The sequence below is a fragment of the Hibiscus syriacus genome, unplaced genomic scaffold (assembly GCF_006381635.1).
Source record: "Hibiscus syriacus cultivar Baekdansim isolate YM2019G1 unplaced genomic scaffold, ASM638163v2 tig00111402_pilon, whole genome shotgun sequence".
NCBI lineage: Eukaryota > Viridiplantae > Streptophyta > Magnoliopsida > Malvales > Malvaceae > Hibiscus > Hibiscus syriacus.
In genome coordinates, this window is record NW_024063082.1 from 5435411 (window position 1) to 5576084 (window position 140674).

The 140674-nt window shown below is 35.6% G+C and overlaps 13 protein-coding genes, 2 long non-coding RNA genes and 6 pseudogenes across 21 annotated transcripts; 15 read left to right on the plus strand and 6 right to left on the minus strand.

Moving 5' to 3' along the window:
* Positions 1-10756: 10756 nt before the first annotated feature.
* LOC120162363 lies at positions 10757-11145 on the plus strand. Its single transcript, XR_005519546.1, has 3 exons — positions 10757-10799; positions 10904-10992; positions 11092-11145. It is a non-coding gene; the product is annotated as an uncharacterized LOC120162363 (long non-coding RNA).
* A 436-nt stretch (positions 11146-11581) lies between these two features.
* Positions 11582-12393, plus strand: LOC120162362. Its single transcript, XR_005519545.1, has 3 exons — positions 11582-11696; positions 11974-12045; positions 12131-12393. It is a non-coding gene; the product is annotated as an uncharacterized LOC120162362 (long non-coding RNA).
* A 2627-nt stretch (positions 12394-15020) lies between these two features.
* Positions 15021-16969, plus strand: LOC120162361 (calcineurin B-like protein 3). Its single transcript, XM_039172521.1, has 8 exons — positions 15021-15246; positions 15421-15503; positions 15611-15670; positions 15822-15930; positions 16094-16146; positions 16221-16301; positions 16401-16496; positions 16614-16969. The coding sequence occupies exons 1-7, from the start codon at positions 15123-15125 to the stop codon at positions 16455-16457; spliced, it is 567 nt and encodes a 188-aa protein (XP_039028452.1). The 5' UTR covers positions 15021-15122; the 3' UTR covers positions 16458-16496; positions 16614-16969.
* Positions 16970-27383: 10414 nt separating this feature from the next.
* LOC120161803 (uncharacterized protein At4g26485-like) lies at positions 27384-29218 on the plus strand. Of its 2 annotated transcripts, XM_039172014.1 has the most exons (4): positions 27384-27674; positions 28074-28581; positions 28655-28853; positions 28932-29218. In XM_039172014.1, the coding sequence occupies exons 2-4, from the start codon at positions 28134-28136 to the stop codon at positions 29212-29214; spliced, it is 930 nt and encodes a 309-aa protein (XP_039027945.1). In that variant the 5' UTR covers positions 27384-27674; positions 28074-28133; the 3' UTR covers positions 29215-29218. The 2 variants fall into 2 exon arrangements, with proteins under 2 accessions (XP_039027945.1, XP_039027944.1); XM_039172013.1 differs by lacking the exon at positions 27384-27674 and having other exon boundaries at positions 28056-28581.
* Positions 29219-29293: 75 nt separating this feature from the next.
* LOC120161801 lies at positions 29294-50102 on the minus strand (annotated as a pseudogene).
* A 253-nt stretch (positions 50103-50355) lies between these two features.
* On the plus strand, positions 50356-51603 carry LOC120161805 (annotated as a pseudogene).
* A 210-nt stretch (positions 51604-51813) lies between these two features.
* Positions 51814-55568, minus strand: LOC120161802 (protein DNA-DAMAGE INDUCIBLE 1-like). Of its 3 annotated transcripts, XR_005519504.1 has the most exons (16): positions 55408-55568; positions 55189-55221; positions 54836-54963; positions 54479-54704; positions 54221-54286; positions 53982-54044; positions 53843-53887; positions 53500-53561; positions 53285-53378; positions 53009-53101; positions 52857-52926; positions 52697-52767; positions 52541-52598; positions 52182-52213; positions 51891-52088; positions 51821-51850 (listed from the first exon to the last, which is right to left on the minus strand). XR_005519504.1 is itself a non-coding variant. In XM_039172012.1 (15 exons), the coding sequence occupies exons 1-15, from the start codon at positions 55471-55473 to the stop codon at positions 51960-51962; spliced, it is 1230 nt and encodes a 409-aa protein (XP_039027943.1). In that variant the 5' UTR covers positions 55474-55568; the 3' UTR covers positions 51814-51959. The 3 variants fall into 3 exon arrangements, 2 of the variants coding, with proteins under 2 accessions (XP_039027943.1, XP_039027942.1); XM_039172012.1 differs by having other exon boundaries at positions 51814-52088; positions 52182-52207; XM_039172011.1 differs by having other exon boundaries at positions 51814-52088.
* A 1994-nt stretch (positions 55569-57562) lies between these two features.
* On the minus strand, positions 57563-57874 carry LOC120161449. Its single transcript, XM_039171695.1, has one exon. It carries the CDS (start codon positions 57872-57874, stop codon positions 57563-57565), a length of 312 nt encoding a protein of 103 aa, XP_039027626.1.
* A 3144-nt stretch (positions 57875-61018) lies between these two features.
* LOC120161824 (1-aminocyclopropane-1-carboxylate oxidase homolog 5-like) lies at positions 61019-69019 on the plus strand. Its single transcript, XM_039172032.1, has 4 exons — positions 61019-61470; positions 68221-68317; positions 68404-68725; positions 68819-69019. Exons 1-3 carry the CDS (start codon positions 61209-61211, stop codon positions 68468-68470), a joined length of 426 nt encoding a protein of 141 aa, XP_039027963.1. The 5' UTR covers positions 61019-61208; the 3' UTR covers positions 68471-68725; positions 68819-69019.
* A 2253-nt stretch (positions 69020-71272) lies between these two features.
* On the plus strand, positions 71273-73873 carry LOC120161827 (annotated as a pseudogene).
* A 224-nt stretch (positions 73874-74097) lies between these two features.
* Positions 74098-74604, plus strand: LOC120161825 (oleosin S1-2-like). Its single transcript, XM_039172033.1, has one exon. It carries the CDS (start codon positions 74113-74115, stop codon positions 74467-74469), a length of 357 nt encoding a protein of 118 aa, XP_039027964.1. The 5' UTR covers positions 74098-74112; the 3' UTR covers positions 74470-74604.
* A 1899-nt stretch (positions 74605-76503) lies between these two features.
* LOC120161826 (vacuolar cation/proton exchanger 5-like) lies at positions 76504-77780 on the plus strand. Its single transcript, XM_039172035.1, has 5 exons — positions 76504-76667; positions 76737-76790; positions 77189-77305; positions 77532-77628; positions 77726-77780. Exons 1-5 carry the CDS (start codon positions 76644-76646, stop codon positions 77749-77751), a joined length of 318 nt encoding a protein of 105 aa, XP_039027966.1. The 5' UTR covers positions 76504-76643; the 3' UTR covers positions 77752-77780.
* Positions 77781-80187: 2407 nt separating this feature from the next.
* Positions 80188-83703, plus strand: LOC120161828 (annotated as a pseudogene).
* A 1854-nt stretch (positions 83704-85557) lies between these two features.
* LOC120161819 (cell division control protein 48 homolog C-like) lies at positions 85558-89734 on the plus strand. The gene is made up of 10 exons (XM_039172027.1): positions 85558-86618; positions 86784-87400; positions 87771-87923; positions 88218-88334; positions 88464-88568; positions 88666-88731; positions 88846-88910; positions 88997-89198; positions 89356-89487; positions 89585-89734. The coding sequence occupies exons 1-10, from the start codon at positions 85640-85642 to the stop codon at positions 89630-89632; spliced, it is 2484 nt and encodes an 827-aa protein (XP_039027958.1). The 5' UTR covers positions 85558-85639; the 3' UTR covers positions 89633-89734.
* A 6479-nt stretch (positions 89735-96213) lies between these two features.
* Positions 96214-114370, plus strand: LOC120161821 (uncharacterized WD repeat-containing protein C2A9.03-like). Of its 2 annotated transcripts, none has more exons than XM_039172030.1 (10): positions 96214-96226; positions 111480-111625; positions 111777-111944; positions 112033-112119; positions 112334-112468; positions 112581-112691; positions 113035-113126; positions 113208-113313; positions 113449-113535; positions 113643-114370. In XM_039172030.1, the coding sequence occupies exons 2-10, from the start codon at positions 111488-111490 to the stop codon at positions 114057-114059; spliced, it is 1341 nt and encodes a 446-aa protein (XP_039027961.1). In that variant the 5' UTR covers positions 96214-96226; positions 111480-111487; the 3' UTR covers positions 114060-114370. The 2 variants fall into 2 exon arrangements, with proteins under 2 accessions (XP_039027961.1, XP_039027960.1); XM_039172029.1 differs by lacking the exon at positions 96214-96226 and adding an exon at positions 110372-110422 and having other exon boundaries at positions 111472-111625.
* Positions 99379-103476, plus strand: LOC120161820 (phosphatidylinositol/phosphatidylcholine transfer protein SFH13-like). Its single transcript, XM_039172028.1, has 14 exons — positions 99379-99467; positions 99560-99854; positions 99938-100037; positions 100250-100516; positions 101012-101089; positions 101168-101272; positions 101358-101407; positions 101498-101597; positions 101697-101795; positions 101887-102000; positions 102088-102253; positions 102417-102808; positions 102910-102984; positions 103374-103476. Exons 1-14 carry the CDS (start codon positions 99461-99463, stop codon positions 103401-103403), a joined length of 1878 nt encoding a protein of 625 aa, XP_039027959.1. The 5' UTR covers positions 99379-99460; the 3' UTR covers positions 103404-103476.
* Positions 107804-109714, plus strand: LOC120161823 (GPI-anchored protein LLG1-like). The gene is made up of 3 exons (XM_039172031.1): positions 107804-108012; positions 108104-108160; positions 109294-109714. Exons 1-3 carry the CDS (start codon positions 107934-107936, stop codon positions 109647-109649), a joined length of 492 nt encoding a protein of 163 aa, XP_039027962.1. The 5' UTR covers positions 107804-107933; the 3' UTR covers positions 109650-109714.
* A 185-nt stretch (positions 114371-114555) lies between the features above and the next one.
* LOC120162377 lies at positions 114556-115167 on the plus strand (annotated as a pseudogene).
* A 2654-nt stretch (positions 115168-117821) lies between these two features.
* Positions 117822-121013, minus strand: LOC120162376 (WPP domain-interacting protein 2-like). The gene is made up of 3 exons (XM_039172534.1): positions 120941-121013; positions 119420-120562; positions 117822-118634 (listed from the first exon to the last, which is right to left on the minus strand). The coding sequence occupies exons 2-3, from the start codon at positions 120558-120560 to the stop codon at positions 117919-117921; spliced, it is 1857 nt and encodes a 618-aa protein (XP_039028465.1). The 5' UTR covers positions 120561-120562; positions 120941-121013; the 3' UTR covers positions 117822-117918.
* A 2575-nt stretch (positions 121014-123588) lies between these two features.
* LOC120162373 lies at positions 123589-130519 on the minus strand. 3 transcript variants are annotated; one of them, XM_039172531.1, is made up of 5 exons: positions 130374-130519; positions 129219-129618; positions 127323-128484; positions 126331-126863; positions 123589-126282 (listed from the first exon to the last, which is right to left on the minus strand). In XM_039172531.1, the coding sequence occupies exons 2-5, from the start codon at positions 129410-129412 to the stop codon at positions 123954-123956; spliced, it is 4218 nt and encodes a 1405-aa protein (XP_039028462.1). In that variant the 5' UTR covers positions 129413-129618; positions 130374-130519; the 3' UTR covers positions 123589-123953. The 3 variants fall into 3 exon arrangements, with proteins under 3 accessions (XP_039028462.1, XP_039028463.1, XP_039028461.1); XM_039172532.1 differs by lacking the exon at positions 130374-130519 and having other exon boundaries at positions 123589-126287; positions 126336-126413; positions 126444-126863; positions 129219-129876; XM_039172530.1 differs by lacking the exon at positions 130374-130519 and having other exon boundaries at positions 123589-126287; positions 126336-126863; positions 129219-129876.
* Positions 130520-132930: 2411 nt separating this feature from the next.
* On the minus strand, positions 132931-137269 carry LOC120162375 (annotated as a pseudogene).
* Between the last annotated feature and the right edge of the window lie 3405 nt (positions 137270-140674).

A 140674-nucleotide genomic window follows, 5' to 3' on the forward strand; every position in this document is an offset into this window, starting at 1 on the left:
CGAATTCCCAAGACACAGGCTTCATATTCTGCCATGTTATTGGTACAATCAAAGTTCAGTCTGCTGGTAAATGGGTAGTGACTCCCTTCTGGGGAGACTAGAATTGCCCCGATGCCATGTCCTAGTGCATTTGATGCCCCATCGAAGTGCATTCTCCAGGAACTGTCCGCCGAAATGCTTGCTTCCTCTAAAGATATGGCCATTAAGTCCTCGTCTGGGAAATCAAAATCCAGCGGCTCATAGCTCTCATCAGTTCTGCTTGCCAAAAAATCGGATATGGCGCTGCCTTTTACCGCTTTTTGGCTCACGTATTCGATGTCAAATTCAGACAAAAGCATCTGCCATCGGGCTAACCTTCCGGATAGAGCAGGTACTCCCATCATGTATTTTAGTGGGTCTAACTTGGAAATCAGCCAAGTGGTGTGATACAACATGTATTGTCGAAGTCTTTTTGTAGCCCAGACCAGGGCACAACAAACCTTCTCAATAGGAGGATATCGGACCTCGCAATCGGTGAACTTCTTGCTTAAGTAGTAGATGGCTCTTTCCTTCTTCCCAGACTCATCGTGTTGACCCAGAACACACCCCATGGAGTTCTCGAATATGGAGAGATACAAAAACAGAGGTTTTCCTGGGATAGGGGACATCAGGACAGGAGTGTGAGACAAGTACTCTTTTACCTTCTCAAATGCAATCTGACAATTTTTATCCCATGCTCCAGGGCTATTTTTCCGGAGGAGACGAAAGATGGGGTCACATTTGTCGGTTAACTGAGAGATGAACCGAGCTATGTAGTTTAGTCTGCCCAGAAAACCTCGGACTTCTTTTTGAGTTCGTGGTGGAGGTAGATTCTGGATAGCCTTAACCTTATCTGGATCGACCTGTATGCCTCTCCTGCTGACTATAAAGCCTAGTAGTTTTCCAGATGTTACCCCGAAGGTACACTTGCTAGGGTTTAGTCTCAGTTGGAACTTTCTCAATCTCTGGAAGAGCTTCCTCAGATTCTTGACATGTTCACTCTCGGTCTGTGCCTTGACAATCATGTCGTCGACATAAACCTCGATTTCTTTGTGCATCATATCGTGGAACAGGGTCACCATAGCTCTCTGATATGTTGCCCCAGCATTCTTTAATCCGAAAGGCATCACTTTGTAACAGAAAGTTCCCCACATTGTGACGAAAGTGGTCTTTTCCATGTCTTCGGGATGCATCTTGATCTGATTGTACCCCGAAAATCCATCCATGAATGAAAAGTAGGCGTTCCCGGCCGTATTGTCCACCAGAGTGTCTATATGTGGCAGAGGAAAGTTGTCATTGGGACTGGCCTTATTAAGGTCCTGGTAATCGACACACATGCGTACTTTCCCGTCCTTCTTCGGCACAGGCACTATGTTGGCCACCCATTCAGGGTATTTGGCTACTTGGAGAAAACCGGCATCAAATTGCTTCTTGACTTCCTCCTTGATCTTAAGGAGCATTTCTGGTCGCATTCTTCTCAGTTTTTGCTGCACTGGTTTGAATTCTGGTTTGATTGGCAGTTTGTGAACTACCATATCTGTGTTTAGTCCCGGCATGTCTTGATACGACCAAGCAAACACATCTTCGTACTCCTGAAGTAAGGCTATCAGGTTTTTTCTTGCTTCAGTCGAAAGAGTTGTGCCGATTTTAACCTCTCTTCGATCTTCCTCAGTGCCCAAATTTAAGATTTCGATCGCCTCCTCATGTGGCAATATTTGCTTTTCTTCTTTTTCTATCATTCTCAACAATTCGGTAGGCAAGTTGTACTCTTCTTCATTATCGCATTCTTCAAATTCCCCAAGACAAATGGTTGATTCAAAATCCACCTCCGGATCAGGGTCATTAGTGCCCACATTATCGTTATCTGGGAACCTGAAAGGAGGAAGATGTGTATGTGTGAGAGGATAATATCCCACACGGAATGGTCAAGAACTAACTTTGAGAGTAACTGGAAATGAAGTACTGGAATGAGGGAGATAGATAATAAATAAAAGAAAAATTTGTTTGCCATGGAAAAGAAAAATGCATCCTTTATTAAACTTAAACAAAACATTTATTCACCCTTACAAAAGATCACCTATTGCCCCGGGTATAGGCAAATAGGGATAGTTCGAATATTACTCTGAAAGATTCTTGTAAACCACAGGTAATTCTTCTACCGACCAACTGCTAGGCACGAACCCATGTGGCAGAAGGCATATCCCGGATCTATCTCCGCTGTCGACCTCTTCTGTGGTCACGGCATTAACGTTCAGATCTTCCAGAGCCGTTTCTAACTCGGATGTGGTGGTCTCAAACACATAACCACCTGACTTGAATGTTCTGAAAAGCGGCGGGAATGTCATGGGCTTCCTTTGAAATTCGTTCCCAGTCAATCTGGCCAATCTTCTCTCCCGGTTCTTTTGGATCTCCTTTCTCTTTTCATGATAACTGGGCTGAAAACCGAGCCCAAATTGGTCTAATTTTGAGATAGGAATGACAGGATTGATCATCCCTTGCAAATATTTCCCAAAACCTCTCCCGGTTCTGGCGCCTCGGCCTAGGGTTTGCTTGATCTCCATCCTTGTGCATTTGGAGAGTCGAGGTCTTGGGATTCTCTTTCCTTCTGCCACAAATGTGGCATTCACAAACTCTAAGGAGCGGAACGAACATTCTACCGCTTCCTCATCTACTTCGATGTATGGAGCCTCCGTGGTCACGCTTGCCACGATATCTTCCTCAGCGTTGACAGTTACTAAGGCTCCGTCGATAACAAATTTAACTTTCTGGTGCAACGTGGAGGGTACTGCACCTGCTTGATGAATCCACGGCCTTCCCAAAAGACAGCTATAGGACGGCATGATATCCATCACAAGGAACTCAACATCATAGGTGGCTGGTCCGATGGTCAATGGTACCTCAATCTTTCCGATTACCTCTCTTTTGGTCCCATCAAATGCTCGGACCACATTCTGACAAGCTCTCATATGAGAGGTATCTATTGGTAGCCTCTTCAATGTAATCAAAGGCATCACGTTCAAGGCTGAACCATTATCGATTAAGACACTTGGTAAAGCGTGCCCCTTACAGTAGGTAGTAATGTGTAACGCCTTCGTTCGGCCTCTTCCTCCTGATGGAATCTCATCATCTGAAAACGAGATGAGATTATCAGCTTGAATATTGTTCACCAGTCGATCCATCTTGCTGACTGGTATGTCTTGTGGTACGAACGTTTGATTAAGGACATTCAACAACGCTTCTCGGTGTGCTTCCGAGTTTAAAAATAGTGCTAGCATTGAAGTACGTGTAGGTAAGTTATGGAGCTATTCTACAATGTTGTACTCGCTGTGCTTCAAGATCTTGAGAAACTCTTTAGCTTCTTCCTCCTTTATAGGTTCATTGACGACTAGCACATCTTCTTTGAATGGCTCCAGTGGTCTTTGCCCCACTTTACTATTACCTCCTCTGGAAGTACTCACCTGACATTCGTACTTCCATGGCACTTGCCGATTGTCCTTATATTGAAAAGGCTGCGGTGCGGTGATTACCACCTTGGCTGGTGTTGTCACTGTCATACTTGCCTTAGGGGTAATTATCAAAGGACTACCCCTACCAAATTTTCTATCTGGTGATTCTCCGGTGGCACAAACATCTGCTTCCCAAGAATCTTGAATTTCTTCGTAAAATTCCAACTCCTTTCGATCCATCATGAGCTGGACTAACAATCTGAACTCTGGGCAATCTTGCACTTTATGCCCTTCTTTGTTGTGGTAACAACAATGGTTACCATCTTCATTTTCTGTCGTATCTGGATATGGTGCAGGAAATCCTGCCTTTACTATTTGGCTCCATACCCAAGCCAAAGGAGATTTAATTTCCGAAACACTTAATTTAATTCTCCTTCCCCCTTCAGTAGTAATGGCATTGATTCCTGTCTCCTGATGATTGGGCAAGGGATTCTGGGCGACGTTTGGTGCTCCGGAGTTGAAAGTGATCCAATTCTTGTTTCTCATTCGTTGCACAAGTCTCTTGAATGCGAGACAACTTTCAATCGAATGCCCCTGCACACCACCATGGTACTCGCAGTGAGCGCTCTCGTCATACCATTTCGGGTAGGGGGGATTTATTGGATTCATAGGATAAGGCGACACTACATGAGTGTCGAAGAGCTGTTGGTATAATTCTTTGTATGTCATGGGAATGGGGTCAAACTGTTCCCTTTCCCTTTCTCTTCTTGGTTCTCTCTGGTTCTGTCTAGAAGTACCGGATGGTACAGATGCTGTGGAATTTGAGCTTGAGATCGTAACCCCTTTGCTGACATTGTAGGTATTCACATTGTTGATCTCTCGCTCCTTGTTTTTCGTGGGAGGCTTTTTACTGGAGTCTCCTCCCTCAATCTTTCCTTGTTTAATGGCCAACTCGATCATTTCGCCGGCCATGACTAAATCTGAAAAACTCCCCGACGTGATTGCCACCAAATGCCCGAAGTAAGGTGCCCTCAGGGTCTGTACAAACAGCTTTCTAGTTTCCTTTTCATCCAAAGGTGGATGAACTTGCACAGATAAATCCCTCTATCTTTGTGCGTACTGTCGGAAACTCTCATTGTGTTTCTTCTCCAGGCTTTGTAACATGACCCGGTCTGGTCTCATATCGTTGATATGCTTATACTGCTCCAAGAAAGACTTGGCTAGGTCTTTCCACGTCCTGATATGAGTTCAGCTAAGCTGGTTGTACCACCGAATAGCTGAACCGGATAGGCTCTCCTGAAAACAATGGATTAGGAGTTGATCATTCCCTCCATATCCTGTCATCTTTCGACAGAACATAGTGATATGGGCTGAAGGGCAACTGCTCCCGTCGAACTTCTCAAACTCAGGAATTTTAAACTTTGGTGGAAGCACCAAGTCTGGAACTAAGCTTAGCTCCATTGCGTCCACTCCATAATAATCATGGTCTCCCTGGACCATTTTTATTTGATCTTCTAATATTTTTATCTTTTCTTCCATCTTTTTGGCTTTATCTTCCTCGTCAAAGTCTGGGACATTATAATCATCCGGATGATCATCAGGGATGATTGTAGAAGTTTGTATCTTCACAGCAGGTGCAACTTTCGCTTTGGTAGCGAATGAGTCCCCAGGTAGCGCTACTTTCCCTTTAGTAGCAGATGCGTCCCCAAGTAATATTCCGGGTGAGAGAACCACTTGCGGGGTTGGTGGTATGGCTACCCCCTCGGAAGAGATGCCCCCTGATGCACTAGCTTGCTGTAGACCTGACAACTTGGCTACGATTTGGTCGACCAAGGACTCCTGATTTTTCTTGATGGACTCAAGAGTACTTTCACTGTTCTGAGCCATCTTATCTTCTAGCTCCTTTTGAAGTCTTGCCATGTGTTCTTCGATCTTCTCCATTCTGGCTTCCATTTGTCTCTTTTTTGCTCGAGTATTGTGCGGGTGATGTGTATCTGATGCTTGCGGTGGTAAGCTCGGTGTCTGAGACATGTTCTGTTAGTTAATATGAATGTAAAAACATGGAAAATATAAAATAAACAAACATGAAATATAAAATGCAAGAAATGCACTGTATGATGTATGCAATTGGAGGCATTGATCCAGAAAAGTGTTCATTATTATAAATAATCCTTATTCAGACAAAAATGTTTTATCTTTTTAGAGACATAAAAATAGATTAAAGGTACATTCGGACTAAATCCTCTAGACCCCGAACAGCTTCCAATAGGTTGACAAGTCTTCTGCCTTCATCTGTCACTGGTTGAATGCCTTGTCGAACCACACCAGCTTCCCTTGCTAGGCCGTGAAGATGACGGGCCGCTTTTTGCACTTGATCCAGGAAATCTCGGATGGTTGCGTCTCGGGCCCTCACCCTTCGTTGTGCTTGTTCCCAACGGAAACGCCATTGTAATCCTCCGTCGAAGGGCACCATCTGAAGCTCGTTTGCTTGCCTCTTGTACCCATCTACAATAGCTTCTAACTCAGCTATTGTCTTGCCATCTTTCTCGTGTTGTTTTTCTAAGTCAGTTACCCGAACTCTCAAGCGCTGGTTCTGATATTGACTATCTGCCAAGCGCCTTTGGGCAGTCTTTGTTTGTTCTTTCCAAGCTCTCTCATCAGGCCCCTCGAACTTCCTTTTCAGGCTATGAGCTTCGTCTTTCCAGTATTCAGAGGTTACCTTCAACTTGGAGTTATCCTTGACCTTATCTTGATACCCCTTTCTCAGGTCTTCGAGCTCAAAACGGACTCTTTTTTGTTCTTTTTCCAGTTTTTCTGCCCGATCTTTCTGAGAGTCAGCATCAAGCTTCCACTGATAACGTTCAGCTTCAAGTTCCTTTATCCTTTGCTTCAGCTCATTATTCACGGCTTCAAACTCGGTCTTGGCTATCTCGAGTTCAGAAGGGACATGCCTGAGATGTTCCTCCATGGTCCGGGTGTCATCACAGTCTGGCACAGGGATATTGTCATTCTTTCTCAATCTTCGCCACTCCACATAATCCGGAGTGAGCATACTTCTGGCAGCTATAACATCCATCCGGAATACTTTCCTCCATGAATCGGCCACTTCTTTGATCATCTTCTTATAGCTGTCGCCGTGATACTCAAACTCTGACCTAGCTAACCCGCATGTTGCTGGGACAAACTGACGTGCTCCATACTGTCTAAGTGCTAATAGCGGAGCATACCCGACTGCTCCCCAAAGTCCAAGTAAGGTCACAGTGTCGGAGTCACCACATCGAAAAAGAACATCACTGAGGAATAACCAAGGGGCTCTCCAAACAATATCTCGGTCTTGAAGATGCGTAAAGACCTTCATCCATTTTTCTTTCGAGGCGCCTTCATGCCATTTTAAGGTAATAAATTCACCTAGAGGTGAATAGGTGGTGCTGAAACGGCGGTAGGCAACCCCGTCAGTCTTCCAGAAGTGGCTGTGAATCCAGACTTGAAGGAGCTGAATGCACCCGGTGAATCTTCCTCCGCCAATTCTTCGGCAATGATTGAGAGATCGAAAGGTCTCAGCCAAGATGGCTGGTGCTGGATTGACTCTTCTCGAGAGTTGTTCGAATAGCTCCACTACGGTGGCATCGATGTATCCCAAGGTCTTTGGGAATAAAATTAGACCATACAGACCTAATGCAAACAGGTCTATTGTCTTCCACTCATCAGGATGGTGCTTCATTAGTTGTTTGATATGAAGCCAAGCGATTCCTTCTCCACTACCCTTACATCGAGCTCGGTCAGTTACCCATTTTTCATCAACTCCGGCAACCTTAGCTAGTGTATTTTTGAAAGGTTGACTTTTAATGTGCTTAAGGTAGGCCCGCTCGAGTTTGATGTTTTCACAATGCAGCAGTGTAGTGTACTCTTCTATGGTGGGCACCATGTCTTCCCGGTTAAAGGTGAAGCAACTGTATCCCGGGTTCCAGAATTGAACCAAGGCTCTAATTAGGGGCTCATCAATCTTAACATGAAGCAAAAGTGAAACATCACCGTACCGTTGGCTGAACTTCTGTTTCACCTCATTCTTCCAACTGTCCCAGATGTCCCGGAGCTCTTGTACGTCATTCTGTTTTAGGCTGATCGAGGCGTAGTTAACCAGCTCTGACACATAGCTGTCTTGAAGACTGTCTCCCTTTTCCTTCTGAGTCTTCTCGGACCATAGTCGTACCTCAGGGTTTTTAATCTCTTGTATTACAACACCTTTATCCATTAATTCAGATTATTTTGTACGTAATGAACGTCTTTTTAGGGATCAATGGCCTCTTGTTATGATGCAAATGCTAAAACAAACACAAAGGTAAAAAGTTAGTAAAAGTAGAAATAAATAAATAAATGAAAAAAAAGAAAAAAGTGGCAAGGGAAAAAACATAGGGACAAAAACATGGTTAGGTAAACAGTATCCTAGGTTTTGGAATGTGGTTTTGGGGTAGGCTCTATTTCTTCGAAGTCTCCTGGTTTAGGTTCTAAAAAACGGTACCCGGGTTCTCCTTGTTGGTGTCCCCTTGGGCTTACCAGACCCTTAGTCCTAAACCCATCACAGGCTTGTGTGGACTAAGTTAAACTCGAGGGGACACATTCCCTTATGTCTATGCGGAGAATAAATTCACACGAAGACATAAGGTATATGAATCCCGAAGGCTACTTGCTAGGCATATGCGGTGAATAAATTCACACGAATGCGTCGCTTTCACCCCCACTTAAAGGGTTCGGAGCTCGGGTATAGAGCCTTTGGATGAAAAAGTTTGGAAGGCTGAAATCATTAGAAAACGGTCAGTCCAACTATTTACTCGAAAAAAATATAACCAAAAGTAAGTAATAAGGATCGAAATGTTACCTTAAAGTTCAAACTTACCCTTTTCATTAAAAAGACAACTGGAAATTACCTTAGCCTGACTCACTTACCTGTAGTCCCCAGCGGAGTCGCCAAGCTGTCGGAACCGTCTTTCGGTTGGGCCCCGGAATTGGGCTTCGACTTAGGAAAATGGGGATTGGAGTCGCCACCGATCATTTATTTAAAAATAAATGGGTTGATCGGATACCCTATTTCTTACCTGATCTGCGTCTTACCAGAGATGTGTCGGATTCGGGAGTCGGTTACAGTCAAGGAAGGGCTAGCACCCTTGAACTGCCCTTTCGGTACTGTGTAATTTCCAGTTGTCTTTAATTAAGAAAATTGAAAGTTAAATTAAAAGGTAAAATATTGATCCAAATTGCTTACCACTGATTGTTTGAAGTTCTCTCAAAAAGCCAAGGAAAAGGTTAGGTAATGGAAGTAATAAAATAGAAAAATAGGGCGAACAAACGAAACAATAAAAAAAAACAATGTATAAAAAAAGAATGAAATATGACTAAATATAAAATAAAATATGCAAAGGAAAAAAACGAAAATACAAATAAAGAAAAAGAAGAAAATATAATAAAATATAAATGGATAAAAAAATACACATAATAAAATAAAATATAAAGCAATGAAAATGAAAAAAAAGAAAGAGGAAAAAAAAAATATGCGTAATATACATATAATAAAAATAACAATTATAATAGTAAAAATAGTAATGAAATAATAATGATGAAAATAATAAATAAAATATATATATATGTAGAATATAAAAAAATACATAAAAGATATATAGAAATAAAGAGTAAAAAATGAGTAATACATATACATATATAATAATAAAAAATATAATATGATAGCATAAATAAATAAATAATAATAATAGTAAAAAGTAAAAGGGGAAATAAATAAAATAAAAATGGAATAAATAATTAATGAATGAAACAAGAAATATATATATATTAAAGTATTAAAAAGGAAAAATATCAATAATAGGTAAAATGAATATATATATATATATGTATATACATATGTAAATGCAAAAAATATATATATATATATATTAATAGAAATATAATTATAAGATAAAATGAGTAAGATTGGTAAATAATAAAAAATACATAAATAACGTATAAAATTATAAGATGTAGTAGCTAGATAAAAAAAAAAGTTAATTAAAATAATATATATGTATTAACACTAAGTATATAGATGAAATATATAGAAAATACGTATATAGATATATATAATTACATGATATGGAATAAATAAAAAAAGGTTAGTATAAGTATTAAATTGAATCAAAAAACAAGTTAGGTGGCTAAAGTGAAAGAAAATCAGAATTAGAGACCAATTCAAAAGCAAATTCGGGGTCAAAATAACTCTTTAAAAGCTGCGAGGGACCAAAAGGGTAGTTTACCCTAATTTATTACAAAACGCGGATCTGATATAAACGGATCAAATGCTTTTTTATTTCATTTTCTCTTCTTCTTTCGCCCGAATACTCGTCCCTCTCTCATTTCCTCTCCACATTCAACCGTGTTCTTCAACTGAAGAACACGGCCACCATGAAATCCAGAAAACGGCCGATGGCCACCTTGCGCCGCCTCGCCGCCGCCGCTGAACGGGACGGCCGCCGTTCATCGGCGGCAAAACCCTTTTTTTTTTGTTTTACGAAGCTCTTTTCCTCTGGTTTTCCAAAAATCCGAATAGTTTTTTTTTGATCGGGCCTCGGGATTGCTAGATCTACAAAGATAGATCTCAGAAACTTTTCCCGTTCATCGGCCAAAATTTTTTATTTGGTATTTTCGAGCTAAATCGCGAGGAGGAATCAACATGCAAGAGTGAAATACAAATGAACAAGGTAAAAACGATACCTTCTCTTATTTATTTCCGAGGAATCTTACAAAAAAAAAATGCTTGCTTTTGCCTTTCGTATCTCTGCTAACGTTCTTGGGTAATTTTCGTGTAATCTTTTTGTAAAATCGTATCCACCCCCTGATATTGTTGATTACATGGGTATTTATACACATAATAATGCTATCTCTAGTTCCGAATTTTAAGAGGTTTGTTTGGACTAAAACACTTGTTATTTGCTATTTTGGTGTCCTAAACATCCACGATGTTGATCTGTTGCCGAGAAGCATGGGATAGAGGCGTGTATGGCGAAGACTCGTGGGGGCTGTGGATCAAGGAATTTGGTCATGGTATCCTTGAGCAGAACGGCGCTGGATGAGATCGAGGGAGGGCATGCGGCGCTTAGGGTTTCTGGAAACCCTAAGTCTACACGGGTTTGACGTGGGTTTGGGCCTGGTGCTGTTGGGCCCTGAAAAGAAAAGAAAAAATGTAATAAATATATAATATAATTTATAATATAAATATATATATAAGGACGAAATTTAGTGTATTCAACAGGAAAGCCTTATTACACCGATTTGCTAGATTTATTCAATGAGGTCAGTTTTTTTTTTTTTTTTTTTTGCATTGGCTGCATACCATAATGATCTCTTGCTTTCGACATAAACAAATCACGCTGGTGTTTGTGACCTAATCATTTTAGGTGGAATTTCAAACCGTCTCGGGTGAAATGATAGACTTAATAACCACACTTGAAGGGGAGAAAGATTTATCGATGTACTCATTGTCAACGTAAGTGACTGTTTGAAATTGTTGCAGTTAATGCAACTTGAGTGCAAAATGATATTCTGTGTTGCATACAACACATGAAATGATTTGTTCCTGATTCAGTTACCGCAGGATTGTTGAGTACAAGTCGGCTTATTACTCATTTTACCTTCCCGTGAGTAACATTCTATTTTACAGCTTATATTTTCCAAGATTTGTGATCCATTATCGGTCGGATCAAGCAGTTTGTATCGTTAGTGACAGTGTACATCGCGGTCATTCGTTTTATAGGGTTTGCTTCTTATTTTCTCAAGATGAACCACGTTGCATGTGCATTGCTTATGGCAGGAGAGAATCTGGTCAATCATACTGATCTGAGGAATGTTCTTGTTGAAATGACAATCTATCATCAAGTGCAGGTGATCTTTAATTGCAAGACAACATTTCTCAGCTAATATTAAACATCTATGTTTTCTTCTGTTCACCTAGCAATTTTCTTTTTAAATTGCAGGATGATTTTCTAGATTGTTTTGGTGATCCTGAGGTAACTGGCAAGGTGAGTTTTGGAAAATAGCTGTTCTGATAACGATGGTGATTAGTTGAAGGCCTTACTAGCTAATTGCTTTCTTCTCTATTAGATATGAACCAATATCAAAGACTCCAAGTGCTCTTGGCTGGTTGTAAAAGCTCTGGAACGTGCAAACGACGACCAAAAGAAACTGTTATATGTAAGTCTCAAATCACACGTCGCGAATGTCGTTTTAGATACCATTTCTGGCTTTGCCCCGGCTGGACATAGTATACATGTGCATTCTATGCCGATTTCGTTATTATACTAATGTAATTTCTTGGTCTTTAGCTTCCTTACTTCCCAAGTCACCTTCAGTTTCTTGTGCCATGGTTCATCCCAGACATAAGCAGCCTTATAGTCTGGGCGAGACAATGTCGCAACCAAATTAGATCCCTGTTGCTGCAACATAAATATTTACTTTATTTCATTTCCAGGGGAACTACGGAAAAGCCTATCCAGCATGTGTTGCCAAAGTGAAAGAGCTGTATAAAACTCCGGACATTCAGGTTCGTCGTGGTTGCCCATCTGCTTCTGCTTTGCATACATGAGCTGCAAACATTTATTTGACAGATTTCTGGTGCCTACTTGCAGGGTGCATTTGCGGAGTTCGAGAGCAAGAATTACGAGAAGATAACAAAGCAAGTCGAGGCTCATCGATGCAAAGCCGTGCAAGCTATTAAGCGAAGATATACATACAAGAGGCAGAAGTGGAGATTTGAGCTGAACAAAGATAAACAAACATCGGATTATATCCATAGGGGAATAAATGTTGGCAAAATCTAGACAATTTGGACAGTATTTTTATTAGGAAATGCAAATTAAATATAGAAATAAGTTGTTAAAACAATAAATAGATTAACTATTGGTAATTAAGCACATCTTGTCCCGAAATGGAAAACCAAACCGAACTTTCAGCTAAATTTATAACCACTTTATCCTTTATGCTTTGTCGGATTTCTCCGACGGGAAATCAGTACATTTAGTCCTCGTCCTCAAAGATTCTAATTCATTTCCAGGGGTTCTTGATTTCCTTTCACAAATCCTTCATCTTCACGGGATCAAGAATACTTGGCGCATCTTACTTCGCCGATTTCCAGGTTTTTTCAACCTGACATTCATCTGTTATCAATTTCCAGGGTTTATTAACATTCAACCAATCTATTTAAAAAAATAATTTTTGGTTATTTGTTGACAAGTTGCCATGGAAAAAGTTGAGGAAGTAACTAAAACTCCGAAGACTAGCCAGCTTTGTAAGGGTAAGCTTTCTCATAACTTGTCGTTTGGAGAAGTGAACTCGGAGGAATCGAGAGACACCCAACATTGTATGCAACACCGCGAGCATCGACGGGCAAGCCATTGGGGTCGAAGTCGAGCTGCCTTTGCTCACCTACGACTCATGCGGGATCCTTCCGGTGTCGTTACCATAGAGCTGGCATGCCGAGGGCGGGTTCCATCGGATCAAAGTTTTCGATGCTTGGTAACTCCAAATCCGGGCAAATCAGTGATTCTCTTCAAGCTCAGTAGGAGTTTCAACGATTTCGGATTTCGATTTTTACATACGTGCATGCATTCGTATTTTTAATCTCTCATAAATTTATGGAAAGTTTAGATATGGATGCAACTAATTGAAAATCTATCTGAAAATCTATCTTTCAAATGATCTCAGTGCTAAAAGTTAATATTATATGTGTGGTATGTAGATTATAATTTTTTTTTAATATATATTACTTTATAATCACCCTAAAATATTCAAAAATATATATATATACACACACATACAAAACTACTAATTTTTGTAAAGAAAGAAAATACATCTTATTATTTCTGATAATAGTAATTTGACAGTATATTTATGTTTTGTTAAAATAATGTTGTATCATATTATAAATTAAAATATTTACAAAATAATATATTTCAAAATAATTTTAATTTTTATAAATTTTACATTTCACTTTAAAGTGCATTAAATAAATTTTAAATATATTTATATTATCAGTCATGCCTAAGCAGATTTGATTACAGAAAGTTATAATTTTCAAATATCAACCAAATTTGAGTTGAATGAGTCCAAAGTTGATATTATCATTCATGCATTAAATATCAATGAAAAGTTGATTTAAGAAAAATAAATAAATAAATAAATAAAAGTATGAAGAATTCACTAAGATATATGTACCTAAGTTTAATAAAGTCCGTAATGTTATTATTATGAATTCAATTATATAGTTTTTTTTTGGTCAATAAACAGGCTAATGGGGATTTCCCAAGCTTGAACTTCAATACTAATAAATAACTTAATAATGTACGACATTACAAACAAGTCGAAAATGACTAGTTAACAAAGTAGTGTAATGAAAAAAAATAATGTACGCCATTATCTTAAACTTTTAAAAACATTTTTACTGACATATGATATTAATAAAAAAATATGCGATATTATTATTTTTAATAATTTAAGATAATTATAAAATAATATATTTTAATTATTAATAATATATAAATTTTCTATCTATATAACGGTTTTAATCTAGATCTTCTTGAAAACAACACAACCGAACTATCTTATAAGTTTTAATGAAGTGCTGTTCGTTGCTTGATAAAAACAGATACTGTGCTACCAAGATCGATTAATCAAAAAAGAAATACGGCGCCGTATTAAATTTCCTCGTCCTGGTGAAGCTCTTCTTGTCAAACGAAAAGCAACCTCCCTATCAAAGTATCAGCATCAGATGCCACGTACTGCCAAATTTTGGTAATTGTCATCTAATTCAATTTATAAACAATTAATTAATTAAAAATATTATATAATTTTTTAAAGCCTGCATATATAAATATAAAAATCATTGTAATCTCCAGCTCTATCTATCACCAGCTTTTTTCTTTTAACTCACTGCTGGTTTCACAGATTTTCCATACTACACCCATTCACTCTGCCCAACAAAAGATAAGGTAATAATTAACATCTTTTTGGTTACATAAATTCGGTTTTTTCTCGAGAAATTTGAGAAGGAACGTTTTTTTAAATCTTTGTTAGCTTAAAGTAAATAGTTTCATTTAAAAATTTATATGCTTGTGATAGATCTTGATCAGGTTTGATTAGATTGGATCCTGGTCAGGTTCAATTTGTTATGAAGGTGTGGTTTTTTATGTTTGAATTGGGCTTCTTGATATTTTTCTTTTCCTTATTGGATTTTTCTGTTCGATATATATATATATATATATGCATACCATTCCAACTTCTAACTGCTGCAATTTCTTCAGAAAAATTAAAGCTTAGTGATTTGTGATCAACCTGGATGTAATGGGAAATTATTTAATATTTATGATTACTCTCCTTTTTTTCTCTGGTCTCTTTGTATTTCTTGATTCATGAATTTGCTGTATGCATTGCCTGATTGTATTGAGTATATCTAATGCATGAAAAGCGAACGTTAATTAGTTTTCCTCAGATATTTCTTGGTTTCATTTGTGCAACAGCTATTATTGTTTTGAGTTTGAGGACGCCGAACATACTGTTTTTTCACAAATCAGACTCGGACATTTGGGTTTGAAGCATACAAATATTGGTTGAAATCTTGGTTTCATGTTGCAGTGCTTAGACGGATTGAAGCATTTATTTGCTTCTGTATTGCACTGTTGTGATATTGATTTGTACAAGCAGCCCAGAGGTCTTGAGGATCCTGAACTTCTCGCAAGGGAGACAGTTTGTATGTTATCAACTTCCTTTTTCTTTTCTTTTTTTCCTGTTAAGCTTTTACTCTATTGCTAGAACGATAATGTCAAATGCTTTTGCAAAATTTTAACATCTTCTTTGGACTTTGCCTGTGTTATTTTTGTAATTCATTTTACTGGAATTTGTTGTTTTGCTCATCTTGATGCAGTTATTCTAAGTGAAATAGAAGCACCTTATGAACTCTTCAAGAAGATAAGTAGTGCAGTGATAGATGACGGGCTGATTAACAAGGTTTTCTTAATTACCTTTTTCCCCCCCTACATTTGGTTACGTTTGTCTAGTTTTTGAACTTGATGATCCTTTTAGTATTTGTTTTTTGTTTATATTATATTTGCCAGGAGGAGTTTCAATTGGCCTTATTCAAAACAAGCAAAAAGGAGAGCTTGTTTGCAGATCGGGTAATATTTTATATAATGTTAATATTTTATTTCCATTCTTGATAAAAGAATTCTTGTCAATCTCATCATGCCAGTTATTTGTAGTATTTTAGCTCAAATTATTAGCTTCTTTCCATGAACTGCGTTCGAAGAATGTCTGATTTCACTGCAGGTGTTTGACTTGTTTGATACAAAGCATAATGGAATTCTAGGCTTTGAAGAGTTTGCTCGTGCTCTTTCTGTCTTCCATCCAAACGCCCCTATTGACGATAAGATTGAGTGTATGTGCCCAATATTTTAAGCTGTCTGCATCAAGTCCTCTATTTGCCTATTTGCATGTTAGACATAATCACGTTAACTTGGTGGTTGTATTAAGCATGTCAGCTTCCAGTAGCTAAGTACTTTGTCTTCTCTCAATTCTTTTATTTTATTTTTCATTTGCAGTCTCTTTTCAACTATACGATCTCAAGCAGCAAGGTTACATTGAGAGACAGGAGGTATGTGCTGCGGTTTTGATTCGATCATATTTTTCTTTCTATTTTTTCTCTTTATTCATATTTTTCATTTATAGGTTAAGCAAATGGTAGTGGCTACACTTGCTGAGTCTGGTATGAACCTTTCAGATGATGTTATAGAAAGTATAATTGACAAGGTAATAACTCAATCTGATTTAATTGAAGCTGTATTTCTTCTAATTTTAGTTTTCTTGGGTCTAGTTTCTACATGTTAAGTTTTGGATCTTTTTTGACAGACTTTTGAGGAAGCTGATACAAAACATGATGGGAGGATTGACAAGGAAGAGTGGTGAAGTCTTGTTTTGCGACAATATGACCCTGCAATACCTCAAGTAAGTTTCAAATATGCCTCTGTAGTAAGCAACGTTATCAGTTGTGTTATCGTATAAGACTTACTGTTAGTGATGTGTGCTCAACTTCAATTGTTCTTTGCTTGTTTCCTTGAGCAGAGACATCACGACAACATTCCCGAGCTTTGTTTTCCACTCACAAGCCGATGATACCTGAAATCAGCATCGAATTAAAGCATTCATGTGACCTTATTTCATTCTAGGCAATGGTGGCAGATTCAGATATAAATAGGAAAAGAGTGAGTATCTGTGATGATTTGGTTCATTGGTTAAATATTTTTCTTGTGTGCGTCGTCCATATTCAACCATTGAATATTGTTTCTTCTTCTTTTTTAGTGTTTTTGGTTAATTGGTTAATTTCAGATGGTCTTAATGTAAAAAAGGAATTCTAGGTCCATTTGAAAACAAATTGCAATTTCTATTCTGGAATGTGGAAAATTTTCTTTGAGAATGTAGAAGTTGAATGAAGTAAATAAGCAAAATCAGTAGCAGTTTTCAAATATTGGGACATGGAAGGCTTCCTCGCATTTTCAGTTTGCAAACACCATGCACCAACCTCGGGCTTTGTTCGACTGCACATTGTCGACTAAATCCACGAGTCATCCTTCTTGCTTTCTCCTAAAATCTCCCAGTCAATGCCCATCTTCTTCCTGTTGATCCATTAACATTTTCTCCCGCACAGAATTTCTAGGACCACAATACCAAACCTATAGACATGTCTACTCATATAACCAGAGGTTTGTTAGGAAAATAAATCGAGTACAAGTAATTTCCCTATAACCAGATTAGTGAGAATGCAAAATAAAAGCGGAAAAATAATACCCGAAAATTGATAACGGAGTTCAGTCAATTATGCTTACGTCTCCGGGCTGCTGCAGATCTTTTACTAAGAGAGAAAATTTACAGGTGTTTACAAAACACTCACTACTCACAAGAAAGCTCTCTAGTATAGGAAGAAAGAAATGTTTTGGGATGATTTTGAAGCTAAATGGGTAAGGGTATTTATAGTAGAAACTTAGGGACTAATCTTTGAAAATACCCTAAAGTGCAATAACTAAAGTGAATTTACCCATTCCTATTTTCAACAAACATCTACCAAAATTTTACCAAACTTTGAAAACATTTTTCAAAGAAATATTTACCAAACTTTGAAAAAAACATTTTCCAAAGTTGGTTGCCAAACTTTGAAACTTTTAACAATCTCCCACTTGAAGACTGATTTTAATATGTCTTCACACCTCGATCAATGCAGCAGCATGTCTGGTCTTGTTATTCTAGCATGCCAACTGAAGTTGAACACAACTTCAGTTTGTCCGTAGTCACCATCTTTGTCAACATGTCTGCCGGATTTTGAGCTCCACTAATCTTTTCAAGTTTCAAAATCCCATCTTCCAGAAGAGACCGGATAAAATGATATCTCAATTGTATGTGTTTTGTCCTGGAATGAAAAGACGGATTCTTTGCTAGATGGATAGCACTTTGACTGTCGCAATACAAGATATTGTTTTCTTGTTTCTTGCCTAACTCTTCCAAGAAACTTTGGAGCCAAATCATCTCCTTGCTGGCTTCCGTAACAGCGACATATTCTGCTTCAGTTGTGGAGAGAGCAACTATCTTCTGTAGTTGAGAAACCCAACTCACTGTAGTTCATCCTAGAGTATAGACATACACTGTAGTGCTCCTTCTGATGTCGACATTTCCGGCTAAGTCAGCATCTACATAGCCTGTCAGTATCATATCTCCACCTTTGAAACAAAGTGCTTTGTTTGTGGTACCCCGAAGATATCTGAGGATCCATTTGACTGCTTCCCAGTGTACCTTGCCCGGATTATTCATGTACCTGCTAACAGCTCCCACTGCATGAGCAATATCTGGTCTGGTACAAACCATGGCATACATCAGACTTCCAATTGCTGAGGCATACGGCACCTTCACCATGTGTGCACGTTCTTCCTCCGTCTTTGGTGATTGGTCTTTGAAGAGTCTGAAATGAACACCTAAAGGTGTACTTACTGGTTTAGCATCTTGCATGTTGAACCTGGAGAGTACTTTGTTGATGTACTCAGCCTGTGATAACATCAAAGTCCCCGACTTTGTGTCTCTCTTGATCCTCATCCCAAGAATCTGCTTTGCAGCGCCCAGATCCTTCATAGCAAACTGCTTCGACAATTTTTGCTTCAAGTGTATAATCTCTTGCATGTCTGAGCCTGCAACGAGCATGTCATCAACGTACAATAATAAAATAATGAAGCTGTTGTCGAACCTCTTGATGTAGCAACAATGATTTGCTTGGCATCTGATAAAACCACTGCTACTCATGAAGCTATCGAACTTCTTGTACCACTGTCTAGGAGCTTGTTTTAAACCATACAAGCTCTTCTTCAACCTGCATACCAGGTTTTTCTTGTCTGCCTCTATGAAGCCTTCTGGCTGCCTCATATAGATTTCTTCCTCCAAATCACCATGAAGGAAAGCTGTCTTTACATCTAACTGCTCAAGATGTAAATTCTCTGCAGCTACAATTTTCAACACCAGTCTGATTGTAGACAATTTTACGACTGGAGAGAAAATTTCATTGTTGTCAATACCTTCTTTTTGCTGAAAGCCTTTGACAACCAATCTTGCTTTGTAGCGTTTGCTCCCATCGTGCTCTTCTTTGATCCTGTAAATCCACTTGTTATGGAGCGCTTTCTTGCCTGGTGGTAATTCAGCTAATTCCCAAGTCTGATTTGACATAAGCGAGTCCATATCATCTTTCATGGAAGACTCCCACTTGACTGAATCCTCCACCTGCATTGCTTCATCATAGCACTCTGGTTCACCATTGTCAGTCAGCAACAAATAGTGCAAAGAAGGCGAATACCGTTGGGTTGGTTTAGGAATTCTGGAGGAGCGTCTCAGTTCTGGTGTGTGTGGTTCTTCTTGAACTGCTTCAGGATTGATCTGAACATCATTTCCAGAAATATCCTCGAACTCAGCAAATTCCTTTGTTTCAACTTCGGTATTACTTGATTCTGCGGTTGACCTATCTTTGTACATCACATTTTCATTGAAAATGACGTCTCTGCTTCTGATGATCTTTCGATTTTCGTAGTCCCAAAACCGGTAACCGAACTCATCACCACCGTAACCAACAAAGACGCATTTATTGGACTTGGCATCAAGTTTACTTCTTTCAGCAGAGTTTATGTGTACATAAGAAATACAACCAAACACTCTTAAGTGTGAAAGGTTTATTTCTTTCTTGCTCCAAGCTTCCTCTGGTATTCCGCCATCCAAAGGAACTGAGGGCCCACGGTTGATCAGGTAAGCTGCAGTATTGATAGCTTCAGCCCATAGAAATTTGGGCAATCCGGCATGTATCCTCATGCTTCTGGCACGTTCATTCAGAGTTCTGTTCATGCGCTCTGCTACGCCATTCTGCTGTGGTGTTATGGGAACTGTTGTCTCTATCTTGATCCCATTGTTTGCGCAGAAATCTCTGAATCTACTGTCTATGTACTCTCCTCCATTGTCAGACCTCAACCGCTTGACTTTCAAACCAGTCTCATTTTCCACCATGGCCTTCCATTTTCTGAAGATATCGAAGACTTCTGATTTCTTCTTCAGAAAATAAACCCACACCTTCCTTGTTGAATCATCGATGAAGGTGACATAATATAGTGAGCCTGCAAGAGATGGAACTGGGGATGGTCCCCATACATCAGTATGAACCAATTCTAACCTTTCTGCCTTGGGTGTCTTGCCAATCTTTGCAAAACTGACTTTCTTTTGTTTGCCAAAGATGCAATCCTCGCATAGTCCGACATCTACATTTTTTAGATCCGGCAGCTTCCCTTTTGACAAAAGTGTCTTCATCCCTTTCTCGCTCATATGGCCAAGCCTTTGGTGCCATAGGTTTGATTTTCCATCAGCATCTGCTACTGCAATGATATTCTCTAAATTTGAGGTTACATAGAGAGTACCAGTCTTCTTACCACGAGCAATGACGAGTGCTCCTTTGGTAATCTTCCATTCACAGCCTGAAAAGGTTGTGCTATATCCTTCTCCATCAAGCTGTCCAACAGAAATCAGATTTCTTTTGAGGCCAGGAATATGTCTCACTCCTGTCAGCTTCCAGGTGGTCTAGTTTGGCAACTTTAGTCGGATGTCTCCTTTTCCGACGATCTTTAAGGTTTCATCATCAGCAAGATGAACCTTCCCAAAATCACCACTGACATAGTTCTCCATGATTTCTTGGCATGGGGTGGAGTGGAAAGATGCCCCTGAATCCAAGATCCATGATTCAATCGGACTGTTGACGCTTAGAATCATGGCATCACCTGTCTCCTCTGTCACGTTGGCAGATTCCTGTGCGCCGGTATTTTTCTTCGGTGCTCGGCAATCTCTTTTAAAGTGACCCTTTTTGCCGCAATTATAACAGGTAAAATCTTTATTTCCTGTTCTTGATATTCCCCTTCTAGATTTTGATCTGCCACGATTTGAATTTCTTTCTGAAGTTCTCCCTCTAGACTCCGTGTGTAAGGCTGAGGAGGTTGATGCTTCACCCGATTCTCTTCGTCGAATTTCTTCACTCAATACCAGATCCCGAACATCGTCGAATTTTAATTTGTTGTTTCCCGACGAACTGCTGACTGCTGTAACAGTAGCATTCCAACTGTCTGGTAGAGATGATAAGAGAATTAAAGCTCGAACTTCATCATCGAACTCAATTTCCACTGAACTCAACTGGGTTGTGATTGTGTTGAGTTCATTTAGGTGTTGTGCCACCGATGCCCCTTCCGTCATCCGCAAATTGAATAATCGCCTCATCAAATGAACTTTGTTTGAGGCCGATGGCTTCTCATACATACTGGAGAGAGCCGCCATAAGACCCGCCGTGGTCTTTTCCTTTGCTATGTTGAAAGCAACATTTCGGGACAACTTCAGTCGGATGACTCCGAGGGCTTGTCGGTCGAGAAGAGCCCAGTCTTCATTCTTCATGCCCTCTGGTTGCTTTCCTGAGAGAGGTTGATAAAGATTTTTCTGGTACAGAAAATCTTCAATCTGCATCTTCCAAAAGCCAAAGTCCGCACCATCGAACTTTTCAATTTTCACCTTCCCTTCGTCTGCAGCCATCGCTTCCACTCGAATCTGGCTTCTTTTGGATCGTTTCTGACAATTCTTGCGAACCACCGTGTATTAGAACACCACCGTCGACAAACTCGTATCGCCGACCGGAATTTCACTATTCACGAAATTCACTATTCACGTGAATAGTAATGAATAGTAACCTCACAGAAAAATTGACAAAATTCACAACCAAAAGCTCTGATACCAGTTGTTAGGAAAATAAACCGAGTACAAGTAATTTCCCTATAACCAGATTAGTGAGAATGCAAAATAAAAGCGGAAAAATAATACCCGAAAATTGATAACGGAGTTCAGCCAATTATGCTTACGTCTCCGGGCTGCTGCAGATCTTTTACTAAGAGAGAAAATTTACAGGTGTTTACAAAACACTCACTACTCACAAGAAAGCTCTCTAGTATAGGAAGAAAGAAATGTTTTGGGATGATTTTGAAGCTAAATGGGTAAGGGTATTTATAGTAGAAACTTAGGGACTAATCTTTGAAAATACCCTAAAGTGCAATGACTAAAGTGAATTTACCCATTCATATTTTCAACAAACATCTACTAAAATTTTACCAAACTTTGAAAACATTTTTCAAAGAAACATTTACCAAACTTTGAAAAAAACATTTTCCAAAGTTGGTTGCCAAACTTTGAAACTTTTAACAAGGTTCCCCTAATAGTTGTTGTGGCTCGACTTTGGTCTTTTCGAATTAGTTTCGGTAACCCGAAGTCCAAAACATTAGCATTCAAGTTCTAGTCTATAAAGATACTCCGAGATGACATCTAAGTGAATTATCTTTCGGTTGCAATCTTGATGAAGGTAGGTAGGCTAGTCACTTGGCTATATCTAGAATGATCCCTTTTCAAATTTGCCAACCGAGACTGGTTTCTTGGTTTTTGTTAAAGATCTAGCGATCCATTAGTAATGTATTCGTAAACTAAAAGCCTGTTGAATTTTTTAGCACGGAATCCAAATAAACTGTTTTTAGGTCTAAAAAGTATTTTATTTTAAAAATGTATAAATTTTAAAAATTGGATACGTCACTTGTCGTTTTAATAGTTAGGTATGATCAAACAAGATTATTTTTTTTTATTTTTTTTAAATTCTTTAAAAATAATAATTTTGGATTATTACATTTAAATTGAATAAAAATATGGTTTGAAAGTCAGTTATACGTGAGAAAAGTTAAAGTATCTCGACGCCATCTAAAATTGGTATTTTAAAAAAAATATGTTATCTCGTTTTGAGAGGTTATGAATATGAATATAATCTTAACCTATGTCTCTCGAATCAAATCATGAATGCAAATTTAATCGAAGAGTTAAATAGATAAATAAATAGCATGCTGGATTAAATTGAAAATGACATAAATTAAATAGGTGGAAGTGTGATAAATTCAAGCGAAAGGGGTTTCATTGAATTAACTAACAAAGTGGGAGGGATAGACATGCAATTTAACCATGACAAAAAAAAATAAATCAAATGAAATAAAAAGAAAAAAAATAAACAAAGCAGAATGGGTCGGGTAGCTCAACGGGTCAGGGTGCAAATTCCTCATGGTCAGGCCCGACCTGACCAGCTACTATAATTAGGGGTGTGCAAATCCGGATACCTGAAGTGTCAGGTACCCATAATTCGGATATCCGGATACCCTTTTTTTTCTTCAAATTATTAATTAAAAAACACACACACAAATTTAAATGTTCGAAATTTCGAATTACATAGTCCAACATCCAAACATAATTAAAAAAAGAGAAAATAACCTCAGTGACCAAAAATCTCAGATAATATACGATTTTGACCAACTTTTTTTGGATTTGCGAAAATGACCAACAAAATCGCAATGCGATCTCTAATTCGCATTGCGATCTCCACTATCGCAAATTCGCGTTGCGATTTTCCACTATCGCAATGCGAAATGCAACGTGAATTTGCGATAGTGGAGATCGCAATGCGAATTAGAGATCGCATTGCGATTTTGTTGGTCATTTTCGCAAATTCAAAAAAAGTTGGTCAAAATCGTATATTATCTAAGATTTTTGGTCACTGAGGTTATTTTCTCTTAAAAAAATGTCATGTTAGCATCATTGTTCATTTTTAAATATGGGTGACCAAAACAGAATCAAAACGTATCATTAGCTATAATTTTGAAAAAAATAAGAATTGAGTGACCAAAACATAAATTAAATAATATATAAATGACCAAATAGGTAGTTAATAATAAAGTGACCAAAACATAAATTAGATAATATATAAGTGACCAAATAGGTAGTTTACCCATAAAAATCCTTAACTCGGGTACCCGAAAAAATTCAATTTTGTGAATCAGACCCGACCCGGGTGGATAATTTTTTTTATAGAAAATTACCTTTTTTTAGGTTCAGGTCGACGAGTCGATGAGTCGGGTTAATTAGATCAGGTATTTTTACACACCCTAAAATAAACATATATAAAAATATCACATCAACAATATTAATTAGGTGACTAATGGTTTCATCTAATAATGAAAATTGATCAAAGTTTGCAAATGATTACAGGAATCAAAACCATTTCCTCCACACACACAAAAATAAAAGTAAAATATTAATATTGAAGGTGTATTTCCTGAAAAATCATCGGTGATCGGTATATTTATCGATCTAACACCAGTCAGATTATATTTTTCAATCTAACACCCGTAGCAGTAAAGCGCGCCCCTATATGCTGATTTGGCATCACTTGGGGTATAGCGCGCCCCCTGTACCGCGCTGTACGCTGACATGGGTTACACGTGTGTATAGCGCGCCTCCTGATCCGCGCTATACGCCACGTAGGGGTATAGCGCGGATCAGGGGTCGCGCTATACGCCACGTAGAGGTAAATTATATTCAACGCGGTCCCTGATCCGTGCTATATCTTTTATCTGAATAATTACATATAGCGCGGTGCAGGTACCGCGCCTTATATGGTTAAAAATACACTTCTCCGTCGGTTAAATTTCTCACATCTCCTTGCATCTCTCCTCTCAACTTATAAATTAATAAAACAATTCCGTCAACGAGTAATAATTCTGGCAATCTTCTCATATTTGATTTAGAAGTTCGTGCGATTTTTTGTTATAAGATTTTTTGTTATAATTTTTTAATTATACTTATTGTTTATTATCATTATTTGAAAAAAAATATTATACTAATTATTTTCAATTAATTTTTATGTTTGTAAAATTGAAAAGCGGGAGCATACGTCGAAATAGTTTTGCAGTGCAGGTAATAATATAAAATTATATTATTTAAATTATTTACGTTGATGTGTAAAAAATTTATTGTGTTATATTTTCGTTCATATATAATTTATTTAATCAGGTTTGTTTCAGTTTTTTTTGCAGATATAATATTGCCGCACTTTTAAACTCAAAGAATGGCGCAACTTTCAGCTATTGTTTATTATGATGGTGAAATTCGAGAAGATGAAATCGGCGTTGTTTTCGTATCAAATGAGCGTGTTAAAATATCATTCAAGAGAAACATAACTCTTAAGGAGCTGATAACGAAGATTTCGAGGAAGATTCATGTTGGAAGTAGTAGAAGAATGTCGCCATTGCAGTACATATTTCCAACATCATTGTTGCCATTAACTTATACAGCGTTCGAACTTTCGAACAATGATGATGTTCAAATGATGGTTGAAGCTCAAAGTAATTATTCAGACGCCGCTATTGAGATGTATGCACATTTTGTTCAAGTACGTACTGTTCGGGGTCAATCATTAAGCTCCCACTATGGGCTGGCTGAACAAATTGATCAAGTTGACAGCCCGACTACAGTAATGTGTAATGATTTTAATACCATAATGGGGAGACATTCATCCGCAACTCCTTACAATATGTATCGAGGTGGGTCCACGAACAATCCGTATGGCAACACAGCGTCCATGTCAAGGGGAAGACATTCATCTGCAAATTTCTTTGACCTTAATATGGAGATGTCATCGACGCAACAATCTGTGCAGTTTCCATTTGACACGATGACTTCAAGCTCCAGGGGGAGGCAATCGATTGTGAGCTTTTTCGATCTTAATGTCGATATGCCTTATAGTTCAAGGGGAAGACATGCAAGTAGTAGGTTCTTCGACCTAAATGTGGAGCGCATGGAGGAACCGTCATCTTCACCAAAAGAACCGCTTCGTGAGCCTGGTGCGAATGGTGCTGAGACCAGACTATTCATTCACCCAGAATCACCGCAATTACGCCTGTAGCAGTAGGAGACATCCGTCGATAGCATTACGCCTGTAGTCAGTGGCTCCACACATCTCTCTGTACAACAAAGCCAAAACTGTCGAGCCTCAACTGAATGATCCGGCGAGACAAAAGTCGCTAAGATGTCGCAACCACATGCAGTGAACTAGGTTGTGCGATTTGTCCGGCATCAGCAACCCTCCCATCAATTGCAATATGCATGCCCGTGCATACATCTTAACCTCATCCTCAGAGGCGTCTGCGCTCAACTCCCGAAAAATGGCATCTAACCAATTTAATAGTATCCTACCTCCGATAAAATTTTCCGGGACACGTCTTAGATTATCCCGACACAAAGTAGTTCATGAACCAGAAGTTATCCCTGATATCACATCTCCATCCACCGGAACCCCAGGTGCATAGTAACATCCTCAAGCGTGATCGTGCACTCTCCGCACGGAAGATGGAATGTGTGGGTCTCCAGCCTCCACCGCTCTACTAAGGCAGAAAAAAAGTACGGTTCTATCTTACAGTGACCTTGATATCTACATATGTAACCAAATCCAACCTCTACTAAATACGGCAAGACACAGCTAGGTATCACTAACTTAAGATTCCTAATAAAAGGATCTAATACACGGTTCTTCTCCTAAAAATAAATAATTATAAAAATTAATTCTTAATCTAATAATCATGCATTAAATAAATCAATTAATTATTACTAATAATTTAAATTAAATTAAAACGTTAAAATGTTACCGTATCAACAAAGTGTCGAGATATATGATTTCCATCCAAGCGAAGTATATTGCCTTCCATTATATATCTGCAAAAGAATTATATTTGTAAAATATTAAATAAAGTAAAATACTTAAATAAATTAAATATATAATATTAAAAATATTATAAAATATACCTTAAACATAGAGAGTATTTGAGAGAAATTGAGAGAAATTGAGAGAATTTGGTGTGATGTAAGTGATTGAGGATGAGAGTATTTATAGGGAGGATTGGAGTGTGAACGGGTGGGTAATTAAAGGTATAGCGCGCCCCCTGTACCGCGCTATACCCCACGTGTCAGATAACCAGGTATAGCGCGGCCCCTGATCCGCGTTATACCCTTACGTGGCGTATAGCGCGAATCAGGGGCCGCGCTATATTCTCGTATAACCTATATCAGCGTATAACGCGGGGCAGGGGGCGTGTTATACCCCACGTGACGCCAAATCAGCATATAACGCGGGGCATGGGGCGCGTTTTACTGCTACAGGTGTTAGATCAAAAAATATAATCTGATCGGTATTATATCGATAAATATATCGATCACCAATGATTTTTCAAGAAAAACGCCAATATTAAATTAATAAAAAAGAAATGAAAGATAAAAGTCTGATTCTATGAAGAATCTCCAAATCTAAATGAAAAAAACTTAGAAAGCCGACTGTAAAAATGAGGAAATGGGAGAGGCAGAGCTTTGGGTCAAAATCATTGAAACATAGAGGAAGTACCAACACTTGTATGAATCACACTGCTTCTGCAAGAGCTTTGGGTCAAAATCATTGAAACATAGAGGAGGTACGATACTTGAACAAAAAAGAAAGAAATTTGGATACTTTAATAAAAAAATACCCCTAATTGGAATAGCTTGGCTTTAGGTGAAAAATACAGAAATTCTTTCCTCTCTGCTTTAGTTTGTTGACCATAATGACTTAATACTCCCAGTTTCTATGTTTTCCCTCTCGCCATTGGCCATTTTGCTCTGCAGATCTTTACTTTTCTTTCTTAGCATCTAAGCTGCATCTCGATGCCAAAACCAAGATCAACGTCAAAGGTACTCACTTGCTTGATTTGTTAAGTTTTTTGTTTTTTTGTTCTGAATTTCTTTACTTCTTATGAAGTTTCATTCAAGGATTTAGAACGTAAACATTTGAATTTATCTGTTGTGCTAGAACGTAAACATTCTAAGGTACCAAATAGGTAATTTATCAGTGAAAATATCTGTCCACAGCAAAGGTTTAATGCATTGAATCAAGTATTTTAGTTTCACATCGTACAAGTGATGATGATATAGCTATACAAGTTTCCCGATCGAGGGAAAATCAGCTTTTTTGGCTCGAGAAATGGCAGTAAAATCACACACCAGTTTTCAATAAAAGAAAAAACATCCAAACATCGCATCAAACGTCATAAACTCACAGTAAAGATACCCACACAATCTTGCTCTTCTCAGGCAGGGTTCCCTTGGCTCTCTGTGTGCTGGAACTCCATCTAAAGAAGAGAAAGAGATTCAATGGGTCAAATAATATCTTTCATTCGAAAATGTTTGTTGGGTCTATTTTTCAAATCCATTGGAAGATGTTGGAGTCGTCAAAGCGAGGAGATATCAGATGATTTAGAGGACCCAAACGAAGAGTATTCTTTGTATACTTCCAGTGACAGTGACAGTGACAGTGACAGTGACAAAGGTTCTAGCTTTAGATTCCATCAAAACGTGGGCAGTATTTGCATTGATCTTGTGGAAGAGAACAAGCATGATTCTATTCCTGCAGCATGTGTTTTGAACGTGGAGAATTTGGAAGAAAGACAATTAGTTCGAGCCCCCGAAAGATGGATACGCCATTATTGCAGTTCTCAAAGGATGTTGCTGGTGGGCGAAGGCGATTTTTCTTTCTCTGCTTGTTTGGCTCGTTGTTTTGGTTCTGCAACAAACGTGGTAGCCACTTCTCTCGACTCTAGAGGTAACAACTGGGATTTTTTTAATATGAAGTAATAAGACTCATGTTTGAAGCTGGAGATGTATGGATTTTGCAGAATTCTTGTTCAGAAATTATAAGAAGGCAAAGGCAAATATCCATGAACTAAGGACCAGAGGGTGCATGGTTTTGCACGGTGTAGACGCAACCGAAATGGCGAACCATTGCTACCTTGGAGCCATTAAATTCGATCGAATCATTTACAACTTCCCTCACGCTGGTTTTTGTTCAGACGAACCAGTCGAATCCCAGAAACGGTAAGGCAAAAAAAAACTTCACTTTTGCACAAACTTCTATATAAAAATCTCAACTTTTTTTTTATTTTCCTTTTTCAGTCGGCATCAGTTGCTGATGAACTGTTTTTTCAAGAACGCCAAGGAGATGATTAACGAGAGTGGCGAAATCCATGTGACCCACAAATCAAATGGGTTCTTTCTGGACTGGAATTTGCGAGGGCTGGCGGCCGCCGTGGGGCTGAGGCTTATACAAGAGGTGCCATTCAATTTGACCGATTTCCCAGGGTACCGCACCAAGTATGGATTCGGTGGTGACAAAAATTTCTACTGTCATCCTAGCAAAACTTATATATTTGGTTTATTTCCATCTATATCGCCATGAAAGTCTTCTGTACTGTAATGAATGATAGTAACTTGTATTTGCTTTGTTCATCGCAAGTAGTCTTCAGTTTCATGTTCTCAAGTAATATTTACCATGAAAACATTCCGTTCAAGCTAAATATCATGAAATGAAGTTGCTTATTGTAACGCTCAACGGCGTCCAAACAATATCAGTTTAAAGATTTAACCAGTAGCCTTCAAACCCAAAATCTTTCAAGTACAACACTCATCAATATTGGGATCCAAATGAGCAAATGTTTCATTCGCAAGCAGATGAGGAAAAATGTACTTTTCATTCACCAAAACTATCATAAGGGATTTTGGAAGACGTCGGTTTTATATTTACTTGTTAGATGTTTGATTCTCATCTCCTACGACCTTCTTTTCATCTCCTTCAACTGCATCTCCATTTGAGCAATGATTCTTCAAAAGTGTAGATATGTTGGCTTCGGAAGCACTGGCAAGCTTGAAGTTTTCGATGGCGGTATCGAGATTCTTTTTCCAACCATCCATTCCTAATTTGCATTCAACTTTAAATCGCTCAAAGAGCATGTTGCCCCAGAAAAGATGTATTTGTGATCTCATCACCGCTGCTTGTTCAGCTACTTCCTCAGCCAAAAGTTCACCCTGATTTCCGGTTCCCGGGATCTCATTTTCAGCAGCGCTCCCGGGTTTCTTCCTTCTCTTTGACAACTCTTCCTTCTTACTTGAATTTGGATCTGTCAACTCATCAAATCTCTGCTGCTCCAACTTCTCCCACATTTCTGTTGCGTGTTTCATCTTCTCCTCCGCAGTGTCAAAAAGTTGAAATGTTTCTGCAGGATCCCAGGTCGAGAGGTCTATTTTTTTTCGTAAGTGCGAAAGACCAAATAAATTTGGCCATTTCGAATTGCTGCTGTCCCAATGCCAGCATCCCTTCGTAAAAGTCAGGTTTAATTAAGATTGCTTCAGCATACTTCTCTTTGGCCAAAGAATACTTTTCCCGAACCCAATCGTAAGCCATTTGAAGTTTTTCCAACACTAACTCCTTCCCTGCAGACTCATCTAACAGAATTCGTTTCCTTGCGGCACACATGAACATTTCCCCAGTTAAAGAAATCCAATGCAGCCACCTCTTGGAACTTCGCAGCAGCTTTATCAAAGAGGATTTGAGCTTCCTGCTCGTAACTTTCTCCTCGAGAGCCTCTGAGCAGTGCTCCATTCTAAGCTCATGAAAATCAATATGAGCATCAGGATCGTTACCAACATGGTTGCGGAAAAGCTGAGCAAACTCAAACAGCCAATCATCCATCTCCACTTCCTTGCACTCTGGATCTTCGGAAGCCACCGTTGTTTTTCCCTTTGAAGCTTCTTTCTCTGTCTTCTCAATATCCGTATCAACACCTTCCAAAACAGATTCACCAAGGGATGAGTGCGCCAAACTTTCATCCGACTTAGCTACCTGGCTCTCCAAAGGCTTCTCATCCTCTTCTTCTGGTAACGGTGGCTCCTGCTCCGGACTCACGTCAACGACGTGCAATCTCAACATCCCAAATCCACCGGCTTTATCTGCTTCAGACTCTATTGGAACAAGATAATCTACGGAAGACTCGGCCAATCTGAGTTCTGTCGTGCATGTAATAGTCACCAAATCTCCATCATTATCCTTATATTTGATCAAAACTGACTTGGATGAAGGAAAATGTTTGCTCACAATCTCTCTCAACACTTTGAAGCCGCAATTAACTGGCATTTGGGAAAGCCTTGTGTCATGATCATAAACAAGTTTCAATGGCCTCCATTGAATTGCCACCTCTGGTACCTGCCCACACACAGAAGTATCAAAAGACTGTTCTCTATGGCCATTGTTATTCAGATTATCAGTTGCTTTCGAAGAACCACTAGAAGGCTTCAGAACAAGTTTTGGAAACTCAGTCTTGTTCCTAGAACCAGTTTGAGCTTCTGCTACGCTATTTTGGTGCTTATCTGGCTTATTGCTTGGTGATACCGATGTCTTCTTAGGCACTGGCCAAGCTGGTAAGCTAGGGCCAAGGCCAGCAACAGGGACACCACGAACAGCAGAAGCCCCAAGCGCAGCCGGGGAGGGTCGACTCTGGAGGTCCTGCTTAGCCTCCAGGCAAGGACCCAATGCAGTCCTTAATCTGCTAGCAATCTCCAAAGCATCCTTGTTGTCATAACCATTTTTTTCGTAAAACAATTAAATATTATTTTAAAAACGATTACGACTTTATTTTGGAAAAATTGGTGATTTGTAATTAATTTGAATTAAATTGAATAGAGTCGCCATCGACCTTTGGGTTAGGTAGGCCGAATACCTAAAAACGTCTTTTAAAACAATTTTAAGAAAGATCATTTTTAAGACAAAAATAGTCTGCGTTTACCAAAGATTCAATTAAAATGGATTCGGGAGTCGGTTACGTGTGGGGAAGGATAAACACCCCCACAACGCCCAAAATTGGTACTGTGTCGCTTACACATCGTCGTAAATGGTGGAAATTACAATTTGAATATGAATTAAAAAAAATGATCCATTTATTGAATATTAGTTAAAATAATAGAAATACTTCACTTGGTAAGAAATCTCGAGATTTGCAATCCTCCAACGGGAAAGCTATCTCATCTATTTCTCATCTATAAAGTATATCCTATCTTTGAATTACCACTAAATAATATCATCATGAGTAAAAAATAAAATATGCTTAATTTATGTATCGTTAATATCAACATAACAACCATTAATACAATAAAAATTATGAAAATAGAATAATAAATAAATTATGATCTATTTATTGAATATTAGTTATAAATAAATAAAAAAAATCCTTTTCTCGATAAGAAATCCCGAGATTTGCAATCCTCCGCCGGGAAAGCTACCTCGTCTATTTCTTACTTGTAAAGAATATTTTCTCTTTAAAAAAAAAATGACGAAAATTGACATAATGCATCACACTATACTTTTCCAAAGCATACATCACTCATATTAAGATTCAATGAAGAAATAATAATAAAGATTAAAATTTAAATATTAAACAATATGAACATCAAATAAATTAACAAAAAATAAAATAACAATAAAAATAATTTCTATAAGCTTGTAAAAGGAAGAATTTGCATTTTTTATTCTGTTCGAACGTCGTATCGGATTGTACCACTTCGATCAAGTGATACTTTCCACGCCCGTTCTATAAATATGTGTTCTTGAAATTATTCGAATAATATACAATAGAGAAATACAATGGGAATAAATATAAATAAAATATGCGACATAGAATCTTTACATTAAATGAAACAAACAACATTATTTACATAATACAAATAACCAAATAACAAAATCATATAAAACTGACTACAATAAAAATAAGTAAATATTACAAATTAAGATAAAATGATCAAAAGCAAGTAAAAAGGACTAGAATAACAAACACATAAACTCAAAGAGCCAAAATGGTAAAATCAGGAACTTAAAGGACTACAATGAAAGAAACAGAAAATAAAAATTAAAATAGCAATTTCAGATAAATCAGAGTCCATACTAAAAAATACTAAATAGCATATGTACTAAGCTAAAAATAAACCATAAATCATGTACAGGACTAAAATGAAAAAAAAACAGGAACATAAGGATTCAACAGCAGTTAAACCAATTTCCACATGATGATTAAATTACAACACTTATAAATGCCGTGACCAAAATCAAATGTTAATAGAAATGTCATAACAAACAATAACAGTACTAAGTTATAAGTTCTGAAAACTTATTGCTCGAAATCAAAGAAATTATCATTTCATTTAATGGTCTAACAATATGATTACAAGACCCTAGGGACTAAAAGTGTAGTTAACCCACACGAGGAAAATGCAGAACCCTTCTTTCTAAAACACGGCCGTTTCACAGGGGGCATTAAAGCCCTAAAACGAGATTGGCCCTCATTCCCTCATCTCTACTTCTTCCCTTCTTAAAACAGAGAGCCAAAGAATGCTCTCAAAGTTCTCCCTCTCCGCCTCTGTCTCCGCCGTGGAGAGAAAAAAAAGGGCCACGGCCGCCGCAGCCAGCGGCGATGGCTTGAGAGATCAAACCACGACCAACCCTCCTCTCTTCCTTTGAACAAATAACCTTTCTCCTACCCCAAGCAAAAAAACCGAAAACCCCTATCCGAAAACCCTAGATCCAAAATAAGGGACAGTTTACCTTCAATACGGCCTTCTCTGTTCTGGCTAGGCTACAACGACGAGGTTTTCTACAAGGGTAAGATCTCCTTCACTTTGTTTTTTTTTTTTAGCCCTCCCTCTCTTTTTCTGGTTATCACCGCCCTCTTTTCTCTTCTTTTTGTCTTTTATCTTTTCTTGCATGTGGATTTCCCTTGAGATCATGATGATATCTAGGTAGATAGCCTTTGATTTCTCTGATTTAGGTGAATAAAATCCCGATTTTTCGGGATTTTCGGGTGTTATTTTAATGGGTTTTTAGATTTGGTAAGTTTAGGCCACTATTCTTTGATTTGGTTACTGTTTTTACAGGGACCGGTCACTGTTTGATGGATGGATTCTTCACAGCTCCGATGACAGCGGCGGTGAGGGAAGCAGCCAGCTTGACCGGCTGGGCAAATGAAGGTCCAACGGCTGTGGCGGCTGAGGCAGAGAAGGGTCACACGGCGGCTGGAAGGGGATTAGGGTTGAAACCCTAAATTGATTTAGGGTTTGAAACCCTAAATTGATTTAGGGTTTGAAACCCTAAACTGATTTAGGGTTTGAAACCCTAAACTGATTTAGGGTTTGAAACCCTAAACTGATTTAGGGTTTGAAACCCTAATCTGATGGGTTATTGGGGACCGGGATTGGGCCAATGTAATCTGAATTGGGCTTAGGGTCTCTGGGCCAAATGGGCTTCGGGTTGTTGGGCCTCTGTAATCTGAATTGGGCTTAGGGATTAGGCCTGCAAAAATTGTAATAATAAATAATAATAAAATAATAATATAATGATAATAATAATAATAATAATAATAAAATAACGGAAAAAAAAACCGGACAAAAACGGGTGTTTACAGCTGCCCCTCTTTGCACATTCTTGTGTTAACAAGAATAGGGCAAAGACGACAAGAAAACACGTTTTTTTGTCTGGTTCTCCTCTTTTTGGGTTTGAAAAGATGGATAATTTTGTTGGTGGGGACGACACTGCTCGTACGCAATGAAGAGGTCTGGTCGTCTAAGGGTGACATGGCTCCTACGTGATGAGGAAATCTGGTCATTTTTAGGGATGATAACTCGGTTCCTACGTAATGAGGACGACTGGTTATCAGGTTGACACGGCTCTTACGTGATGAAGAGATCTGGCCATCTAAAGGTGATAACACGGTTCCTACGTGATGAGGACGGCTGGTTATCAGGTTGACACGGCTCTTACGTGATGAAGAGATCTGGCCATCTAAAGGTGAGGTGATAACTCGGTTCCTACGTGATAAGGACGGCTGGTTATCCTAATGTTGACACGGCTCCTACGTGATGAGGAAGTCTGGTCAGTTGATGTTGACTGATTCATTGCTTCAGTAAGTCTTGAAGATCCTGTAAAATGGTCATATGCCATGATTTCATGTTATCAATATGCTCTAAGAATGATCTAAATGCATGTTTAAAGGGTTATGCTCAGCTCGTTCCTGGCATTAAGAATCTCTCATACTCTTTGATCGGAACATGCGATATTTATGCATTTATCCATGCCTGGTTATTTCCTTGACCTCTCATTAGATATTCTTTGACTTGGTCCTTCTGATCTACCCCAAGAGAGTTTATCTTGCCTCTTTGATTCTTTGGTCATTGATTGATTTTTCAGAGAAAATTCATTCAGAATGACCTTTCCTTGGTGCATGCCTTTAAATTGGGACTTCTTTGCTTTGGGAAAAGTATGATTATGTTGAAACTGATTTCTTTAATCTGAACCCTTTTTCAATGGTTTGCTCAATGATTTATGGGAGCGTGTCTTTGTATGTGTTCTCTGGCGAACACCTGTTTCAAAATCCCCATACTCTTACACTTTTCCGAGTAAGGCATAATAACCGATGTTATTGATTAGTAATTTGGTGAATATATGCGAGGATATTGAATCAAATTCAAAAAATTCACTGAAGATAGGTAATGAGAAAGTACAATCTTTTGGGACAAGAAAACAAGTATATACAAAGGAAAAATAATGGACAAATATAGTGAATATCAAATGCTGAGTCCTTCTATTTCTTCACCCCAAATCTTTCTCGAAAGTTGACATGTGTTTCGAAGATTCAGATCGTACAAAAGATGTGTGAGCATGGGAGTCTTTCCCTAAACTGTTAGGCTTCCGAGGGAATCCACCATTTTAATTTCTGATTATTCGAGCCGTCCATTACGGATTTTCAACTCGAATCCTCCTTTGGTTTCAAGATGCCCATTTTGGGTTTTCATCTTGAACCCTCCTTTGTTTATTTTTCCTTCTTTTTCATTTTTTCATTTTTTCATTTCCTTTTTTTTTTTTTTTTTTTTTTTTTTAGGTGTAATATCGTTTGACCGAATCTGAATTCACGGGATTAGGCAAATCTTCCCCATCCATTTCTGTTAACACCAAAGCTCCTCCTGAGAATGCCTTTTTTACAATATAGGGACCTTCCCAGTTCGGCATCCACTTCCCTCGAAAGTCTTTTTGCATAGGTAAGATCTTTTTTAGTACCAAATCGCCTTCACGAAATTCTCGAGGTCTGACTTTCTTGTCATATGCTCGTATCATCCTTCTCTGGTACATTTGGCCATGGCAGATAGCTCTCAGCCTTTTCTCCTCAATCAAATTTAATTGATCAAACCTACTTTGTACCCAATCAGCCTCGTCTAGTTTCAACTCCATCAATACTCTCAAAGAAGGTATTTCCACCTCAATAGGTAAAACTGCTTCCATCCCATATACCAAAGAGAATGGTGTTGCCCCAGTAGATGTACGAACGGACGTGCGATAAGCAAGCAATGCAAAAGGTAATTTCTCATGCCAGTCTCTATACGTTTCAGTTGCTTTTGTGATGATCTTCTTGATGTTTTTATTCGCTGCCTCTACTGCCCCATTCATTTTTGGGCGATAAGGAGCCGAATTGTGATGTTTGATCTTTAACTTTGTGCAAACTTCCTTCATTAAATCGTTGTTCAAATTCAATGCATTATCTGTGATGATCCTTTCAGGTGTTCCATATCTACAAATGATTTCTCTTTTTAGAAATCTGCACACTGCTCCTTTTGTGACATTAGCATAAGAGGCAGCTTCAACCCATTTGGTGAAATAATCTATAGCCACTAAGATAAAACGATGTCCATTTGAGGCCTTCGGTGAAATTGCCCCAATGACATCGATGCCCCACATTGAAAATGGCCAAGGTGCGTTCATTACATGGAGTGGTGAAGGAGGAACATGTATTTGGTTATCATGAATCTGGCATTTATGACATCTTCGAGCAAATCTGATACAATCTCCTTCCATAGTGGACCAATAGTACCCAAACCTCATGATTTTTCTAACCATTGTGAATCCATTAGCATGTGTTCCACAAACTCCTTCATGGACTTCCTCAAGTATTTTCTTGGCCTCAATTCTATCCACACATCTCAAAAGCACCTGATCTTTGCCCTTTTTATACAATATATCTCCATCAAGGACATACCCCATTGCTAATCTTCTTAAGGTTCGTTTATCATTCTCAGCTGCCTCCGCCGGGTAAGCCCGATACTTCACATATTGGAGAATATCATAATACCATGGGAGATTATCATCCTCTTCTTCCTCTATGTTGCAACAATGAGCTGGCATTTCTCTTATACTCATCCGAATAGGCATCATTCGAGATTGATCATCGGCCTTGAACATAGCTGCCAACGTAGCCAAGGCATCTGCCATTTGATTTTCTTCACGAGGAAGATAAGCAAAAGAAATTTCTTCAAACTCTTTGATCAACTCCATCACTAAGTTCTTGTATTCTATCAACTTGGAGTCTCGAGTCATCCATTCCCCGCGAAGCTGATAAATAACCAGAGCAGAATCGCCGAATACTTCTAGGCTTTTAACTTTGCGCTCAATTGCAGCTTGAATACCCAAGATACATGCTTCATACTCTGCCATATTGTTAGTGCATTCAAAGGCGAGCCTACTAGTACAAGGATAATGATCTCCCTCAGGTGAAACTAGTATTGCCCCAATTCCATGTCCCACAGCATTAGAAGCGCCATCGAAGTTCATTTTCCATGTTTCATTTTTCGGAGTATCCTCTTCAGTAACAAATATACTCATCAAGTCCTCGTTCGGAAAATCAAATTTTACTGGCTCATAGTCTTCTAATGCTCTGCTTGCCAGGAAATCTGCAATAGCACTTCCTTTAACTGATTTCTGGTTCATGTAGACTATATCAAATTCGGACAACAACATTTGCCATCTCGCCATCCTTCCAGTTAGAGCCGTTGATTCCATCAGGTACTTTAACGGATCCAGTCTTGATATCAACCAGGTAGTATGATACAACAAATATTGTCTCAGCCTCTTAGTAGTCCATACTAAAGCACAACACAACTTTTCAATAGAGGAATATCGAGTCTCACAGTCAGTAAATTTCTTACTGAGATAGTAAATAGCTCGTTCTCTTCTTCCAGTTTCGTCATGTTGGGCCAACACACATCCCATTGACTTCTCAAAGACAGTCAAATATAAAATCAATGGTTTGTTTGGGATTGGTGGCATCAAGACAGGAGCAGTAATTAAGTAACTCTTAATTCTATCGAAGCATTCTTGGCAACTATCATCCCATTCTCCTGGGTTTTGCTTTCTCAGTAATCGGAATATTGGATCACATTTCTCGGTCAACTGAGAGATGAATCTGGCAATATAATTTAACCTTCCCAGAAAACCTCGTACTTCCTTTTGCGTTCTAGGGGGAGGTAAGTCCAAAATTGCTTTGACTTTATCAGGATCTATTTCTATCCCATTCTCACTGACTACAAATCCCAATAACTTCCCTGAAGTAGCTCCAAATGTGCACTTGGCCGGGTTAAGCTTGAGCTGGTATTTCTTTAATCTTAGAAATAGTTTCTTTAAGACTTTTACATGTTCTTCTCCAGTTTGTGATTTGGCAATCATATCATCCACGTACACTTCTATATCCCTGTGCATCATATCGTGGAACAACGTAACCATGGCTCTTTGATATGTTGCCCCAGCGTTCTTAAGTCCAAAGGGCATCACCTTGTAGCAAAACGTACCCCACATTGTCACAAAAGTTGTCTTTTCCATGTCTCCTGGGTCCATCTTAATTTGATTGTAACCTGAGAAACCATCCATGAAAGAGAAAAGAGCATGACCAGCCGTATTGTCAACCAAAGTATCGATATGTGGGAGTGGAAAATTATCTTTGGGGCTCGCTCGATTGAGATCCCGGTAGTCAACACACATCCGAACTTTGCCATCTTTCTTTGGAACTGGCACTATGTTTGCTACCCATTCAGGGTACTTGGCCACTTGTAAAAATCCAGCATCGAATTGTTTCTTCACTTCTTCCTTAATTTTTAATAGCATATCTGGTCTCATTCTTCGAAGTTTTTGCTGAACAGGCTTGCATTCCGGTTTTATTGGTAGCTTGTGCATTACAATGTCAGTTTCCAACCCCGGCATATCTTGATAAGACCAAGCAAACACATCCCTATATTCCCGAAGAAGGCTTATAAGACCAACTCTTACTTTTGGTGAGAGTGAAGTGCCAATTTTAACTTCCTTTATATCCTCTTCCGTTCCCAAATTTATTGTTTCAGTTGTCTCTTTGTGGGGCAATATTTGTCTATCTTCTTGCTCCATCATTCTAACAAGCTCAGAGTTTAACTCACATTCCTCTTCATCTTTATAACCCTCAGATTCTTCGAGACACATGTCATTTTCAAAATCAATTTGTGGTTCAAAAATATCATTACTCGAACAGTTGATATCTGAAGACCTGCGAATCAAAAGGAGTATATTTGGCTGTGGACAAAAATTTTATCTAATATTTATCAAGAGAATAATTATCAATAAAGAATAAAGAATACTCAAGAGATGAATAAAATACTTGCTAAGATTAGAAATGAAAAGAGAACACTGTTTCATTAAAGCAATGACAAATAACAATTTGTCCTTTTACAAAAGCCCTATTATATTTGGGTCAAAAGGAGACAGATTTGTTATTATGCATTACTTTGAAAAGTGCTTATAGAACACAGGGAGTTCTTCAACAGTGTAATTGCTCAAAACATAGCCAGGAGGACACGGACGAATTGATGCCAATGAACACTCTCCAGTAGAATCTTCTGTGATAACGTTGATGCTCAGGCTTCCCAATAAATTTTCAACAAATTCTGTATCTTCAATATCTCCTGACTGTTTCAGCGTGCCAATCACAAATCCTCCAGACACAAAAGATTTGGAGAGTGGTGGAATGACCATGGGTCCCCAAACAATATCTTCTCCCTTTACTCTTGCCTTCCTTCTTTCTTTAAACTTTTGTGCATCCTTGACTTTATCATGGTACGTTGGTTTGTATCCGAGACCAAAATAATTTCTTTTAGGAACTGGAGCCGATCCTTCAGTGATTCCTTGCAATTTCTTTCCCAAGCCTTTCCCTACCTTTGCTCCTCTAGCTAAGGTCTCCTTTAATTGCATCTTTGTATTTTTTGAAAGATGAGGAATGGGAATTCTTTTGCCTTCAGAAATAAAAGTAGCATTAACAAATTCCAAGGACTGGAATGAGGACTCTAGTGCATTTTCATCTACCCCTACATATGGTGCATCTGTAGTGATAGAGGCAATGATATCTTCTTCCGCTTTGATGGTCACCAGAGTCCCATCAACAATGAATCGGAGCTTTTGGTGAAGGGAGGAAGGAACTGCCCCAGCCATGTGAATCCAGGGTCTCCCTAGCAAGCAACTATAACTCGGATGAATATCCATGACAACAAAATCTACTTCAAATGTTGTAGGGCCAATTCTGAGAGGGATAATCATCTTCCCCATTATCTTGCGTTCCGTCCCATCAAATGCCCTTACAGCATTGCTACAAACCCTCATTTGTGATACATCCACAGGAAGTCTATTTAGAGTGGCGAATGGCATAACATTCAAGGCCGATCCGTTGTCAATTAACACCCCAGAGACGATGACTCCTTTGCAATGAGCAGTAATGTGTAGAGCCTTGCCCCTGCCTTTTCCTTCTTCAGGTATTTCGTCATCATAAAAATAAATAAAATTATCTGCATTAATATGATTTACCATCCTGTCCACACGTTCCACTGGTATATCCTTCCCTACAAAAGTTTCATTCAGCACTTTGATCAGAGTATTTCGATGTACTTCCGAATGCAATAGTAGAGATAACATTGAAATCCGTGCTGGGGTCTTATGAAGCTGTTCCACAATATTATACTCGCTGTGTTTCAGAAACTTTAAAAATTCCTGAGCCTCCTCAATCTTAACAGGCTCATTCAATTTATCCTCAGGATCTTTAATAACCACATCTCTTGCTTTATCAGCCTTTCCAGGAGCATAGCATCTTCCACTCCTGGTGAAAAATCCAACTTCAGCAACCTCTTCCTCCTTACTCTCAGGAGTATTAATTTGGCATGTATAGTCCCAGGGAACACTCTTGTTACTCTTGTAGGCAAAAGGCGCAGGGGTTTTGATCACCACCCTAGATGTTATACTTCCACTGCTGGCCTCGTAATTTGGCTTCGATATGACCAGGACAGGCTTTTTTAAATTCTTTTCAGCTTCCCTTGAATTTTCTTCAGAAGCGCAGATATATCTTTCATTTTCACTCATTCTTTCTTCATAGAACTGCAACTCCTGCTTGTTCATTAATTCTTGGACTATCTGCCTGAATTCTTGACAATCCTGAATCTGATGACCATTTTCACCATGGTATTCACAAAAGTTCTCTGTCTTTCCCGTTGAGCATTCATTTCTAGGGCTTAACAACCCTCTCTCCTTTATTTGAGCATATACCCATTTCAGTGGTGTTCTTATTTCTTCAATTCTCCTCTTAATTTTTTGATTTTTCTCAATAGCGTTCACTCCCTGATTCTGATGATTTGGAAGCGGGTTTGCAGCAACACAGGGTGCTTCAGAATCATTAAAGGACACCACCTTTCTCTTGATCAGATCTTCAACCACTCTTTTAAAAGCGAGACACTTTTCAATGTTATGTCCTCTGAGATTTGCATGATATTCGCATGTCTCATTTTCGTTGAACCATTTTGGATAAGGTGGTTTAATTGGATCAATGAATTTTGGTGACACTACGTGAGCTTGGACTAATCCATGGAAGAGCTCACTGTAAGTCATTGGTATGGGAGTGAACGTCATCCTTTCATTGTTATGCTCGCGCTTAGTCTCCCCTTGGGATGAAGAAGAATTTCCCATCTTCGGCTTACTCACAGAGAAATTTACATTATTCACCTCTCCTTCCTTCCTTTTCACATAGGGTTTCTTTGCAGGAGTTTGGCTACCGACAATCTGCCCCTTCTTTAATGCTCTCTCGATCATCTCTCCACACATCACGATATCAGAGAAGCTCTTAGTTGCCACTCCTAACATATGATCAATATAAGGAGATTTTAACGTATCTATAAACATGGTTATAAACTCCCTCTCAATAAGTGGTGGGTGCACTTGAGCAGCAATATCCCTCCAGCGCTGAGCGTACTGTCGGAAGGTCTCATTATGCTTCATCTCCATATTTTGGAGAGTAACACGATCAGGCATCATATCGGTAACGTGTTGGTATTGTTCTTTAAACGCATTGGCCAAATCCTTCCAAGACCCTATTTTAGCTCGGGTTAATTGGTTATACCATCTGACAGCTGACCCCGTCAAGCTGGCCTGGAAACAGTGAATTAATAGCCCATCATCCTTCACGAATCCTGTCATTCTTCGACAAAACATGGTCAAGTGAGCAACAGGACAAGTTTTTCCATCATACTTTTCAAATTCCGGCATTTTGAACTTAGGTGGTAATACTAGGTCTGGCACAAGACTCAATTCCTCTGCATTCATTCCGTCTTGAGAACCCTGCTTTCCCATTTCTTTAAAAAACCCTTTGCACCAGTCCTTTAAATGCTCCGGTACTTCCGTTTTAGGTTTCTCCATTTCCTCAGGATCTACATCAATATACTCATAAGGACTGTTTTGAGGGTTAGTCGTGGCCATTTGAACCTTTACAGCTGAAGACCCTGCAGGATGTTCCACTAGCTTTTCAGGTGAGATAACTAGTCTCGGAGTAGACTCCTGCCTAGAAACTTCAACAGGGGCAGCGCTTGGTTCTTTAACTGTTTCAGTACGTAACCCAGACATCTTGGTCATCATCTCATTCATCATATTAGCCTGGCTTTGCAGTATTTGATCTATAATTGACTTTTGTGACTGATCCATCTTTGCCTGCCATTCTTGTTGTATTCTTAGTAAATCTTCTTGCATTTCTTTCTTTAATTGATCAAGCTTGGCCTCCATGGCTCTACTTCGCGTGTGATAAGGATTGGAGTTCTTACTTGCCAGAATCGTCTGTCACATAACCCTTCGGAAATTAATTTTATTGTTCTTTTAAATTCGAATGCATATTATTGGTAATGTGCTATAAATGATACATTTTATTGGTGATGCATTATAAATGATGAATTTACTTATGCATAATGAATGATGCAAGTATGAAATGCAAATAAAAGGCGTTGACCCAAGCAGTAACCATTCGGAAATACTTTCATTGGATAAAAAGTTTCAATCATTACAAAGGAGTTCTATTACATATAAGGCCTAGCCCTCAGACTCAGCTCTACAATTTCGTTCATAATGGCGATGATCTCCCTTGTATATTCAGAAACCGGATTTGTGCGCAGTTGGATGATCTCCGCTCTATTGGCTAATTCATTCATGTACCGAGCCACTTCACCCATTTGAGCAATAGCTTCCCCCATCATGCGCTCGCGTTCTTCTACTAAGGATCGATAATGCTCGTATGTATTTTCCCATCCCTTATTGATGCGTTTGATCTCTTTCTCTAGATTGGTAATATGAATTCGACATTTCTGGAGTTCACCCTTTAATTCTCTGATTTCCTTCTGGAAGGATTTGTTTTCTTCGAGAGCAACTCTTAGGTCCACTGAAGCGGGAGGAACTTGCACTTGCAGAAGGGATTGCTCAAGGCTCGATACATGACTTTTGAGCTCATCATTCATAGCTCGAGATTGGTTCATCTCATGTTCGAATCTCATCTGTAATTCTCCCATTTCTCCTGTGAGCTCATCTACTTGCTGACTTTTTGTCGAGAATCTCTGCATCCACGATCCAATCTCTGCCTGCTTTCTATCGAGGAATCGATTCCATCCCTGTCTCTCAGACCACATCTCTTCTTTCTTTTGCTTTCTTTCTTCTTCGAGCTCTAAAATTCTTCGATCTTTGTCCTCAAAGTCCTCAATTATACTGTTCATCTCAATTTTTAACCCCTGGACTTGATTCTTTTCTTCTTCTAATTCTTTCAGGCTGACTTCTTTTTCTTCATGGAGTTTTTGAGCTCTACGAGCCTCAGCTTTATACTGCTTGATCAATTCCTTTTTATCGGCCTCTAGCTCGCATACTTTTGCTTTTCCAGCTTCTATCTTCTTAATCTGACACTTGTTCTCAATTTCCAGACTTTTGATTCGCCGTCTTGCAGCCGCTAATTCTCTGGATCCAAGTTTCTTTCTCATTTGCTGCACCCTTTGATAATCTTTTTTTAAGTCTTCTAAATCAGCTTCCACCTCCTCTTTCCGTTCTCTCATCATTATAAACTGTCTGGCATGAAATTCAGCCTCGATAGTCGACATGAAGTTTTCTCTCTCCATCTCTTCTATTTTCTTGGAATCTTTAGCCTTTTCCATTTCAAACTCAATTCTTTGGATTTCCAAATTCGAAGGGATATTTCTGATTTGTTCTTCTATCGACCTTGATCCCTCTCCAGATGTTAAAGGTATCTTATCATTTACCCTCCTGATTCTCCAGGCTTCATAATCAGGCGTCAAGATCACATCCGCTCCAACCACTTTAGTCCTAAAAGTCATCCTCCAAGAATCAGCCACATCTTTGATTTTCTTTCTATAATTGCCTTCTTTATAATCAAATTCAGCACCAGTCAAACCATGAGTCACGGGAACAAACTGTCGGGCACCGTACTGTCTCAATATCAACAAAGGAGCGTATCCCACTCCTCCCCACAATCCCAGTAATATAATCCAATCCAAATCTCCACATTTGAACAAGATTTGTGTATGCATCAACCACGGTGTTCGCCATGCTATGTTTTGACTTTGTAGATTCCGGAAGAAATCAATCCATTGATCTTTCTGAGATACTTCAGGCCACTCCTTCGTAAGGTACTCAGCAACAGGAGAATAATCTTTCAAAAAACGGTTATAGTTGACCTTTTCTTCCTTCCAGAAATGGCTTCTGATCCACACAGTAAGCAATTGAGCACAACCCATAAAACGACCTCCCCCCAACCTTCTACATATATTCAAAGATCGGAAAGTTTCAGCAAGAATTGCATGGACTGGATTCACCTCTCTTCCTAACTTCTCAACCAAATCGACTACTGCCAGCTCGATCAATCCCAAACATTTTGGAAAGATTACCAAACCATATATACCCAAAGCAAATACATCTCTACGCACGTTTTCATCTACATGTGCTTCAGCTATCTTTTGTAAGTGAGACCACGGCACTCCCTCACTTTCTCCCTTGCATTGCAAACGATCATTCACCCATTTGTCGCTTGTGCCGGAGATCTTTGCAAGCTTTGACTTAAAGGAAGGCCCTTTTATCGACCGGGAGTAAACTTTGTCCACTTTAACGCTTGTCAAATTCAACAGAAATTGGTATTCCTCGAGGGTTGGAGTCATGTCCTCTCGGTTGAATGTGAAACAACTATAGGCCGGATTCCAAAACTGTATTATGCTTCGTATGAGAACCGGGTCTACCTTCACGTATATCAGATGAAATATATCCCCATAAGTCTGCTGAAAAGCTTGCCTCTCAATAAGATTCCAACTTTCCCAAATTGTTTTCAATCCCTGAAGCTCATTCTGTTTTAAAGAAGCTGGTGTATAATCAGACAGATCTGACACGTAATCCCCTGATAGACTATCTCCCTGCTCTTTCTGCTTGGCTTCGGACCAGTTCCTTACATCTGCTGGACTCACTTCTTTGTTTAGAAAACTTCTTTCCATCGTGAAAGTCTTTCCACTTTATCGATACTCACAGATCAATCGCCTTTTCTAATGATATGTCTATGCAGTATGAAACAAATAAACAAAACAAACAAAACAGTTAGTCAAAACAATTGTATAAATTTAACATAAAAAGATAAGTAAAACGAGAAATAAATCTATTCTATTTATGTATTATCTACCCGAATAATATTCCTCACAAAAAGGGTCCTACCCAAACATGCTCTCTACCCTCCTAAATTAATTAAATTCTAACTGCACCTAAATTCTTCACATGCTTTAACAGAATAAATCTATTCTACACACTCAAAAATAAAATAAAATAAAGAGGTTAGAGAGTTTCTCCATTGTGTACGCCTATTTTGGGTACCTATTGACGGACAGAGGTTCAGTATGACTCTACCTAGTATGACCGTGCTATGGTTCACTATATGCATGGTTTCAGCTCTAACAGGAAAAAAAAGAACTCGAATTGTCCTTGATGTCGGTGCCCCCTTGGGCTACCAAACCCTCAATCCTCACCCATTACAGGTTTCAAACGGACCGAGTTCAATTCGAGGGGATTCACTACCTTATACCCATACGAGGAATAAATTCCTACGAAGGTATAAGGTATGTATCCCATGGGTTGTTTGCTAAAACTCATACGAAGAATAAATTCTTACGAGAGTAAAGCAAACACCCTAACTAATTTGGATCGAAGCTCATGTCTAGAGCTCGTGTTATGCTAATGAAAGTGATGTGTGTGAGGAGAAACAAACAAACCTTTGACTCAAAAAAAAAAACAGGGAAAATAAAAAAATAACACCCAACGAGAACTAAGAAATATCTGAAAAAAACAATTAAAATGTTAGTATATAAAAATAAAGAGATAAAATAATAAATAAAAATTCAATACATAGATCATAGTTTTACTAAAGATTCGAACTTATAATTTCCACCATAACGACCATATATAAGCGACCGACAGCCTGACTCTCTAGTTTTGTCCCCAGCAGAGTCGCCAAGCTGTCATAACCATTTTTTTCGTAAAACAATTAAATATTATTTTAAAAACGATTACGACTTTATTTTGGAAAAATTGGTGATTTGTAATTAATTTGAATTAAATTGAATAGAGTCGCCATCGACCTTTGGGTTAGGTAGGCCGAATACCTAAAAACGTCTTTTAAAACAATTTTAAGAAAGATCATTTTTAAGACAAAAATAGTCTGCGTTTACCAAAGATTCAATTAAAATGGATTCGGGAGTCGGTTACGTGTGGGGAAGGATAAACACCCCCACAACGCCCAAAATTGGTACTGTGTCGCTTACACATCGTCGTAAATGGTGGAAATTACAATTTGAATATGAATTAAAAAAAATGATCCATTTATTGAATATTAGTTAAAATAATAGAAATACTTCACTTGGTAAGAAATCTCGAGATTTGCAATCCTCCAACGGGAAAGCTATCTCATCTATTTCTCATCTATAAAGTATATCCTATCTTTGAATTACCACTAAATAATATCATCATGAGTAAAAAATAAAATATGCTTAATTTATGTATCGTTAATATCAACATAACAACCATTAATACAATAAAAATTATGAAAATAGAATAATAAATAAATTATGATCTATTTATTGAATATTAGTTATAAATAAATAAAAAAAATCCTTTTCTCGATAAGAAATCCCGAGATTTGCAATCCTCCGCCGGGAAAGCTACCTCGTCTATTTCTTACTTGTAAAGAATATTTTCTCTTTAAAAAAAAATGACGAAAATTGACATAATGCATCACACTATACTTTTCCAAAGCATACATCACTCATATTAAGATTCAATGAAGAAATAATAATAAAGATTAAAATTTAAATATTAAACAATATGAACATCAAATAAATTAACAAAAAATAAAATAACAATAAAAATAATTTCTATAAGCTTGTAAAAGGAAGAATTTGCATTTTTTATTCTGTTCGAACGTCGTATCGGATTGTACCACTTCGATCAAGTGATACTTTCCACGCCCGTTCTATAAATATGTGTTCTTGAAATTATTCGAATAATATACAATAGAGAAATACAATGGGAATAAATATAAATAAAATATGCGACATAGAATCTTTACATTAAATGAAACAAACAACATTATTTACATAATACAAATAACCAAATAACAAAATCATATAAAACTGACTACAATAAAAATAAGTAAATATTACAAATTAAGATAAAATGATCAAAAAGCAAGTAAAAAGGACTAGAATAACAAACACATAAACTCAAAGAGCCAAAATGGTAAAATCAGGAACTTAAAGGACTACAATGAAAGAAACAGAAAATAAAAATTAAAATAGCAATTTCAGATAAATCAGAGTCCATACTAAAAAATACTAAATAGCATATGTACTAAGCTAAAAATAAACCATAAATCATGTACAGGACTAAAATGAAAAAAAAACAGGAACATAAGGATTCAACAGCAGTTAAACCAATTTCCACATGATGATTAAATTACAACACTTATAAATGCCGTGACCAAAATCAAATGTTAATAGAAATGTCATAACAAACAATAACAGTACTAAGTTATAAGTTCTGAAAACTTATTGCTCGAAATCAAAGAAATTATCATTTCATTTAATGGTCTAACAATATGATTACAAGACCCTAGGGACTAAAAGTGTAGTTAACCCACACGAGGAAAATGCAGAACCCTTCTTTCTAAAACACGGCCGTTTCACAGGGGGCATTAAAGCCCTAAAACGAGATTGGCCCTCATTCCCTCATCTCTACTTCTTCCCTTCTTAAAACAGAGAGCCAAAGAATGCTCTCAAAGTTCTCCCTCTCCGCCTCTGTCTCCGCCGTGGAGAGAAAAAAAAGGGCCACGGCCGCCGCAGCCAGCGGCGATGGCTTGAGAGATCAAACCACGACCAACCCTCCTCTCTTCCTTTGAACAAATAACCTTTCTCCTACCCCAAGCAAAAAAACCGAAAACCCCTATCCGAAAACCCTAGATCCAAAATAAGGGACAGTTTACCTTCAATACGGCCTTCTCTGTTCTGGCTAGGCTACAACGACGAGGTTTTCTACAAGGGTAAGATCTCCTTCACTTTGTTTTTTTTTTTTTTAGCCCTCCCTCTCTTTTTCTGGTTATCACCGCCCTCTTTTCTCTTCTTTTTGTCTTTTATCTTTTCTTGCATGTGGATTTCCCTTGAGATCATGATGATATCTAGGTAGATAGCCTTTGATTTCTCTGATTTAGGTGAATAAAATCCCGATTTTTCGGGATTTTCGGGTGTTATTTTAATGGGTTTTTAGATTTGGTAAGTTTAGGCCACTATTCTTTGATTTGGTTACTGTTTTTACAGGGACCGGTCACTGTTTGATGGATGGATTCTTCACAGCTCCGATGACAGCGGCGGTGAGGGAAGCAGCCAGCTTGACCGGCTGGGCAAATGAAGGTCCAACGGCTGTGGCGGCTGAGGCAGAGAAGGGTCACACGGCGGCTGGAAGGGGATTAGGGTTGAAACCCTAAATTGATTTAGGGTTTGAAACCCTAAATTGATTTAGGGTTTGAAACCCTAAACTGATTTAGGGTTTGAAACCCTAAACTGATTTAGGGTTTGAAACCCTAAACTGATTTAGGGTTTGAAACCCTAATCTGATGGGTTATTGGGGACCGGGATTGGGCCAATGTAATCTGAATTGGGCTTAGGGTCTCTGGGCCAAATGGGCTTCGGGTTGTTGGGCCTCTGTAATCTGAATTGGGCTTAGGGATTAGGCCTGCAAAAATTGTAATAATAAATAATAATAAAATAATAATATAATGATAATAATAATAATAATAATAATAAAATAACGGAAAAAAAAACCGGACAAAAACGGGTGTTTACACTTGTTATTTGGTTCAGCCCCCAAAAGACTTTGAGCATCCTCCATTGCCATTTCATACTTTCCGACGACGGCCTCGAAAGCTCGAGCCCTTCGAAGAATTGGCTGAACGAAGTGAGGCTGAACCTGAATTGCCATATTACACTCAGCAATAACAGCATCATAATCAACGGGTTTCATTTGCATCAAACAAGCAGCTCTATTGCTGTGAAAGACAGCCCGGTCAGGGTGGGTTTTAGGGATAAGCTTAAGAGCATTATCATAGAGTTGAAGAGCAGCAACATAGTCCTTATTTTGATACTTAAGATCGCCTTCTTCTCTGAGCTCATTGGCTCTTTTCAAAAACACGGAAGAGTCCAAATCAACAATACCATTAACATTATTACTGGAATTGTTTTGAACTGAAACCTGGTTTGACTGAACCACACTTCTTTTTCCTACCCCCTGATTTTCCCATAAAATGACAAAAAAAAAATCTAACTTTTTTATTCCCTCTGTCGCTCAAGACAAATAGGCTGAAGAACTCTATTCTTATCCAGTTATTCTGATACAAAAAGTATAAAACCTTTGCAAACGATACTCGGAGTCTATTAGAAACTTGGGTTCAGTGATAGAAACAGAAGCAGAGTGAGAGAAATAATACTTACAGAAAACACATAATAAAGTTGAAAGCTTGCTAGTTTTCTTGCATTGATAATTGAATCTGAGAAGTGGGATTCGAGTGAGATATAAAAGAGACAGGAAAGAGATGGCAAATGGGGTTTTGGATGTTGAAACCCTAGTGCTATAAGATAGCCGTAGCTGAGTGAGAGATCCACGGTTTGGACAAATTAAGCACAAGTTGGCCTGCAACCTTCCAATGCATGAGACGAAAATTGGCCATCCAATTTGCTTACAAGCCCAAACTTCAAAGGACAATTTTGTAAACAAGGTCAAAAGGGTTTTAGGTTTAAAGGTTCTTCTTCCTCCTTTCTGATTGCCACTAGTCGGTATCTCTGCTACAGTGCTACGAGCCAGGCTCGGTTGAGGCATACCTCGTTCTAAAAAGAAACTTCTTCAAAGCTCAAATTGTGCACAACTGCCGTTGTTCTCTCTTTTGAGTCTTTGAATATCCAGTTCAGCCGCCACCCATCTGTTCTACCTTCTCCTGGTCAGTTCAATCTTTTACTTCTGTTTTTCCAAGTATTATGGCTCTGAATTCATATATATAACATCATTTTCCAAAAGTTCTGTTCTTTTTTCCCTCTTCCTTTTTTTGCTGGGTTCTATGCAAAATTTGCTCTTTGTGTACTGAAATATGTGTTTTGATTTATTCATCTTTAAGAAAATTTGATCCCATTGAACATAATTCGTACTGTTTTATTTCTAGTATAATCTCGTCATGCTGGTATTCTGTCAATTTTTAACTTAAATCATTACTGAACTTGTTGTAATTTTCTTTGATTCAGACTTCAAACAGGTTGTATAGAAATATCAGAAAGATGTCTACCGAAGCACCCATCACAAATGGAGACTGAAACAGCGGCATCCGAGCCTAAACTCGAATCCAAATCACTGCCCCCAAAACCGAATTTGAGCCTCTGAAGGCTCATGAGATGTCCGACGGCCGAGTCCAGTTTCGGAAGGTATCGGTTCCACCTCACAGGTATTCACCTCTGAAGAAATATTGGATGGATATCTATACACCAATTTATGAACATATGATGATCGACATCCGAATGAACCTAAGGCTCGGAAGGTTGAACTGAAAACTATATTAGATACACCTGATATTAGTAACCTACAGAAGTGCGCAGCCTTCGTCCAAGCTTTCATGTTGGGTTTTGATGTTGCCGATGCCGTTGTGCTTTTGAGGTTGGACGAGCTCTATGTTAACCTTTGAAACCAAGGATGTTAAGACACTTAGAGGAGAGCACTTGTCTCGTGCCATCGGAAGACTGTCCGGGAAAGGAAGTAAAACAAAGTTTGCTATTGAAAATGCTACAAAGACTCAAATTGTCATTGCCGACATCAAGATTCATATACTAGGATCTTTTGCAAACATCAAGATTGTTAGGGATTCTCTTTGCAGCCTCGTTTTAGGTTCCCCTGCTGGGAAAGTTTACTCAAAACTTGGACAAGTTACTGCCAGATTGGCAGAAAGGTTTTGATTGCTTTCGTTTATAATTTGTTAAACTTTGCTGTTAAAATTTTGGATATTGTTAACTGTTATCCACACTGAATTCTTGGGGGAATTTTTCAATGAAATTTACTGTAATGGTGGTGGCATTTGAATTCTAGGCGTTAGTACATTTGCATTTTAGAAATAAAAATCATTGAACATGTCAGATTGATATTGATATTGCAATGTGAATCAAATCCAATTTTACTGCTGCAGCAGTAAAATTTCTGGTACATAAATCTGCAGTTAAAACGAAAATAAGGATGGAATTTCAATTGATGAAGCCTGAATACTTCAAGTTTTCTTTTGAGTTGCAACAAATTGCCAATTGTGTATAAACAGTTCAAATCAAACGGATAATCAAGCAGACAAATTTCAATGAGTTAAAGTTTGTCATTGAGTAACTAAAATGAATAATGAAAATGGAAGGTGTTTGTCAGCCTCCAAAGAGAATCCCGGCAGCCTGTTCTTCGTTGCCATTGCATAATTTAAGAGCTTGTATCACCATTTCTCTTGGAAACCCCAACTCAACAAGCTTTGCAACTTTGGCTTCAAAATCAGGTTTCTGCAGAAAAACAAAGGAAGATTCTCATATTAGTGATCAAACTCGAAGATTATATTAGAAACCGAACCGACTTCATTTGGTTCTTGAATTTACCTGTGTAGCATTGCCTCCTGCACCTCCTGAAGCAAAAATTGAAAAAACATAGAGGAATTCAGAATCATAATATGAATCACTTATATTGTTCTCGACTGTTTTTGTTATGGTAACCATGTAAAGGACCCTCCCAACTCCAAGGGCCCTCTAAATACATGTAAAAACTTGGAATGAAATGAATTTATGTGTACGGAGTACAAACCCGTACTCAACACTTGCATCCGAATATAATATAGCTTAAAACTATGGTGGAATATGTCCTTACTAGCCAAATAATAAGCTTGTATTTAGATGAATTTCTGCAGTGAAAGCAAAATGAAGCATGCATGATAACATGAGTGAGATTCCAATGTACTAACCAGAAGACTGTCCTCCAGATTGCACATTAGCATTCTTCTCTGTTGTTCCAGCCGTCACCTGAAGAATCAGACAATAGATCAGTACCGACGATACATATTTATTAATATGTCCTTGTGTGTTTATATTGGTTGTAGCAGTTATTAGAAAAGACTTACAGCAGCTCCTGAGCTCAATGCTTGCTTTGCATGCCTTTCTTCATCAAGGAAGCGAGAAGGGATGTCCTTTTCTGAGATGAGAAAATAAATTCAGTGACAGGAAGTTCATTAATCGGAAAGTCAGAGACAATTGCACAATATACTGATTAAAGTCACCAACCTTGCAAAAACGGTACGGAAACTTCTCCTCCTCCGACTCTAAGAACATTATCCTTCAAGTCAATGATACACTGTGCAAATGTATGCAAAGTTATGAATGTAAAGTACAAAAATGGAGGTATATGTCACAATATTAAATAGATATGAGGCTACCTGGTGCTTACGGAGCATATCCAATCCAAAGAGGAACTCCATATTGGGAGAGTCCAAAACCAAGAAGGAGCAAGGATAAAATATCTCTCCGATCTACAATAACACGAGAGAAACCAAGAAGTTAAATGGAACATTAAGCATGACAAGTGTACGGTTTATATCATCTATAATTAGCATGCCAGTAAGAGAATTGTACAAGAATAAACAAAACGAGAGATACAATTTGGATTACGAATCAGAGACATTACTAATAGAAGCAACCAATAGACATACTACCTTGATCGGAGCAACATGTATCCGCCCTAGTATCTCGGATTGGCCAACTCCATGAGCGATACCTCTATATCTTTGATCTAAAAGCCTCAGCAATCTGAAGGAGACAACAACAAAGCAAAACACATGCCATCTCCATGTAAGAGAGGAATATTTCTGACTGTGTAGCAAAAGGAACTTTCTACATTAAAAAGAGGAAAATCGTTTGTAGGACATACCCGCACCGCTCAGCACAGCTTTTGGAAATGATTGTTGACTGCGCACCACTATCAACAAATGCCTAAAAGCAAATTATAAAGCAACAGACGTAATAAATTTATCAGAGTCCGATAGTCAAACGGTATAATAAACTTCCGGGGTACTATTAAAATAATGCAGAATATCAGCTAAAACATTATCATAAACAACTGCAAAAGAGTTTTTTGAACATGTGCAGGAGAAACCAAAAGTAAGAGAAAGTAAAAGCAAAGGGTATAATAGAAACTATAAGCTACAATCACAAAACAGTGACCCTTGTGAAATCTGTATGTAGTTATATACAGAACCTGCCATCATATTTACCTTCAATGGGACACCATTAACCTCCATGTCCACGTACAGCATAACCTGATTAGAACGACAAAAAAACATTACATTCTTACGTGGATGAAAGCTATAAATTTTAATAGGTATAATAAACAGGGGAAGCAAGCCTACATACCACCCTTGCAAAGCCTTCGGGGTTATATTCTAAGGCTGCAGCCCAGTTCTCATCAATCCCTTTCTGCATAACGATATTTTAAGATGTCAGCCAAAAGATCATATCATCCAGAAAGAAAATGAGTGATGAGTATGGAAATACTACACCCCTTTGTCAAACCATAAACTACCATGCTACCTATTTCAAGTTGAAATAGGTTCCAATTAAGTTGGATCGATAGAATGTTGCAGAAAACTAACCTGCCGAATGGCAGCTTCAATTTTCTTTTGCGCTTCGACATCAAATGGATCAGCCTGAAGAAGAGCCTATGGAGCAAGATTAAACAAATGTGTATCAATCAAAGACATAATTGGGAATATATAATTTATCATAAGTTTGATCATGCTTTAGTATTTTGAAAGTTCTGTCAATAATTTTATATTTTTATTAGTTTATAATATATTCGCCACTGGTTCACAACTAGCTATTGTCATAAACAACTAGGATAGGCTACTCACAAGCTCCTCCTCCTCTTGTTGTCGCAATTCAGATCTTCGTTGATGACGAGCTCGTAGAATCTCCTGCAGTTTGTTGAGGTCATTTCCGACAACAGCTTGAGCAAGTTCAGGATCAGTCTGAAATAGTTGTCCAATTAGATTAGAATCACCTCGAATCTGTTGTTGAAAAGCTGCAGGGTTCACAGCAGAACCGTCGGGATTGAAGCTCAAGTCATTGCCAGAAGCTCTGCAATGAATCATACAATACACGTCCATGTTAAAATCTCGTAACAAGCATCCAAGTCAGGTCAGTAATATTGCTACATATATCAGAGTAAAAGCAAGCAATCTCGAACCAGATAAGTAAACGATTTCTACCTCGAAGCAGCACCAGAAACCATCATAACTAGATCATCCTCCTTAACACCCAATGCACTCAATTTCTCGGTGTTGTTCATTTCCATCCCATTAAACAACAGTTGCTGCTGCTGTAATGACACCTTAGTCTGCCAATAAACCCAAGCAAGCTTTAACCAATCAACATAAACATAACTCCACGGTCAACTCTCAAAACTCAAAGAAAACTTCTTCGAATCGAAAACCATAAAAAAAATTGAATCTTCTATCAACTAATATATGCTAATGAACCTCAATAATCAACTTTCAAAAACCCCATAAATTAAATAATTTAAAAACGAGGCATAAAGATAAAAGGGCACTAAATCTCTAACCTCAACTTCAAGCAAAGCTTTCAAATTTTCAACCTATTAGAAACAATTAAAACATAAAATCAGCAAACAATAAATAAATAAAGATTTAGAATAATCATAAAGATGGGATAAAAGGTTAGCCTTCAAATTTTCAACTTATTAGAAACAAAGGAAACATAAAATCAGAAAAAGAGTAGAGATTAAGAATGAGGATAAAGATTTGATAAAAGGGTACTTAACAGTTTCATGAGGATCAACATCTAAGCTCAGGATCTGTTCATCCGCCGTCATTACCGTAATTCTCATCCTGGCGTTGGCGTTAGATCTTCTCTGTGTCTTGTTGGCTTATGGGTTAGATTTAATGAAAGTTTTGAGGAAAATAATAAAAATTATTTAGTACTAGTATATAAAAGGAACAGAAAGGAGATGACTTTAACCTTGTTTCACTTTGAGTCTTTGACTTAAGCTTATGTTGCTTCTTACTACAGAATTTCGGTAACTTCATCTCGAAGTAGATAAAATATGTGCAAATATTTCTAGCAGTGCGAAATGGAGTTAAGCGCTTACATGGCATATTATTATAGGTAGTCTTTGTTAAGACGGTAAGTGAGATGGCGGCTATTTGAGATTGACTTCAGTTAATTTTTAAATTGAGTGAACTTCAGTCGAGTTCAAACCCAACTCATATTCTTAACGGCTTCAAATAAATTATTTGATACTTAATATAAAAAGTTTGCGAGGAATTTGAAATAATAATATATTAAATTTTTAAATAAAATTATTAATAATATTAACATTCATTTGTTATTTTTTTTATAAAATATAATATAAGACTTTCATATACTTAATATTTATGTTTAAGCTTGAGTTTGAGTTATAATCGAGTTAAGTCTCATAACATTTTGAGCTTAATTTTTTTAAGTTTAAGTTGAACTTCAATATTTTGTTTCGAGTTAAATTTAAAAACTTTGACCTCGAAAGCTTTTGAATTAAATTTATCTTTAATTTTTTATTTTAAATTTAAAGTTAACTTGATAATTTTAAGCTCGTAAATTTTTAAATCAAATTGAACTCAATTTTATAATTTTTCAAATTAAGTCAAATTCTATAATATTTGAACTAAACTAGGCAAGTTTACTATCATAGTTTTTGTTATGTACGTAATACTAAGGGGTTGTTTGTTTACTTCAGAATGGTTAAACGCTGAATGATTTAAATGCTGAATGATTCAGATGCTCCGTATGAATTAGCTCTGAATGTTGAATATTGTTTGATAATGGCTCTGAATCGTTCATAGCGTACTTTGATGTTGAATCATTCAACACTGTTTTGCTGAATCAGTCAACACTGAATCATTCAGATGTGAGAAACAAATACGCTAAATGTTGAATGGTTCAGCATTCAACGCTGAATGGTTCAACATTCAACGCTAAATGATTCCATTCAGAACCAAACAAATAACCCCTAAGGTGTACTTTTACTCGTTATGTAATTCTAATGAAGCTTAACCGTGCATTTTAGCTTTTCAATTTTGACTATAAAAAAAAACAAATTTGAGGTTAAATTTAATTAATTTTAACTTATATATATATATATATTTATATATATATTAAAGTTTTAGTCTTATCCAAATAATACAAAGATTATATAAATTAAAATCATTAAATTAGAGAACATAAACTAAAATTATAACTTATATATATTGCTTGGACTATTACCATAATTTAATTGAACAAATTCTACAATCTTTGTTTGAATCATAATCAGATTTTTAAAATTAAAGAATAAAAATATCAAAACATACTATAAAATTAAATTCAAAATTTATGTAAAATATAAAGATTAATAAAACAATTGAATCTAAATTTAGAGTTGAACTCTTCAATAATTATCACAAAAGTGATACAATGGTTCAAATTATTTTCTTTTATTTTTTTTAAAATTATTAAACCTTTAAATTTTTTAATTAAATCCCTAAATTATACCGTTAAAATTCACCATCCAGTCCACCGTGCCTTACTCTTGAGCTTTCATGGCTTAGATTTTCTTTTGATTTGAATTTTCAGGTTGCTAATAGAGTTCAGGCTCAGTGGGTTTGTGGGTTGCTGAGTTAGCTCAGCTGAATTTGAATAAATTGCTCGTTATTTGCAGCAACTTCTAAAAACTTTGACAATATATGCGATGCCATGTGTAGAAAATTTTCTACATCTCGAGCTTTCCTAGAAGAAGAAAAAAAAAATGTGTAACAGAAACAGATTCTTCTGTCAATGTTCTTCCAGCACTGATCGGTTTCCCATCTTCGAGTCGGGTAAACCCAAGTATTGACCCGCCTCGAAAGTGTACCCACGAACGTCATATCATACGTGGCCCTCGCCGTCTGATTCGACAACGTCGCCTACGCTTCGCGTGTCTCTATGAAATCACGGCCGTCCGATGGCGATCCCATCGCCTCTGGATGGAAAACCTTGGCCAAGCTCCGGTAAGCTGTCTTGATTTCTTTGAACGACGCCGTTCTCTCCACTCTAAGTATCTCGTACAAACTTCCCGCCATCTTGTTATCCGCGGCGGAAGCACACTTAACAGACGCAGCCACCTTACGCACTGAATTCCTCAGGGTCACCGTCGTCTTCTTGAGTCGTGGAACCGGAGAGCTGTTGTTAGCGGTTCTAACTGCAGAGGGAGAAGAGAAGATTGCAATTGAATACATCGGGAAAGTATCAAGGGAAGAGTAAGATAGTAACAGGAACGATGAAAAGAAGTGGGATTCTTTTGGTTTCTGCTTGTGCGAGGGGAGAGACTAACCAAAGTGATTGAATTTATAGAGGTCAAATGTAGAAGAAATCATAGAAAATTAAGGAATCTGCTTTAAACTATAGAAAATTAATTAAAATTTGATATGATTAAAAAAATAATATATTAATTTACTGGGAATATGATATAATATTTATTTAAATACTTTTAATCTTTTGATAATAAATATCTATACTCTTAACATACACAATATTTAATCTATAATTTTAAATGACAACAACAAACCTCTTAACTATTGAAATCTATTAATTCGTGTTACCGGCATAAAATTTTAAGTTCCCATGTAATTTTAGTAGCCAACTAATATCATATTATGGTCATGGGTTAAATTTAATTTAACTATAACATTTTATTTATTTGTAATTTAATTTGAATTTTAAAAAATCATCTAATTTAAAATATAGTCTGATTTTTAATGTAAAAACGTACCCTTGACAAATATATATGTGTGTATATATATATATATATTATTTTTATTAAATAAAATAAAAAATTAATTTTAAAAAATAGAGATATTATAATTATTTTTGAATATATATAAAAGTCAATTATATTATTATTTTTGAGCCTTATTGATTATTTTTATACTAAATTCAATTAGATTCAATCGAATCCAAATCAAAATTAAAAAGTAATTCAATTGAATTGAGACTAGTAAAATTCGCTAGAGTTAAATCAAATATTTGTCCCTAATCATCACTTAACAATTTATTCAAATATTGTTCTTGTTTAATGGAAGTCATACTTGAAAGTTGAAACACAACGAAATGGTAGCCAAAATTGAATCTAATTTTAATTTATTAACATTTAAGTGATTTTTCATTACCACTTAACCACTCTTTAATTCAATATAAACGTTGAATTGATTTCTGCAACCAAGAGTCAGGCGGCTAAATCAAAATTGCTTTATTATTTGAACCCGATGAGAGGGACAGCTCACTAGTCACTATGCCATTATCCCCTTAAAAACCACATCACTATTTAATATATATTTTTAAAATATACTAATAATATTATCTTTTAAAGTTTTTATATATTTTTATTGAGTCTATGTCATTTGACTTTTTTTATAACTATTTATATTCAAATTTATTAATCGATTAACTTAATTTAAAAAAAATAATGGTGATTCTTCCAACTCATTTTATTTCATTCGCAAAAATTTGGATTTGAACTTCTAACATTATTTAAGGGATCTAGTGCCTCATATTTAAATTTATCTTATATTTGTATAAAAAAATTAAAGTACTTGTATATATTTAAACAATGTTTATATTATCTTTTATATAATATATAATATTTAAATTATTTTTTATATTTAATGATGTCTTTAATTGAAAAAAAAATCTAAAATACAATTGGTTAATATATAATTAAAATATGATTTTTATTGTAGTTGAAAAATTTATTGAGGGTGTAACTTTTTTGTTAGAGAGTCACTTTTTAAGTTAGACCGACTGCAATTGAAAATATTATATTTTTCATAATATTTTTATTTGTAAGTCGTAAATTTTGTAATATAACTTTTTTATTACCATAAAAATATTAAAAATTTCTATAATTTTTTAAATTAGATATAATAATATTTTATATTTAAATTACAATAAATACGGGACGTGTGCAAATATTTTTTTCACGAAAGAAAACATAATTTTTATATTGCTTTCTAACTTTAAACCCTATAATTATACTATTTTAGAAAAATATTATTATGTATTTTTAGAAAGGGTAAACAAAATATTTAGTCACTCAACTATCAATTTGGTTCGTTTTGATCATTAAACTATTATTTTTTAAAATTATATTTAAAGTTACGTTTTGGTTTTCTTTCGGTCACCCATTGTTAAAAAAACTAATGTGTTGATGTGTCAAGATAATTTCATGTTATCACTGAAAAAATAAAAAATACTATGCCAATAGTTCTATTAATTTTTTTTAATAACGAGTGACTAAAACGAAATCAAAATATAATGTAATGTATGAAATGTCATGTCAGCATCATGTACTATCACATTGGTATCACAACAGTCAACACTAAAAACAGTTGATCAAAATACTACATTGAATATTTTTTTCTAAGCCAAGTGTCCTATTAAATGTAAAAATAGTTTGAAATCCGCCTTATTTTTTTTTAGAAAAGTTGAGGGCATTACATATCATTAAGGGTGTGTTTGGTTGGGGGAATGTGAGATTCCCATGAGAATAGAATCTACATTCCTTAGTTTGGTTGGCCGGGAATGTTATTCCCGGTAATCTTACATTACCAATAGTGGATTTTTTGGGTATATTACCGGGAATCTCAATACCTACATTTCCTTAGGTATTGTTGGATTACCGGCGTTTTGGATTAAAATGCCCTTAAAAAAATTTCTTTCAAAAATATCTTTATTCTGTCATTGAATAATAAAAATTCTACGAATATTAAATTACAAATTTATCCTTAAACTATTTTAGATTTACAAAAAAAATCTATAATTAAAATTTTATATGAAGTTCAGGGGTTAAAATAAAATTTTACTATTTCATTAAACTTTTTTATATTTTTAATTTTGTAAAAAAATTATATAAATTTTATGAATTTAATTTTTTTAAAGAAAATATATAAATATTTTCCAACTTGTTAAAAAAACAAATATATAAAGAGGACAATTTGGTCAAATATACATTCTAATAATCTTTTATTCTTTTAACCAAACACGGTAATCTTACATTCCTGCTAAACCAACCGAACACAAAATACAACATTCTCAGTAATCCTATTCCCTGATAATCTTTTATTCCCTCTGATAATCTTACATTCTGTGAACCAAACACCTATCCCATTAGTGTGATCCAGGAAGCCAGTGAAATTTCCCGCTCAATTATTTGAACAGTTAGCCGACAATTGCTAGCGTAACAGTGGAAAGCTGATCTGCATTCCATTTGGATTAAAAATCTTTCTTCTCCATTGATTTGAAGACTTGCCATAAAAAAGCAGCTTCCCCTGACCATATTACACTGCAATGTCTCCCTTAACATATACATATAGATATACTAGTAATCAACCCTTTGCACCTTTGAGTTTAACCAAATGGAAGCCAAGCCTAGATCTGAAAACAATAGCCTTACCGAGAAATGAAGGATTTCTTGGAAAGCAAGGAATGAGTTAAAAGGCTAGTGGATTCCGGAATTACCAAGATTCCCAGTTTCTTCATCCGTCCTGCAGAGACATTTCACCAGATGATGCTTCCATGGATGCCACCTTAGCCGCGGCGCACCTTCAGATTCCGGAAATAGACCTCAAAGGCTTCGAGAGCGAGCGCATAAGGGAAATCGTGCATGCCATACGTGATGCAGCTCAAACTTGGGGCTTCTTCCGAATTGTTAATCACGGCGTTCCGGTTCCCACAATGGAAAATATGATAGACACCACTCGTCAGTTCCATGAACAACCTCAAGACGTGAAGAAAGCTAGGTATTCACGTAACGAAAGCGGACAAAGGCTCATCGACTGTTATACTGTTAAACAATGATAAAATGCTGAAATTCTTCACTATATTTCATGATAGATTTGACTACATATATATAGCTCATGGCTTGTTGTTCTAGAATAATATTCGACTACTGTTCAGCAGCTCATGTAATTCATGGTTCAACATTCTCCCTGCTTCTTCTCGTCTTGACTTCTTCAGCATCTGCAACTTGAATTTTCTGACGAAACGGAATATGAGCACACTTGGTCAGTGGTTTAGTAAAACCATCAGCAACTTGGTGTGCAACAGGGACATATTTCACTTGAACCGTTTTGCTTGTCACATTTTTCCGGAAAAAAATGAACGTCAAACTCGATGTGTTTGGAGCGAGTATGGTGCACAAGGTTGGCAATCAAGGCGATAGCACTGGTATTGTCATTCCAAATGATGGGAATATTATCGAGTGATTCTTCTATGTCTTGAAGAAGGGATCGAATCCAAACAGCTTCAGAGATTGCATCAGCAACAGCAATACTTCGATATTCTGCTTCCGTCGTTGACCTGGCCACAGACCTTTGACGCTTAGCAGTCCATGAAACCAAATTGCATCCTAAAAAAACGCAACAGTCGGACACAGAGCATCGGTTGTCAACGTTGCTGGCCCAGTCAGCATCTGCAAATGTTGTAATATTCGGAGACTCTGTGGGAATTGGTGACCGAAAAACCAAGCCATAATCAATGGTTCCTTTAAGATACATCAAAATTCTTTTGACCGTCATCCAATGTCCCAAGCATGAGCGATGCATATACTATGCGACTCTATCGACACTGAACGTGATATCCGGTCTAGTATGGCAGAGATATAACAACGCCTCAACTGTGCTTCTATAAAAGAAAACATTGTCAAAAGGTTGGACTGCATCACGTCTGAGCTTGGGAGAAATCACCTTTGGAGTAAACACAGACTTAACACTGATCATATGTCGTAGCACCAACTGATCGGAAGTCCTATGGACTTCAATACCCAGAAAATAACTCAGCTCACCTAAATCTTTGAGCGAGAATTGTTGTCCTATTTGTCGAACAACTTCTTCAATTTCAGGGTTTGAGTCACCGGTTATAACTATATCATCTACATAGACGAGAGCAAAGGTGCGAGAATTATCGCTTCGCCGAACGAACAGAGAGGCATCGGCTCAAGTTCCTTGAAACCCAAGGCCAAGTAAATACTGCTTCAACTTGGAATACCACATTCTAGGGGCCTGACGAAGACCATATAATGCCTTACGTACAGCCGACATACAAGGGGTGTGCCATCACGAGATGACTGTTCAAACCCTGGGGGTTGAGTCATAAAGACTTCTTCGCCAAGGTCGCAATTGAGAAAGGCGTTATTAACGTCAAGTTGTCTTAAAGACCAATAGTTGGAGACAGCCAGGGATAAGATAACATTTACGGTAGTTGTTTTAACTACCAGACTGAACGTATCAGTGAAGTCTTGCCCAGGTATTTGCGAGAACCCTTTGGCGACGAGGCGGGCTTTATAACGTGCAACGGAACCATCTGCTTGGCGTTTGACCTTGAACAACCATTTGCAGCCAACTGCAGTTCGACCAAGAGAAAGGGGCTCAAGTGTCCATGTGCCGTTTTTCATGAGAGTATCATATTCAGCAAGGACCGCCTTCTTCCAGTGTGGTCGAGCAAACGCATGAGTTACGGAGTCAGGTTCAGCATCATTATCAGAACTAACAAGATGAGCAGCGAACACTTTTGGCTTGAATATCCCTCTTTTGCTGCGAGTAATCGTGTGGTGGACAACATGAGGAATAGACTCAGTAGTAGCAGCGGGAGGATCGTCGACTAGAGGAGAGACAACGGGTGGTGCAGAGGGTTGACCAGCTTCAACTTGAACCCCAGCGTTGTCCGAATGTGGAGGAACTGGTGCATTGTTACCCACTGGTGGAAAAGAGGTAGTTCCAGGAGTGGGCTGCAAGAAATTCGTCGTTTGACAAGCAGGAGTTGAATCCCTACACACATTGCTAGCACCGGGTTCCACAAATAAAGAGGCTCCCGGGTTCACAGGAGAAGAGTTAAACCAGAGGTCGGAGCACAATCTGCGTAGGGAAAAACACGTTCATTGAACACCACGTGTCGTGAAATATACACACGTCCATTTGGAACTAAGCATCAATATCCCCAATGCTGCATGCTGTAACCCAGGGAAACACACGGTTGTGAGCGAAATGATAGCTTATGTGACTGAAACCGCCTCAAGTGAGGGAAACAACGGTATCCAAACACGCGAAGATGATCATACTCCGGACTACGACCAAACAATTTCTCAAACGGTGTGACACCGCGAAGAACTCTGGTAGGCAATCGATTGATCAGGTGAACTGCTGTCGCAACAGCATAGGACCAGAACTTGAACTGGTAGGCAATCGATTGATCAGGGAAGCACGAGCAAGCATAGTCAAAGCCATTTCTACAATCGGTTCTTGCGTTCCACCACCCCATTTTGTTGTGAGGTGTGGGGACAAGTAAGGCGGTGATGAATGCCATCTTTAAGGAGAACAGCGGATAAGGAGCGATACTCATTGCCCCAATCACTCTGAGCCGCTTTGATTTCCAAACCAAACTATGTTCGAACAAGCTGTTGAAATAATCGAAACGCACCCACAGCTTGTCCTTTCTCCTTAAGTAAATAGAGCCAGGAGTGTCTAGAACGGGCATCCACAAAGGACACATAGTATCCAAACCCGTTCGATACAATTGGAGCAGGTCCCCACAAGTCGGTGAAGACAAGTTGAAATGGATCTATGTATTGAGATTGCGAAGCAGCAAAAGGGAGGTTGTGACTTTTCCCATTTGGAATGAAATACAAACTGATAAAAAAGCTTTATTGAAACGAAACAAGGAGGCAACATTACTATTACGAGAAATTTGTAACAAAACATCATGCGATGGATGACCCAAACGGTCCTGCCACAGTACATAGTCACTATTAGAGCTTGAAACTAATTGGCTTCAACAGCCACTTCTAGAAAAAAAAAACCTTTAATGACGCTCATTGTGCGTCATCTTTAGGTGCAAATGACATAATATAAAATAATAATAAAATATACATAGATACTGTTATAATCGGTTTTCGCCCGGACACGAAATTTTTACTTGGCGGGAAAAGTGATGTGTGAATAAATGGTTTTTTTAAATGTTTTGGGAGTCGTCATCGGCCTTTTGGATCAAGTAGGTCGAATACCTAAAAATTATCTTTTAAAAGAGTTTTTAAGAAAACATCAGTTAAAAGATAAACTGGTCTACGTTTTAACCAAAAATTTGTTCTTTTTAATAATAAAAAGAGATTCGTGGTCGATTACGTTTGGGGAAGGATTAACACCCCCACAACGCCCAAAATTGGTACTTATTAATTATAAATTGTCTCTATTATTAGAAATTTAAATATTCAAAGATGTATTTAATTTATAATCCTGTTATTTCAAAATAATTTATTTTTATAAATAAGATATTTATTTATTTAGAAATACCAGAAAAAGACTTCTAGGTGCTTTAAGACAACTCTTTTCTTAGTATTAAAAAAATTAATAAAACATTTATCTAAAAATAAAAAATAGATTAATATATATAATTTATAAAAGTAAAATATTTATTTATTTAAAAATATCAGAAAATAACATCCAGTTGCTTTAAGATTGTCATTTCTTAATATTGAAAAATAAATATATATTAAAATATTATTTTTTAAAAGTAATTTATAAAATTAAATTTACAAATAGGATTTTAATAAAATAAATAAATGAATATGACTAAATAATAATAATAACAATAATGATTAAAGTAATAATTTAAACATATTGAAATTGAAATGATAATAATATAAATTAAATTGCAATTAAACATATAAATAAATAAAACAATGACAAAAAAAAGAAAACTAAAATTATAGGATTAAAATATAAGATATATAAATTAATAGACAAAATGAAAATTATATAAAAAAACAGTGACAAATATATAAAATATAAAACCTAAATATCTTAATTTGAATTATTAAAAACTATAAGTACTAACAGTGTAATTTAGCCTCAATATTAATTATTCGGGTTAAAATAAATTTTATTAAAATTACCAGGGACTAAATAAAGTATTTACCATAAATATGTAAGTATAATAATAGTGACTAAATTATAAATTAAATAAAACTATAAAGTCGAATTGAAATAATTAGAAGTTGATTTTAGTGACTGAAATAGAAAGTTACAAAACTAGGATGGCTACACGCGTGATTCTTCCCAAATGGAAATTACATAGAAGTCCCTCCCAAAACGACATAGTTTTGAGGAGGGTATAAATAGACCTTAAATAGCCTAAAATTCCCAAAATTCCTCATTTCTTCATTTTGCTTGCCACCGCCGGCTACTATTCCGACCACCGCCATTCATTATTTCGGTCGTCGGTTACTATTTACGGTGATCGAAAAATATAAAAGTACCCCCAAATAGTAGATCGAAACACCCTAAAGTCGAATCCGACCTCCGTTTTTCCTAAAAACTCCTAGAATTTTCTAGATCTAAATTTATACCTTCGATATTTTGGTTTTCCGATGACCGTGGTAAGCTCTCTCCTTCTTTTTCCTTTCAGTTTTTTATTGTCGGTGGTAGATTGGTTCTCTTCATTCCGTCCTCTTTTTTTCTTTTATTTGCAGGTTAAATGGCCTTTTTATAGGCCTTCAAAACGTTGTTCGTTCGGTGAGTCATTGGATCTAGGATGGTGACTCACTTTAGCTTCAATGAAGTGTTCGGCCGTCTTCATCTCTTCTGGAATCTTCATTGTGGCTGTGGTGACGTGGCAACAGCTAATTGGGGAACATATCGACAGAGCAGTTGGAGGGCTGCTGAAACATGGAGGATCATCTGTCATTGCTGGAAGCTACTGGAATTTTACTATAGTAGAGGAATAACTGGACGGTTGTTGTTGTTGGAGCTGTTGGTAACTGGTGAATGGGAAGGTAAAAATGGTGATTACAGATACAAGGACCTAATTGCATGAATATCAAATTACAAAGCTCAAACAAATAAATTAGGCATACAATAGGGTGTAAATTAAAACAAATTAAAAGCCTTCTTGGTAACTTCCAGCGGAGCATCAAATTTGTACAAGCGGCCAACTTCCCTGCCTTGAAGAAGAACAGTACCCGTATCCTCATCGCGAACCATACAGTGTCGAGCATGAAACTCCAAGAAAACCTGATTATCCCTAGCAAGCTTGGAGACAGAAATTAACTTTTTAGTAACACAGGGAACATGCAGTAAATGGCTTAACTTCAATGGCGGAGAATTGGTAAACAACGATGACTGACCTACACGACTTATGTTTAATCCATTACCATTGGCAACAAGAAGCTTACCATTGCCAATGTAATCGGAGCCATCCACTACTTCAGCTGTCTCGGATGTGATGTGATGAGTGGCACCCGAGTCAAAATACCAAGGAGCAGGAGTGGAACTAGCAACATGGGCCTGAGGTTTGATCTGACCACAATCAGAACTTACAGGCGATCGAGTGCAACAGTGGCCAGCACAGGCGCATGCATGACTAGCAGGAGTAGAGTGGTGGCAGACATTAATGAGCTATGAGTGCCGGACTCAGAGACGCCAACAAACGTTTTATCGAAACGGTACCAACAGCTGTTGACAAGGTGACCATTTTTTCCACAATGTTGGCATTGGAGCTTACCTCGGCCACGGCCATGACCTCCTTGAGAAGACGAAGAGCGACCAACTTTGGAATCGTCAGGTTTGGACATCTGACCAGACCCAGTACCCTTCACCTGGGCAGTATTAGCACTAATCGATAAGTTGTCAAAGCGCCCAAAGTTGCTTTGCTGAGTTTCAGCATCCACCAGTACGGAAATAATTCCTTCAAGAGTCAACGGTTCACGACTAATAGACAAAACAGTGACGACTGGGCGGTATTCAGCAGGTAAACCATTTAAAATGGTTGCAATATGCTCAAGAACTGGAACCAGGCTTCCACAAGAAGCCAGGGCGTCACACAGTTCTTTGACTTGAGCTATGTAGAGTCGCATATTTAGATCTCCTTTTTGAACCGCCTTAAGCTGGTAGGGGAGATTCATGATGGCTGTCGTCGATTTACTAGCAAAAATCTTGGTAACGGAGGACCATACCTGAGCAGCAGTGTCAGCTCCCACCAGATGCGGCAGCAAAGGCGGGCTGATTGTGGAAAGCAGCCAAGAGGCGAGAGCACTGTCTTGTGTAACAAACAGTTCATAAGCATCGTTGTCAACAGTCGTACCATCTTCAGCAGTGACCATCGCCTGAGGAGAAGCAAGAGAACCAGAGAGGAGTTTCTCAAGACGGTGGCTTCGGACGGCCAACAAAACTTGCTGCTTCAAAAGAAAAAAATTACGGTCATCCAAGACGATACTGATACGTTTGTTGGTGAACGCCTTTTGAGACAGAATGGAAGAAGAGTCTAAGTCGGACGCCATAGCAGAACCAGACGAGAAGCTTGAGGGCATTACATGGAAAAGAAGAACGGCAGGACAGGATCGTAGACATCTGATACCATGTTAAACAATGATAAAATGCTGAAATTCTTCACTATATCTCATGATAGATTTGGTTACATATATATAGCTCGTGGCTTGTTGTTCTAGAATAATATTCGATTAAAGCTGTTATAACAAACCCTAATAGACTCTGGACAAGTCACTATAACAGCTCAGCAGCTCATGTAATTCATGCTTCAGCATATACCAACATAAAGGCGGCAGCTTGGAGAGATACTCTGGCACTTGAATTCCCAGATGGAGATATAAACGAACAAGCTATATCTCAAGTTTGCAGGTTGAACAATGATTACCCATTTCTTTAAATTTTCTTTGTATATAATTATAAGTGAAGAAAATTTACTTTTGAAGGCTTTTTTGCAGGAAGGCAACGAGTGAGTACATGAAACATTTATTGCAACTGAAGGAGACATTATCTGAACTGATATAGGAGGCTTTAGGGCTAAGGAGACAGTACTTGGCAAGCATTGAATGCATGAAACGTGCTCTTATTCAATGCCATTATCATCCGCCTTGTCCTTAGCCCGAGCTGACCTTAGGCACATCCAGCCATACAGATCCATCGTTTTTAACTATACTTTTGGAAAATAATATCGATAGACTTCAAGTTCTTCATCAGGATCAGTGGGTTGATGTGCCTCATCGCCATGGATATCTAATTGCCAATATTGGTGACTTTTTGCAGGTATATGAACATAAGTTTAATAGTATAGTACAGTATATTATTAGTTTAGATAACTCGTACGTGAATTCACTCTTAAATATATATGTTTTGTAGATTGTTTCAAATGACAAGTTCAGAAGTGTAACACAGAGAGTATCAGCTGGAAGAGCGGGTCCAAGAATCTCTGCTGCATGCTTGTTTTCTCCGACAACTGCTCTTAAAGATAAACCATATGGAGCGGCCGAGGAGCTTGTGACGGCGGATAATCCACCCATTTACAAAGGAACAAGCTTTCACCAATCTCTCTCTTGTTACATGTTAGTCCTCCCTCATTTTAAGAATTCATGTCATGTGGAGTAATCTTAAATCCCTAAAAGGATCCCGACGCTACTAGTTACGTGTGCAGCAATAAATGACAATTAAACATAGGGGGTAATCATTCAGTTAAATAGTTCGCGAACAATTTGAGTTCGACCCGGTTATAAATCGATTAACGCTTGACTTGAACTAATTTGAATCAAACTTGAACTCGTGTCTAGATCTTAGCAAGTCAAGCAAGCAAGGTCCGACTCAACTCCATAAGATCACAAACAGCTCGTTAATTTTCTTAGGATTGATTAAATATTGTTATTTTTTTTCAAGAATGATTGTAACATGTTAATTTGACGTATTTGTTGATTGATACTTTGATTATAATACATTAATTTGATGTATTTGTGGGTTGTTACTTAGTAGTTTAGAATTTGGAATTGCTTTACTCACTATTTTGATCATTTGATGTTAAACTTGTTTATTCATGTTTATATTAAGCTTCGAATAGTATTTCCATATTTTATATATATATATATATATATATATATATATATATTGAAATAAGGTAACAATTCTGATGAGATTAACCATTAGCTAGTCGAGTTGAGTAACGAATATTTTTAACAAACACAAATCAAATAAAATTCTATTAGATTTATCGAATATCGAGACAAATCAAGCATGAATTAAGCAATTTTTTAGTCAAATTGAGCATTGTTTAACTCATGATCAACGCGCTCAATAAACACCCTTAATAAAACATGTGAAATTGTGATAAACTAAATTGGATCCGAATTAATGGAAAATAATCATGCAGGCAAAGATTTACTTCAGGATAAATTGTTTAACGCTTTCCCTGTTCTGGAAATTAGGAAATATACTAATCAGCACAAAAGCAGCATGTGATGACATTGCTCAATAAGTAAAATTAATATATATATATATATGTGTATGTATGTATATGGAAAAGCTAAAAGCCCATCAATGTGGAATGTGGATACTGTCTATTTGCATTACTAGTACCTTCACTGATGTAAATGAAACAAAGTTTTTCATTAATAGTAAGCTCATTTTCTTAAAAGTAATTTGGTGAATTCATCAAGTCTCTTATATAACCATCTAAACTCGAACTATGAGTTCATAAGGATATATTGGACCGTACATAATGAATATTTTTATAATTTAGTTTGATCATATTAAACTTAAAAAGTTAGATCAATTATCCCCATAAATTTACCAACCAAAAAGCTTAAGGTTCATCCTACCAATGAATCAAGAATTATCTTTCTGTGTAACCATTTGATTAAGAGATTAACAAGGTTTCTACTAGACCTTGCACATTCTATGGTGAATACATGATCCTTTATTAATTGTTTCGCAAATTCTGTGTCTTCTTACCATTACATGCCTGATTTTTAACAACACACTACAACCTACGAGTCATACATTAAAGACATAAGTGAAGTAAAATTTTGCCTTGCACTGCCCTTTTCATGTGTGAAATTCAAATTGTTAAGAACAGTCTTCAACACCTTCTAAAATTTCAAAGTAAAGGTTTGAAAATTATCTAAAAAAAATGTTCTAAAATTCAAAAGTAAGCTCAATCATTTTTTTCAACAATCTTCATAAATAAAAAAAAGCATATGAATTTTCAATAAAACAAATTCCGAATGAGATTTTCTTATTCAACTTTTCTTTAAAGAATTTAAGTGTTTTGGAAAGCAACTTTTTAATTATTAATATTGAAAATTGTAAACTTAATATCTTGATGTTAAACATATAATTATTTTTGACATATCATATATCTTATTAGGTATAACTATTTTGATTTTATCAAATACATTAGAAATGAGTTAAATTTAGTAATTCTAATTAAATTTTAAAAAGGCATGTTATCAGAAATAATCAATCAACGTCCATTTGACATAACAACTAATAGTAACAGATGATGTGATGGTTATATGTGTAGATATTAGCGTTCTCGTTAGCTATTAATGTTGAAAAATGAAATTAATAAATTGGATGATGTTGAGAATATGATTAAAAAATAAAAAAATAATTTTTGATTTTATATTTATTTAAGAACATGATGAAACGTTAAGCTAAAGAAAATAGCATAGAAATATATGGTTGGGATACAGCCAAGTCAAACGCTTTGAAACCAACAAAGCAAGTAGTGGAATGGATCCTCCAAAACCCCTTTTACGGTTTAACACAGTTTGTCCAAAAACCTCCATAAACCCACAGAGTTTTTACTTTTTAGAATTGAAGAGAAGACGCAAAAAAGAAAGAAAAGAAAATGTTTCAAAGCAGAGTGGCTGCTTCAATTCTAAAGAGAAACAAATCTATAATCAACAGCTTAACATCCAATCTCAAGGGAACGTCTTCCTCTCGTTGTTTTACATCTTCTTCTGCTTCTGTTCCTGCTGCTAATACACTTGCAAGGACCTCCTTCTGTGGCTTTGGATCTCTGCCTAAGGTTTTTTTTTCTTCTCAATTTCGATTTTTGATTCACTTTATTGAAATGGGTATATTTTCTTGTTTCCTTTTGTCTTTTATTTCTAATGAATCAATTGGAGTTAGCCTTTTTATTATTTGAGAAGGGGTTTTTTCAGGTTGATTACAGTTTTGTACTTTTTATCTTAAAGTTCATTGTTGAAAAAAATGAGAATTTTGCCCATTTCTCTACTCTGATACTGACATATTGTGGTCTTGATGGAAAACCAAGTGACCTTCGATCATCCCATTGTTGCTTTTGTTTGATTAAAGCTTTCGGGATGAATGATGGGAATTCATTTGTTTCATCTTAAAATCATAATATGAGTTTGATGGCGGCAATTGGGATTAGTCTTGGTTCTATCATAAACAATGCATTCCTCGGTTCCAATTTAAAGAAATATTAGGGATTTTAGGCAATCTTACCTTTCTTTAGCTATCGAGGGGCTACATTTATCTTGTAATGATCCGGTCCGGCATAAGCACTCGAAGATGAAAATGATGTTGCGAGTCCTGTTTTTTCACTCAATGAAAGAAAGTTGTTTCCTCTGTATATTCTCTCTTAAAATTATGTAAAAGAACAATATCGATTTGCTCTCCTAGCATTATGTGAATGTCACTAAAAGGAAGTTCTTTTATTTGTTTTAGGGTCATCATGTGTCGTCTTTTAGGAATATGTCCATCGTAGCCTCTGTTGGCGCCGAGAAGGAGGGATCGAACTGCTAGTAACTGCAGGTCCCCATGCTCAGAAAATGGTGGGAATATGGCTTTTTGGTTCTGCTGCATGGGTCTTTAGTATGGTGGTACTAGGTGGTGTCACACGACTAACTCGATTTGGTCTTTCGATGACTGATTGGAAATTCACTGGGAACCTTCCTCCTCTATCCGATGAGGAGTGGCAGCAAGAGTTTGTGAAATACAAGCAATCACCAGAATACAACCGGTATGAGCAAAAATGTGGCATAATGTTGTATTAGCTGCAATAATTGTTGTTTCACTTGCTAGTATTTGTACTTTGAAGCCCTAGGTAAACTTGTCCTCTATTGTGCAGAGTAAACAAAGGGATGAGCATTGAAGATTTCAAGTTTATATACTGGATGGAATATGCATATCGAATGCGGGGGAGAGCCCTATGTGTCATGTTTGCATTGCCATTCTCATATTTTCTTCGTAAGGGATATATTACTGTTCGCCTCGGACTAAGAGTCTCTGCTCTTTTTGCTCTTGGTGCTGGTCAGGGTTTAATTGGTTGGTGGATGGTTAAAAGTGGCTTAGAGGTGAGAAGTAATTCGCTTTCTCCTTTCTTAGTAAATTTGAGTCCAAATTACTAGAATATTGTTCACTGCACAGATGATTTCTTCATACAGGAACCAGCTTCGGAGTATGTCGAGCCTTGAGTGAGCCCTTATCGACTTGCTGCTCATCTTACTTCAGCATTTGTTATTTACAGTGGCTTGTTCTGGACCGCTCTTTCTGTTGTAATGCCCGAACCTCTTGCCGAATCATTGGCTTTGGTTCAAGGGGCTGCCAAAGTCAAGAGACTTGCAATTCCAGTGAGCCTCATTGTAGGCATTACTGCTGTTTCTGGAGCATTTGTTGCTGGAAACGATGCTGTATGCAACTTTTTTTTTCTTCTTCATTTCTTGCATCTCTTCCTTCACAATAACTTTCTTAAATCTTTTTCTAGGGCCGGGCATACAATACTTTTCCAAAGATGGGAGATGTGTGGATTCCCGATAATATATTCGAGTTGAAACCAATAATCCGAAACTTCTTTGAGAATACATCCACAGTGCAGGTAATTTGTCTTCTGTATTTCCTGATGACATGTTCAAAAACTATTTCATTAACAAATTGTGTATGTATTTCTTCTTGCAGTTTGACCATCGTTTCCTTGCAACTACCACTTTGATCTCCATTTGTGGTTTATGGTGGTGGACAAAAAAGCTGGATGTCCATACGGCTATTCGATCGTTGGTTGGAGCCACTTTCGGCATGGCTGCTCTTCAGGTGACTCTCCATTTAGACTCTGTTCTTCATTTTAATAGTTTATATATCATATATAATTAATTCCTATGGCATTATTGTAGGTAACATTAGGTGTCTCAACACTTCTATCGTATGCCCGTTTCACTAGGCATTGCACATCAGGCAGGGGCCTTGACCCTTTTAACACTGATGCTACTGCTCAATCACACCGTGAGGAGGCCATCAATGCCGCTTCTGAAAACACTGCCGCAGGTTGCGAAGATAGCTTGATAACCATTGTTGTTTTGTACTGGTCTTCCATTTTCAGACCCAGTGTCCATTTTGATCGTCAATGGAGAAGCAAAATTTTGTAAAGACTTCAACAAGGCAAAAGCAGCCGATCTGTAATAAATAAAGTCAATTGAAAATCGTGTGAATTGTTCTCGTGTATCATGAGTCATGCCACGTGTCGTTTGAATGAGCCTATAGCTGCCACATGGTAGAGCCAAAGCCCCACTCATAGATTCCAAGAAACACCTAAACAGCACGTCTTTTTAACCTCTTCGGTTATAAAATCAAAAGAATCGGGCGGTTTCCCGAGGTGAAAAAACACACACAAAAGTGTAGATTAAATGGGAAAAAGGGTTCAACAACAGCAAACTGGCAGATCAATGATCTTGGCAGCAGTGGCTGGCGTGGTACTGGCTGCACCGCTGCTGGGAATGATGGGGCTCAGCTTCTTGGCAGCATCTACACTGCTATTTATAAGCTTACCTCTGCTGATACTTTTCAGCCCTCTGCTACTCTTTGTTGGGTTGGTTTTCATGGTTGCCTTGGTCGGTTTTGCCATCGCCGCTACCGCAGCTTTGGCCGGTGTCTCGACTCTAGCCTGGATGTATAGAGAAATCAGAGGTAATTTAGGATTTGATTCCAGGGGGAGTGAATTGGTTCCTGTGAAGTATTTGCAGCAAAACTGGCAAGAGATATGAACCATCTGAAACACTGTTCAATTAATGAAAACAAAGATCATGGTCTGATGTGTTTGTTTTGAGGTTCTTTGTCTGTTTGAAAATGGAAAAAAGTCGGTATTATGTTGTAACGTAAACAAACCTTGTAATTTCCTTTTACATATACTACGAGCACTGAATGGCTTTCTATATTTATTGTCTGGCACAAGACCTGTCCCAAGAAGACAAGACATTGAACATGGATAATTTTTTTCTCCCTTCAATACTTTTTTAAAAGTTCAATTATAATTTTTTTTAATATTTTTGTGATAAATGAAAAAAACAATTTTAAGACTTCAATCTTAAAATTTGAGAAATTAAGATTTTAAATCTTGAGATTTAAGATTAAAATATATAAAATAAAATTTATATAATATATTTGTATCAGATAATAATCATTATAATTCATACGTCTGAAAATTATAATAATCAATAAAATATAATATAATTAAATCAGCTGAAAATAAAATCTAATAAAGACTTCAAATTTATATAAAATGATGAGATAAAACTGACACATATTAATTAAACAAATGAAAACAACATAGTACCTGTTTTTAAAAATTAAAAAAAGGGTTCGGATCTGGCAGAGCACATGGATTCACATATTTTATTGTCTCAAGTTAGGGTAACATTAGTTCAGTTTATTTAGTTAAAAAAAAGCTTACATTATTGAACTTCCAAAGTTTATTTCTTTGGGCTTTTCAATCTTCCGTTTAAGGGAGGAAAACATTAAAAAGAAACAAACAAAGGCGGGCACTTCAAATTACTAGGGAAAATTGCACGAAGAAAACGGAGAATCAGAATTTAGCTAGACTACATATAACCCCGTAAATACCTAATTAGAATCCAGTCGCATTCGTACGCTCTCGTCATTGAGGGTTCTCTCTCTACCAAAAGGGAAAAAAAAGTATTTTTTCTTTTCTTTTCGGGTAGGGAATAGTGTTTTTGTTTCTTTTATTATCATAAATATATTTTTGGGGTTTCCCGATGCATACTCATCTGGAGATTTCTGAAGATTTGCAACTAAGGTTAGTTCTTTCTCAGATCCGTTGACGTTTTGGCAAGTTTAGTTCGTTTCCCTATTGTTTTTTGAGATTGTTTATTAAGCATCCGCTGATGTTAATATTTGAATCTGTTGTGTGCTATTGATTGTTTGAAATTTGAATCTGTTAGTGTTTTTCATGGATTTAATGTTGTTTGTTTCTATTTGATAAAAAGAAGTCTTGGAAATCAAAATCTTAAGTTATTATATTATGAATTGATGAACAATAGGAGAATCAATATGAGATCTTAATTAGGGACTGTATTACTTTATTACAATTCCAGAGAATGGTAAGCTTAACTGCTAATATTATGCTTTCTTTTTTTGTAACAAAGTTTAATTGTGCTGTTGTTATTTATACATTGAGGAATTAAAAACCAAGCACATGATACTGTAATGCTTTTTTATGTTAACGGCTATGGATAACTTATTGCTCTTTTGATACGTGAAGATGGATTACAAGCAACAAGTTGGAGTTCAATCCCATGTTGAAGTATGCTATTCTTCATTTTAATGTTTTGCCGTCCTATTTTTTTTACCTTTCTTTGTGGTTGGTGAATATACATTTTGAGTTGCTACTTCTTATTTTGACTATTTCTACCCTGCATTTTGTTTTAATGATTATTGTAGCAGATGGGATCAGTAGAAGATAGGTCAATGGATGATCTCGATGATGAGTGCCTCCACTCCCCTGGAACGGATGCTTGAAAAACACAAACTTCTGATTCTAATCGACAAATACCATTTTCAGATCAACAATCAACACTTTCTTATTGTTTCCCTATTGTTGGTAATAAAATGATAAGAAACAGAATCTGTTGGAGCATAAAGACCGTAGTTTTCTCTAATAAACTCAACTTGCTCATGCCTTTATTTTGAAAGAAAGCATTAAAGAGGAAACAAAATGCAGGGTAGAAATACCATAAGAAAGGAGAAACAATCCCATGCTTCAGTTTGCTATGGGGCTACAGGCTGATTACTTTCACTTTATGTTTCTCCTTTCTGATTTTTGGTTGCCAGGGCATCTGAAGCATGGGATTTATCGATTGCATTTATCAGTGTTATCTTGCTCCCCATTATTGGGAATGAGGCAGAGCACGCAAGTGCTATTATGTTTTCCATGAAAGACAAGATTGTAAGCAATTCTCTTAACGTTCATTTCATAGAATTTGTAAGTGTCGCTAATTCATAAACTTCTTTTCAGGACATATCGTTGGGAGTGGCAATAGGGTCGTCGACTCAAATTTCTATGTTTGGGGTAGGTCCCATGAATTGGATGTCCTCATTATATATTAATATTACATTTTGGTTTATAAATGCCATCTAATGTTGGGAGCTTTTTGGGTTTACTTTTTGGTTTTGTTCTTGTTTCCATGGCAGCAAATACTGAAGCACATATATTTCGTCTTTATATCTGTTCTCTTAGTTATGGGTTACTCATTTTCGTCAATTATTTAGCAACCTCCACTCTTTATACGTGACAACTGACGTGCATAAACGGTGTGCATAAGTCCCCAAATTATGATCAACTTTAGATCCTGAAGTTGAGCTGAACCATGTCATGTGTGTGTTGTAGATACATACATATTTATTTATGGATAGTATGTTGTTTGTTTTGCCTTAGTGAACTAATCCATATTCTTGTTGCATATGCAGATTCCTTTTTGTGTGGTTATTGGGTGGATGATGGGACGGGAAATGGATTTAAACTTCCAGCTTTTCGAGACAGTAACTCTGTTCATAACTGTAATCGTTGTAGCCTTCTTTCTGCAGGTTGGTGTATATGAATAACTTTGGCAAGTAATAATGGCCAACGGTTATCTTTATCATTAGGAATGGAAGCAATTTTCAAACACATGTCCCTGTTGGACCATACGTATACTTGATATTTACACCCGCGTTCGAGTCCAATAGTTCAAAGATACTTGGAAGACTAATGTAGGCCAGAAGGCAGTGGAAAGCAAATTAATTTACTTTTCTGCTTCTTTTTTCTTTGTAGGAGGGAACGTCAAACTACTTCAAAGGGCTAATGCTCATTCTTTGCTATCTGATGGTAGCTGCTAGTTTCTTCGCACACGAAGATCCTACTTCGACTGGTAAGGTTTTTCCATTTCTATTTCCGTGCTCCATCTCTCTTTTTTGGTTTCTCTTTCATGGTTGTCATTGTTTTAGTAGTGGTTGTGAATTCTACAGATCAAAAAAAGCAACCGCAAACGTGAACGATGCGGTCGAATTAAGGGATGGTTTCTGAAAGAAGTCGAGTCCCACGTCATTGCTGTAAATATTTTCAATCGCAGAGACTCCATTTCCCCAGCTGCTTATGGTTTTGTAGTTAATATTATTGAAAAACACGAGAGGTGTTTGCTCATTAAATTGTTCTACCAGTGATGCCAAAACATTTGTCAAGATGACGAATCGGAAGAGACGTGTATAATGCAGAAAACAAATGTTTTCTCTAAATTAGTAAATTTTGATAGTCATATAACACTGATTCTTTTTAGCATCTTACTGGGGGATTGTTTGCAATGAAAATAGTGGTTGGTGTTCAATTTCTATCACTTGTTTCTATGGCTACTAATATATTTTTATTAAATTAAAATATGTTTTAAGGTCATGTATTTCCAGAATATTCCCACTCAGGAAAAAGCATTTCTTTTCTGCCTCTCACCAAGCATTAGGACCCTATACCCTCAGACCTCAGTCACCTTCAATGACCTAGGCTCAACCGTTTATCTCTATCTTTCTCCTTTCCGCCATTCCTCTTCTTTTTATAGTGTTTTACTCTCTCTCTTGTTTCCTTCCAGCATATGAAGCCTTTTTGGAATAATAAGTTCTGTCTCGTGTCATTGAGTACTTGATGTTTCATGCAAATCTAGCTGGTGGCTTCAAGGGCGAGTAACTTTTTCTGGCAGACTCAGTCGATCTGTGTTCAACCCTCTGGACTCAACGCTCACACTTCACCTCCTTTCGCAGGATGGAGTCGCCTTCACGCTGCAATGGGGTTTAGATGAAGAGTTGGACGGGTAAATTTATTGGGTTGTAAAGCTACTTTCAACGCTTTTATATTCATGAATAAAGAGGTATAGATACACTAACACCACTTAGGTATTACTCTTCTAATTAAATAATTTAACCTTCCAAACATTATTTGGAAGAATAATATGAATCACCTAATGTAAACACTAAAATACACAAGAAAAATAAAAAGAATATTTATTTAAAATATTTGTGGTCGTTATCAAGAGACATAATAGTTAGAATTAAAAAATAAAACAAAATTTCTTTTATTCTTCTTCCATTGTTTTTAATATTATAGATTATGTTGTGTTCTGTTTTAAGTTTTTTTGGTTATTTGCTTTTCACTTTTTGTAATAACTTTCTCTTAATAAATTCAAACGGCTTTCTAATAAAAAATTTATAGATTATTCTATAAAAAATATATATCCATAACAATAATTATTTTGTCGATTGTAAAAAATCTTTAAACTTAGGATAAATTCAAGATTCTATCACTCAATTTTCTTCATATTTCTATTTTAACCATTAAAGTTTAGTTTTTTTTTAATTTACTCATTAAACATTCGATTTGTTCTTATTTTGATTACTATGTCGTTAAATACTTAACGACGTTGTGACTGAATATTTTCCTTTTAAAAAATATATAATTTCGAATTCACTTTGGTTTCTCGATGATGAAATATATTCTTTCAAATCTCAATCGTGGAAAGATGGGGAAGGAGGAAGCGAGTTGCGTATCTTGATTTCACGTTGATTGGATGGTGAATATTATAGATAAAAGTGATTTGAGATTTTACGAGTTTTAGGTTTAAGGTTGAGTTTTATGTGTTTTAAAGTGATTTGGATAAAATATAAATTAATAGAGTGATAGGAGACAATGAGGCGAGTTCATTGATATCTTGATTGATTGGAGAAAACGTAGGAGAATGATAATTGCAATATTGACATGACACAAGAATGAAATTGTAAAAATTTTATCTTAGGAGGAATAAAATAAAATAAAAAAGAAAGAAAAAGAAGGAAATGTAATGGATTACACATAAATTCCATATCAATAAAAAAAAAACAGTCTATATCAGTACATGTGACAGTCATATCATACTTTCATTTATGATTTAATACTCCAGTGATCAAAATTTGAATAAATTGAAAATTTTTAATGATCAAAATAGAAGTAAAAAGAAAGTTGAGTGATGAAATTTAAATTTATCTTAAACTTTATTATATCTTGATATTTATTTATTTTTAGTAACACTCTTGTACACCAACACATAAGATGGGCAAATAGAACCTTAAAGATGGGTACTTAGCTTGGAATCTTGTCCAATAGATGGATATTTATTCAAGCATTTTTGTTCTTATTATATTCATGTGTTTGAAAGTTACATCACCAACCATTCAGACGTAATCCACCCACGTTATCATCCTCAAGTATTTTGCTCATTTAAACATTTTAGTAATATTGTACCAAAAGGGACAGGGATGTAGAATAATTCAAAGCAAAATTTATTAATTTAATCTTACGAAAAATGGCTTAGCTCATTGGCTGGCATCTTTTTTCAACTTTTTTGTAATAAGTCTGGTTAAACTAATTCCACTAACCATAATTACATTGGGAGAAAAGAAGACATTTTTTCTGCATCAAAGACATCAGACATGGGTGCAGAACATGACGACAATCACCACTCCCCATTGCTGCCGAGTTCTTCAAGCAGCTCTGTCAAAAGAACTGGTATACTTATTTGAATATATATAGTTCCCTGTTTTCATATCTCAAATTTGTTCTCCATGTGCTTGTAAAAGGGGCTTTGGGGACAGCTATAGCACATATCATAGCAGGGGTGATCGGGGCAGGAGTTCTATCCCTTGCGTGGAGCATCGCTCAACTCGGATGGATCTCTGGTCCAATCACCACGCTTATGTTTGCTGCAATCACCTTTGTTTCTGTCTCCCTTCTATCTGACTGCTACATGTCTCCTGACCCTGAATTTGGCCCCAACAGACTCAAATCTTACACAGATGCAGTCCTTTTCTACTTGGGTAAGCAAATCCCTACTGTTTTCTTCTAAACTTTCATCAACAACATGCACTTTAATCCTATGGTTTCATCCATCATCGTTGATGCAATGGTTACTAGACTATGTTATGAGATATTATCCGTTTTGGCCAAAGTTAATTTTATTTTGATGATGGGGTTGATTCATATATTTGCAAAGATGGATGTTTCTTAATTTAAACTTTGGGAAGGAAGAATTACATGTGAAAAAAACATAGAAAATACATATGCAAATGCAGGAGAGAAAAGACACAGACTCTGTGGAGTAATGCTGGTGGTAGAGATGGTAAACGGGTACAGTTTCGTGGATTCCGCACCGCATCCGCTCCAATTGGAGCGGGGATGGGTATAATTTTAGCGGGTAGTAGGCGGGTGTGGATTTATAAAGTGGTACCCGTCGTCGTGGGTGGTGGGCGGGTAATGGGTTTGAGACATTACCCGCCCCGCATCCGCCCGCCCCACATCCGCCCACCCAACTAAATATCTATTAAATTTTGGACCATTATGAATTTAGGTGTAATTTTAGAGACTAATTTATAAATTTTAATATTGTATAATATATAACATATAATTTATCCAAATATTAAGGATATTTAGTCTTTAATTTGGTCTTTAATTAGGAAAATATTCGGCTCTTTGATTAAACCCATAATCCCACTAACCACGCCACTTTCCATGTTCTTTAGCCCATGCTGCCCATCCAAACACAAATCACCCGTACTATAAGCATCTTTCATACCAACAATTATATATTGTGGCGGACTCTAATCTAAATAGGGTTCTTCAACGAAAAAGGGTCAGAATGAGGAAATGGGATGATCCAGATTTATCATGGCTATCCAAGAATGTCCATATTTGAATTAAGGGTTCGTTCATAGTGTAAGACTTATCTGATCTTTTCAATTGTTAGAATTTTTTTTTCTTGAAACAATCATGAATTTTTCTAGGACAGTATTTAAGGATCTCATCGAAAGCAGCAGTTTCCATGTTCTTTAGCCCCTCAAAACCTATATTAGGCGCACTATGAGCATTAACATCGAAAGCAACACAACAATCCAGCTCTGCAACTACATGCTCCATACAATCTGTCTCCATAACATTCGTAGAGCTACTCCTCTGACAAATTGAAGCATGCGCTGCTACCCCATCACAAACTGTCTGGGAACCAACTCCAACATCCCATTAGTTTGTTGTCAGGCGGGTCTAGATGGATATGTCGCTAGTGGGTAGTGGGTGTGGGGATGGATTTGAAAATGTACCCGCGTGGGCGGGTGTGGATTTGAAAATTTGTACCCATCATGGGTGGTGGGCGGGTGGTGGATTGAAAAATATTAGGTGGGTATGGGGATGGGGGAGGGGGTATCCGCACCCGACCCGCCCGTTTGCCATCCCTAGCTGGTGGGGAGCTTGTATGGGACTGCACTTGCATATGTCATAACTTCCTCTAGCAGCATCAAGTATGATTCAATTCTCTTACTCTTTACTTCCCTTCTTTAACTAGTTTCTTTACGTTGCATGTATGTGTAACTTGGAGTTGGATACACGTACTATGTTACTCGGATTTGGGTATGAATATCAGATACAGATATATACGTCAGACATGGCTATCGGATATACCTAATCCATGTTCAGGTATTCATGGATTGTTCTATAGGTACTTACTGCAAATGTTTTTCTAAACAGATTGATAGTTTTTCCACACTATTCAGTGTTTAGTGGACTATTTTAGTGTTTAGTGGACTATTATAGTGTTTAGTGGACTGATTTCGACGGTGTAAGACACCGGCAATCGTTGAACTTTGATTTCTCATGATATTATTTTTAACCCCATGTACTAACATTTAATACAGAGCAATTCATAAATCAAACTGCTACCACAAAGAAGAAGGCCACAATGCTCCATGTTCATATGAACATGCTTCCTATATGTTTCTATTTGGTGCTGTTCAGGTTGTAATGTCACAGATACCAGATTTCCATAACATGAAATGGTTTTCAGTGGTTGCTGCAATCATGTCCTTTGCTTACGCTTCCATAGGGTCTGGACTCGGGTTTGCACAAGTGATCGGTAAAACTCCGAATTCAATTTAGATTTTACTCATCCTGAATGCCTGAGATAAGACTCACTCATGTTTCCCATTGCAGAAAATGGAACCATCAAGGGGAGTATAAATGGAGTTCCTGCTGCTAATACTGTTGATAAATTGAGGTTAGCATTCCAGGCACTTGGGGACATTGCATATGCCTTTCCATATACAGTCATTGTTCGAGAAATACAGGTAAAATGGCTTTGAATTTCCATTATAAATGAAACAGGAATATTTGGCAAAATCATTGAATTGTTTGGAATATTAGGATATATTGAAATCACCTCCGAACAAAATCATGAAAAAGGCCTCTCTAATCGCCATCGTAGTAACAACCTTGTTCTACCTCTGTTGTGGAAGTTTCGGATATGCTGCATTCGGCAACAATGTGCCTGGAAATCTCTTGACGGGATTAGGATTTTACGAGCCGTACTGGCTGGTTGATTTCGCTAATGCTTGCATTGTTCTTCACCTTGTGGGAGGATATCAGGTACATGTTTTCAAGCATAATAGTCTGGTGATCGACAATTCCGAATCGTTTTTCTGATAAAACCAAATAACAAATACAACAACACTTGCCATCTTTTCCTGCTTAGATTTTTAGTCAGCCAGTGTTTGCATTTGTGGAGAGAAGGCTTACCGAAAAGTTTCCGAACAGTTGGTTCGTAAATAAATATTACATGAACAAACTCCCTTGATTGCCATCGTTTCAGATGAACCCCCTGAAGATATGCTTTCGAACAGCCTGCTTCGCATCGATGACTGGCATTGCGATGATGTTCCCATACTTTAACCAGGTTTTGGGACTAAAGGGGGCATTGACCTTTTGGCCTTTTGTTTTATATTTTCCAGTGGAAATGTACCTTGTGCAGAAGAAAATTCAACCCTGGACCAGAAAATGGGTTGCTCTCAAGAGTTACAGCTTTTTCGGCTTACTTGTGACAATAGTGGCCTTTATAGGGTCTGCTCAAGGACTTATTCCTGCAAAATTTGGATAACATACCACTGTAATATTCACATTCATCACTGTAAAGGAAAACTACAAATTCTTGAAATACAGGTAAAAAGGACTTTAATTTCTTTTACAAATGAAGCAGGAATATTTGACAAATCATAAAATTATTTTGAAACGTTAGGATACATTGAAATCACCTCCACCAGAGAACAAAACCATGAAAAAAAAACCCAGAATGATTGCCATCTTTATAATAGCCTTCTTCTACCTCTGTTGTGGATGCTTCGGATATGCTGCCATCGGCAACAATACGGCCAGAAATCTCTCGACAGGATTCCAATTTTACGAGCCATACTGGCTGGTTGATATCGCCAATGCTTGCAGTTGTTCTTCAACTTGTGGGAGGATACAGCAATAGGGTACATGTTTTTGAGCATTGCTTGGTGAATGGTGATTGACAACCCGAATCTTTTTTCTGATATAATCGAATGACAAATATGATAACATCTGCTGGGGGTTTTCCTATCCGATTTTTAGTCTGCCGGTGTTTGTATTCGTGGAGAGAAGGCTTACCGAAAAGCTTCTGGATAGTTGGTTCGTGAATAACTAATGATATTAACAAACTCCATGGCAAATATATAATATGTTAAGTTTAATTAAATGTTGAATTTAATTTAGTGATAATACACTTTTATATATCCAGATTTGAGTGCATTAACAATCAGTGCATTAACACTCTAATCAAGGATGCGGCAGTGGGTGATGATGATAATAATGATGATTGATATATAGTTGTCATATGAATCTTCTTAGTCGCAATTGACTAGATAAACTCGATAATTGACTCTAACTAGGCTTTCTAATCGTAATAAGAAAGCAAACTGGAGTGTGAAAAATCTTTCTCACAAAGAACTTGAAATAACTTAATGAAAAAAATATTTCGAAGACACAAGGCAATCAACATTTGTAAAATCGAACTATTGTTGTATTATTAATCAAAGAAATATGTCTTTTTAAAGTTGACGGAAGACTCCTTTTATATAGGCAATGAGTTCTTGTTGTAACATGACTAATGAAAAAAAAATAATTATATCTTAATTTTTAATAAAATAATAATAAACTAAGAATAATCTTTTAATTCAATCTTAATTCTTAATAAAATAATAAATCTAATCCTAAAAGATAATGAATTATTCTATTGAATTATATTACAAATAATCAATAAAAAATATTGAAAATTCGTATATTTATGAAATCTAGTATTAATTCCGTATAGAAATTTCTGCATGCGTTGTTTTAAATAAAATGGACATATATTGAGTTCCCGATATTAGATTGATGCGATTAAAAAACCGTTGGAAAGCAGAAGCAGACATTCATATCTCTGGAATAAATGTTGACTAAATAAGATCAAAATCCCATTCGAAAAGTAGTCGCAAGTCTGATGTTATGTTATTGTTCTTTTTAAAAGCTTGTTCTTGTAAATCAATTGGAAGTGCTAGTCTATCTTACTTTAATGTGAGCCTTGTGATGCATGTATCACACTCCTCGTTATCTTATGTTCAATTTTCCCTTTTCCTTACTCTATTTCTTTTATTTTCTATCAATTAAATAGTGATAAATTTCTCTAAGGGGACATATCATTCTCTTATTAAGAGATTAAAGATACTAAACTAAATTAAAATTACGATTAATTAATAAAATTTATAAATAATAAAAATCAAATATGCATTATATAAATTATTTAATTGTTACATTAATATTTTATTGATGATTAACTACTGGTAATTAAAATAATATCATTTAAATAATTAAATAATTTAATTAATAAAATTTTAATTTAATAATATAAATAAAATATATTCTGTAATTAAGTGATTATTCTATTAGTTCCTAAATTCTTTTTTTTTTCACTCTACCCGTTACCCTAACTTCTTAATTCTCTTTCTTTTCTAACTTGCCTCGCCTGCTTTCTCCAGAGAAACAAAACAATGGGAAGAAGAATGGGTGGCGGCCGCTCCCCTGCCGCTTCCTCCTCCGTTCTTAACCACAAGATTCTCAGCCGCCGACTCCAAACTTTTCAACAAGCCTACTCCACCGTCGATGAAATCGTCGACCACCTTCGAACTAATTACCCCGATTACAAACGCATCAAGCAACAACCTTTCGCCAGGGCCGTCCAACAAGCTCTTCAGTCCTCTTCCAAACACATCCAAAGGCCTTCTCCTTCAGCTTCCGATTTCAAATTCGACGTTGATAGTGAAGAACACGAGAACGCCGTTGCAGCTTCTTCTTCGCCTTCTCTTTCACGTTCGCGGAAGAAGCTTAGGAGAACCGATGGCACTGAACAAAGGTTACAACGTTTAGAGGAATTACACATTGAAAGGAGACGGATTCAGCACGATGACTCATGCTCGAGCTCGGACACTGACTCATCATCTTCATCGGAAGAAGTAGATGAGGACGTTTCAACTTCTGAAGATGCTATTTATGGAGAAAAAGAGGAGCCCAAGTATGATTTAATGAAATCAATGCTAAGACACTCTTACAATCATTCCAACAATACAAAATCGAAGTTTGAAGAAAAAAACATCGAAATGGAGGTTGCAACTAATAAGAATAAGAATAAGATTGATATGATCAATCAAGGTGGAACTGAGAACAAAGATGCAAAGGCTTCCGTTACGGCTGCTACTGCTGCTAATGGTGTTGAGGTTAATGGGAAGGATGTACCGAGGTTCAGGGATTTGGGTGGGATGGGAGGAGTACTGGAGGAGTTAATGATGGAAGTCATAGTGCCGCTTTACCATCCACACTTGCCGCGGTGGTTGGGAGTTAGGCCAATGGCTGGCATTTTGCTCCATGGCCCTCCTGGTTGCGGCAAGACCAAATTGGCCCACGCCATTGCCAATGAAACTGGTGTTCCTTTTTATAAAATTTCAGCTACTGAAGTGGTTTCGGGTGTCTCAGGTATTCATCTTTTGTTTTCTTTCTTTTGATACTGAGTATGATTATTTAAGGCTTCATGAATTGATAGCATTATTATAGGGTTTGATAAGTGAAAAATTCCCTTAACCGTGGAGATTTTTGCTGAGTATATTTTCTGATAGTTATGTTTCGAATTTGATATATTAGGTGCATCAGAGGAAAATATCAGGGAACTCTTCTCAAAAGCATATAGGACTGCTCCTTCAATTGTTTTCATTGATGAGATTGATGCCATTGCATCTAAAAGAGAAAATCTGCAGAGAGAGATGGAGCGGCGAATCGTCACACAGTTGATGACTTGTATGGATGAATCTCATAGACTTCTGCAACCAAATGACAAGGATTCTAGTTTGGATAGCTCCAATTCCAAGCCTGGTTATGTACTCGTGATTGGAGCTACCAATAGACCTGATGCTGTTGACGCTGCGTTACGGAGGCCTGGCCGATTTGATCGTGAGATTGTTCTTGGTGTTCCGGATGAAAAGGCCAGGCATGAGATCCTTTCTGTGATTACACGCAATCTTAGACTTGAAGGGTCTTTTGATCTTTTGAAAATAGCAAGGGCTACCCCAGGTTTTGTTGGAGCAGATTTGGCTGCCTTGGCTAACAAGGCTGGTAATCTTGCCATGAAGAGGATCATAGACCAAAGAAAGCATGCGATCTCTAAAGATCCTATAGATGAGGAGCAAGCTGATCAATGGTGGAGGCAGCCTTGGTTGCCTGAGGAGATGGAAAAATTAACCATCACTATGGCTGATTTTGAGGTAAATAAGGGTATACCATTTTTTTGTTTCCATTTATTTATGCGACAAACAACAAGCTGTTGTGTATGCTTAATGGCTTACATGTCCTATATGCTATATGTAAAAGTTATTTGGAAAATGAATTTGTATTGTCAGTACTATATGCGGTTTTCCTACTATAAGTATAAAGTTTAAGTGGCTGTCAATTCCTTAAATATAGTAGACTGTATAGTTGCCATTATAAGAGTTCTGATGAACTTGCATTGATGTTTTTATGATAGTTTTGAAAAGAAGCTGGTTAAATCTCTCTGTTCTGCATAAGTAATTTTTTATATGAAATTTAGTTATGCCTGTTCTGATGAATATTTGCTTAAAAAATCTTTACCTGCAGGAAGCAGCTAAAATGGTTCAGCCCTCATCACGAAGAGAGGGATTCTCTACAATTCCAAATGTTAAGTGGGAGGATGTTGGTGGTCTTGATTTCCTAAGGCAGGAATTTGACCGTTACATAGTTAGGCGCATAAAATTTCCTGAGGAATATGCGGTAATTATATATTGGTTTTAACTCTTTGTTCTTTCTCTCTGACCTGTTCAAGACAAGGAAAGAAAACCCTTGAACATAGAAATATATAAAAGGAGTAGGGTTAACCTTCTTAATGTAGTAAATGAAAGTCATCCATGAAAAATTGGTTAGAATGTGTGAAACATGTCTTGCATGACCTCCAGCTTAGTTGACTTGAAGGCTTAGTGCAATTATAATATAAGCAATGCCTACTTTGTTAGTCAAGCTGCTATCATAGTATTGTTTTACAAGTCATTCAATTATTCTCAATGTCAGGAATTTGGGGTGGACTTGGAGACAGGATTTTTGCTTTATGGACCACCAGGCTGTGGTAAAACATTGATTGCAAAGGCCGTAGCTAATGAGGCTGGAGCCAATTTCATTCACATCAAGGTCAGTCTGCAGCATTTATTTCAACTGGTTTTCTCTTTGTTAAAGATGATGTTAACTGGTTCTATGAAACAAATAGGCTAATTTTCCTATGTTTGTGCTTTTACTGATCATGAGTTCTTTGCTGATTAGGGCCCTGAACTTTTGAATAAATATGTTGGAGAAAGTGAGTTGGCAGTTCGGACATTGTTCAGCCGTGCCAGGACATGCTCTCCATGCATACTATTTTTTGATGAGGTCTGCGTTTTTTATTTCTAAATGAAAGAAAATTTTCCGGGGTCAACGTCTCTACTGTGAGATTTGATGTTTTTGAGGTCTTTCTGATCTTATCTAGGTGGATGCTTTGACCACAAAGCGTGGGAATGAGGGGGGATGGGTTGTTGAGCGACTTCTGAACCAGGTTAGTTAATCTGTTACGGCAGTCTCTTAGCAAACTGATCATCACTTACCGTCTTTGCATATAAAAAATAACCGATTGCAAATAATGACATGAAAGAATTGGTCATATCTTCAGTTACTCATAGAGTTGGATGGTGCGGATCAGCGGCGTGGTGTTTTTGTTATTGGTGCCACCAATAGGTAGAATATGTAGTTTCAGTTTTTCACATGAAAACTATCGATTATCATTGCTTTATGTTGTTTGGCTTTGCCATATTTTCTTGCAGACCTGAAGTGATGGATCGTGCTGTTTTACGGCCTGGTAGATTTGGTAAACTTCTTTACGTACCGCTTCCCAGTCCTGACGAACGTGGGTTGATCTTGAAAGCTCTTTCTAGGAAGAAACCGATAGATGCTGATGTGGATTTGAGTGCCATCGGCCGAATGGAGGCCTGTGAGAATTTAAGTGGGGCTGATCTTTCTGCATTGGTATGCTTCTACATTAAAATTCTAGGAACTAGAAAGTATGCACTATGTAAGGACTGATTTTCTCCTGAAAGTATACCTGTTTGATGTTTAAGTAATTAAACCATATCCCGAAACAAAATTGTGAAATTATAATCTCATTGAGCTTGAAAATATTCAGATGAATGAAGCTGCCATGGCTGCATTGGAAGAGAAACTCACTTCAACAGGGATATCTGAGGCTTCATGGACAATCAAGACATTGCATTTTGAACGTGCACTGAGTAAAATCTCACCATCCGTCTCTGATAAGGTATAATAATTTACGCTCCATTGCTTCTGATGAAATGATTCTTTGAAAGCAGTGACTGGTTAATTAACCGGTTTATATCATCTTGATCTTGGAACAGCAAAAACAGTTCTATAAGGTATTGTCAGAGAGCTTCAAAGCTGGTTGATAGGAGGTAAATCCCCATCGATGCATGCGGTCAACCGGAGCCGTCTGATATCCAACACCTGGAGACTGCATGCTCAAAGGTGCCTAAGATCAGTATAAATTATTCAATATATTCTATTTATATGTTTCCTTACCCCTAATGTGGAGTTATCAAAAAGAAACTTTGCTTCTCTCTTTTTGAGAACAAATTTTGTGCCGACAAATCAAAATTATGTTCGTTTTGGAAGTAATTTGAGGAAATACAGCGGAGAACCATGTATTCATGAATTTTGAGGAATATTTTTTACCCGTAGTGGACGCATTCATATCCAATAGCTCATCTGAATTTCCGTAGCATGGTGTGTATATATAGACTGTGATCACAGTATCATATTTTTCTAATTATATCTTTTTTATGTCATACGAATGATTATGGAATTAATTGTGTTAAATAAATTTGAAAATTGAAGCAAAAATAAAAAATATTGTTTTATATTTAACTATGAATATCGAAATATCCTGTTTAAAATAGCAAACATCTTCATAAATACACTCTCTTCTTAAAGTAATCCAAATCAGTCTACCAAACAAATTATACTTCATAAATATTGTTTGTATGTTCGCTTCCCACCATTTTGTTTGAATCAATGTTTCTTTCTCTGCCGGTTCATGCTATTTCTATGCCAAGGATGGAGGTAAAAAATTTATGGTAAGAGAAGCAATTATAGAAAATTTTAAGTAAAAAATATTTAAAATATATGAAAATTTAAACTCCTAATTCTCTCCTCGGTCCACCCTACCCCATGGCAATGGGCCATTTTACGCTTCCCCGTCTAATTTTGTCAAGTACTAGACATGTGGGCTTTAAAAAGAAAATTTTGGTGACCATCACATGCATGTGAAGATGATTTTGGGGATCGATTTTACTGCTTATTTGTGACACAGAAATTTAAAACAAAAACAGCAGAAAGAACTTTCTCCATGTGTCCTTGTTGTTGTAGGGCCTGTGTGTTGTGTTGTCCTATATCATGCAATGTAATGTGCCGTTTCACTTAGATTAGGAATACTCTTTGTCCATGTGTTAGTAATATATCACAGAGACTGTAAATATTTTTAAATTTTTAATTTATTTTATTATTCGTATTAAGTTTTAGCATAAATTAGAATTCAAATCAAATAGTATTGTTCTGTATATGCATGAGATTTTTAAACAATCAAATTCAATAAGCTTTCTTTCTTTTTTTAATCTAAGATACAAAATTAAGCAACATATAATTTAGTTTTATACAATGATAAGTTTAACTTTCAATATTTATAGCTTTTAAAAATTAAAAATATTCAACTTATTATAATCACTAAATAAGAATATTTTTGCTAGCCACTATTTTCAGTGCTTAACATAAAAATGAGTATTATATTTAAAAGATCAATAGATCCTAGCTAACAATTAATTTATTTAACAAAATGGGATATTAATTTTTTTTAAATAATGTATATTTTAAATCTTAATATTATAAACAAAATAAATTAAATTAAAAGAATATTTTGTAATAATTTTTATAATATAAATTAATCAATAATAAAATCATATACTAAAAATGAGTATTCTAAAACTACTATAAATTCTTTTTTTCTTAAAATTTTCTTTCTCATTTTTCTAGGTAATATTAGAATTTGTTAAAGGAAGAGAGAGAGAGAGAGAGAGAGAGAGAGAGAGAGAGAGTGGAGAATGGGTTGAGAGGGACTCTCATTAAGTGAAGAATTCTCTTGGTCTTTGCCATTTGGAGGTTTCCACTGAGCCTTGGGGGCATTGACAGTGTCACTACTCTACTTTTATATCCACGGAGCCTTTCCTGCTCCACCAAAGTTCCTCTTCTGTCAACATCCTATTCGTTATCACCTTCTAATACTCACTAATTAAAATATTTATATAAAATGTACCATATTTTTTATATCTCATCATTAATGTAATAATCGTATCTAATCCGCTTAAAACGCACATTTATAACCAATGTTTTAAATTAAGTTAGTTTGACCCTTCCATTTTATATTTTATTAAAATATATATTATGATCCGATGTTGAATTATACAACTCGAGTTAATAAGTCCAATTCGAATACGTTTACATAAAATTAAGGGTAATAACAAAGTTAAGGTGAGTTTGAGATGGTCTCCATTGTCCCTCTCATATATTAAAAAGTATGAAAAATATTATACCGATTCAAAATTATATATACGATACGATACGAATATGATTATATTATTAAATTTAACTTTTTAATATATTAAAGTATTAAAAAAATATTGTATAAATACGCCAAACTAATTTAATAGTGTAATTAATTTACAAATCCTTAAGCGCAAAGCTAGGTCCATGCAGCATTCATGCGTGGAGAATAGTGTATAATTCACTCTTTAATATAACCTTTTGATAGCAATATAAAAAATATATTAGTTCCAGTTATTTAATTTTTAATGTTTGATTGAACAATGCTAATATAAAATAATTAATGTGGCATGTGCCGACAGTCAAATAATGCAAAAATATTACAGAAAATTTTGAGATTTAACTTCCCTTGGTTAATTTTACAAACAACTTTATGTTTGGATGCAATAAGAATGTATACAGAAGCGGTCCAAAAAATAATTGACCAAACGTTCCTCTAAGCTAACTTTGGTATTCGATGCTAGCAGGATTGGATCAAAGGGATTCTCGAATATCTTTGAAAATTTTAAAATTTTATATAATTAAAATACATTTCTGATAATCTGTTTGTATCTTAGTAAAATTTTATAAGGTCCTTTTCTCTAAAACATTATAAATTTGTCTCTTTTAACATAAAATCTTATGTATAATCTTAGATGCTAGTGATTTTAGACAGGGGGGCTAATGTAATAAATACAAAAAATATTCAGATAAATTACTTATTCAATATTTTATTTTATTTTTTATTTCTATTTTAATCATTTTATTATTATTATTCTTATTCTTATTCTTATTATTATTATTATTATGTGAATACTTTAGGATGATTGAAATCTAGTATATGTTTAGAATTTTCTCACTCAATTGAGAACACAAACACACCCTATAAACGTAACTGCTCAAACCATTAACTTTTTAGGAAAACAATATTCTCTTTTATCATTGAGAGCACTTGATGGGTTCAACTTAACAATAATCCAATTATTTTTTACATTATGTTTTATTTTTATTTTAGTATATCATCTTTAAATTTAACTATGAACTACATAAAAATAATAATTTGACATGATTCGCAAAATTCATAAATACGAAAAACAAAGGGAAACAAAGAAAGAAAGAAATACAGCAAAATCAGATGTAGTATTTCTAATGGACACCACTAGAGACGAGTTAAAGATATAAAAGAGACAGATGCAATATCTTAATTAGGTGATAAACTTTAAAACTTTTAAGAGAGTTAAATTATAAAATTCTAACAAAAATAAAACATATTATCAATTAAAAATATAAAAAAATATTTAAAATATATATTAATTTAAAATATTTAGGGAGAATGATTACCCAATCTACCCCTTTTGAATATTACTGGACGTGAGATAAAAATGCATAAAAAACCTAATTCTGTGAATTGTGAAGCATGAGCTCTTTTGCTTTACCAATCAATGTCACTCACACATCATAGGCAAATTAAATAAAACACATGGAGAATGCATGGGTATATATACGATGGGGTGATCATTTAATGAGTGTAGCAGAAGCAGCAAAGCTAAGGTGTGTGTGTGCGTGATGTGATGACAGTGACCGAACTAAACGGGGTCGTGGCCTCAAATGCTTTTATCCAATGTATTGTCTCTGTTATGATGGTTATATGAGCATTGCCGGTCCAATGAGTTTTAATGTCCTTGGTGAAATAATAATTTTATGTCCCTATACTTGTAACGTATAATAGACAAAATATAAATTTTTTTAAAACAAAAATGTAATAAAAATTATCGTCAAACAATATCAATGCTAATACAAACCAAAACCTACAATGCTACAAATATCACCTAAAATGATGTCTTCGTGCATTTTTTGAAGCAAACACCTCTATTATTTTACGATAATCAAGACTTTGTAAAAATTGACTTTCGATGCTTAGAATTGCTAATTCGTTCAGTCTATCTTGAGTCATCGTGCTTCGAATATTAGATTATTAGAATGTTTAACCTATCTAACAATAAATCTATCTAAAGACCCATGTAAAGAATTAGCTATTTATTGTTCTTTATTTTTTCGTTTTCTATTTTGGGCATCCGGTGGTTGTTTTCGAGGTAATATATTTAAAAGTAATCAATAAAACAAATATAGTAACAAGTAAACAATAAAACAAGTATATTACCAAGGAAATATACAACCTGACTGGTGACCGAAGTTTATGTTGTTGACTTGTTCTTTCTCACTTGTTCTTTCTCACAATCAACTGATCTGAAAAATTAATGATGAAATCAAAATAATCAGACTGAATCACTCTAAAAAATGTATTGAGAAGATAAATTAAACAGGAAAGTTATCTATTGCTAGGCTGCTAGCAAAACAGAAAATGCAATCTCATGATCCAAGATCCAGAAAGTACTTGCAAACATTAGCCAGCACTTGCAAACATTTGCAAACATTCATCCCCACAGGCCTCACGCTTGTCTGAATTATTTATGAACCCGTCGCTTTTATATTTGCTTTTAATCTTTGGGTCCGGTTGGTTGAAAATAATTGGGTTCCATAACTATAATTTGCTGCATGTTAAAATTCTACACTTACTAGTCAAGCCTCGTTTCAAAAAATAAAATCAAATGGCATACGCACTACTGCATTTCGTTTTTCAAAAACAGGAACCGGTTTAAGCCCCACTCGATCGAACCAAATGGCTAACTTAAAACCATTAGGCAAGAACAAACTAATACCATTTCCAAAATCTTTAAAGTGAACCTGATTCTTTGAAAAAACAGGCCCCAAAGTAAAAAAAACATTGAGGCACATTCTAGATTCCTTGAACATTTAAAAATAGACAAATGAGGGAATTTTGATTCAATGCTAAGACGGTAAGACCAAACATGAAATTCATATTGAACATTTAAAAATAAACCCCTGATTTAAACAAAACTCAGATAAGAAAAATCCCGATCATACAATAAGGTATCTAATCAATTCAACAAAAACCCATAATATCTTTAAAAATCCATAAATAATGGGAATTATATAATAGACAAATGAGGGAATTTCGAAGAGGACTGGATAGATCAACCAGGTAGATCCAAGAAATTTGTCTCACTACATAAATTATAGAAAGCTGACCTGCGAGAACCGGAAAAGCATAAATGCATCCAAACACGAAGTAAATCAGAGAATAGTGCGAAGGATCTCGAACAACCGGAAACTGAAAAACAACTCAATATCGGATTCAGTTTTACAAGCAAAATGGGTGTCGTCGTGTATGGTAGAAGCAAAAGAGGTAATAACTGGGAAGGCAAAATATTAGAATGATGCCCCCCTTAAATATGATGCCCTGTGCCCAGGCCTATGTGGCACAGGTCCTGGGCCGACCCTGTATATGAGGATAGTGGGGTGAATAACGAACTTAAGATTTTATATTAGAAATATTAGCTTAGAAAATTATATTAAAAATTAAAAATTTAGGAGGATAAAATCAGATTATCGATATTCTTAGACAGACTATGTACATTATGTAAATTTGAGAGTAAAAAAGTAATCTAAGTGAAATCATATACATGATGTAAATTTAATGTAATTTTTTCAACAACTTCTACCTAGGGGAAGAGAAAGATGAATTTTTCTCCTAATGAATATTGAACCCACAAAATTAAAACATAAAAGTACGAGTTTTTGATGTACATCTCCACAAAATTGTAGGAATAAAAAAATGATCACTTTTCTCTAATAATTCTTTATCTCATAATTCCAAAGATTAAGACCTACCTCACACTTGTAGAAAAAATAAACCTGACTAACAATATTTTTTACCTAAATAAATTTGATAATCAAGTAATTTCATCCTCTGTAATTATATCAAAATCTAACTTAATTATTAATTAAATCTCGAATCAATACATAATTATTTTTCTATCGATACAAATTTCATTCAAGCATTACCTCTAAATCTTCAACAACTCCAATTCTTACATAAATAAAATACCAATTAGTATCATTGGATTGATTCACAACTGAAAACATATTGTAACATATTTCTATTGCATGTTCTAAATCTCGTTAACACAATCTATAATAACAAATTCCTTTGAAATATAATGACTATCCATGACTACAGTTATAAGTCTCCAATCATAACTTTAATATCATTTGTTAGGAGTTTAAGAATAATAAAACTATAAAAAAAACAAGCAAACAAATAGGATCATGAAATAAGAATATACAAATTTATATAAAAAAAAATCTAAATAGAAAATCTGAAATAGAAAAAAAATTCACTATATTGAAAATAAATTATAAGAAAGATTCAAAACTTTCTTATTGTGTGTCGGTTGCAAGTTGATGGCTAGCTGGTAGGAAAGTTAGCAAATTGGGGAATGGTTATAGGCGAATTTGTTCTTGCTGGAATCTTGAGGAGTAGTTTTGTTCCCTGAGATTCATGTCATTTGTATTGATGGTTTTTGAGTTTTAATGCTATACATATCTATTCATCGAAAAAAAAATTACAAGAAAGATTATAAAAATACATTAATCTTAAAATCCTAAATATATATTTATAATTTTACAAATACAAAATCTCAAATAATAAATATGTATCGTACTATAAAAGTTATATCCAAATTTATTATCTTTGTTGTAATTTTTAACTAAATGAATCCTACCTAAAATTTATTGAAATGAAGCAGAAGATAGCATAATATCTAACACATAAGTTGTATGAGAGTGTGACCGACAGTCTCTGATTAAAAAGGAAGCAGAGTGTTGTTAGTTGTTGGGTTGGTGGCATTGAGAATTTTGTCATGTTTATGTCTGTGTGGTTGATTGTGCACTGCTTCCTCTTCTTTATTATTTATATTCTTGCCTTTTATCTCTCATCTCTCATCATTCATATTCTTTAATCTTTATTTAAACTTCAACCCTTGTCCTACACCCAATGCTACTGATTATATGCATTCTCATATTATATATATATTTTTTAAAATTTTTGAGAAGTTCCAAGTTCTCATCTGAGTTTGTTTCGACTCTTTACCATAATTATTATTACATTTTTCTTTAAAAATACATTTTTATAATTGCTTTCTTAAGTTTATAAATGGGGTTAAAAATCATGATGCATTTCATTTATCTATCATTTGGTCTAATACAGAATTTTAGTTTATAATATTTCTTTATCCACCAACATAAATTTCAACGAACCTTACATATATCGTCACATTAAATACAAAATTAACATAATAAGTGTCAATCATCTCACTAATATCAACATCGTTATTGAAAGATGATTTGTATATGTTGTGGGAATATAAAAAATAAAGATTTTTTTTTATTAAATCTTTTTTTGTTTCAACGATAAATTCATCTAATTAAATATTTTTTAAATGACATATTAAAATATTTGACATCATAATAAACAATAATAAAGAAGTTGTCATCATAAAATTAGTAAGTAAACGTTTACCGCTAAGAGATTGTTATATTGAATTTTTTTTGGATAAATAAAAGAATATTATTACTCAAAAGGGAGCAGTAAACTGCAACAGTAGATGCATCAAAACAATTACAGTACAGACATCAAAACAGATTCAGTCATCAAAACAATCAACGTGGAGCATGAACAACCAACATAGAAGGTTAGTCAATACCCCATTGAATACAAAGAGAGATATTAACTCTATCTATTTTATTGATTATCCTATTTCTTAGTTGAATTCTAACAAACTCCTTAATAGTTTTAAGATTTTTATCAACAGTTCTTGAGCTTTTTCGGAATAGCCTTTTGTTTCTTTCTTTCCAAAGAGAATAAATAAATGCAGTCCATGCAAGTTTCAAAATATTTATAAGGAGGGAGTTACATGTACAGGTACCACATGCCCAGGACATTAGATGATCCCAAGACAATGAAGATCTCCGTAAGCCGGTTAGTAATTTGTTATTTTGAATTGTTAATTTCTTCACTTGAGATATTAGAGCTTATCTTTCATCCGACAAATCAATCTATTTATAAACATCGAATTTGAAACTTACAACCCCTAGACTTGAAGTGAAAATAATAACACTATAGTATTGTTTTCTGGTGATTCTTGGTAACAATTAAAATAATAGGTTTAGGATTGTTTAGGATGGGTTTTATTTATTTTTGGTAGCCTCCCCAATTATAAACATTCGTTTCTCGCACACCTGATTTTAGTAGTTGAGTTTAATTTTTTTTGCATATATAAAGAATCAAATTCGAGACCCTACTTAAGTGATATTAGGTCAATTTTGAGAAAAGTGTTAAATTTAGTTTAATTTGTTAAAAGGAATAGAAAAAAGTAAGAAAATTTGCATACCCAAATTATTTTAGAATAAGGTATTAAAATTTTGGATTTTCATTTTTAATTTATAGATCCGCCACTGTATTAGATTGTTTATAACTTGAATCAACCTTTATTGATATGATAATTTTATTTTAAATATTAAATAATTTTGTTGATTACATTAATATACTCTAACTCCTAAAATTTAATTTAATAAACAACTTCACATGGAATATCACTATCAATGCTAATAAGCCATTAACTATGCCGCATTTATTAATCCCAAATACGAAAATCACTTATTATTTCAGTTTAAAAAATAAAAATAAATAAATAAAATAAGAAAATGCCACGTATGCTATTGCCAAGGCCAGCTCGCAAGTAAAAGAAGGCAGGGCTTTAAGCTTAAGTTCCCTCTCTCTCGCTGGAAGCTTCATTTGTTGCTTTAGCTTTTACTCTCCATCTTACTTTCCTTCTTTTTATACAGAGAGATAATCAGATCAGATCTTTCAGGAAAAAATATATTGTTGTTTTTTTCCCTTAATTTTTAATATTACCGCTACCAGTTTTTTCCTGAAATTCCTCCACATTTTCCCACAAAAAGTTTCTTTTTTGTAGTTTTATGGTGTTTTTCTTTTTCATTTGAGTTCTCTCTCTCTTTCCAATTCTAGAGAGATTCGATGCGGTTTGGTGTTTGATTGATAGATTCCCACCTCTGGAGTCTTATCTGTGGGTGCGTTTTTTTAATTTATCTTGCTTCTTAATGGTGAGTGGAAATGGAGAATTGGGGGATCCGTACGATTTTGATGTGGTAAATGATGAAGCATTGTATCGTAAGAGATTTGAATGCGTTGCGGCGTTATTCATCTTTTAATAGCTTTAACTATGCGTTTACTCTTATTTTTGTTAACGCTTTTTTCTTTCACCGCTGCCAAACACTTCTCCTTTGTTATACTTCCACTGAAATTTGACGATTTCATTTTTTTTTTTTTTTGCTTAAAGAGGAGAAGAGATTTTCCATTTTTGGGAATTGGGAATTTATTTTATAGCTTCAGCAGTCGTGAGGCAGAATTAATGATAACTGAGAGAAAAAGCGTATTCGATTTCATTTGTCCAGATCTGATAATCTCTTCATTATTTATTGCCACATCTCTACTCTAAATTTCATTTCATTTTAGGTTTACTTTTTTCATAAATTTTTCTTCTTTTTATAATCACTGCTTCTTCATATAAGATGATTCGTTTTCTTTTGTTTTCTAATTGTTTTCCACAATGTGCAGATCAGGATGGTTTTTTTACATTCTATTGAACAACATTAATAGCTTCAAAGACCAAAAGATTTTCCTTTTCAATTGCGCAGAGATGTCAGGTATATTAATTAATCCTGCTATATGTTTGTTGCCTTTATCATAAAATCATTTATATCCTTCTAATTTATTGTATTGGGAAAATGGGTGGAAGAAATTGGGGCAAATGATGAGAGCAGAGATAGAAGGTCTGATTTTGATAACTCTGAGGATGAGAGGAGGAGATCCAAAATTGGGAATCTGAAAAAGAAGGCCATAAATGCATCCAACAAGTTCACTCATTCTCTTAAGAAAAGAGGGAAGCGGAAAATAGATTACAGGGTCCCTGCTGTATCTATTGAGGATGTAAGGGATGCAAAAGAGGAGGGTGCCGTTCATGAGTTGCGTCAAAAGCTTCTCCATGAGGATTTGTTGCCACCTAGGCATGATGATTATCATACTTTGTTGAGGTAAGTTGTTGCTTTTGGCAAATTCCACTGTTGCCTACTCACTAACATATGCTGATTAATGCTACTACTCTTTTAACTTGTAGATTCTTGAAAGCTAGAGAGTTTAATATTGAGAAAACAATCCAGATGTGGGTAGAGATGCTTAAATGGAGTAAAGAGTTTGGAACAGATACCATTTTGGAGGTGAGGAATGTTTAGTTTGTTGTATTTCTTTCATTGCTTGTTTATTGGAAAAGAGTTAACAGATAAGACCTAAAATGAATGTATTGCATCACATTTGACTAGTCCAAATAGCCTGGCACCCTTAATTATTATGTTTATTTCCATGAAGGGCTAGGATTATATTTTGATTTTTCTTTAATTATACAAAGTTTAACCTTTTATGGAATGAACAGGATTTTGAATTTGAAGAGCTAGAGGAAGTATTGCAATACTATCCCCAAGGGTACCATGGAGTTGACAAGGAAGGGAGACCTGTTTATATTGAGCGGCTAGGAAAAGCCCATCCAAGTAGGCTTACGAAAATCACCACCATAGATCGATATCTGAAGTATCATGTCCAAGAGTTTGAGAGAGCTCTATTGGAGAAATTCCCTGCTTGTTCAATTGCTGCAAAGCGACAAATATGTTCAACAACTACTATATTGGATGTACAAGGACTGGTATTTAGCTCTTATCTTTATTGTTCAACAAATTGATGTTTGACAACATTAATAATACCATTCTGGTATAACTTTGCTAGCCTTGTAGCTTTTAGAAAAAAATTGCATTGTTATTCCACTCAACATTTTTCTTTTATGCATGGGTCTAGACTAGAAATGAATGCAAAAGCTTATTATTACCTTGATCTTTCCTATCGCATCATTTCAATGATGACTTGGAACAGAGGCACTAATGGAGCGTGTGATAGGGTCTGTCATATTTTCTGTGGGATGTTGCAATATATTCTTCCGCTGGTGATTGGTGTTATTGTTCCCTTTATTTCAGCCAAGCGGTAGAATTATAATCACTGATTAAATGTTGTTTTTGAACTGCATACCATTTTTTGTTTCCTCTAAAGCCAGCCAAATCGTAGGATTATAATTAATGATTAAATGTTGGCTTTTGAAGTGATTGATGTTCCCTAATTGGTGATTAAATGTTATTCTTGAAAGTAGAGCATGAAGAATTTTAGCAGGACTGCTGCAAATCTTTTGGCTGCCATGAGTAAAATAGACAACAGTTATTACCCTGAGGTATCTGAACTGATCCATTCATGTTTTTACTTTCTGTTGCTATTTGGAATGTAATTCTTTTTTTATATTGCTTTACAGACATTACACAGAATGTATGTAGTCAATGCTGGTCCTGGATTCAAGAAGATGCTTTGGCCTGCTGCTCAGAAATTCCTGGATGCAAAGACAATTGGGAAGATAAATGTATAGGATATGGCTTTAGGCATTTCTTTCTATTTTTTTTTTATCCTGCTCAGTGTTTATTCAATGCTCTATTTGCTAATTGTAGGTCTTGGAGCCCAAATCTCTCGGTAGGCTACTCGAGGTCATCAACTCTAGGTCTGTTAAATATCTGTTCATTCTTATCCTTGATAGAATTTCACCCTATGATCTCTCCTAAGTCCTTTCTTTTTTCTTCACCTCTTTCAGTCAATTGCCAGATTTCTTAGGAGGGTCATGCAGCTGCTCTACAGATGGAGGGTGTCTTAGATCCAATAAAGGTCCATGGAATGATCCAGAGATAATGAAGGTAGCCATCCTTTTAGTCCTTGGAATGGTTGATAGACATGATTTAGGTTTTACTGAACTTTTATCCGGAGACTAATATGTGTACTATTTCCATTGATAGATTGTACATAATGCGGAGGCAACATTTGTGAGGCAAATTACTAGTGTATCGAATGACCAGCATAACTATGAATCTTATATTCAGATACGACCACTAAAGGCAAGTATTGTGTCTTGTGATCATTCAGGGCATTATTATTCAGTGATTATAATACATTCTCATGCATGTGTTTCAACATATACTCTGTCAGGGAATGACTAGTGACACATCAGTAGCGGAGTCTGGGTCAGAGATGGATGACCAGTGTTCTCCAATTGGACGAACAAGTTCTGCGTTTTCTTGTTTGTCACCAGTTCGTGAAGAAGTGAGTTGCTAAAGCAGAGAAATCTGTTTTATTGGTAGGTGATGTGTGTTTCTGGCCTTTTTAATAAGTTGATTGTGATTTATGCAGGTGAGGGTGTCAGATCCAAATGCTTATTATAGTTGTGATGATGGTTTCCCTGTGATTGAGAAAACTATAGGAAGTACACAAGGACTGACATATTCCCCATATCAGTTGCCCAATTCTAGTAATGTGGATAGCCAGTCTCATGAAAGAGCATCTTCTCGTTCAGAAGGTATTTGAAAATGTTATTACATCACAGTAAGAGTTTCTTGTTTACTATTTGATTTAATGTACGATGTTGATAATTTACCAGAATATAGTTGATGGATTTTTTTTATTATAATCCCCTCGCCTTGGGATTGTCTTACACCCATCTAAATTGGTATTGATTTCAGGAACTTCAATCACACATTTGTTGGACACTGTTAAGGAAAAGTTTGGGAGAAGGAATATTCATTCTGTGGCAAAAATTCTAATAGCTTTATTGGTTAGACTGGCTGCTTTTATTCGCACCGTTCAATTTGAATCTTGGAGAAGGCCAAACTATATTCATCCTTCCAATACAATGGAACCCAACACAAATAGCCATTCAAATTCAACAGTGCTAGAAGCTGTTAAGGAAGAAGACCATATCCGTCCTTGTATTGAGCGTCTTCAGAAACTCGAGAAAGCATTTGAAGAACTTAGCAACAAGCCTCCTGTTATTCCCGTAGAAAAGGAGAAAATGCTCATGGAATCTCTGGACCGGATCAAATCTGTCGAGTTTGACCTTGACAAAACTAAGCGAGTATGGATCATCTTGGTTGCTTTATAAAATTCAGAGGCTCAGAGGCGGGATTTTGATTTCAGTGTTGATAGGTTTTTTGACAATGGTGTCATTTTATACAGGTCCTACATGCTACAGTAATGAAGCAACTTGAGATTGCCGAGTGGCTGGATAATATACGAGCATCTAAATATCGAGTAAGTTCCTTTCTCCATAAAATAGTTTAATTCTATAGTCTTGGAATCTTGAGCTTGATCCTATTCTGATGAGGTTGCATGTGTTTAATATTCTGTCAAATGAGATAAGAGTTAGCAGAACGAAAGGGGTAATCAAGAACTAATAAGCGAAGCCATTGATTGATAATTTCACACCAAATGAAAAGGAGGAATTTAAGACCTAAACTATCTAGTTAATCTGTTTGCAGATAATAATTGTTATGGAGTTTTATGAACAGAAATATGGAGTCTAGCCTCTAGATCGAAATGCTGGTTCATTATGTTGGTGTATATAGAAATTGTTTTGAAGTCACTGTTTAGTCGAATCGAAGAGTGATGGATGTCTGCATACTTGCTGGCTGTTGTTGCAGCAACGAAGATTGTTTTTATGTGGAGATTGACAGATGTTCTAGGCGACGTTGGATTGAGGCTCTAGGAGTAGGAGGTTGATGCTGACAAAGTTCATCTGGGGCCAGCTTTGGCTGCAGCACAGCACAGCACAGTTGATGATGAATCATAGGGGATGGACAGTGTCCTTTTAGCTTCTTCTTCATCTCCTTTTAACCACCTACTGTAAGTACACCATGACTGAAGTTATAGTTGTGCTGTACGGATTTTTCCGAATCACAGCTTTGAGACTGTATGTAGAGAAAAAAATACATTTACGTATCTTGCAATTTACACATGCAGCAGGATTTTTGTTTCGTGTTGGAATGAATATTACCATGCCCTGCTTTAACTTTAAAATACAAGCTTGTAAAAATGGAATTGTGAGACTGAAGACCAGACCTCGAAACAAAGCATGATCCATTATTATTTATAGAAGCTTTGCTTAGGTGAAAGGAAAATGGTCCATATGCAGGGAAATGATCCGAAAGGAAAAAGAGAGAAGGCGTGGTCTCCATTAACAGCAAGACAGCTGAGCTGAACTAAATTGTTTTTGGAACATCAGTCAAGTATATAATATAAACCAAAAAAATAATACCATCCATCCATTTCATTGATGGTGATGATATACATGAATGATTATTTTGTTAGGATATCATTAGCTGAACTCATCAATAAGTTTGATAAACCTTTGTAAATGAAATAAAACGATGATGTAGTGTCAGAGGAAAGTTGAGATGTGCAAGCAATTCAGGTTATTAACAAACAAACATTAAATCAATTCACCAAAGATGTTGGATTTGTCTATTATGTATATTTTGAATTTGTTTTAGGTATATTTCGTGCATATTACATAATGTAAAATTACACATATAATAGGACTATAACTAATTTTACCGTTCCTTGTTTGGTTAATATAATATTACAGTCCTATTTTGTAATAATTTTTTACCTAATGAAATTTTGATAGTCACGAGTAATTTTACGTTATCTTATTTGTTTCATTAATACGATGTGTGATTGAAAGAATATTAAATATTAAAAATATTTACTTTAATTTAATTGTGGTTGTTATATATTATTTAAAGGTATTAATGATTCATCAAGCCCTTGAATTTATGCAAAAATAAATAAATAAATAAAAGTGACCTTTAAATTTTTTTGCATTCAATTAAAATTTTGAACTCATAAAATTAATTAATATGGTCTTTTTATGATAAAAACTATTATTGACTGTTACGATATTGACTTTAATACAAGATAAATAAATTGAGAGATTAATTATTTTTTTAGAAAATTTTAGTGTTTATTTAGTTTGTAAGAATACAAATTAAAATTTTATTTAAGATATAAAAATATAATAATTTATTAAAATATTAAATTATTAAATAATGAGTTATTAAAAATTAAAAATATTTATAAAATATTATTTTTTCAAAATATTCATAATGTTCCAAAATAAATATTAAAATTTTGTATCGAAATTTAAAATCATACTTTATAATTTCAAATAATACAAACTAAACGCCTTTTAAATTCACTTCATGCTGGTGGGTCGCACAGAAGACTAATGCCCCCATGTTAGTTTTGGACCCAAATCATGGTCGATTTATGAGTTCATTGTTTAGACATTTTCAAACTATTGATCCCAGTTTCCACAGTGAAAATTATGATCATCATTTGTAGTTAATTAATATAATTGGATGATGATGTTACGCTCGACGAGTATATATAAGTATTGTTAATGATAAGTATCATTAGATTAATTTATAAAATCATTAAATTATAAAGTAGTAAACATATAATTATAAATTAGTTAAGAATATAAATGTAATTTAATTAAAATACAATATTTATAAAATATTCTAGGGTAAATTGTACCATTGATTACCTAACTATTTACCCCTTTTACTTTAACTACCAATTTTTTAATTTTGTCAATTGGGTCACCTAACTAATTAAATCTTGTCAATCAAACCACATGCCGTTAAATATTAACGGATATTAACGGATGAGATGACGAGGCAGTTAACAAAATTCATATAATTACATATTTAATCCTCATTACTTACACATTATATTAATTTGGTCCTAACTTTTATTTAATTCAATATATTTAATACTTAATCCGATGGTGATATGTATCACTGTGTGATTGGATTTTTTTTATTTTTTTATTTAATAATTTTTTCATCCAATCAAATGGTGCCACGTGTCACCAATTGAATGAATAAAAAATAAATTAATCAATAACTGTTGTTGGTGGGGTTTAAACCTGGGATTCAAGCCGAAAAACTAAGCATCTTAACTACTAAGCCGGACTACTAAATTTGTCTAGCATACATAACATAATATATATAATTTATAATATAGTTAATGGTAGCAAACGACCTTGTAAGTTCTCAAACATGAAATAATTGAATAGTATGAAAATATAAAATATATATAAACTATTAAGATAAAACAATAACTATCACAAAATTAATAAGGAAGATAAGAGAATTTAGAAATATTCCATAACTGTATATTATCATTGAAAAAGATTAACTCTCACAGCTAGAGAGCATACAGCTAACCAGTCGGTTAGTTACATAACAAAAACCCTAACAACTTATAACCAACGCCTAACAAACTCTTGCAGAACGTGAGGTTACTGATCACGTGAGACATCGGCAAACCCGAGGTAATCCAAGGTCATACTATAACATAAATAAATATTATAATTAATTAATAAAAGTTTGTTTTATTTATATTTTAAATCACATTTACTGTAAAAGTAAAAATGAATTTAATATGTTATAATTTTAATGTATCATTTTACATATTTTAATTTAATAAATTATCTTCGTTATTCTAATTTTATTGAACTGAAATATATTATATATTATATTTTAAAATATTATAATATCAATCAGATTTTAATCTTATTTAACAACTCTATATTAAAATAGACTAATTCAATAAAATCAAGTTTCCCATAAAATTTTCTTCAGATATATTATGAATAATTAATAAAATATAAAATTCTTACTCTAATCGGGATATAAATAAGTCAATGTATAAGTTAAAATACTTACTACGATAGGCCTTTAACTATTAGAAAAATTATAAGTCAACGAAGCTCTTCGTTATATTTCAATTATAATATATTAAAATTATTATTTTTATTTCAATTAAAATTATTTAAAATATAAATAAAATACATTAACATATTAAATTTGTGTGTGTGTATATATATATATATATATATATATATATCATATTATCGTATTATTCAATTATTTTGTGTTGGAGTTCTTATTAGGTCATTCTCCTTTTTTATTGTCATTAACTATATATATTATGTTGTGATAGATTTGTTATTTGAATGGTGCAGCCAAATGGTTGGGGCGTTATCTTCCTCTCTTCATGTCTTGGGTTTAAACCCTACCAGCAGCAGATATTGATTTTATTTATTTTTTATTGATTCAATTTATTTTTTATTCATTCAATTGGTGATATGTGACACCATTTGATTTGATGAAAAAATTATTAAAATAAATAAAAATATTAAGAAAAAAATCTAAACACATAGTGACACATGTCATAATCTAATTAAGGATTAAATTAATTAAAAATTAGGACCAAATTAATAGAATGTATAAGTAATGAGGACTAAATATTATATAAATTTTATTAACTACCACATCATCTCCTCTATTAATATTTAACGACAGATGACTTGATTGACAAGATTTAATTATTTAGGTGACCCGATTGACAAAATTTAAAAAATCGATGATTAAAGTAAAAGGGTAAATAGTTAGGTGATCAACGATATAATTTACCCTAAAACTAATGTTTTTATAAATATTATTTTTAATTAAATTACCTTTAGATTTTTAACTAATTTATAATTATATATTTAATATTTTATAATTTAATTTTTATAAATTAATTTAATAATATTTTTCGTTAACCGTTTCGATATAATTATTAGCATAATAACTTTTCATCTTCTAATCCTTTCAGCCGCTTCTTCTTGTACTTTTCTTTGCAATATTTAGACATTCGGGAAAAAAAACAATCAAATTGAGTTGAATGGTAAGAAATTTAAATTCGAATTAATGTTTAAAACTTAAGAAACAAATTTAAGTATTAATGTAACAAAATGTTAGGAATTATATCAGAAAAATTTAAATTCAACGATTAAAAATTATTTTATCCGAAGAAAAAATCCCACCCTCGTTCGTAGTTAGTAGCTGGAAGAAGGGGGAAAAAAAGCAGTGATGAGCTGTTTTGAATTTTCAATGAAAACACGGCTTCTTTCCTGCTCTGTCTCTCTCTGTCATCTCTTATTCTTTTATCATCTCAAATTCCCATTAAAGACTTCATAGTTTCAGCAATCCAGCTTTCTCCCTTCTTCTATTGCTTGAACTTGAACCAAGAAAAAGTAAACAGAAGCTGCTGCAAGATTAAAGAAGCTTCAATTTGTGTAATACTCTGCCCCCTTAAACTAGAGAGGCAGATCTTTTGCTAAATCGTCTAAAGAAAAAAGGAAGTTGATGGGGACAAATAAATTGTTGTCTTCCTTTGCAGTTTTCTTCTTTTTGTTGGGTTGCTCTGCTTCAACTTCAATTTCAGGTATTTTTATCAATAAATTTCACAGCTGTAGTGCCTTTTCTGAGACCCATTTTGTGTTTTTTCTATTATGTGATGATTTGGATGACTGCAGATGGTATTTTCAGCTCTTTCACTTCTACCGGAAGGAATCTCCTTCAGACCAAGAAAGGTTCTTTTTCTCTTCTCTTTTGTATGTAGTTTAAGATGAGATTGAAGTGTTTGCTACCAGATCTGATGCCTGGGTTTGGGTATTTCGATTCTTGTTGTGAGCTCATTTGAGATCTTGCATCATTTTAGGCAATTACATGAGTTTGAAGCACAAATGAATATGATTTTGGCTAGTTGGAAATCTTTACCATGGGGAGAAACTGGTTGAAGGTAGGAGAAAGGGATCTGATTGCCTTTCTGGTTTCCATGAAACTGATGACGTGAAATCTGCTGATTAGGTGTTTGCTTCCATAGATGCACTACTTGAACTGAAAAAAAGAAGAAGGTATCTGACAGTGTTTTCTGGGTTCATCTCATATTTTGAGACCAGCTATTGAAGGAACAATTGACAAAGCTTATCGTTAATCAAGCCCTTCTCTTCGTAGCAAAACAAACAGTTCATCCTTGAAATCTTTTTTTTTTCTATGGAGTTCTCAAGTGCTCTCATTCATTTGATGTTGCCTGCTAATGTCTCATAATCCTTTGCTAGGGAAAAAAATCAAAGTGCATGATAATGTTGTGTTTTTTAGAATGCAGATTTTGCGAGGCCTATCGTTTTTTCTTTGTGCTAAAGCCTAAAGGTGACTCTAGGATTTGCAAACCGATTAGGCGAACGTTAAAATCATCAGATTTATGTCTCGAATTAGATTTGTTTCCCCTTCTTTTGTATTCGTGTCTGACACATATGTGGACATGGGTATAGGGAGAAGACCCTCCAAATACATATTAAAAAAAAACTTAGAGATGAAATTGGACAAATAACCATGTCCAACACACTCGTTCGAGTAAGACTAACATAACACTTAATACCATCCTCCATATTTGACCAAATATGTAGATATCTTTTGCTTGGCTCATTGAAGATTCCAAAAGTGCAATTCAATGTCTTAAGGCCTTTGCATCACATAATTTGGATATTCTCAGACCGGACAGTTTCCCTTATGATCTCTGAGTTTATAGATGATTATATATATATAGTGTGTGTGTGTATATATATAGTTTGAATTAAAAGTTTTCTTTTTTGGGGGGGGGGGGGGAAGTTAAGTTGTTTAACCTCGAAAGCATTTTTGACATACTATTCCTTGTATTTTGCAGCTTGCCCTGTTAACTTTGAGTTCCTGAACTACACAATCATCACAAGCCGATGCAAAGGACCCAAGTTTCCACCTGAAAGTTGTTGTTCAGCATTCAAGGAATTTGCTTGTCCTTACGCAGAACAGATCAACGACTTGACGACCGAATGTGCTTCGACGATGTTCACCTACATCAATCTTTACGGGAAATACCCTCCGGGCCTTTTTGCTGGCGAGTGTCGTGAAGGGAAATTAGGGCTTGCTTGCCCTGCGTTACCACCATCAGCATCGGAGAACGCAAGCGGTAGTGAGCAGCTGATAAGTAATCTACTGATGCTGGTGATGGCCAGAACCATAGCCGTAGCCATCTTGTTGTGAAAGCCTGGAAAAGAAATCCAAATCATTCCATTTGTTGATTTATATAATATTTTCCCACTTTTTAACATTGCGAAGAAGAGTTATTTCTCATTTCATCCATAATGTTTGCTCTTGGTGCATGCTTTTTATTTGTATTTTCGTTTTGTGCCGACACACATCATACTTGTAGTAATTGAAATTAATTATTTTACTTTTGATAAGGCTAAAATTTGGTGCATGCCTTCATTTCATACATTTATTTATTTCACGTTTGATAAGGCTAAAAATGTTCATAGTTATAATAGTTATTGTTATATCCATTTATAATTCATTTTACTTTTATTTTTTATTTACTAAAAATTATTTTATTACAACTAATAATAAATTGGTTTAGTGGGATGAAATTCTTAAGTAAAAATAGAGTTTAAATCTTGACAATTATCTGAGTTGGGACGATTGCTCCATATTATGTTTATGTAATATTTGATTCAAATTAATCGATTAATAAATTGAATATCGATAATTATATTAAAATAATTAGTTTATTTCACATATTTTTTTAAATGTTGAGTATAAATAATTTCTTAGCACTTGATGTTAAAATTATTATTTTAAATATGTAATATTATTAGAATTAAGAAACAAATATTACTTTTATAACTCTTAGATTTCTTATACTACTAAAATATATTTTATATTTCTTTAAATAAATGCAATTCCTGTGTTGATTTTTTTAATCTCCAGATCGAAGAAGAAGGTCATCTTTCCATCCCATAATCTCACATATTTAAAAGGTATTGTTTTCTTTCTTCTCTTTCCCCCTTGTTGTTATCCTTTCACTGTTTCACGATGCATATGTTGATGTTTATATTCTTCGATCATGATTTTTCTTTGTTTATGTGACCCTTTATGCTAATTGCTTCATAGGTACGTATAGAAATCAATTCCTTTTATTTATTTATTTTTCAAAAAGAAAATTAGGGTTCCTCCCCCACACCAATTTTTGTTATCAATGTTTTTGTTTTTGGATAAATGTTACTATTCTCAATTGAATTTTGTTCTTGTTGTTGCATGGTTGTTTTTGGAGTTTAATATAGTTTTTTGTTGGAATTTCCATTAGGGTTTATATTAATCAGGCTATTTCCCCCCTCCTTTTTAATCATTGTTTTGCTTGCAATTTTAATACAGACCCTAAATTCGTATGTTTATGAATTTCACGAAGATACGATCTCTTTATAGGAGGCAAAACTTTCCAAATTAGGGACCTGGGAAGGTTTTGTAGTGCGCTTCTTCGGGTGTTGCATAGTTTAAAGGAGAAGCTAATTTCTGTATCGATCCTAACATTATTATAGGCTTGGAGCATAATTGAATTGAAAGTATTGCAAAATTTATTTCAGAATTTGGTATGACATTTCCTTAAAAAATAAAATAACCTATGATGGTATTGACTTGTAGGCTATATAACTTTCTAACATGTTTTTCTTCCTGCTGATGTAACTATGCAAGTGTTGTGTTTCGTACTCGTTGAAAAGGGACTTAAGACTATTACTTATATGATGGATTTGTTATTGTTTAGGGCATGTTATTTTCAACTCTTTTTAGTTTTTAGATTGTAACTTGTGGTGGCACTACTCACCATATTATTGTCATTACAGTTGTAAATTTGCCCCATCTGATCAATTACAATCGTCAGTTCATCAGTGTATTTAGCACAATTTTCACTCCTTACAAATCGAAGCCAAGAAAATATTCCAATTCAATGTAGCATGACCTTTTTCTTTGTTGGTATGAACGTATGGTTATTATTAATTTATTATGCATGCTTAAATTTATATTGGTGTAGTTCTATAGGTTGGAATATGTCCCATTACCAAGAAGATGATCCTGAATATATGGAGGAGTATGACATGGAAGACATAGAAGATGACATGGATGAAGAGTTTCCCAGCAGATATATCTCTGGCTCAGACTCTGATGTTGATGAAAATGACTACTCGGTTTGTTTTTTGTTTTACAAGACTCACATGGGCATTTCTTTAACAACTAAGTTCATGAATCGTTACCTTAGGCAAATATACAATATGGCTTTGTTCTAGTATTCTATTATTAATGAACTTGAAGCCCTTATGTAATTTGCCTGTACTGCAGAATAATAAAATATCCGATACTTCTGCTGCTCAAGCTAGAAGAGGAAAAGACATCCAAGGAATTCCTTGGGATCGGCTTAGCATCACTAGGGAAAAATACAGGCAAACTAGGCTAGAACAGTACAAAAACTATGAGAATATCTCTAACTCTGGAGAAAGGTCAGGGAAGGTAAAAGTTCTTATAAGTTGCTCCCTTCCTTATATAAGAATTCTTTGCTCTAATGTTTCGGTGCTAATTGAGCTAAATTTGTATATAGGATTGCAAAAGTACCAAGAAGGGAGCCTCATTTTATGACTTCCGACTAAATTCAAGATCCATAAAATCAACAATACTTCATTTTCAGGTTAGCTAAATGGAAATTTTCATTTCATTAATCAGTTATCGCTACCCATTAATATTATGTGAGGTCATAGAAGTTTTTCTTCTTCTTTTTTCCCTTTTTAAAGAATCATTCTCCTATCTCAAGATGTTTCTAGTAGACCTTTCTTTTTTGTGCGCTTGACTGTGCTGTGATTATTAGTGTTGACTGGTAAACATATCCATTTGTGGTGATGCAGTTGAGGAACTTGGTATGGGCTACATCAAAACATGATGTTTACCTTATGTCGCATTTTTCTATCATTCATTGGTCTTCATTGAAACACAAAAAGCGTGAAATTCTTAATGTTTCTGGCCATGTGGCACCATCTGAGGTCAGTGTTCTGCCAGTGATTTTGCTTTTGATCTGAATTGTTGTTTTCCCCCCTTTTGTTTCCCATATCTTATTTCTTCTGAGATTGAGGAACATGTCTTTTCTTCCTTTAGAAACATCCTGCCAGTCTGATGGAAGGTTTTACTCAAACTCAAGTCAGTACTCTTGCAGTTAAAGATAAACTGCTGGTTGCTGGAGGATTCCAGGGTGAACTGATATGCAAGGTAAGTAGCGTTTTGACTAAAAAGAAAAATGATAATAAAGTTGAATGTCTAAATCTTAACTGTTCCATTTCAATCCATTGTTAGACATGCTAGTCATATGAGTCTTGCTAAATAATTCCATTTAGGTCTTCAGAATCTATGATCTTTGTTTTATTGTTCATTCTGTTCCAAGATTGTTGAGCTTCTTTTAAATTGTTTATTGCTTAAAACTTTAAGAACAGAGAAAAAGCTGAACTTCTTTTTTTAAGAGGTTAGATGTTTGTTCTTTTGGTTGAGTTCTTATTACTGTTTTCCTCTTGCCAATTATCTTAAGAATTAATGTTGATTTTGATCTGGCATGTAGCATTTAGATCGGCCTGGAATAAGCTTTTGCTCCAGGACCACATACGATGACAATGCCATTACAAATGCTGTTGACATTTATGCCACTCCAAGGTATATCTTGTTCCTCGAGCTACTGGTGGTATCGATCACATTCAACCTGAACCTAATTTTTCTTTGTTTTCAAATTACCAGTGGTGCAGTTCACTTTACTGCCTCAAACAACGACTGTGGAGTCAGAGATTTTGATATGGAGAAATATCAGCTTTCTAAGCATTTTCATTTTCTTTGGCCAGTCAATGTAAGTTCCATGTACAGGAGATTCATTTTTTTAGATTGGTACATACACTTAATATTATTCCATCAAAAAATTTTATTCTGCAATATGCTAAGAATTGGTATACTATAATCTCTGCTTATGCATATGCTTTTGCAGCATACTTCTCTGAGCCCTGATGGGAAACTTCTAATAATCGTTGGAGACAATCCTGATGTTATGTTGGTGGACTCTGACACGGGGAAGGTAGTTGTCTAACTTCTTTTGCACCATTTTATTTTATGTATACCCTTTTTTTTGGAGATTTCAAAGGCTAGGACTTGGTGTTTGGCTAATGTGAAATCGTGTTGCAGACTGTTATGCCCTTGCATGGACACTTGGACTACTCATTTGCATCAGCATGGCATCCTGATGGTGTCACTTTTGCCACTGGTAACCAAGACAAAAGTTGCCGGATTTGGGATGTTCGGAACTTGTCCGAGTCAGTTGCAGTTCTCAAGGGAAATCTTGGAGCGATACGGTCTATACGCTACTCATCTGATGGTAGGTACATGGCAATGGCTGAACCTGCTGACTTTGTCCATGTATATGATGCGAAAAGTGGGTATGAGAATGAGCAAGAAATCGATTTCTTTGGCGAGATATCCGGGCTATCCTTCAGTCCAGACACAGAGTCTCTCTTCATCGGTGTATGGGATCGTACATATGGTAGCCTTCTTGAGTATGGCCGACGGAGGAACTACTCGTACCTCGATTCCCTAATCATGTGAGTCGATTCTTATGAAGTATGCAAAGTAAGTGCGTCGCTTGGTTCCTGATGAAACTTGAGCAGTAGAAGAGGGGGGAAAGGCAAAATAAGTGCGTCGGTTTGGTTGATGGTATCTTAGCAGTCAAAGAGGAGTTTAGATGTAAATGTAAAATGTGTTCTGCAACTTTAGGGACTTGCTGTTAAATTAGGTATTGGTTTTCATTTCTGCATAAGAGGTTAATGGGAGGGTATATGTACAGAAGGCCTGTTGATGTGAACAAGAATGATATAGAACTATGGTTCCTTTGGAACTAGACAATTTTATTGGCCGTTTGATTTCTTTTGCTCTTTACATGTGTAGCTTTTTCTTTTGTTGATTACAAATTTTGCGTATCTAGTTGAGATTTGGATTAGAATCCATGATCCAAAACAAACCAGTGAACCAAAGCCAAGTGGACATCCCAAATCCACCCATGTTTCCCTCTTTATATCCTACAAAACTTATTTAATTTCTCTCAATCCATTAGTTCACACTCTGCAAGCACCCCCATGGCCTCAGCCTCAGCTTTGATAACCCCAATCTTCTCCACCACCGCCCATGGCAGCCGCCCCAATATTGCCCCCCCATCATTCCAAGGCCTCAGGCCCCTAAGCAAGTCCCCTTCATCCAAGCTCGCCTCAAACTTTTCATCTGCTAGAAAGCTGGGTGGTGGTGGTGGTGTGAAGGCAGAGCTGAGCGCCCCCGTGGTTATAAGCCTGAGCACGGGTCTGTCCCTCTTCTTGGGTCGCTTCGTCTTCTTCAATTTCCAAAGAGAGAACGTGGCGAAGCAAGTGCCGGAGCAAAACGGGTTGACCCATTTTTGAAGCGGGTGACAAGAGAGCTAAAGAGTATGCTAGCCTTTTGAAATCCAACGATCCCGTGGGATTCAACATCGTGGATGTTCTTGCTTGGGGTTCCATTGGTCATATCGTTGCCTACTATATCTTGGCTACCTCCAGCAATGGCTATGATCCTAAATTCTTTAGTTGAAGACTCTCAAAACTCGTGTTGTTTATGTAATCTATACCATATGGCTTTCTTTGTTTTCTTATATAACCCCTTTTGTAAAAAGTTGTATAGTTTTTGCTTTGATTTTTCTGGGTTCGATTGTAGGTTTAATTTCCTTATTTATTTCTGTGTGTGTTTGGGGGGGGGGGGTTGTTTAACGATTATGTTTATTTTCCTATGGTTGCTTATTTATAAATTCGAAGGGTTCGTGTTCATAATTTTATAAAATTAACGTTAATTAATTATCATTTTTCTGAAAATAACTAAATTATTTTAGTAGTTAAATATTTTTTTACTTACTCGTATTGGAACTGACATCTCCATGTAAATTACAACAACAATGATGCTAATAAATAAAAACTCAATCAACTTAATTATTCAACTATATTTTATTTGGATAAATCTGATGAATATAATGTAATATCTGTTTAAACAATTTTAATATTTTTTACAATGAACGTTGATACCTTGGTATACATGATACTCGAATTCGAAACTCAAAGAATAACAATAAATATCTTAATCATCAAAGAATAACAATAAATATCTTAACTATCTAATTCGTTGGGTTGTGCATTCAAATATTAATAATTAGCAAATTATAATTAAAATGTAAAATATAATTAATAAAAAATGCAATAGAAAATTGATACATGCTAAAATTCACCATAAAATTATTTACACATAATATGCTATTTAAATATGTAAAATATTTCATCAACAAGGATTGGTTTAAGTGGTATATAGTTTGATATCGTTTAAATAAGGTCTCGATTTTGAGTCATTGTATATGCAAAAAAAAAAAACCCTAATGGGAGACTCACCCATCAAAGTCAGATGTGTGATGCATGTCCATCTTGATTAATCAAGACGAAGCTTTGGAACCAGAAGGATAACAAAAAAATTATGTAAAAATATTTCACTTTTTAATATACAAAAAATTATACAGTAAATAAAATCTTAAATACACTTTAAAAATATATATTGTTTATTAACTATCAATTGATATAATCCTTTAAATAATATTCGAGTTTAAATTTTAACGTTATGAATAAAGTAAATTATATTAAAAGAGTCATCTCATAATGAATTTTTTATAATACTCATTCAGATTAATCAATAAATTAAATATAGATAATTATAACATTATGTATACAAGTAACTTTACAGAATAATCAAATTATGAGTAATTTTGTATACAATTTCTTTATTGAGATCATACTTGAAAATTAATTGATTGTTAACGCTTTATTTTGACTGATTGTTTTTTCGTATATAAAGGTCTCGATGTACATAGCATACACTTGGTGTTTAATTGTAGCATTTTCTGCATTGAAAAAAAAAAGAAACAAGTAAACTAGTAAAGCTTGTTCATTCCCTCCCTAATTTGAACGATCACAATTACTGTAGATAAGCTTCAGTTTATGCTAATGCATCCTTGTTACTTACTGCTTGATTCTCTTCATCGATGCGGAGTTTGTAACCTACTACTAACCTGCAAGCTTCATAGTCAGTGCCTTTTTGTTTGATATGATTTAGAATGATGATGCATGAGATGGGAGGCTGGTCGTCCTTTTTCATTTTTGTTTAGGCTTTTAAAGTATGTATCATTTGACTTGTTAAATCAAAAATGGGGATTTGTTTATAATATTTGAATGCATGAACCAAGCAATGTACCCGACACCGAAAGAGATACCAGTTAGGTTTACAAGATCCCTCCAGGCCGAAGTGAAACAGGAGTGTTTATAATGTGTTTTTTTGCAAGCATTATGATGGACTCAAACTCATGCACTAAGGGGAAGATAAAGTCATCTATAAGAAGGTTGGACACCTATAGAGTAATCTGAGAGAAGCCGAGAAACAGGTGGAAGTAGCCATTTATCTGGAATATAATCTGTATATTGGATTGTCTCTGCAGGTTTACTCCTGTATCGTTTCATTCAAGTATTGGAGCTCTCCCAAAATGACATTTATTGATTGGAATGTAGGTTTATGAGGAGAAAGGGATGAAGGATGACGACAGATAGATCACCATTGCTGAAACATTGGATGGGAGATGTCTGTAAAATGTGGTTATATATTTGTCAATCAGAATGCTAGAAGCCTAGAACATCATTCCAGTGCTGTGGTTTCATTTTATAGTCGATGTCCATTTTATGTTCGGAATTCGAGATTACAACAACAATGTTTCGAACATAACACTCGTTGGTATTCCAGTGCTATAGAATAAAAGATGCATAGTGAAGTTGGTAAAATGCTTTCTGGTAGAAAATATGCAATTGGAAGGCATATGGAGATAATACATTTACATGAACATATACTTCTAAACCAGTTGGGTTCATTGTACTTTCTCCAGGGAAAGCGAATGAAATGTTGGGTTGTAAATCCAACTTACGAATCTTAAGCGATATTAGCACAATCCGGCTTATTTGAACTTTGAATACCTTGGAATCAATGTGTAAACTGTCACCTTATTCACCTTATCCCCTTCATCTCCAAATTATAAAAGTTGATGGTAGGTAAAAGAAATCAATCTTTGTCTCATACATTTAACTGTAAATAGAAAAATAATGGAGGCTTGCTCAGATAGACTAACCCTACTACTCAAAGCCAAGCCACCGGCAGGCAGCACTCCTCCATGGCCAGAAGTTTAGAATTGCAATATACATACTTTCACAGAAAAGAAACAACCCTGTATTTGTAGGCAAAATAGTAATATCGAGAAGATAGCTCAAATCAAGTAAAAAGGGATTCCACTTAGTTGGATCATTGCCTAGACACATTAGAATACACATACAGTCACAGACGGGAAAAGACCTATTTTCCTTAAAACTCAGGTGGGGACAACCACCTCTGAATGGGTTGATATCTGCCAGATAAGGAATAAGAACACTAAAACCAGTAATATCAGTTGTGTGAAAAAATATGACATAACCTTACATACTCTCCCGCGCATCTTTAGAACCTCTTCCACGTCTAATATGTTCCCGTGATACTTTTCCAACTCCTTCGCTTGTTTCTTTAGCATTACAGCCTTGCTTTCTACCTCCCCGAGCTTATTCAACATCTGCTCTTGTTCTCCAGCCAATGTTGTTTGTTCTTCAAATACTGCACCTCTCCACTTCTCTATTTCATTGGTTAGAACTAGAAATTCGATTTCGGATTCCATTTTTTGTTGGAAGAGGCCCTCAAGGTCCAGTTCCATTTCTCTATATTTATCTTGTTGCAACTCTGCAGTGCTTGATTCCTTCTGTAACCTGCTACTTTGTACGGTTTCCAGTTCATAAATTCTTGATTCCTTCGCCCGAAGTACAACCCTTGCTTCCTCCAGTTTGCTCTCCAAATATTTTACTTTGTGTGTTAAGGTGAATACCTGAGTTTCCAGGGAACCTGAAGTACCATTTGTTATCTTTTCAGAAGCTAATTGGTCAGATGAGCAAGTTTCATGGATGACCTCATAAGCAAAAGCAGAACCCACATTGACACCGTTAATGCTAACTGAACCATCATGTAGAGGTTCCTTGCCTATATCTCCTAGCTTGTGCAATTCTGCATGGGGATGGGGAGGGGGCATACATGGTCAGCAATTATGCTAGATGAAATGATCAGTACTTGGGTAAAATAGACAATTAACAATTTAACTTCACCAACAATGAAGACATTTATGCTGAAGTCCAAGACTCTTCCACATGATGAAGTTAACCAACAAATATCCATGATGCATTGAAGACTACTGAAACAAATGTGGCAGTGCCATTGTAGCATTGACCACAAACCCGCAAAAATCAATTGGTGCAATTCTCATATGAACAGAACATAATTACTCTTTTATAATGACCAATTCTTGCCAAATGTCCTTTTCTAGTCCAACTTTATTCCTGATGCAATCAGACCTTACCAGATACTTACCATTACTATCAATAGTGAATTATTGGTAACTAGTTCACTAACTTAATAATAGTCTGAAGTTCCCTTATGCTATTCGCATTAGCTTTTTACAGCCCATGTTAACCGCAGCACTACTTGCCCATTACGAAGTTTATTCTAGACTTATCTAAGACTACCAGATACCAGTTCAGCCAAGAACATCAAGGAGACTGGTTTTGAAAATTTCAAAGTTGGCCCCAATGATGAGGACATTGTTATCAGTTGCATTAAGTACTTATAGAAATATTTCCGAAATTCCAAATAAATAAGCTAACTAAAACATGAACAAATTAAGAGGATCACCAAGCTAGACTTGCAGGATATGATACAGTATCCATGAGTAGTAAAGAATATATAAACAAACAATGAGGAGGTTAACCAAAATTTCAGGAGGATAGTACACTCACCATTTTCAAGGGCTTCCTGGACAGACTGGAGTGCAAGAATAGACTGGACCAACGGGTCTTGATCTGGTGAAGGCTGATGATTCTCACCTTTTTCATCTTTATCCTCCCAAGACAATCCTGCAGCTAAATCATCAGGTGAAAGCTCCTCAATGTCACCGGAATTTTCTTTCCTATAAGCAGTTTGAACTTCCTTACTGATCTGGTGTTCGTCTCCTTGTGCCTCATCACTATTTTCCCCATCATAATTCACAGGGTTTCTATGTTTCTTTCCATTACTTGTCACTGAAATTGAACCCTGCGTAAAGATAAAGTTGGAGCTTCTTGAGTCGGATTCCATACTGGAATGAGAGTTTTCCTTCTCGATTTTGACCCTAACTCCTCTGGCCTTCTTGCTGCTTTCAGCACGACCCCTTCCCTGTTGAACTCTTTGACTTGAACTACCCACGGTGTTCCCATTTAAATTCATCTGGTGTTTCTCATGAACGTAGCCTAAAACTGAAGGCAGGTCGTATCTGACCTTTGGCATACTGGCCGCTGTAGATGACTTGCTACTCCGGTCCTCACTATTTTCAGAATCTGTAGCTGAAGCAAAAGCAGCTCCAACAGTAAACATGGAATCTGAATTGGGGCTATGCATCATGAACATATTCATTGGTCCATGAGGGGATCCACTGTTCTGATTGATCTCAGGTGATGCCCTGTGTTGTGGTTTACTTGGATCCAGATTTGCGGAACCAGTCAAACCTCGCTTCACTATTTTACCGCTCTTCATCGTGACAGTGGCATCCTTAACAAAGTCTCGCTTAATCCGCCTCCATTTCTTCAAGCCATACCCTTTGGTGGTAGGAGACGATGACGCACCAGGAGATTTAACTGATACAAGAGGTGAATGCATTGGCTGCACAGTTTCAGCAGTACCCTTTACATGATTATCAGCTGTCAAAGCATTGGATTCGTCAGTTTGATCAGTATCCGACCTCTGTGTCGGATCATCATTTGTGCACGATCCATTATCCTTACTCCCGTGATCATCAGCGTGCTTAATCTTGATTTTGTCATCAGCAGCATGATGTATCGTGTTTTGAGCGGCTTCATTATCCTCAACCAATTCAAGTGTAGAACGTTCGCTTCCTAAATCCATAGCTGTAAATCGAGTTTCACACAAGATACACTCAGATCAGGATCCCCAAACATTAACTACCATTCCACCAAAACCATGTCCAAATCAATTAAAAATTTGAAGGAAAAAATAAAATCAACCCAGCTAGTATTCCCACTTGGGGGAAAAGTCAATGAAGTGAAACAAAATTGAAATACGCCCATCATTGGATGATCAATTAATCATCAATTTCGAATACAAATTAAGGAATTCAAAGAAGCAAATGAGCTTAAATTTTCTATAAATACACATCACGAGAGCATATCACATACTGAATTGAAATGATTAAAAAGAATTCTTGAAAATATAACAAAGTGAAAAAGTAAGATGTAATTAAAAAGATATTCGATTAAAAGTGGTACCTTTTTTTCAAGCAGTCATAGACTGGAAGTAAAGGTTTAGACTCTAAGATGAAGAAGGTTACAGTGATGATAAACCGAAGAAAATGTAAACCCCTGTGGTTGGATTAGCAGTTATATAGGGGCAGGCATATTTTAGGATAAAATACATGGATGACCATTTAACTATTATCTAGATTTTTATCTGACCAATAATCTATAAATATTTTCAATTAAGTCATATAATTATTTAAATGATGTCAATTAAGTCGTTTTTCATTAAAATGTAACAAAGAAATTAACAAGATAGTTAAAAATTAAAATAATTATATATTAAATCTTTACTACTCACGTATTCTATTAGTTTAATTCTAATTTAAAAATAATTTAATAAGATATTAAGAAGTATCAAAATTTTATAAATCTAATTATATATAATTTAACAATTCTATGATAAAATAATGATACGTGACACGTTAAATAAAATAAAAAGAATGAGATAAGAGGGAGATAATCAAACTTGAACAAAGGCTGAACTTTTTTACAGATATAAAACCTGGTTTAGTGGATAAGACTTTTTAATTCTATATCCTTGCTTAAGCTTGTTTCCCCTAAATAGAAGCTTTGAAGATTTAGAAGATGACATCGGTATGTATAACATAACTGATGACGAAGACTGCAGTATACGTGTGGTGGTACTGTTGGAGAAAAGTAGAAGACGATATTAGTATTTGTACAGTAAATATTGAATTTGATAGTACTGGTGTATATTATTTTTGTTCAAGTTTAAGAATAGGTGAAACAAAATATGTTGAATATTGCATCGATAACTAAACGCATTCATCGAGATATATTCGATCAAATAGTTATTGAGATTTCTAAAAATATTATGTTAAATCGGTATTGAAGTGTATCTGATAAGTAAAAGTGTCTTCTATTTATCAGAATTTATTACTAAGTAAAAATATTAAATATGCCATATAAATCTATCCAAATTAATAAGGATAAATTCATCTCCACAAGATTTGTCTTAAGAGGACAAAAGAAAAATCAAATTTATTACTAAGTAATTCTTTTAAAAATATACTTATAAAAAATTACCTATTAAAATTAATGTGCGGTATAAATTATTACTGAGTAATTCTTTTAAAAATATACTTGTAACTTGTTTTCACTTGAATAGGAATTACTTAAGTACTACAAGTGGTACAATTAAAATGACTTATTAAGTGAAAGTAAAAGAGTAAATGAAAAGGAAGGTGGGCGGCGGGGGACACATGGGTAGACGTGGCCCACGCTGAGACAATAGGGCTGCCCATGTTTCAGAAATGACACAACAGAAGAAGATGGATGTAGCCTTTTTTAATTACCAAACTGCCCTCCCCCCTTTCCAATTTATAATAGCTACTATTTAGTTAGTTGTTTGGGTGTGTGTGGGACCATTCAAGTTGAATAATTTATTTATTATTTTATTGCACATCAAATGTACATGATGGGTGATTACCTTAAAATTATCTAAAAGTTTAGGGACTACTAGTGTAATTTACCTTAATCTTTTGACATTCTTACACGGATCTTATTAAAATAAAGAGACGAAAAAAAGGACATAATTATATATGATGGGTGATTACCATTATTATATTTATTTATTTATGATTATATAATTTGTAGTTGCGCTTACTGCAGCTCCGAGGAAGCTGTAAGTGCCTAGTCCGAGAAAACCAACCCCACCACTTTCTCCTTCTCTACATCTATCAGTCTTTCTTTGTTTTTTTGACCACACAACATTTCAAATCATGACTCGGATTGTACTCGACTCACTTCGTCAAAATGCCGAGGATCACACTACTCGTATTTGGCAACGACAGCCAAACGTGATTCATTTCATGTATGTTTGTTTGAGGCTGAGTCGATAATAATAACAACCAATGAAAACTACACACGTACGTAGCCATGGCAGTATATAAATCATCTTTACAGTGAAGAAGCAATTATCTTCACTCGTTCCTCCTTTTTATTCTTCTCGTTTGTCTCCTAGTCAAGAAGAATATCCCTATCAATATCATTACCCCCATCTCCATCATATATATATATATCTACTACTACTACTACTACTATTCATCCTTCTATATAGATCTCTTTGCTTTTGGTTTTCTTTTTTCTTCGTTTTTTTTCTGGTTTAGTTCTTCTAATTGGTATCCTGCACGCATGTCTATCACTGCTATAACTGTTATATTTACATAGGTCCTTCGACACAAGATATATTGTGTTGTATTTTTACGTAATCATTTACGTAGCATTCATTTATCTGTATATTCATATCAAAGAGCATCATATATAGCATGCATCAGACATGCAAATTTAGTCATGCAATGTATACAGATACGTATTTCACCCTCACTTCGACAGTTCCTCAGCTGTAAAAGCTCTTGCGCATTACTAACACGTATGTATATTCCCACATTTAATGATCCTCGGATATTTAACATTTCGCCAGATTACATTCCTTAATTTCAACATATATATGTATATACATATCCACATTTTACTTCAAAATATTCAAAATATATAGAGAGAACTGGTGATTGATCATAATCCCTATGCCATTCATTAATGAAATTGACATGAACAGCCGTTGTTCGCATGCAAGCCATTAGATAAAATTCTTGATATAAGGACACTTTAAACTCTGCCCTTTGTCAGGTTTATTCAAGGATTTTGCTTATATATTATATTATCTGTCTTTCTAATAACTTTCTAGTTGCCGAAGCAGAAATCTCGAAAACTGTGAAAAGTTTGTTCAACTGTAAGTGAAATGAAAAATAAATACAAACTATGACATCTCAAACGCTAAACTTGCACAGAATCTATTAAAACTCAAACTGCGATTATTTTAGCTGTTGCATATCGTCTTGAAGGCTGAAATCTTATATCAGTGCATAGTCATGGAGAAGCTCAAGATTCAGTACAAGTTTGATATGAGACCTGCTGATGCCCAGCGCAGACCATCTAATAATTTCCCATACACCCAAAGCTGCTAAGACAAACTCGGATAATAATAAACAGAAGGTCTGAGATGGCCACTTGAGGATGATGCAGCCATAAGAGGAGCCCGCTGTGGCACACTGGAACGTTCTGAAGTGTAATCCCACCGAAAAGGAACTGTATTGGCTCGACCAGAAGGGATTGTATTGAAGTTATTATTTTGTACCATGGTTAGGTCACCTCGTAAAGTGTCTTCCAGCTTATAACGAGAAAAAGGATTCATGTGCCATACACTATGATTAGGAACTAATGGCATTGAAAGGCCAGCTGGTATCAGTGAGCTTTCCCTCAAGCCTTCAAAATGCTTGGCAATGTCGGAAAACTTGTTTGTTTCACTTTCAGTAGAATCATCAATCACAATTACTTCTTTGGAAATAGCAGAATCACCGTTCCTACGTTGGTAGTCTAGAGTTGTGACTTTCTCCATAACCGGACCTGGCTTCTTCTTCAGTCTGCTCGGTCGAGCTGGCATGTTATAGTCACCTGCATATTTGTAGAGCTCCATGGAGGTTGTCAGACCACATTCCATACGTTCATCAAAAAACACACCAGCTGGAAATTGTCCTTGTGTCTGCAGTGTTCCCAGATTTGCATGGTTTCTATAGCCATTTGTTAATTGGACATCAAAAGGTTGCCCTGCCAAATCTTTTGGATGCTGATCAAATATTAAAGAACTCCGAGGCATTGTCTGATGGAAGGGTATTCCACCTTGATTCCCAATATTGCTTGTAGTCAATCCATACGAAGTTGGAAACTTGGGGGTTAGATGAATACTCTGACCAAGTGGCACAGATGTGTCTTCCTCCTTGTTAACCACCATTAAGTTCTTTCCCATCAACCTGAGAACGGGATTAGAAGATGGGGTAGCAGGATCACAGTTACTGCGATCAGAAAGCTTGACCCCAGCACCAGGGAATCCTTCAAAAGCAATGGAACCTGCAGGAGGTTTCATGACAGGTACAGCCATTTGTTCGGATCCTAAACCCGCACTACTGCCCAGAGAGTTTGTTTCTGGTTTTGCATCCATGTTATCAGGACTTGTATTTTGATTGGCAGAAATTTGCATTCCCATGGTAGGGACCATCATCGAAGCCGTCGCCCGTCGCCTTAGTAGTTGCGGCTCCTGATAATTTAGGGCAAAACCCTGGTATGATCTGTCTTTTCTCTGACACGAGCATGGCTGATCATCATTTTTGAAAATCAAAGATCTCGTTTCAAGAGACGTTCTATGCTCTCTAGACTTCTCTCCTCTAAAGGTTCTTTCTAGTCCTGCTCTTGTATAGGGAAATGCAGCACCGTTTTCAGCTAAAGGCTCATATTTGGCTGTAGAGCAGCCAGACCTATAATTTTCTAGCATTGCAGGATCACCGAAAAATGCTAATGGTTCGGCAAACTTCGAATCTGACCTGGCTTCCAGAGAATTAGAGATTGTAGACACTACAGATATGGGTGAATCTGATGATTCCCCATCAATTAAATCAAGCTGATCCTGAGAGGACTGAATTCGGCTGATGGTCATTGACGAATTCCCTTGAAAATCATCAGAGCCCATGGCCCTAGGACTAGGCAAAAATGATCCTGGTGGACCAGGAATAGGTATCGGATCAACCTCAGGAAAAGAGTTCAATTGTGCCACATCAGAATCCAAATCTCCTCCCATATTACCTGTTTGTCCAATAATATTATGGCTAACTTCAGCACAAAACATGTGCGGTTCACCAACAAAACTTGGATCTGTAAGGTCAGCCAGTCCTTCACCCCCACACAAAGGCCCACTGTAATCCTCATGAGTCTGTATAGAATTGGACCTATTCTCGGAAAGATTACTCAATTTGTTAGACTTGGTTTCTACTGAGTGACTCAAACTAGTGACAGTCTCCTCAAAAGATTCCAAGCCATCAGCTTTATCCAGAGTATTCTCACTTCTTGCAGAAGAATCAGTGTTTTCCGTCTCATCAGAAGAAGAAGAATTAGGTGCCGAATGTATGCTCAAAGCCATGCATTCCTCCCTACTGGAAATACTTTTTCTTCTTTGTTCTCCGGATGGGGCTCCTTGGATGCTGCTTCCTCCAAATGACATTTCTTCAGTAATCTCTTTCCTTCCAGGTTGATTTTCGGAACTATCATGCACCAAGTCACATTCTTGATCAGTCTCAGGACCCCAGGATACATCTTCACCGATTTCTTCCATAAAACGCAGTCGACTTTCCGTCACTAAATGATTCTTAACCAAGTTTGACCCAAATTTACCCATGGAAGACCTGTTGCTAGCAGACGACATATTTTTCTTTGGTGAGGATCTGAAGCGTTTGAATGCAAAAGAATGGCCATCATTTGCATCATTATCAACCATCTTGCTCAATGAAGATGAACAATTTCCACCAGTGCTCAAAGATTTCACCAAATGATCATTCCCTAGATGGGAATGGTCTTTGTTCAAGTGATTTTCATTTTGCTTATGTGATCTTAGCTCCACCTTGTTACGGATTCTTGCTCCACACAAGGAACTCCTTACTCTCTTTCTTCCAAAAGAACGCTCTTTCTCATTCATATCTGGGGCTTCATAAACTGGCTTCTCTCTCTTCTTACATTTTTCAGAAGAAGAAATTGCAATTTCAGATGAACTTTTTAACCTGCGAACAAAATTTCTCTCTGCAATAGGATCTCCTTGATGTGGTTGATCCCTCTGAACCTGCAACTCCAGGAAAACATTCCGTCTGCAAACCGAAGGTTGATTTCTAGCTTGATTATTAGGCTTCCTTGAAAGACAATCTTGTTTAGAGCACACCCTTTCCCTAAAGCTTCTAGAATCACTGGATTTGATTTGCTTTGGCACATCTGGTCCATCGCTCTGTAAAGTATTTGCTACTCCATGGTACCCTTCTAGACCTCCAACCATCTGCTGAAAAACATTATAGCAACTGTTAAATATTTTACATCAAGAACACCTTTTTATACCCTATTATTATTCTAGCAGCATGTGAGTAAAAAAACATGGAATGTTTTCAACTACTAAGGGCATATAAGACTGTTTATTTTTCAATCAAAAAATTACTTGTGTTTTCAACTATGTTACTCGGGCTTGGGTAAAAAAAAATATTTTCTTTTTCTACTTGGAAGACCATTGGAGGTTATATCTCCGAACGTATTTGTTGGATGCAAACATTGGGCATAAGAACTTCAAGAGAAATGAAGAGTTCGGGCAACATAGGCTTCCAAAGGGATTTAAAAAGATAACCAATCAGCTATTCAACATCAAATACAGGCAGAAAAAATCTTCAAAAGCACCCAAGAAAGAAACATAAAATAATCTGGTAAAAGGGCAGAAGATATGGATAAGGAGATAACAAAGAGAGTATACCGTAGAAGAACAAGCCTTATGCGATAAAAGTTTTTGGCTTTGAGGAGCAAGTTTAAGATACTTGTGATGTTGTGAGGAATGTCGCCTTTTCTTTTTGGTTGAAAGGAATTTGTTTCCTTTATTCCCTTTGAAAGCTTTAATTGGTCCAGAATCATCTCCGACTTTTGACATAAGTGGAACATCATTAGACTTTGATAAAATACGGATTTTTGTACCATTGTCATCAAAATAAACAGCACCTACATCCCTGGCATTAATAGAAGAAGCCCTTAGCTTTTCCCCTTCATCAGATATTTCAAGTCTCTCAGAATCCTGGCTAAGGATCTTTGATGCAGTGACCCAGCATGTACCATTCCTCCTATCAAGTTCTTCTAAAGTGCATGGTTTAGCAGTAGCATATACATCCACTATCATTCTAATCTTCCTCGGCTTTATTCTACGGCGGGTAAGCTTAGAATCCACTGTCCACTTGGGAGTCGATTCATCAGAAAGACACTGGTCGATGTGAGCATTCAAGGTGGTATTGGAAGAGGAAGAAAAGGTTTTACAAACAGGGCAAACTTTAGAAGCCATGGATTCAGATAACATGGTAGAACTTGAAGCAATATCTTCAGTCAAGTTACGTTCAAACTGTGCACCAAATTTCACAATTAATCTGCACTTCTTCCCAGATGGTCGGGTTGCGTTTTCAGTCTTACGGGTCTTACCAGCAGCTTGAACTCCAGCTGATGCCTCCACTATTGTATCGGTTTCTAATGATAAGTCGGACTGCTTTTTAACAAGAACTGAGTCTATATCAGCTTCAGAAGCACTTGCTGTTGTGGAAGGTAAATCATTTCCACGTTCTCCTCCCGATCTGCACGAGCTACTGTCTATGCAAGTACCTGCTAGGTTATGGTTTGAGTAAGCATCATTGGATGACTCTAGTACCACATGATCGTTTGACCCAGATGGCTCGTCACCGAATTTTCTCTTAGTTTGCTTCTCAAATGGATTGGTTTCAACCACACATCTCTCTACGGTTTGGTTTCTTACAGTACCAAGAAGCTGAAATGGTGGCAATGGATCTTTCAAGCCATGCTTCAAACAAAGCTGCAAATTCCTGGGAGAAAACGGCCAATTCTTCTTGATGTCATTGCCCCGAGCAGTGAACACAAAATCTCTACAGTACAAGAAGATCTCTGTTGTCAGTAACTGGGATAAATACATAAAGAGATTTATATGTTAAAAGGGGTCAATAATAATGAAAGAAGCAAATATAGACCACTCAAGAGCTTTTCTTAGGGTAATCAAAGGTTGAAATCTAGAAGACTGATATTGTATGTTAAGTCAAGAAGGAGGGGGACACATGGACCATAACAAATACTCAAAAGAGAGAGGAAAAACATCAACAGTGAAGAAACAGCCAAGCAAAACAAAAACCCAAAAGATTCAATGATCTATTAAACTGAATTACCCCTGGGCAAAAGAGAGAAAAATGGAAAGCACTCTCTGCATGAAATGGTAAAGAGTGGACAAGTACACAACTAGCTGCAAAGAGAAATAAAAGAACTTCCCAGAAGTTTGCTCCCAAAAATAAAATCACATGTCCATAGTGACGTGAAATCAGAAGTAAGGGCCAAAAGTACCCCTCCCAACCCACTTCCCCCAGACCAAAATAGGGGCAAAGATTTGGTGTGTGTCAATATTTTAGGTTCCCATGTTGAACTGAGTCACCGGGTAACATAAAACTCTGGATCTGACCCAACAGATGTCTTACGACGAGATCAAAGGAAAGCTGTTAGAATCCATAAGAGAAAAAAGCATGAAGTTTACTGTTCCTCCTCAAGTTTAAGAGAGAACTAGATTGAATGAAAAGAAGTCAAAATCAAACTTAGTTAAATTATATTATATTACCTTATGGAGAACTTGGGGAGTGGGGTGTGATGCTGATGCTGATGATTATCGAGAAACGGCTTCTTTAGCAGATCTACCTCAGGCAAGGGGAGCTTGTGAGGAAGCCTCTCAATCTCACCACCACCACTTTTCAGCTGTACTACAACTTGGCAGGGATGTGGGGGATCTGATGGAGGGTTTTCAATGGATAACATCTGATGAAAAGCTTCTCTCTTCTTGTGCTGTTTTCACAACAGTCACAAGCTACACTTAGACTGCTTCTTTCTTCAACGGTAGAGCGCCTTATTTTCAGCATAACACTTTCCCCTCTGATCTCTTCTTCCTCTCTTCGGTTGTATCTCTTGTCATTTTTTTCACAAGATCAAACGATATCCCACTCGCATCTTCGTTCATTCATAGCCTGCAGCAATAGTAGAGAGAATTAAGAAGATGGGATGGTAATAAGAAGAGTTTGTAGAAAGACCCAACTGAGAAAGATGGAGAAGATCAGGCAGTGAAAGAACGTTATTTTATGTGAAAGGAAAGGAGTGTATTCGAAGCATGTGCGTTTTGGTTCATCAAGGAAAGCAAAGAACATAACCCGCAAGGAATGATTTTGCTCAAAGTTCATGGGGGAGCGTTATTTTATGTGGGCAAACCCAGAGAAGTGAAACGTATCAAGAAAATGACCAAATCCCATAGAAAAAAAAGGCAAACCATAATTAATTAGAAAATAGAGAATAAAGGGGAAGATTAATACATGTAAATCGGAGATTTTTTGAAGCCGGGTAAGAAATTGAACGAGGCAGCAAGCAAAAAAAGCTGCATGAAATGAAACGAAGGAAGAGATGACTTTATCAAACAAGAAGGAAAAAAAAAACCCAAATCTGAAGCGTACAGTAGAACAGATCCCATGAAGGAAATCTAGTTTTAAGCTCACAGACTAGATTCTCCTTCTTGTTAACCTTGGGACTAAGCAAGAAAAGAACCCAGGAGCTGAGAAGACAAAGGGGATGGGAGAAATCATATGTAAACATATATAGTAAATAGTTCTTTTGGAAAGTTGAAGAACCTAAGTGAAAAAAAGAAGAATTCAAAACAAGTGAAGCTTTTGCTTTGAACAACAGCAAGCAGGACGGATGTAGAAGAAGAGAAAACTAGGGCAAAAGAGATTACCTTTGGGGAATTTTGATTGAAGGCAAAAAAAAAAGTTTTGAAAGGAAAGAGATTTCGTTTGGGAAGAGAAAGAAAAGGCAGGAAGAAAATGAGAGATGAGAGAAAGTTTTATGGTAAAATCAGAACCACCCACTCACACATCAAAAGGGGGCATCAGATTCCTTCCCCTTCCCTTCTTTTCCTTACCACTTCCACCCCTTAATTAAAATAAATAAATAGATGGAAGAAAAAACAAGCAAAAGTCTGCAGTGCCATTCCATTCGAGTCAAACAGTTAACAAAGAAAGAGGAGAGAGAGGGCAAGTTTTCTCCGGATAAACAATCAATTTACTCACTCTACTATTATAATATTTATGTTTTGGTTACTAAAGCTTTTTCTTTTTGCAAATTTGTTATTAATGTTATGTTAGGTTCCAATTTATTAAATTAATATATATATATTTTTAAATTAATCTGAATTAAATATAAAGTAATATATGTTTAAAGATAACTCTTAATCATTTGACATTTAACGTTCATATCCCTAATATTTATAATGTTCGAATCTAGAATCTCAATAAATAACAACAATAATTTTCCCACTGATATTACTTAGTTTGGACATATTTTTAAATATTTAAATTAAAAGTTATTAAGTATTTTAAATTAAAATCAAATTAATAAATTTAAAATATTGAAGATTATATTTATTAAAATTTTAATTAATAAAATATATAATTTTTAAAAACTAAATTTATTATTATATCAAATTATATGATTATTTAATCAAAATTTTATAGACGATAAATAAATTTTTTTTTCAAATTCATTTGTTTGAAAAATAACCAAAAATCTTTGGGTAAACAAACAAAAACGAAGCTTTGTTTTGTCTCCCAAAAATAATTATTTAATTGTAGATATTTTTTTCTGCATCCATCTCATGGCTGAAATGTGGTTTTTAAATTGAAACGCGCTCTCTTCTTTTTCTGCAAATACCAAACGCAACAACACTTCTTAGATTAGGAGCTACACAAGTCGAAGAAAATCGAAACACATCCACTACACGACAAACTCTCCTTGTCTTCGTCTTCACGTTCACCATTGTTTTCCATTATATTATGGGTAAACTATAAATTTAGTACTCAACTATCACTTTTATTCTGTTGTAGACATCTAATTATATTTTTTCAAATTTATACCTAATGTTATGTTTTGGTGTGATATTTTTTCAATTATAATGTAACATTATCTTACGGTGACACGTTAACATTATTAAAATATATTAATTAAAATTTTAACACCCAAATGTAAACAATCACTCCACACTACCAACAATGATTTGTTAATGTATATTTCTAAAATGTTCAATTGAGTTTGACGTGTAAGTTGAAAACGTATACAAAAATTAAAATATAAAATAAAATTATAAAAGCAAATTTTTTAATAAATAACTATTTTCATATTTTATTAAATTATTTTTGTATTTGTTTTTTTTTTTATTTTAAAAAGTTTTCTATTCAGATTGAATATCCTGTAACTCAGTAACACTAAACCTAGTCAGAAAATTAAATGTAATCGTGTGTATATTACAAACGCGCAAACGAATGTCCGTGAGATCCAGTTGGTGCTGGCCTCTTGGGTTTTTTTCTCTTATTTTTTTAAAAAAAATCCTAGGAATTTAATGTATATGATCCTTTGGAACTTTCTTTCCTTTTTAGGAAGATCCTTTGGAACTTCATGAAACCAGTTGGGGATTAATTGAGTTGTGACCCACTGCATATCATACAATAACATTGCTCATCAAGTGTATGTACGTTGTTAATAAATAAAAATGATTCTAAACAAATAATACAGTGTAATCATCCTATACTATTAAAAAAATAAAATTTGCTAAAAGCTACATATCATCTCAAATTTCATATTTCTTGGCTCCATAATGTTGAGTTTGATTCTCATCTCATGTCAGTCGAACTCAGTTCTGATATTCCTTACCTGGTTAGCCTTGGATTCCACAGCAAGATGATAAGAATCGCATATCAATGCCAAAGCAGAACAGGAGAACTGCAGCTGTTGTGCTTGCAGATTTCATGAAAGGCTTTAAATAAAACAAGGCAAGTTTCTGTGTCTCAAAACAAAATGGAGACAAGCTTCTGCTCCTTTAAATTCATGAACCTATCCTTCCTTTGCATGGAAATGGAATGTTGGACTCAATTCTCCTCTAAATACAAGCAGCAGCAGCAGCTAGCAGATTGATAGTTTGTTTAAACAAAACAATATAAGCTTTGTTCATTTCTACATTGATGATTTGCTCGAAATTACGCATGAACTTGAGCTCGAGCTCAAACACAACTAGATAAAATTTGAGGAGCACCATTTTATCACCTTCAAGAGTCCTGCAAATTCAGAATATATGTTGTGGTACAAGCAGTACTGTAGCTCATCCTAATTACCCTCTCAAGCTCTAGAGTCAAAAACCTTACAAAATTTACTTCTGAATAGTATCACAATATACAAATACATTCATACACAATATATTGATCAGGGCTTAGTAGGACTTGCCATGAGAGTACAATTGCACGTCAGAAATTGTGAGAGTAACGATTTATCTCAATCAGAATCATTCTCGCTCAAAAATTGCTAAGTTGGCTACATAGACTTTCAGTAATTCCAGTGACTAATGCTAACATACTAAGTGGTATTTCACTGATGCACAATTGTAGAATCAGAACGGCTTTTCATACTCCTGCGCTGGTGTTTGCTCCCATGCCGGCAAAAAGCCTGTAAAAGATCATCAAAGGGTTCTCAGGGTCAAAAAATAAATGAATTGAAAAGGATGAAAAGAATTCACAGCATAAGAATATTTAGTTAGAAGAGGATATACATAATTTAACCTATTTTTGCCAATAATAAGACACTAGCAGCAAGCGCTTATATTAAAATGCAATGCAGAATTAATAATGGGAAAAATATCCCAAGGCCAAGAAACCAACGGAAATGTTTTTTGAACTAATGAAAACCCCGGGCTACCCTAAAACTTATTCATGCAAGTTTGCAGCTATTCCAGGATGTTCTTACTCTTAGAAAGCCTTCTATGGGAGGAAACTTCTCCCACCACACATCTTAGCACCTGATTTACATAAAATAGAAAAGAAAATCCAAAATTAGCATAACCACGGGGTCATTGCAAAACCCTGGAGCCTGAGAATTCATTTTTGTTCTGGTTCACCAAGGAAAATGGAGAGGAAGAAAAGCCACCGCAGGAGATACAATAAAGACTTGACCATTTATTTTATTTCCAAATCAAACCTAGGGGAAAGGAAGTTTGGATATAGAAAGTTGGTCACTATATTGTTGATTTATCACTTGAATAAAATTTCCCAATTTCAAGTAACCTCCCCTTCAATCAATGAGACAAACATGAGATTCTAGCTTTTCCATTTTGTATCCCCCCTACTTTTTCTTTATCAAATGATTCTTTCTTATTTTTCCATACAAAACTGACAAATAAGCTATCTAGCATCTAGACATCTTGCTTGTACATATAAGAAGTTTCATAATCCTTGCACAATAACAATTCTTTCAAATCATAAAATGCAAAAAGTTTTTATACTCGATGATTCCTTTAGCACACACCAGCTGGTTCTACAGGTACCCTCTTGGTAACATCCGATGCTGAGCAAGTACATTTGTACTCTTTCAGAAAACATCACTTGATTTCTTTTCAAAGGACTTCTACTAAATCAATAAAGTTGGTGTAATTTGGTGACAAATACCAATTTAATCCCTTTTGGCAAATGCAGTATATGAAATGGTAGCAGTTAAAGGAGAAACGAGAAGTAAATTTTCTGCGTCTTACAATGAATAAAAAACAAAGCAGTTTCCATGTATTTTTATTTCTTTTCTCCAGCAGCTTTTTTAAACATATATCATATTTCCGCAATATTCGGTTGATGCATGAATATACAATGTATTAAATTACATTTCAAGCGAAACAACAGATCAGACAGGTCAACCACAGACAGCAGCTACAAGAAGGAAACTATAAATTAAATAGGAGACATACTTAATGGTATTTCTCCCAGGGACATGTAAATTGAGTCGTCATCTGTGAGAGTTCCCTGAAGGAAAAAAAAGCCAATAAATTACTCATCAAGCAAATGCTTAACTTATTCAACTGAAATGCTTTAGCATAGCTATTCTTTCAAAAAGTAGTTAGTAATAATCAGCATCACAATATCAGTTTTTTAAGAAACTTAACATTTAGGAACACTCAATTTTTTTGTTAAAATTGATTAAGGTTAGGTATCAAGATTCCAGGGGTAAATAACATAAGATTTGTATATAGAATGAACATCCTACTCAATGCAGTTAGTGTTGTACCTCTCCATTATGAAGGCCCATGTCATTCTGTAAAGGATTGACGTCCTCAGTCTGCAGAGTGTTAATGTTTTCATTTTGTAGAGGGTGAGCATTGATATCATCTGGGGGGCAATTCGAAAAATTTCTGAGGAACTCTGTGATCATAAGCCCGTCATATTGATCCGATACATCAGTCATATCACCATTCATGCTCACAAACATTGGTTCACTCCTACATGATAAACAAGTCAAATTCAAGATGAAGATGAGAACATAGAGGAATTAGTTGATGCATGAAGCACTTTGCACTTGGAACAAAGGTGGGAAATAGCAGAACAAGTTGTGAATTTTTTCAATATTTGTATGCATGAGGGGAACATATGAGCAGAATTATGAATAAAGCATATCGATAAAGTGCACTTACTTTCTCCCCAAATTATCTGCAGTCTTGTCTTCTTGGATGCAATCATTCTCGAGATCAATTACTTCGATCTCCTTACAGTTATTTGCATGCCTATTACCCCCAGAAGAACTGTTGGAATTACTCATTGACAAGTCTAGCTATCGTTGCTGCTTCAATTTTGGTTTCAGGAGCAGATGAGTACATTATAATTGCATCATTATGGCGACTTTCATTTTTATCAGATGTTTCAATCAGATTAAGGTCACAGATCTTGAATGCATTTGGAAAAAGCTGCTTCTCTTGTACATAATTGACACTAGAATCACCATCTCCACCCGGAAAATGTGCATCTGTAACCAAGCTGTCTTGGATCCCTTTTTTGACAACCACACCAACTTCCTCAGAAATAGAAGCTATCCCTTCTACTAAACCTACTTTCTTGTCCTCAAAATCAGAAAAAGGCAGGAACTCAGTCTTGGTAGTCACAGGCTCAAGCCATTCTCTTGGTTATTTTACTCCCTCCCTCAAATCACTCTGTTCCAAACCTCGTTTTTCACTTCTTTCTTTAACCGCAACCATAGAGCACGATCTTTGGAGACCAGGCATGTCTTGAATGAATTCCTGTTCACTGTCATGCAAAAGGGTTCTATCAGGGAAAGACTGAGACCTTGTACACTTAACCTGCTCAACACCATATGTGTGATCCATGCCAAAAGAATGAACGGACAATTCTTTAGAAAGTTCAGAATCAGGTTTCGAATCCTGAGTTTTATTTAATAGCAGATCACCAGTGGAACCTACCAGAGAGTTGTCTGCAAGTAAGGCTTGAGGACCACTGGGAGTTTCAAAATCAGAAACACTTTCCTGCTCATTAACTGAAACTGAGTCAGTCTTTAAGTTCTTCAATGTCAAAGAAGAACGTGTTTTAGTAGGCACCTTAGCAAAATTGCAGAGTGCCAGTAAACCTGCACTAGTTTTGCCCGAGACATCATCCTCCGTGGAAGAATGCTTGAAAGATGAATCCTTCAACATACACTCTTCTTCAGTTTCAACGTTATCATTGCTGACATCTTTCAACTCTCCAGCCTCAATTACAAAGTCTGTTGAATCATTGGATCTCTTCAAGAGTTCACCATCAGCATCAGACTTTAGATCTTTCTCCGCACCAGAAGAACTTGCCTTTGAGCTCAATTCATCTTGTAGAATATACTTATCATCAAAGTTATCTAATTCTTCGCCTTTTGGTGCAAACTCGCAGGAAACATGCTTCTGCAATCCATTACCAACATCTTTACCAACTTCTGACTCTTCATGATGTCCAGAAACATTATCATCATCAATTTCCAAATCAAGAGAACCCCGAACCTGATCGGACCATGATCCACTTCCCCCATATTCTCGACTTCGATAAGATCCATCTTTCTTTCTTCCTTTAGAAAGATTTCTAGACCATGAGTTATTATCATCAACGTACCTCCTCCTGCCTAAACCCACATCAGAATTATAATTTTTCAGACGAGCAAGGGCCGATGTTCGGCCGTTGGAGGGAAGGTGCAAGTTATCACCCTCTTGTGACCTATAATGTTTATAATCCCCCATCTGCTTCTTCAACCTACCGTTCTGCCATTTAGTAGGCAGCGCACTTGGGGGCAACAATCCCTGAGAAACCAAATATTCCGCAGCAAGACGACCAGCTTCCGTAAATATGTCAGTGCCTTCGCGCGGTGGAGGCGGATGCGAATTAAATGATTTTGGGTGGCTTTGACCACGCCCAAACCCACGCTTGAAGCTGCGATACTCTGAATTGTAAAACCCATGGCCTCTACCCGATGTTTCAGGGGATATTCGGGAGGAGGAAAGCCCCATCGCCATAGAATTAGACCTGTAGTCATTCCCAGCGTTTCTATGTCGGGCATGCATGTTAGAAGCAGAGCAAGTATCTACACAGCGCAGTATCGAAAGTCAAGCAAAACCCAAGATAGAAACAATAACTTAAAATCTGTGTTTTTTACTTTTATAACTTCAATTCATTGCTAAAATTTTACAACAGTGAGCATATTGGGAGGATAAAATGAAGAAGAGTCTGAGTAATGGTAGTTGGTGAATCCGCGAAATGAAACATAGGATTTATTGCTAAGGATCAAACCTTTTGTTTTTTTATCGAATTTAAATTATGTGCGCTTGGTCGAAGAAGAATATCATCTATTTTAATTTTAGTGTTCCAAGATCCAAAAAAGGAAATGAAAATCCCTAATTAAAATTCATTTAGTTCATTTTTTTTATTGAAAGAGCAGCAAAAAATCTGTGTTTGATAATTTTTTTGCTTTACCTTGTATTTCACTTTGTCTTAAAAGATTTTGTTATAAAAAATAAAAAATAAATATAGAAATCATGCTTTTGGTTTCGGATTCGGTGTGTGCGTGTCTTGTCTTGTTGGTAGAGAATCACACGTCAAGCCTTTTGTATGGTTAGCACGCGCCTGCACCATTTAAGAAACGCACTCAAGCCTGGCACCGGCCACTGCCAGGATGGAGGTTCTGTGAGTCGATCAAAAGCTAAAAAAGAGTGTGATTGGTTAAAAATATAATCGGTTAAAAATATTATCTGAAATGTTATATATTTCAACAAAAATATTATTTGTACTGATAATAATAATGATAATAATAAAAAAAAATATTATATTTATATGTAAAATGGGTAAAAAAAATATTAACTTTAATAATTTAGGTTAATTATTATAACCATTATCAATCGTAATAATATAATATGTAGCGCTTATTTAATCAAAATATTCTCTCATTCTTTCTTAGAATGTCATTATCAATCGTAATAACATAATATGTAGCGCTTATTTAATCAAAATATTCTCTCATTCCTTCTTAGAATGTCGTTTGCTTTGATTCTTTTCAATAGTCCGACAATTACATTTTTTGCACGTAGACTCATGGGCGGATCAAACAAAAAAAAACCTTACAAGGACGAGAACCCAATCTACCATGGTTACTGCATCAAAAAAATCTTCTTCTAAGGTTATTAGTTGACCATGTGTACACAACTGAGCCGAATATCCACAGCCACATACTAAAAAAGAAATTGATTGTTCCATTTTTTTGGAGTATTTTTTTTAGAGTGAATAATGATTTAGGGTTTATAAATTAGGGGTGATGATATTTCAACCGGTTAAGTTGTACGTATTTTATTTTTAACTTTATTAATATAATTATAAACAAATCGGTAGGAAGTTTAAAGTAATAAGTTGCGACTAAATAACTTTAACCGGTTAGATTGTAAGAAGTTTAAAGTAATATGTTGTGTTTAAATTGTTTTAACCGGTTAGGTTGTCAATATTATATAATTTACATTATGATTATACTGGTTAGGTTGAAAATATTTGACCGTTTACATTATTCTTATAATGGTTGAAACTTTAACGTAACATGTTACGCCTATTGTTTTTTTAACCGGTTAAGTTGTAATTATTTTACAAGTCTACATTATTATCAATGCATTAAAATGTATAGATACACATATGAAGTATCAATACTTTGACATTTCAGATATTGTATATTTTGTTTTGAAATTATAAATATCGATACTTTATATATGTGTATCGATACGTTTTCATGCGAATTGTTTGACAAGCATACTGGAAAAAATATCGATACTGTAATGACAAGTATCAATATTTCGACCTTGAAAGAATTCCATTTTTTGTTTCGAAATTATACATATCGCTACTTTATATATGTGTATCGGTACATTTTCATGCAAATTATAGTGGAATAAAAGTATCAATATGGGCATAATAAGTATCGATACCTGGACATTTCAGATATTGCATATATTATTTCAAAAGTATATATCAATACTTTATATATATGTATCAATACATTTTGCGTGCAAATTGTTTGAGAAACGTACTTGAATAAAAGTATTGATACAGGCAAAACAAGTATTGGTACTTGGACATTTCAGATATTGCATATATTGTTTCGAAAGTATATATATCGATACTTTATATGTGTATCGGTAAATTTTCATGCAAATTGTAGTCGAATAAAAGTATTAATACTTGGACATTTAAGATATTGCATATATTGTTTCGAAAGTATATATATATATATATGTGTGTGTATGTATGTATGTATGTGTGTATGTATGTATGTATGTGTGTGTGTATATATGTATGCAAATTGTTTGATAATCATATTGGAATAAAAGTATCGATACGAGCATCACAAGTATCGATACTTGGACATTTCAAATATTGCATATATTGTTTCGAAATTATATATATCGATACTTTATATGTGTATTAATATATTTTGTGTGCAAATTGTTTGAAAAATATACCTTAATAAAAGTATCGATATGGGCTTAACAAGTATCGATACTTGGACATTTCAGATATTGCATATATTGTTTTGAAATTATATGTATCAATACTTTATATATGTGTATCAATACATTTTACGTGTAAATTGTTTAAAAACCATACTAAAATAAAAGTATCAATACAGAAATAATATCATGCTCATACTAGTGACAGATTTAAAATTTAAAAAAAAATATGATAAAAGAATTTATTGTTTTAACAAAATGGATATACAATTTTTTTCTCACTTTCTTAATATATTAAATTATATCTAATAATCTATCTAAAATAGTAGATATGTACTTGATTTCCTAAAGAGCCAAATATATCCATCCTGATTGCATACCAATAGGTGCATTTGCTTACCTCCAGTGTAGGGTAGAGTAGTAAGGTAACATCAAACCATTGCTCGTTGAAATCTCGTACAAAATAGTATCGTAATTGGTCCAATCCACATGCACAACCCTTAAATAGATTCGTCACACCTGTACAATTAGAGATAATAATTTAATTTAATTTAAGATAAGATTCGATTTTATTTTATTTTATTATTTTTCTTTTAAAAAATTGAGTTAGATTGAATTAGATTCTATATAAGATATGGTCAGGTTGATCAAGTTTGGGTGGATGGTGAAATTTTTTTGATCCAACTTAAGGTAATGATATAAAATTTTCTATAAATTTAAGAATAATTGTTATAATACTTCTTACTCTATATATATTTTTTTTACTTAGATCCATATTTTACATAAGATTAAATCAGATCAATTTAAGTTTATACTTCAATAATTCGAGTTGAATCAGAATCAGAATCAAATATAAGAATTATACTCTTTGAGTCAAGTTAGATCAAATAAATAACATATAACTCTCAAATCAAATTAAATTTAGATGATAGTATATATTTTACGAATTAGATCCAATTGATAAAAGTTCAACCTAACACACGTTGTCATCTCTAGTAAGTAGTAAGCACGACCCATAAGCTGCTTCATATCACTCTTACTTCCTTAAACACAAATGCATCGAAGGTAAACAACGTAATTATAAAGTCAAAGAGCATGGCAAAGTCGATTATTATTTATTTATTTTAGTTTTCTTAAACTATTTAAACTTAATATAAAAATAAATGTTTAAATTATATATCTTTTCCTATTTAAGTATCTAATTTTTCCCTTCAATTTAA

What these genes read in the sequence shown, in the direction of transcription:
- LOC120161802 (XM_039172011.1), bottom strand. Translation starts at nt 55,473, where the DNA reads ATGAGAATTACGGTAATGACGGCGGATGAACAGATCCTGAGCTTAGAT. An exon ending in AGCTGTGCTGAGCGGTGCGG is followed by an intron (nt 53,379 to 53,499) that starts GTATGTCCTACA and finishes TGTCTCCTTCAG; the next exon opens with ATTGCTGAGGCTTTTAGATC. An exon ending in TACATGTTGCTCCGATCAAG is followed by an intron (nt 53,102 to 53,284) that starts GTAGTATGTCTA and finishes GTGTTATTGTAG; the next exon opens with ATCGGAGAGATATTTTATCC.
- LOC120161820 (XM_039172028.1), top strand. An exon ending in CTCGAGGTCATCAACTCTAG is followed by an intron (nt 101,408 to 101,497) that starts GTCTGTTAAATA and finishes CACCTCTTTCAG; the next exon opens with TCAATTGCCAGATTTCTTAG. An exon ending in ATGATCCAGAGATAATGAAG is followed by an intron (nt 101,598 to 101,696) that starts GTAGCCATCCTT and finishes TTCCATTGATAG; the next exon opens with ATTGTACATAATGCGGAGGC.
- LOC120162373 (XM_039172531.1), bottom strand. Translation starts at nt 129,412, where the DNA reads ATGTTATCCATTGAAAACCCTCCATCAGATCCCCCACATCCCTGCCAA. An exon ending in CTCCCCAAGTTCTCCATAAG is followed by an intron (nt 128,485 to 129,218) that starts GTAATATAATAT and finishes CTTGTACTGTAG; the next exon opens with AGATTTTGTGTTCACTGCTC. An exon ending in ATAAGGCTTGTTCTTCTACG is followed by an intron (nt 126,864 to 127,322) that starts GTATACTCTCTT and finishes AATGTTTTTCAG; the next exon opens with CAGATGGTTGGAGGTCTAGA.
- LOC120161803 (XM_039172014.1), top strand. Translation starts at nt 28,134, where the DNA reads ATGGGTCAAATAATATCTTTCATTCGAAAATGTTTGTTGGGTCTATTT. An exon ending in CACTTCTCTCGACTCTAGAG is followed by an intron (nt 28,582 to 28,654) that starts GTAACAACTGGG and finishes TGGATTTTGCAG; the next exon opens with AATTCTTGTTCAGAAATTAT. An exon ending in CCAGTCGAATCCCAGAAACG is followed by an intron (nt 28,854 to 28,931) that starts GTAAGGCAAAAA and finishes TTCCTTTTTCAG; the next exon opens with TCGGCATCAGTTGCTGATGA.
- LOC120161826 (XM_039172035.1), top strand. Translation starts at nt 76,644, where the DNA reads ATGTTTTCCATGAAAGACAAGATT. An exon ending in CTCAAATTTCTATGTTTGGG is followed by an intron (nt 76,791 to 77,188) that starts GTAGGTCCCATG and finishes TTGCATATGCAG; the next exon opens with ATTCCTTTTTGTGTGGTTAT. An exon ending in CGAAGATCCTACTTCGACTG is followed by an intron (nt 77,629 to 77,725) that starts GTAAGGTTTTTC and finishes TGAATTCTACAG; the next exon opens with ATCAAAAAAAGCAACCGCAA.
- LOC120161825 (XM_039172033.1), top strand. Translation starts at nt 74,113, where the DNA reads ATGGGAAAAAGGGTTCAACAACAGCAAACTGGCAGATCAATGATCTTG.
- LOC120161823 (XM_039172031.1), top strand. Translation starts at nt 107,934, where the DNA reads ATGGGGACAAATAAATTGTTGTCTTCCTTTGCAGTTTTCTTCTTTTTG. An exon ending in TGCTTCAACTTCAATTTCAG is followed by an intron (nt 108,013 to 108,103) that starts GTATTTTTATCA and finishes GGATGACTGCAG; the next exon opens with ATGGTATTTTCAGCTCTTTC. An exon ending in TCTCCTTCAGACCAAGAAAG is followed by an intron (nt 108,161 to 109,293) that starts GTTCTTTTTCTC and finishes TGTATTTTGCAG; the next exon opens with CTTGCCCTGTTAACTTTGAG.
- LOC120162361 (XM_039172521.1), top strand. Translation starts at nt 15,123, where the DNA reads ATGTTGCAGTGCTTAGACGGATTGAAGCATTTATTTGCTTCTGTATTG. An exon ending in ATGACGGGCTGATTAACAAG is followed by an intron (nt 15,504 to 15,610) that starts GTTTTCTTAATT and finishes TATATTTGCCAG; the next exon opens with GAGGAGTTTCAATTGGCCTT. An exon ending in AGAGCTTGTTTGCAGATCGG is followed by an intron (nt 15,671 to 15,821) that starts GTAATATTTTAT and finishes ATTTCACTGCAG; the next exon opens with GTGTTTGACTTGTTTGATAC.
- LOC120161819 (XM_039172027.1), top strand. Translation starts at nt 85,640, where the DNA reads ATGGGAAGAAGAATGGGTGGCGGCCGCTCCCCTGCCGCTTCCTCCTCC. An exon ending in CCAATTTCATTCACATCAAG is followed by an intron (nt 88,335 to 88,463) that starts GTCAGTCTGCAG and finishes TTTGCTGATTAG; the next exon opens with GGCCCTGAACTTTTGAATAA. An exon ending in GCATACTATTTTTTGATGAG is followed by an intron (nt 88,569 to 88,665) that starts GTCTGCGTTTTT and finishes GATCTTATCTAG; the next exon opens with GTGGATGCTTTGACCACAAA.
- LOC120162376 (XM_039172534.1), bottom strand. Translation starts at nt 120,560, where the DNA reads ATGGATTTAGGAAGCGAACGTTCTACACTTGAATTGGTTGAGGATAAT. An exon ending in CCAGGAAGCCCTTGAAAATG is followed by an intron (nt 118,635 to 119,419) that starts GTGAGTGTACTA and finishes ATCCCCATGCAG; the next exon opens with AATTGCACAAGCTAGGAGAT.
- LOC120161821 (XM_039172030.1), top strand. Translation starts at nt 111,488, where the DNA reads ATGTCCCATTACCAAGAAGATGATCCTGAATATATGGAGGAGTATGAC. An exon ending in CTGGAGAAAGGTCAGGGAAG is followed by an intron (nt 111,945 to 112,032) that starts GTAAAAGTTCTT and finishes ATTTGTATATAG; the next exon opens with GATTGCAAAAGTACCAAGAA. An exon ending in GCCATGTGGCACCATCTGAG is followed by an intron (nt 112,469 to 112,580) that starts GTCAGTGTTCTG and finishes TTCTTCCTTTAG; the next exon opens with AAACATCCTGCCAGTCTGAT.
- LOC120161824 (XM_039172032.1), top strand. Translation starts at nt 61,209, where the DNA reads ATGGATGCCACCTTAGCCGCGGCGCACCTTCAGATTCCGGAAATAGAC. An exon ending in CGGACAAAGGCTCATCGACT is followed by an intron (nt 61,471 to 68,220) that starts GTTATACTGTTA and finishes TTCATGCTTCAG; the next exon opens with CATATACCAACATAAAGGCG. An exon ending in GCTATATCTCAAGTTTGCAG is followed by an intron (nt 68,318 to 68,403) that starts GTTGAACAATGA and finishes GCTTTTTTGCAG; the next exon opens with GAAGGCAACGAGTGAGTACA.
- LOC120161449 (XM_039171695.1), bottom strand. Translation starts at nt 57,874, where the DNA reads ATGTATTCAATTGCAATCTTCTCTTCTCCCTCTGCAGTTAGAACCGCT.